Here is a 144179-nt window from a genome sequence, read left to right as displayed (position 1 = left end):
CTTCTCTTTCATTTTCCCATTGAGTTTTCTGTAAAAGCCAGACTCAGGCATGTACTGAGCAATGTTGAAGCCCATTTTAACAACTGAGCTCTAACAGGAGGCAGTTTCTGGCATGGTCTAGTGGATGGGCCATCAGAAGAGGCCTAATTCTTTGATTAACCTGTTCTTTGATAGAACAGTGTGATTCTCTCTGCCACTGCTTCTTCCAACTTCAACCTGTGACTGTAAGCACCTGGGAAAATGTCCTGCATTTCACTCTATGTAAAGGTACAAAAGCACAGAATAGTTTGAGTTAGAAGGGACCATTGGACTACTCTGTCCCACTCTCCTGCGCTAATCTGGGTCAACTGGAGCAGGTTGTTCAGGACCATGTCAGGCTGGGTTTTGAATATCTCCAAGGATGGAGACTCCACAACCTCTCTGGGCAACCAACCTGTGCCAGTCTTTGACCACTCATATTTAAATGATATTTCCTGTATTTCGATGTGTGCCTATTGCCTCTTGTTCTTTAACCAGATAACACTGAGCTACAACTCAGTGGATGGCACTACAGCACCTAGCATAATGAGAACTAGTCTTAGTGGTGCCTGTAGGTGCCCATGTAGTCCCAAAAAAGTGTAAAGAAATAACAGTGGCATTCATGCAGGATTTCTCTCCCCAGCATTCCCAGAGGCATCCAGTACTTCTTAATTAAATTGAATAAATAATTCATTTAACACCACAGACATTTGTCAAGATGAGCTCAGTGTTGATGGAGTGGGAACTTGGAGCATCACCACACAGGAATGGTGTGAACCTCCTTGGTTGCTGGAGCTCCTTCTGTGCAGCCAGAGGGGAGGCAGGGAGAGAAGGACAAAGTGAGCCTCGGCACATGGGGCAGGAGACCTTCTGCTGGACTCTAGCAGCCTGCTTTGGGAGCGGGGGGCTCTGGAGGAGTGGGTGGGCTCAGTATTCCTCTCTCTCCATCCTTTTCCTGAAGTTTGCCATAAAGGTGAAACTGAGCCTTACTTGTCAGGAAAGAATGAAATGATCCCTAAGGTTAGCAAAGCACTCAGAGACCCTTTGGGAAGAAAAGTGCTATGTAAATAGAAGCTGATTCCTACTGGTTATTAATAGATGTATCTGCAAAAGTAATGTGCAAACTACAAAGGAAGGATCATTCTGAATTAAATTAGCATAATTTTTTTCATTGCTGTCTCTTTTCAGGGGACCTGGATAATACTGCTAACAATGACAGGTTGAATAAGAGACAGGGTTTGTGTGGGCCAGAGGTGGGAACAGAGAAGGAGACTAATTATATCTTTTTTAACCTTTGCATGCAGCTGGGCAGGATAAAAATGAATTATGCAACCGGCAACTGAGCTGTTCTCCCAGTGGAGGCTGCAAGATGGTGCGCAGGTTATCCATGCTGATCTAAGCTGTCCCATTTCTTCTGGATCTAACTACCTTAAAAATCATTAAATAAAATGTGTAATTTTTGCATGCTTCACCTAAGGCTCATGTAATTATCCTATGGACAAGCCAAAACAGGTTTATCTTACTTGCTCTTACCTCAACAATGCAGAGGATGAAGGGCAAGCACTGATGTGGCATGGCAGAGCTAGGAGTAGCATTCTTCAGTGTACCTTTTGAAACCTCCTGAGTTTAATAGGTTAAAGATGATGGCACTGCTTTTACAGTCACACAGATGTACAATTTGAACACTTTATTGCGTGGTATTTATTCCACTTTTAATGTGTGTTGCAACATGAATCTTTGTTCAAAGGTCGGAGCCGGATGGGCAGGCGTGGAGGGGCCTTTAATACCTGTATTGCTCAGCAAAGTAGCAGGTATCTAACCTGAAAGGGAAAGAGCCTCTTTGCAGGCAGCAATTATGGAGAAATGGAGGAATACGTTCCCATGAAATAAGAACTCTTTTCTCTCTGCTCCTTTACTTTCTTCCTCGAAATTCAATTCAAACTACAATTTAAGCTATGGGGTCTATTACTGATATCTTATATCTCCGCTACTTTAAAGGGTTTTGGCACAAATTGGAGTCATATCACAAGCAAAGAATTTGACCCTTCAGCCTTGAATTTTTTCAAACTCTATTCCCACCATTTTGCAGTGTCATCTGTGCCCCACACGAAATTAAAGCTGTCTGTATCATACAAAGGGCTTGTTATGAACAGATATGTTTATGTTGCTCTGTAACGTGTCAGCCAGTTAGTCCTTTCCTGGCTGAGCTTATCAGAATTGAACTCTGGAGGCTGAAAAAGTGTCTTTGAGAATCCGAACCCAAACTTTGCTCAGTTCCCTATCTCTCATTTGGTCCCGTACAGTATTTAATAACTGAGTGACCCAGGACATTAAAAAGCTTTAAAACTTGCAGCCTGAGCCAATTTACCTAATTCAAGAATTTTGCCTGCTGCTTTTTATTTTCACTCTTCGTTCTCTCAAGGAAATATCATCAATTATGTCTGTGTTTTGAAAAGAGGGTACGGAATATGTTGTATTTGGTTGCTATTGACTTGTAGAATAGAAAGAAGCAATATTTCACTGGAATAGCTGTGCCTGATGGAGTATAAAAGACTCTGTTAGGTTAAATCTTCTTGTGGATAACCTGGTACCTCAAAGATGAGTACATGCCATTTCTTTGTCTTAAGTAGTATAAAAAGCCAGAAAATTAAGTGGAAATACTGTACTGAGTAAGATGCAAGACAAATTCTGTCCCTGGAAGGTCACATTTGACTGAATTGAGATTTGCCCCCATTCTTCTCTTTTATAATCTGTAGCACCTTCTGTATTTACAGTCAAGAACTTGTGATTTTGTAATTATTTAAACACTACATGCTAGGTAACCTACTGCCACCTGAGTGACTAAATGCATCCTCACTAGGCTGCTAATAATGACCCAATTAAGCAGTGGTCTGTGCCAGTATCTGTAAGAAGGCCAAGTCAGTTTTTGTAAGACATCCCAATGTAACAGATCGGACGATAATTGGGATACAGTGTGAAACATTAATGCTTGTGTTAAGAATTTACCAGTCCTAATATCACTGTTGCTTCTCTAGAGGTATCCGTCATCCACTTGCTGACAGGTCTTCAGAAGACAGCCCTTTCTGGAGCCCTCATCAGTACACACAAGCATCCATGACAGTGGAGAACAGTCTCAGGTACCCGTGTCACCTGCATTTGGCCTTAGGCCACATAGTTTGTCTTCCTGGCATGTTTAGTACAGTGAGCTGAATGTGAATGAAAATCCTGAGCTCGTGAAGATCCAGCAGATTAAATACCTATTGCTTACTTGTCAGACCAAGCAAGTGAATACAGTCCAATGCCACACTCACTTATGACACCTCATCAGAAGAGAAGTGAGGTCAACATTTTAGTTCCTCATTTTTGAAACAACCTTGATTCCTTCTGTGGTGGCAATGTTCTGCTGGATGTGAAACTAGTAAGCCTCAAGGGATGGGAGGACTTGTGAATGCAATTGTCTTCTCATGACGTGAGGGATTTGCAGTTATGTGTTGCACATCTATGGCCACTAATGCATACATTCCTAGGCAAAGGAAGAACCAAGGCAATAAGCGTTCTTTTCACAAACATAATCACTACTGCCCATGGGGAGCACACTATTAAGGATATAGGCAGAGGGAATCAATCTAGGAATCAGCATCATGTCTTCAATGCCCTGAAAGGTGACCAGCAACCCTGCCCCAGTAGAGAGGAGCTGTGACTGTTTGCATTATCTGTGAAGAAACAGATGATAGCAGCAAAGCAGATTTAGGACAGAAATCACTGAAAACTTTTTGAGGCACTAAGGAATCAGAAATGCATTTGACATTCTTGAAGGGAAAAAATTAGCAGTTGTTGCTTCACATATTTATTTAATTTCTTCATGGGTCTTTTAGATGACAGTGCTGTTGGTTCTACTAAACCAGCACTCACGGTGAGCAGGACTGTGCTGCCCATTCTCCATTCCCAGATGGATGCTTGTACTACCCAGAAATGTCATGTTTGTAAGCAAAGAAAATGATCCCCAAATCAACACAAATTAACACAATACATACATTGCACATGACTTGAGCAGGGAGTTGCACTGAAATGAAATCACCGGGTGATGTAGGGGCTGCATCTGGACCAGCGCTGCTTCTCCTAGCACCTGAAACACCCACCATAGCTGACAGACAGTTCATGAGCTCCTTGTTTTTTTAACAAGTGGTGGGTTTTTTTTCTGAATGGGAGGCACAATCCTGAATTTCTCCTTAAAAGTAAACAAATAAATATATTTCCAGTTTATTTTTCCAAATCAAGACAGAGAAAGCAATACATAGGCTACAAGTGCATAGCTGTCCTTCAAGGAGAAAGACCTCCATTCTGGGCAACAACAGCCTTTGCACTTCAGCCATCTTCCCAGGCAGCATTTTTAATTGAAGTTGTAACTTATCCCAAGGAAGAATCCAGAAAATATTTGGATCTTTTCTTCCTTTCATCAATCCTCTGCCCTAGGCAAGGTGATAATGAACTAGTCACTTCAAAATAGTACTCACCATGAGCTAATTTATTCTGTCATATTTTGGAGCTCCGGGGTTAGTACAGACTGGGGATTTCTCCCAGAAATTACAATATTTTGAGCTGAGTGGAAAGGCAAGCTTGTTTTCTTCAACTATTTAGTTCTTAACTGGAAAGAAAGGCATCGGGAGCATTGTAGCGTTTAGTCAATATATGTTGACTCTTTCAAGAGCTGGATGGAAAATGCAGAGCTGCAGCTGTGGTGAGCAGCATCAGCATGATGTGTGCTCCCTCCTTGCTGCAAGTGGACCTCCTTATCAAAGTAGCAATGAGTTGCAACACGTGTGCTCTGCGTGAGCAGGTGAACAGGCTTCTCTTGCAGGCACCTAACGGGAGACATGGGAAGCAGAAATACATGTGGCTGTGCTAATCTTTCTCTCCTTGCTTGGCTACTTTCCAACCGTTCAGGAGTAATTATCATCCCCACACAGCCTGTTATGGTGCAGAATTTTAAATCCTATCAAATTGTTCCCCCTGTCAAATTATTTCTCACTCCTAAACTTCCTCATCAGCTCTCATGATCTAAATTAGTTCCCACTGTTTCGTTTTGTTTGATAACTTTGCTACTGCAGAGGGGTCAGATGAAAACATCTGGGGAAAGGGCAATGGAGCTGAAGAACCTCCTATATCTTGGCCTGTTAAGAGAGTTATTGAGGGCCTGAGACTTGCAGACTTTCAGTGGGCACTAAGCTGTGGCTGAGGCTGCTTCCCATTTCTAGGAAATCATAAAAGGAACAGAAGACTGAGGGGGCTGAGGAGGTAAGAAGTAAACCAGCTCACACTGTTGCCAGTTACTATATGTGCTTCGACTAGATCTTCTCCACTTCTAAGTCAGGTGTGGCACCAGTAGGCATCCTCGTGTCATGCTGTTGGCATGAGAGGAGGAAGTTGGTAACAGCATATAATTCTGTCCCTGCTCAAAATAAAAGACCTGGTGGGTGATTTCCAAGGATTTTTTAAATCCTTGTGGTCTCCTGCTGCATGTCTGATATTCTGCAGCTCAGCTTTCCTCTTGTTAAGACAACAGATGCAGCTAGACCTGCCCTGCCCAGATGCAGATGCTCAGAGCATCAGGAGGGCACACGGGGCTGGAGGCACGCCTGCTGCCACAGGACAAGGTGCTACAGCTGTGCAAGCACTGGGTCAGGGGTGGCTTCCTGAGCACGAATTGAGGCCAGAAATAGGCACCGATGGAGAACAAGGCTCATGGTTGGAACAGCTTGTCTTGTCACCAGGGCCGAGAGAGATGGCCCTGGAGACCAGGGTTTATTTCCAGTTGATGATTCAGAACTTCTGCTGCTGAAATTAGGAGGGTTCATAGAAGAGAGAGGGTTGTAATATGACGCTGCTCAGTACACAACCTTAGCAGAAAGCAGACTGTGAAGCCTAAATTCGGGTTCAGGAACTTCTTCAAATTTCACTGCTTCTGTGGCTGATCTTTTTTCAGGTGGCTTCCATTTGTATTTTTCACATGAAATTCAAAGGTATTAAGCCCCCAATTTAGCAAGGTGGATGAACGCTTTTCTGGTACGACTTGCAGAGCACTGGTTGAGTGCTTAGAGTTACCTACCCAGTTAAGTGATCATGCTGATTTGAGACCTCAGTGGCTTTAGTTTCCTGCCTGCTTGAAGCCTTTCTTCCTCCTGGAGAAACAAGTGCACGGAGTCACTGCCAAGGGTGCTGCAGTATTGATTGCATTAGAGGCACACGCAGAGACACCAAGTCACGTGAGTGATGTGTTGGTCCATGGGATGACAACAGTCACAGCACTACAGCTGGGTCGTGTATGTTTTAGCAAGGCTCCTAGAGGCATGAAGCCCCACCAAAAAGCTCCTGGTGCATATGGAACACTGCTACTGTATTTCTCTCAGCCCAGGATGTCAGAGCAGCTCTTCTGCTGAGCTATAGCAAAGCCAACCTGGGCATGCGGTACAGGGTATCACAAAGATGGAGTTGTGATTGTCATTGCTGTGCAGATGGGGTAATATCTGAGCCCTGGGCAGAGAAGGAGGAAGACATTGCATGAGGATTGACAGGTCTGGAGCAAAGAAAAGGAGATGGAAGTAATCTCTTGTAGGGTAAGGACTGTGACCTCATCTCAGATCTATTTTGCTTGAAATTATTCTTATAGATGAACTAAATAGAAATCTGTTTTCTTTGGAAACTCATCTCAAGTTTAACTCCAGATTTACAGGCAGCAGGGGACCTTTCTGCTAATCAGAATCTAGCATCAGGTGGGACTCACAGAATTTCTAGGCAAGATCTTTTAAGGAAAGCAGATCTTTTAAAGAAATCCTGTACTACATCTGTGCCATTTTTACTGGCTAAATTTTTTGTGTGTTATTTGAAAATCTGTGAAACTCAAAGGGTGAAAGTAAACAGCAGGTGTCATCTGTGATCAGTTCACATCATTTTTTTAGACTTAGGCACTTCTGAAGCTGAAACTCCAAGTAATGCTCATAACAGGATGTAGTCAAAGATGTATAAATGCTTGTAGGAATCTCATGAAAAAATGGCTTTACGAAGTCTCAATTTTTGGTCTTGGAACATGGAGAGAGTTTGTGAAACCTAAAACAGTCTTCACTGTACTGACATTGAAGTTAAACTTCATAATGAATTAAGGCTCTCATTTCCAATCATTGATATTTTTCTTTAGATCCACTCCTAAACTTTAATTCCTTTCTTCACAGGAGGAGACAACATGTATACGAAGCACAAATTCCTATCTGCTGTTGGACACACCTTCTTGTATCCCATCAGAACCGGACACAAAGAAATAATCTAATTCTATATTTAGATTTATCTAATCTAATGTCTATATTTGTGCATTTCTTCATGAGCTTATCTAGATTTTCCTACATTGTGATTCTCTTGTGTGTTTATATCACCCTGTGGAGTTCCCATTAACACCACCAACATTCAACCTTGAGCAGTTACAGTAACTTCACAGGACACAGCAAGGAAATCTCTCTATTTATAGTTTAGTAATCGGAAAACTACATGATAACACACGTTGTAATTCAACCGCGGATTTAAAAAAATGCAAACAGCAAACCGGAGGAATCAAATCTAAAATTACATTGATTTTGGTTGAAGGGAAAATATGAAAGGTTAGGGAAGTCTGTGAAAGCCTGTCTGTTTACTGTAGGTGACCTTAGTTTTGAAAAAAACATGTCAATAATTATATGGCATGCTTTTTCTGAATGGAGTATCCTACCAGATATTGCCCTTTTTATTCAGAACCAGTGCTGAGGTGAACACAAGTTCACTGTCTCTGTTCATAGAGAGAGCAGCAGTTTGATTTAATAGACCACTACAAATGCTCCAGGCCTGACTTGAAAAAGTTTTCCAAACAAGGTCATTACTGTTGGGTGGTCAAGATGCTGCCAACTGTACAGGAATCTCACAGTTGTCTTCTATATCAAGGAGACCAATATCTGCCCATGTTCTGTGTAGATGTTCTCTCCTGACTCCAACAAAGCCACCTGAGGACAAGATTGATTCTGCTCGTGGCTCTCCAAGGGCTCACAGCTGCCCGCCACCTGAGGGTGTTGGTTTGTCTGCCCACCACTCTGCTGTGTCAGCTCTACCTGCTCTGCTCTGTGACTATTTGCTCATATTCATCCTTAAAAGCAAGATGACTCCACCAACATTTTTTTTCTGAAGCAAGAGAGGGAGCATTCATGAGGTCCATTCCATTGCCAGAGCTGGGGCAGTGGTAACCTCCAACACAGGTGTGGTGACAGGCAGCTGGGAATGGTACAGCTCTTTGCAAACTGAATGTCTGTGTACATATATATGTGTGTATGTATGTATATATGTATATTTTATGGCCTGGGTATTTCTCCTTTAGAAGGACCCACAGCCTACAGTGAGCAGACTCACCTCCATTACCTAGTAAAGTGGCTGTTTCTGCCACAGTCAGGGGAACACAATGGCCCTTTTTTTAAAGAAGACCACTTTGAAATCAGTCCACCATGACTATGAAGAAGGGTTAAGGAGCTTATTCTGTTTTTCTAACCCAAGACAAAGACTTCCCTGTATGAATGACACTCCCCTCCCAAATGTCATTCTTACAGGATGTCTAAAGAATGAAAGGAGGATTGAGTTATTATTTTTAGCCTACCCATTTCTTCTGGCTGTGCTATGAGTTGAAAAACTTCGTGATTTCAGTGCTGTAGGGTAACTAGTTCCCTATAATTCTCCAAAAGAGAGAGATTTGCAGTCATACCATATTACATGTTTATGACTATACTTGGGAAAATTTACATGACCCAGAAACATTTGCCAATATTTAAGGGGATTTGCTGAACATTGAATGGATCTCCATCACAATTTTGAAATGATTTTCTGCAGTCCGTATACTGTTTTTTATGCTGATTCTTGTAATAAGACATCTCTTCCTGCTTTTGCCTCTTCTGTGGTGTGAATAAACACTGATTTAGGGTGCATGTTACCAATTACTTTGTTTTTACTCAATTATTAAATTGTTAAGTTGGATGAGTTCAGCAATATCTCATTTTACCATCAGATTAAGTCCTGCTTTAATTTTTATTCTCCATTCTAAGAGTACTTGATACACTTATTTTTGGCAGTACACTGAAACCTAAGTCAGTGTTACTTAATTTATAACATATCCTGGATATATTCTGGTCCATTAAACAAAGGAGTGTCTTCACAACCTCTTCCGTAGACAAATTATAGCACTATTTGAGTGTCTGCATTTGAAACATTTTTTAGCTCTAGCCCACGTAGGACATTCAGTTCCTCTGATCACACTTCCATGTGGGATCTGGTTAGCTACTCCACAACGGTTCATCCTGTGGATGAAAAGCTTCCTTTATGGAATAAGCTTGATTTTGAACTTTAACAAACGAAAGGTGCTAATCTTTTCCTGTGTTTACTATCATGATCTTTGGCTTGCAAAAGGAGAAACAATCACAAAATGCCAAAAGCAGGGAAATTTGCTGGATGCCAAATGTATTACTGCCAAGAACCCAAATTTGTAAAATCCAGACAATTGGGTAGTCAAGGACATCTTTTCATAGCTCCAAAAAAACAAATTATTTCAAATGTGTTAATTTTCCTATTATTAGGAGCTTGGTTTGTGTAAAATAGTGTAAGAGATGAAAATGTTGTTGCTACTCAACAACTATGGGACAGAGGTAAAGATAAAAAAATCTTATTATTTTGATAAGAATGTGTAATCATAGAATCATTTAGTTTGGAAAAGACCCTTAAGATCATTGAGTCCAACTGTAAACCTGACACTACCAAGTCTACCACTAAACCATGTCCCTAAGTACCATATCTACAGGTCTTTTAAGTCCCTTTAGGGATGGTTACTCCACCAATTCCCTCGGCAGCCTGTTCCAATGCTGGACAACCCTTTTGGTGAAGAAATTTTTCCTAATATCCAATTTAAACCTCCTCTGGCACAACTTGAGGCTGTTTCCTCTTGTCCTATAATATCCACAGCTATATATTGATATAAATATGTCCTTATTATATATAGAAGGAAACTTAGCTTTTACTAGCTGCTGGGCATTTCATTCTATTGCCATTCCTTTTCTAACAAACATACATTTTATTATTCAGTGCAGGCAAGTTGCATTAACATCCTTGTCAGAGGTCTACTTCCTCAAAGGCATTTAGGCAACTTCGATGTCAAAGGGAATTTGTTACCTAAAATATCACAGAGGAGCTGGGCATAAACTTCTCACAAAACATACAGGATGAAGCCATGTAGCCATGCTTCAACAGCATGATTTGGTCTGATAACAATTTGCATAGTTAGCATAAAAAGAGGAGGGGGAAAAAAAAAAAGCAAGCAGGGGTCGGGGAAAGCAGAGAACAAGAGCAGGGAGTCCTGGAATTCCAGAGAAAAGGAGAATCGAGGAGGACTGGAGAAAGCTAAAGAAGAAGGAGCAGGAAGAAACCCAGACATGGTCAAAGAAAAGTCCCTACAAGAATAAAGCTGGAAAATAAAATTTAAAATGTTAGCAATTACTTTCAAGATGTTATCAGCCATCGCTAGTGTGTTGTCATGGGGAGAAAAAGGCGTTACAGCATCAAAGGAAACAAGGAATGTAATGAAGAAAGAAATTAGAGGAGTAATTTGCATCTATTTGGTGGTACAGTCTTCAGAGGTGCTTTCCTTAATTAGCAGGTTCGGGCTGTACCTATTAGAGTACTGAGAGACTGGTGGAAGTCTCCAGAGATGTTTCGAGGCAGCAATTTAGATGCTCACAGAACATTTCTATAGCCTCGCAATTTATCAGCAAAATGAGTTATTTTTCATTCATCCCTTGAAACTTGACAGTCAGAAGGGAAAGAGACCAGCTTCTTGGAAGAGCTCGTTTCTGTGAGCAAGCATAATACTGAAAAGCTCATCTTTTCTTCCAGAATTTTTGATAAGATGATGGTAAGGGCATACTCTCTCTGTTCGCTGGGGTGTGACTACATTTGAGTGTACCCAGTCTTAGTTGTGACCATTTATTCTTCTCTTGTGTTGTGGGTTTTATTCCTTTTTTATTATACTTTTGTGGGTGTTTAGAGGTCTAGATATCTGTTCTGAAATAAGTAAATACATTTAAAAATACATAAAGGGACAGAGAGAGTAATTCCCTGCTCCACTGAAGTCAATGGAAACAGAACAGCAAACAAATTTAGCACACTTTTTGGCAGTGTTTATCATTTCAGATGTTACTTAGGTGGATTTTTTTTTTTATCATTAGCATCTAAAATTTCCAATGACAAAAGCTGAGCACTTAAGTCCATGCATTTTATGAATCTGAAAAAAGTATTTTGAGTTTTAGAGACTTCTTTACATGTGTTAGTTCCTCTGAAGCTGAGGTTTGAGTGAAACCTAATTTGTTTTTCTATATATTTCTTTTTTTTTAACCACAGACAGAACTTTTCATCCCTTCTACAGAGACTTCCCCGGTCCGAATTGTTTTTCCTTCCTTTCTATCTTTTATTTCCTTCATCTGGGACCTTCTCTGGTCCCTAGGTTCTCCTTTCCCCTGGCATGTCTCCTACTTCAGAATATACCATGTCCCTGCCACTTCCCTGTGTGCCCAGCTCCATTCATTAGGTGGATAACTGCCTACAACCATTTCACCTGAAAACAATACTTTCTTCTAGTTCAGTCTCTTATCCCTGCTGCAGTCAAATTGAGTCACGGGGTCTAAAATTATCCCTAAGGACAACTCCAAAGAGGTAAATACAGTGGATTTAACTTTGTTTTCCTTATATTTCAAAGATGATTTTTTAAAAATTTGAGCCTAAACATGTATGTTTTGAAAACATATTGTCACTGAAATGTATGAAGGGAAGAGTTTGTTCATTCCCTTTGAGTAATACCTATTCTTTTAACACAGCAGCTGTACCAAGTACAAAAATGGGTTTTTTTCAGTCAAAACAAGCAGGCTGCTTTCACAGCTTACTTGCTTTTCCCCTCATTACCGATCTTTTGCTGTAACCATGGATCTATCTACAATGCCATGTTTTGTGCGTAGTAAACTTTGTGTTGCTGAAAAAACTCTGACGGAACTTGCCTGGGAGTCTCAGCTGAATATCATTTAAAGGACGTGGCTGAAACAGAGGTGTTTCCACCATTCCGTAAATAAACCCTCCTAAGTGTAAAATGTGACCGTTCCTCTCTCCATCTGAACACTTCAGGCTTTTCCGAAAGCTGCTTTTATGTAAGATTAGAGAGCTGTCTCCATGACATGATGCTCTGCTTCTCTTCACCATTAGTTGGGCGTTAGTTGTTCTGGCTGTAAATAGACAGGCACAGATGGTACCACGACTCTCCGAGCCTCCACACATCTTGCACTGCAGGGATTTTTGTTATTCTTGTTATCTCTCTAGCAGCTCCTACTCTTTCCTAACAGTTTGTTGAGAAAAAAAAAAGGAAGACTAAAGAACAATCAGTCCCTTTCCTCTCTAGGATTGCTGAAGGCTTTAGACAGGACAGCAGCGTTCGTCCTGACTTTTTTCTTTGCTAGGGGAACCCAGCCATGGGCTCGTCAATGAAGCAAAATTTCTGCCAGCCTCACCAGATGAAGTCAGTCCTCCCTGAGACAGCTGAGCAGAACTAGGTGACCCCAACGGCATTAAACTGTGAGACTGGCACATCCTCCCTTGCTGCCCTGCAGCTCTGACCACCACACTGAAGGAACCATGACAGACAAAAGAGAAGACGGCATCTTGAAAGACTGCCTTAGTGCACAGGAATAGTGTTTGCAGGAAAACGGGCTGGAACAATTAGCAACACTGAATCTGGACAGGGCATGGATAAGAAGGACGTGACAGAGTCATATTCCCCCCCTCCCTATACACATCATGGAGAAAGTAAAATGGGTCCTGCTTGTTAGTCTTTCATATAACACAAGAACAAGATGTTAACTTAAAGGCAACAAATTGAAATCTGATAAAAGGAAGTCAATTTTATAGAGAGTACAGTTAACCTCCTACAATAACCATTGAAGCCAAGAACTTAGCAAGGCTATAAAAAGAATTAGATGTTTGTATAAATTATTGAAGTATTCATTTAGTATTTTGTCTATCCTGTCTAATTTAAGGTAATAAGCTTCTGTGTCTCTAGAGAAGTCAAGTTACTAGTAGTAAGTAGTTTCCCTTCCCTGCCAGCAGGCAAATCTCCTATTTGTTTACTGTTTGGCTTTTCATCATCTTCCTCTACAGTCTTGGCAAGTGGCAGAATCAGTGACATGGTCACAGGTGGACTGTTCACCTGCTCCTTGACAGCATTTCCTGCATTTTCACCTATGAAGCTACTAATGAGAAGAAAACTGATAAAGTTTAGCCAGTGTATTCATGAATAGCTCACCTCACTCCTGGGCCTCAGACTGTTTTTATAAACCTGTGTAATATTTTTTTGGGGGACTACACTTTTTCAGATAGACTAATGCCACAGCAGTAGACAGAGGAGTAACATCTATAGATGCAGAGCAAATCCTCTTCTTTTTTTTTTCCCCCAAAGAAAGACCTTGAAATAGCAGCAATGCAGCTGTGAGCTGGCCGTGGTTAAATACAAATCCAATTCTCTGGGTTTCATGGTCAGGGAATGGTTTCCTTCCTCTTCATCCACATCTTTTGTATGACTCCAAGCTCATTCACCAGAGCCAAGTAATGATACAGCTTATCATTGTCACGGGGCAATCCCAAGCACAAGTACAGGCTGGGTGGAGAATGGATCGAGAGCAGCCCTGAGGAAAAGGACTTGGGAGTGCTGGTGAATGAGAAGCTCAACATGAGCCGGCAATGTGCACTGGCAGCCCAGAAAGCAAATCGTATCCTGGGCTGCATCAAAAGAAGTGTGGCCAGCAGGTCAAGGGAAGTGATTCTGCCCCTCTACTCAGCTCTCATGAGACCTCACCTAGAATACTGTGTTCAGCTCTGGAGTCCCCAACATAAGAAGGACATGGAGCTACTGGAACGAGTCCAGAGGAGGGCCACGAAGATGATTCAAGGGCTGGAGCACCTCTGCTATGAAGACAGGCTGAGAGAGTTGGGGCTGTTCAGCCTGGAGAAGAGAAGGCTCCAGGGTGATCTTATAGCAGCTTTCCAGTACCTAAAGGGGGCCTACAGGAAAGCTGGAGAGGGACTTTTTACAAGGGTGTGTAGTGATAGGACAAAGGGCAATGGATTTAAACTGAAAGAGGGGAGATTTAGATTAGATATAAGGAAGAAATTTTTTACATTGAGAGTGGTGAGGCAGTGGAACAGGTTGCCCAGAGAAGTTGTGGATGCTCCATCCCTGGAAGTGTTCAAGGCCAGGTTAGATGACGCTTTGGGCAACCTGGTGTAGTGGAGGATTTCTCTGCCCATGGCAGGGGGGTTGGAACTAGATGATCTTTAAGGTCCCTTCCAACCCTAACCATTCTACGATTCTGTGATTCTATGATTATCTTCATGCAGTTACTGCTGCAAAACAAAAAAAAGGCCTCCTCTTACAGGGAAGTATACACATGTACGCCAGCCATGGGTGGTCCCCAGAGACCTATGGGCAAGCAGGAGCATTGTCAGCAGATGCCCCCAGTAGGCCCAGACCGCCATACAGAGGGCTCCTCTTCCATGCTGCTCTCTGAGTTTATCTACATCTGTATTTATCACCCCATCACAGGCCTTATCTTAATCAAGACTGCAATATCCTGTAACAGAGGACAGGCTTGCAGGAGAGGAGAGTGTGATGAAAATATTGTGAGCAAGAACATCATGGCTCACCTCTTTTTTAATGAAAGGATTGACCGAGAACAGTCCATCAAAAAGGCTAGACACCTAAGGGATAGATGAATTTCCTAGAATTGCAGTGTTTCAACAGGAGAAATGAAAAGCACCTTAATAGTAAATAGAAGCTGTGTCTGTCATGTAGAAATAAATCTATGACAATCTGAAGAGGAAGCAACTGAAGACACAAAAACTTTGATGAGATTATAGATAATACATATTGCATTACACCATGCTCACGCAATTTGTGTTTTCTCAGCTACTCAGTATAGGCTGCTATCAGTTCACTCCTTATCTGCTGCAGACTTTGGCTATCTCTTAGCTCTCCCATAAATGAGACATGGGTTGGAAAAGGCAAGTAGAGATGCAGTTCTTTGCAAATGTGAAAACAAATAAATATATAATTCACTTGACTGAGTCAGTGGCAACGGCTTTGAAGCCTTTTGAGCGCTTGTGCCAGTAGTTGCTTTGCTCAGGCTTTTCCGCACCATTTTTCCTGATGACTCTGTGTAGCCGCTCCCAGGGAAGCTCATAGATACCCTGCTGCAGAATGTGAGAGACAGTCAATTCCATCTTGGTGCCCTCCAATTAAAACCAGCTGTTTTCCTAGAACGTGTGTGCTAGCTGGACACAAGAAATCAGGAACAATACAGAATTGCAGAGCGAAATCTGTGGACAGTGACATCCAGTGTTATCTAAAAGCAACCCTTGCAGGTCTATAAGACACTCACTGTCCTCTCTTGCTTACCTGTTTGTCTCACCAGTGTCTCCTAGCCTGCCTTTCAGAGTGGACTCTGTTGGAGAAAAAGCCAGTCATCTACCGTGCAGTACCACAACAGGGCAAGCCCCAAAGAAGTCAGCTTTGGAGGCTGCAATGGAGGTCTTTAATAACAGTCACAGCTTTTTTCTGATCTCTGCCACTGAACATGGGGTTCTGCCGATGAATAGAGCAGGGCTTTAGAGCCAGGTACGCGTCCGCCACTTAAACCCTAATGTTTTGCAGCTGAAGTGAGATACTTGCAGGGGTTGCTAGGTAACCATAACCTGCTCATAGCTTATGCGAGCAAGCGAGATACTTCTGATGATGTCATGCTTCAGACTCGTATTTCATCTCTTAAAAGAGTTTTCTCTCTGTTTATACAGGAACAGGTGCGTGGGGGAGTTATTCAGTGAGGCAGAATTTCCCTGCTCCATCATGCTTATGCAGCTTAATTTCAGTCTTGCAAAACCCTATAATAAAGCAAAATTGGCCAGGGCTTCTGAAAGTGTGATTTTAGGGGAGAACTTAGAGCTGTTCAGGCCTCTTTTCTCTTCTAGGCACCAATTCAAATGCTAACTCCTTGGAAACAGACATCTTCATTGGCTACTCCACTGTCTGCGTCTGAAGAAAATGATGGCTTGCTTAGTAGAAAGATAATGGGAGTTTTGTTTCATGATTATGCTTTTCAAGAACACAAAAATCCAAATATTATATGCCAGAAAGGGACTGAAGCTGGGAGTTATGCCCCTTTCAATACTAGCTACATACCTAACTTTAATATTACAGGGAAGCAGGTGGAGCAGGAAACCCCCTTGGCTTAACTGCGAGCTTCTGAGTCTGATTGAAACCGAAAGAAAAGCATACAAGAGATGGAAAAGTGGATGAATATCCATTGAGAACTACAAGGGCATTGCCAGGGTGTGCAGAGATGCAGTTAGAAAAGCAAAAGCTCAGCTCAAACTGAAATTGGACAGAGATGTCAAAACCTACAAGAAAACGTTCTTCAGATATGTAAAAAACAAGCAGAAACAGAAGGAAAATATTGGTCCACTGTTAAACAGGAGTGGTGAATTAGTCACCATCGCTGCAAAGGCAGAGGTTCTCAGCACTTCCTTCACCTCTGTCTTTACTAGCACTGTTGGGCCTCAGGCCTTGGGAACAAAAATCCAGGTTTATGCAAACCCAGACACACCATCAGTGAAGGAAGAATTGGTATGTGAACTACTGCAGGAGCTCAACCCCTACAAATAGATGGGCCCTGAAAATATCCACCCAAGGGTAAGACAGCTGGCTAATGTTGCAAGGCTGCTCTCCGTAATCTTTGAGAAGTTGTGGAGTTCAGGGGACATGCCAGAAACTGGAAGAAGGCTAATGTCACCCCTATCTACAAGAAGGGCTTAAAGAAGGATCCATGAAGTTACAGGCCCATCAGTCTTACTTCAGTCCCTGGGAAAGTTATGGAACAAATCCTCCCTGGGGGCTATCACAAGTCAAATGAAGCACGTGATTGGGAAAAGCCTGCATGGATTCACCAAGGGCAAATCATGCTTGACAAACATGATGGCCTTCTATGACAAAATAACCTGCTTAATTGATGTGGAACGAGTGGTGGACATTGTCTACCTGGATTTCTCCAAGGCTTTTGATATAGTTTCTTACAGCCTCCTCCTAGAGAAATGGATGCGGTCTAGGCAAGAGGTCTGTGCGGTGGATAGGGAACTGGCTGACAGGCTACACTGAGAGGGTGGTGGTAAATAGCTCCTTTTCAAACTGGCAACCTGTCACAAGCAGGGTCCCCCAGGGATCGGTTCTGGGCCCAACACTCTTTAATATATTTTGTAAGAGATCTGGATGATGGGATCAAGTGTACCCTGATGAAGTTTGCTGATGATACCAAACTGAACGGGGAAGCGAACACTTTGGAAGCGAGAGCCGCTCTGCAAGAAAACCTGGATAGGCTGGAAGAGTGGGCTAGCAAGAACCTTAATGAAGTTCAACAGACAAATGTAAGGTCTTGCACCTCGGAAAACAATTCAAGAGTGCGGCATACGCTGGGATTTCCCGGCTGGGGGGCAGCTACATGGAAAGAGACCTGGAGGTCCTGGTGGACAAGCTCAATATGAGTGAACAGTGTGCTGCGGTGGGAAAGAAAGACAACAGGATGCTGGGATGCATCAACAAGGGCATCACCAGCAGAGATAAAGAAGTCATTATCCCACTCTACTCAGCGCTTGTCAGGCCACACCTGGAATAGTGTTCAGTTTTGATCCACGCTATGCCAAAAAAGTTGTGAACAGGCTGGAGAGGGTCCAGAGAAGGGCCACAAAGATGATCAAAGGACTGGGAAGCCTGTCATATGAGGAATGGCTGAGAGAACTGGGTTTGTTCAGCCTTCAGAAAAGAAGGCTTAAGGGACACCTTATCACCATGTTCCAGTATTTAAAGGATGACTACAAAGAAGCTGGAGACTCCCTTTCTACAAGGAGTCACATGGAAAAGATGTGATGGGTACATGTTACTCCTGGGGACATTCCAATTGGGCTCAAGAAAAAAATGTTTCACATTGAGAACAATCAGCTATTGGAATAATCTCCCCAGGGAAGTGGTGGATTCCTCTACATTGGACACTTTTAAGATTCATCTGGACAGGGTGCTGGGCTGTCTTGTCTAGACCATGCTTTTGCCAAGAAAGGTTGGACCAGATGATCCTTGAGGTCCCTTCCAACCTGATATTCTATGATTCAATGATTCTATGATTTATTAGTGAGATTCTAGTTATGCCAATGTGTGACATTACGAGTGTGTGTAGCACATCTTTGACAAAGCAGATGAGAAAAGCATCTCAAACAAAATGCTTTGAACATGCTATGGTGAGTATGGGATGCATGATCAGGAAATCACAGAGTCATGGGAGATCTAGATCTAGCCAGCCTGGTCTCAAGAGACTTCAGCCCAGGTTTAGGGCTGAACAAAACCTACAAGGTGTGTGGGTCCTGATTCCTGAGCCCAGAGGGAATGCGTACTCATAACATGGTGTGTCTCAAGGCTTTCCAGATAGCTCTCTGCCCATATGGGAAGGCAGGGCATGAAGGTAGGTGACTGTCCATGGCTGTATGTACAGGTTTGACTCCGAGTCTCTGCAGATGTATTTGTCATTTTTCCTGGTTTCTTCCCCCAGCCTGACCTATCTTCTTCTTGCTGAAAGCCATCATTTTGTTTGGAGGTCCTCTTTTGGGTCAGAGGGTGTGCTGTGATCATGAACAGGCTGGTCTGGTCATCTCCTGGTCTTTATCTTCAGTGGCCACTGTGCACAATGGCACTGGCAGGAGCATCACACTGCAGCAGTAGCTCGTGCAAGCAGCGTTCAGAATGGAGAAATCAAACCCTCTGTCTCCTGTCCTCCAGCCTGTAATACTCATGGATTCTCTGGGAGCCACTGCCTTCATCCCTGACACTCCTAACTCTATCTACTGGTTGTTTTCTCCCTGTTTGCCTCCCCGGTTTGATTTTCTTTTTCTTTATCACTGTCTCTCACTGTCCTTCTCCCCCGGACTCTTCCCTGCATGTGCGAATTCCTAATCAGTGCAGAGCGCAGGTCCCAGGCGTGTGCTGTGCCAGGCTGCCGTGGCAATTAGCTAACGTTTGGAGAGTGCTGAGCAGCACAGTCTCCAGCATGCTATTTTAAGATGCGCAGTCTTGATCACATTTACCGATCTACCTGACAGGAAAGGAACTGAGGCAGAGCATACAGCTGTTGTTCCCTAGGCTCTGGAAGAGTGCCGGTGTTAAAAGCACTGTTTAGCACAGGGAAGACCATTTTCTGCAGAGAGAGAGCACGTAGGCACTCATTAGGACAGGCGTAGTCCAGTGGGCAAGTTGATATGCCCCACTGTCAGCAGATGCCTTGGTGTCTTCACCTATTCAGGGTGATTAGACAAGAACCCCCCTCCCTGCAAGATGAACTATAGGAAACCTTTCTGCTTTGTGTCACTTCCACAGAAATCATCAGGACTATTTGCATAAATATGCAAGTGGTAATCAAGCCTGGGGAGTTCAGCTGGTTCATGGTACGTTTTTTCTGTACATGCTGTACATACAAAGCAAATAGATTTTTCACTCTGTTTAAACTGCACAAGGTCATTGAATTGAGCAGGGACCAAAGTAATGGAAGGCACATTTTGATCCCCTGCTTCTTGGTATGGTACCTCTCCCGGAACATAATACAGTTACTGTCATGGCCAAAGAATGCAGCAGATCTGCTGGTCCTCTAGCAACAGTCCTGTTCTTCTGCCTGTAGTTCTCTAACTGGTTGAAAGCAGTAAGTAAATGAGGACAATTACAATTGCTGATCCCGTTAGGAGACTTTCCTTTCATGTATATTTTACATACCAAGACACTCTGCTAAATCTAATTTATGAGCAAGAAAGAGTCTATGAAGAATTAAGTGACTGAGATTCCTCACTCTTGACATTTTCATTTTGTTTTCTGCTTGATTCCCTGCTTGTTCTGATGTTCAGATGAGACATTAACACACACTCCACAAAGCTTCCCAGCATTTCATAGAAAGTACTTGAGGTTTTTGTGCAGCTGTCCAACAACAGCAGAGCAGAGGGCTCCAGAGCTTTACAGAATGATCAAATGCATAATTTCAGCCATGTCAGTTCATGTATCGTTAAAACTGGGAACTAGAGATTTGATGATTTTTCAAAAGTGAAGTAAATGAAGGCCAGCATAAGAACTGAACCAAAAGGAGGATTTAAGTCTTATTCTCTATGACACAATCCTGACGTTTTGTTTTAATGAATTACTTAAGTGCTGGCCAAAAGAAAGTCAATGACGTAGAAATCTGGTAATCATTTATTGAGTTGTCTTAAAAAAACAGCACTCCCCAGTTACACAGTGAAATATTTATGACTTACAACTAGTGGTGATACATTCTTAAGACAGATGATCAGATTGTACGTAAAACAAATCAGGCATTGTTAGTATAGAAAGGTGTCATTAAAGTCTACAGTTTTGAGGGTCTTGAAACTTTCTGATGCAGTCACTTCGGGGAATTAAGTTTTTCGTTGTTTAGTCCCTTCCTGAAGATGATTCTTTTTAGATATTTATAACCATTCTAGCTTCATATCTAAGCTTGAAGAACACATTGCATCAGCGTACTGTTTTGTATGATTAACGGTGGTATCTGCTGATGAAAGAAGTGTGGTGATACAGGCTAAGGGGTAGAATTAAGAGGGTACATGTAACTCAACATCTCAAACACTGAGGGCCAACAATAAATGCTTCACTGTGCAACTTGATGAGAGTCTGATATATTCACAAAGGGAAAACATTTTTCATTGAAGACAAATTTTTAAGCCATGTTGATTTGAATAATCTGTTTTTTCTAAACAAATGACATGTTAATAATTGCTTAATAAAATACTGCAGAAATTATAAGCAGTGTTTAAGAGTGCCCTCTCTTGGGATTAAGGTTTTGAAACTTTTCACCCAAGTTTTATATTTTGTTCTCATCTCTTTGTACAGAGACAGCTTGTAGAAACATGATTTATTATGGTCTAAAGAAAACAGCTTACTCGGATGAAGGCATACTAGGATCCACTGGTTTTTAATAGTTTGCTTTGTGTTTGCACTGTGACAGTTAGTTACATTTTTGTTTTTGTAGGAGAAGCCATGTCTGCACTGGCTCATACAGCACGATTTTCAGCATTTCCGTGGTGACTGTCCACCGGCACTGTGGAATAGGATGAGATCACCTTGGGTGCGAAGCAGTTTGGCCCCACTCTGTTCGCCTCCAACAAGGAGCCTGGAAGCAAGATGAAAGATGCTTCTCCCTAGCCTGCAAGTTACATGGATGCTTCTCACTACAGGAAAATAATGCTGTGAAATTAAGACAAAAGCAAGCGCCTTTCATCCCAGCTGCAAACATTGTTCACAGCTGTTTATTCAACAGTAAAGCTCTTCCAAACAAAGCATTTCCGTAAGGCCAGCTGTCCTCCCCAATGCACGTCCCTCCAAGGAGCTGCAAAGCAGTGGCAACTGGGAGGCTCCCCTGAAGACACCAGCAGCCACCGTGCAGGGGTGAGGGACGCGCTCCCAAGCACCCTCCGCAAAGGCAACACGGGCACACCATAATCCTGCCACTGCTGCTCGAGGCAAGAGCTGCTGCTCAAGTTGGCTACAGCCTCCAAGGAAAGGGATGATCTGTTGCATTTTATTTTTATACCCTGAGTTTTCATCTTTACACTGATAAAGGAACAGCTGCCTCTAATCTCGCTTCTAAATCCCAGGCCTGGTATGGCGACCTCTCTGGCATCGTGGATGGTATCCTTAACTGGCCAATGAGACTCAAATGCCAACTATTATCCTTATGGCAACTATGTGTGGCATTACTCCTGTTTCTTTTTTGCTGCCTGTTTAATTTTCACAGGAGCAGTTGGGGCTCAGGAGTCAGAGAAAAGCTCTGCAGTCACTCCTCTGGCTAAACATTTGGGTTCATTCTCCAGAGGTGTGAGGAGGGCTGTTCGAGGCTGCTTTGACGCTAAAGGTTTCATTTCCAGAGACTGTCACACAGTGATGCAAACTACCAGGGGAATTTAAGCATGGATGATTAATGCATAGTAAGGTAACCTGTTGACTAGCTGAGCTGCTATTGCCACAGAAGGAGCGCCTTGTAATATCTCATTTATGCAAGAGCAATGAGACACCTTGGCCTCAGAAGTGCCATGGGTTGAATTCACTGTTTCCATAAAATACATGAGGGCATAGGATTCTCAGCAGCATGGACAAAATGCAGACCTTCCGTCATGGATGACACTCGGCAGAGGCTGCGGAGGTGAGGCTGTGGGAAGGTGGTCTGCTCTGCCTATACGTAGATCTGATCCAGCAAAGAAAATAGTGTCTCCATACATATCAGCCAGTTGGTGTATTTCTGCCTTTTGGAAAGTAAAGAGGCAACCTCTTTATCCCAAATGACTGTAAGAACATGGAAAATGATCTGTCGTATGTGGATAGAGGAAGAGTTCAATGCAGGTGAAAGAAAAATTATTTGTCTTCCCTGAGATTGGTAGGTAAGTATGAAAAGGCATTCGCCCTTCTTTTCACTAACTTTTACCAGAAGTGATGAATTCCTTCTTAAAACTTTCCTGCCACACAGTTCTGTGTGGGTCAGTGGTGGCAACTCTGAGTAAAGCCAACTCATTTGGAGGATGAATGAATGCCTGGGAAAGAGGCAGGGAGAAGGTATAGAGCAAGTACGATACGAGAGACTGGAAAGAGGTCATTTGCTCTTTTTGTCATGAAGAAGAGTTTTATAAAGGGCTTTGCAGTTAGTGCTTGTGTCCAGATAAGATTTAATACATATTCTTTCTGATGGTGATGAATTGCATTGATCAGAACAGATCCTTTTCCACATATGCAATACAGAAGGCTTGGATGGAATTTTTTCTGTTAAAGTGACTGAAGTAGTACTAAAGGTGTAAGCTGACAGCATGCTTTCAGAGCTAGTGGTTGTTGACTTAATATTCCTCTTCCAGGAAAGCCAGTGAGACGAACAAAGATCAGGCATCCTTCATGTTCCTGGCTGTGGGCTGTGGTTTGCTCAGGCCCCGAGGGATTATTCTCATGTGTCCCCTTGCCCAGCCGTCACCTCACAGAGAATACAGTATGTTAAAATGTGAGATATCCTAGTGATAGAAAACATTGAGAAGAGAGATTAATTCTTAAAAATATGAATTCTTTTCCTGACTTAGATTCAGCAGCCTTCTAGTCTGAGCCCGTAGACAGAACTGCTGAACACCAAGCAATTCATTTGAAGAAGGTTCTTTTATATAAACAAATATATGCACAGATGTACACAGGGAGACATCTACAAATGTTTGCAATTCACTGTAGTGACAGAGGACATAACTCAAACAGTATGAGGGATGTTGAATTTATTTTTCATAGGAAGGTGCAATAACTTCAGTCTCATACAATTCCTACATATTCCACATGGCCTGTTGTTGTTTAGAAAGTCGTAATATTAATAATTTTAAATAGTTGTAAAAAAAGCTGTTTATCTCCTTTATCAAACTAGGTAACAAAAATGATAGCAGCTTCTATCCCATGCACAAGCAAGGCACCACTGCATTCCTGGCAGTGCAGCTCTAAGGTCTGCTTTCCCTCAGGGCCATGCTCCAGTGATTCATCCACCATGTTCAGTCTATCCTAGCTCCCTTCTCTCCCAGAGTCATTAGTCTTTCTGCTCTATCACAAGCACAGATGAACCTTCCACCCACCTACGCTAATCCTAAAAAAGCCAAAAGAGTCTTTTGGTCATGTATTATCTGTGCTGTATATACTGATTTGCATAAATATATACGTTTTATTTCATCTGCCAGCAGATTGTACTGCCAAAAGTTTTTAATGTTTATCATGGAATGGACCTGCTCACCCAAACACCTCTCGCTTTCCAGATGGGAAAGGATACAGAGAAGAGCAACTCAGAAATATCTCAGGCCCCTTCCGCTAAATGGAGGCTGGATCAAAAGGGGAGACACCCAATCTGCTTAGATGGAGACAGGAAAAGAAGTGAAGCTTTCCTTCTGTCACCTTGTGCTGAGTTCTGTAAGGGAAAAGGTCTCAGTGCTTCCTGGCAGAGTTTTGGGGCTTCTGTCTTGACCTTTGTTTTATCAGTATATGCAAATTATTTTTCTTTAGACTTAAAGAGAGAGGGAGGGTGGAAGGGCAGATGGAGAGATAAAAAAGAAGAAAAAAAGAAGAAAAGAGGCAAAAAAAAATTAATGAGTTTTATTATTCTTTGCTCATGAGCTTTGTCTGTATTCTAGAATCGCCTTAGGATTGAACCTCTTTAGAGATATGAAGAATATATACCTCAGACATAGTTTAATCCTTTTTCCCTTTTTATTGTATTAGTAAATCCCCCCACATACCTTCCACTGAAAAACAGATCACTTTGAAAGCATTTCCTGGGCTAATACTTTGTTTTCAAATGCACTGGTCATGCTTGGGGTACTCTTGGTTCTTACTCTCCAGGAGTTCGTAGTTATCAAACAAGATAAAAAGGTAAACATGAAAGCCTTTTTACACCAGCGTTATAGTCCTGATCTCTCAGGACAGTCAAAACCTCATTTTATTTCTCTGCTGCTTTTTTTTTTTCTGAACTTTTTTGTACATTTTTTTTTTCCTACAATATTCTTACATAGCAAAGGCTAATCTGAAAGACTTTTGTTCATCAGACATTGCCTTTCACTAATAATCATGTCCTATAGAGCTGTAGTGTTTCTCTCTGGGTGTTTGATTGCCTATCTATGAAAGCCCGTAGCTGGTCCACTCAGCTTGAACAAGAAGAAAGTTGACAGGAGGCTCTTCAAGACCCTGTTCTTCTGTTCACTGGCTTGCAAGCTACTTCTAAGCTAGTAATGCCCCCTCAAAAGTAATAGTTTTTATTTTGTCTCATTATTATAGTGGTTCAAGAAGGGAAAGAAACCAGAGGGCATCTAGCTGTGCCAGTGAAGAAACATCTCTGTGATTAGTGAGTGACTTTTTGATTGATTCCAAGTTCAAAAGAATATTTTCTTTACCCTGTTTAGCTTCTGCAGCCACAACTAGCTTGAGAAAGATTGAGCTGTTTATGTGCAACTTAAAATGGATGTCCAAGACATTGCTTTTTTAAATAATTGTTTTGTATTGCTGACTGATTTTCTACTAAACAGGCACAGTTACTTAAACGACAGTGTGATATTCACACTTTGTCTTCTGTTCAATTCCAGGAAATTTGTCTCATGAGGATTAGACATGCTGCCATCTGCAATACAGACATTTCTATCAGCGGATATGACCAGGAAAACCTACCGTTTGCGAGTAATTTTTTCTAAAAATAAGCATTGTCTCTTGAAAGTGAAACGGCAGAGTGACATGTAGCTTTAAAACTATTATTCTAGTTAGTAGCAGAAAATAACACACGTCTGTGACTATTTTGCAGGCAAATACCATGGGAATGGAGCAGGATGCTAATCTCCTCCCAGCCCAAACGTGGCTTTTGAACCTCAGTCCCACAACAGTGCTGAGACCATCAGCTGATGGATCTTCCTCAAGGGTCTCCAGCCGATGGTCCCAGCTCCCTTTACCTCTGTGGGGTGTGAACCTCTCTTTTGTTCACTCGCTGGAGAGGAGCTGCATTAGCAAAGGGCAGGGGAGTGATACAGACACCAAAGCTACTGAGATGGGAAAGGAAAGCTAGCATGGGTCAGGTCAGGGGTCAAGATTAGATCCTCTCCTTATCCTGTAGGACCAACCTGGGCAAGTACTGAAGCATCTGTATGTCCTCTGAATGGCACAGCAGCCTTTCTTTTGTAAACTGCTATCCAAGGGAGTAAATTAGAGCTTATCATCAGTAAAGTAACGTTCAACAGCTCTTCTTGTCTCTCTCTCAGCACTAGGATTTCTCTGCTGCCAAGACACAAATTGACACCAACTTCCTAGTATTCATGCTCTAATGACAGGACTTTTGTCACTCCCAGCTGCACCTCTGCTTTACCTTCAGACAGGGCTGTTACTTTTGTAAATTGTGCTCAGGCAGTCATACATTAGGTACAAACAGTAACTGTCAGTTATTATCCCTACCCACAAACCCACAAGAGGAGGAGATTTTTGTCCACTCTGTTAAGAGATAGGCCATAAAAAAGATAGCCAATTCAGTCTTTGGCACAACTGAGAGGGCAGAGACCTGTGGCCAAGAGGCAGGGAGCAGAAATGGGGTGGGAACCCCTTAGAAAGGCAGTAAAAATGTCAAATAGGTATAATTTGTTACAACGATAACCGGTAAGTAGTTCACCATTTAACCTCCTACTTCTACTGTCATACTTAGTCATTAAGTCTCAGTGTGACAAATGAAATCCTCCATTTGCAGAAGTGCCTAGTTTCTGGTTTGTTTGAGGGAAAAAAAACTTGAGAGGTTTTTTTAAGACTCCTGTTTGGTTTTAAGGCTGGGCCAACCTTGTCTCTAAAAATTACAGCTTTCTAATTGGGGCACCCAAAACATCTGGCAACTTGGACTTCCAGATCAGAGAAATAATCACTACCGGCACTGAAAACAAATAAAACATTTTCCTGTGCCCTACGTCTCTCTGTACCATTAGCAAGAGCTCAAGGATGGTCCATTATCCACCTTTGGTCAGGAATTAGTGGGCATTTCTGAAGTCTTGTACTTCACAAAGTCCATGGAGAAAAAATAATCTTCTTGTAGTCTTAGCTAATGGAGTGAACACAATGTGAAGCATTCCTCTGCTTTCTGAGAGCAGGACACATATAGACCAAATCAACTGCTGTCTTCCAAGTTGTCATTCTCAACCGTAAGCATCTCCTAGTGCCAATCTAGTAAACAAAAGAGGGAAACAAAAATTTTCACACCTGAGCAAAGCAGAGGGGAGTCTGGGGGCAATTGCAGAGCCAGCTGAGGGGCACTGCCCTGGTGCACCACGTGTGCTCTGCTCTGGGCATAGCATACTCTGTCCATCAATTCTGCTGATGAATGTGCTTCAGGGGCACTTTTTGTTGGGTATGAGCATGAGACGGCAGAATCTGAGCTTTTAAATTAGTCTAGTTTCACACAGTTTTGGTCTGTGCTGTTTTTTGTGACTTCCCCAAGCTACAAAAGGTGTGAAAGCAACAGAAACTTAGCTGCTGGCATAGTCTGGAGAGCACATGCATGATGCAGTATGGGAAAGAGTTGGGAGGAATTTGTGGAAATTTAGCAGAAGAAAAAGATGAGCAGTTGTCAAAAAGAATTTCTTCACGAAGTGATGATCTAATCAAAGAAAGTGGTAAGAAATCCTGGCCACTTGGACAACTACAGTTACTCTGGGTGAAGATAAAAACAGTTTGCATTGGCCTGACCTGTCCTTCCTCCTCGCAAAACCCAGCGCTCTGAGGCAGCTCTTTCATCAATATTTTACGGCATAGCTCACTAGGCAGCCTGCAGGCTGAGGCCAGTTGTGTGGCCATTTCTGTCCCCAGTGGCCTGCTCCACTACAGCCCATGTAAATCAGTGGGAAGTATTCTCACGGGAAACTGGGGTCTTGAAAAAAGCCCTGAAGTATAGCAGACAGATCAGCAGCAGTGTTGGCATTGCATAAAGGGCAGGCTGAATAATAATAGCAACGAAGAACTCAGAGCATCCAGAAAGCACAGCAGAGGTTAGGCGAAGAACTCAGAGCATCCAGAAAGCACAGCAGAGGTTAGGCTCTGCCACCAAGACAGTTGTTCAGGACAGATTTGAATGTTTTGAAGGAAGGCTCAGCAGGGCAATTGCAGGAGGAGCTACTAAAAGGCTCTGTTTCAGCCACAGCTCCTGGGTGCTGGGCGCTGCCTGAGGATGCTGCCACAGAGCACGGCGTTTTCAGCACTTCTCCATGTGTTTCCAAGTATGCACGTCCCATAGTCCACCACCTTACTGCAGGTGGTTCAGTCCATACTGGCAGGCTGTGAAAACTGAAGCCAGCTCATCAGCAGCCTGTTAAAAGGTGCCTCCAGCAACCTGCGCTCCGGCCAGCTCCTGCTCTCCTCTCCCACAGCCACCTTGGCCATTTTCAGCTCAGTGAGTGGCTCCTATTCCTAGAGAAATTCAAGGCTGGTGCTGGAAGCTGCCACCGTCCAACCTCACCCTCCATGCTCCCGTTGCAGTGCATTGCCAGAACTTTCCTTGCAGACCTCAGCCACATTCCCACTAGCCATTGCATTCCCAGCAAATTCTCCCTGTATCCCTTCGGGGAAGCCTTAGGGAAGAATATTACCACAGCTTATCTTCACTGTGCACTGTCTCTTTGGAGTCTGGACAGAGTGCAATATTCTCAAATGTGTCTGTTCTTCAATGGATTATTTTTTAATTTCTTCAACAATTAATTCTCGGTCTGTACCCTGACTCACTGTGTGCTGTACCTCTCAAGTAATGCATGCTAATGATCATCTGCTCTGGATTTTGTAGCTAGTAGTGGTGAAAGATGAAAGCCCAATAGCACCTATTATACTGAGGCTAGAGTCAGATATTAAAAAAAATAACCTCCAAGATGACATCTGTTGTAGCCAAAGTTCATATATTCCATCATGAAAATTCAACTATATTAAAAAAAAAAAAAAGCTTTGCAATAGATGGAGGATGATTCATGCTTAAATATACAGCTGAATGCCACTCAAAATTCTTTCTTTTCCCTAGTCTTTGCTGTTTTGTGAGTCCAGCCAGGGAGGAACTATAATCAGTGCTAAAAAATCTCCATTTTCTCACCTTGGCCTTCAACATTTCATCAGAGGTAACAGTAAAATCTGGTGCTCTTTTGACATCACACAAATAGCATTCCCTGGCTCTCCTCTCTCTACTTTGCTTTATCTTTCACTGCTCAGCAAATCTTCACATGAAGCTAATGCTTAGCTGCAAAAATGAAGTGTATGGAGGATATGCATGACTACAGAAAGTAGCAGGACTGTCACCGAATGGCCCTTTTTGGAGAAACTGGCCCCATTTCACTGGTTAGTGAACAGCTGACTCCTAGCTGAGATTTATCAGCTAAAGACAAGGTGATACAAAATCTAGCAAAAGCAATAGAGAGCTGTTAAAATTGGAGGGCTTCTTTCTGGCTGTACTCTGGAATTGCCTGAGGCTGGGCATTTACATCCCAGAGAAGGATGCCCAGATGTGTATGAGTATCAGACCCGCTCCCAGCAGCTTGCTCTGGGAAGAAACAGGCCCCTGCAGTGAAGGGATGATGCTGCTGAGTGCCAACTAGTAGAAAGCAAAGCTGAAGCCCTGAGACAAGCGCCCAGACTGATGTCTGGCACAGTCTCCCGTATCTCTGAGCTGCAGAAGTAGGTCAGAAAGTTAAGAGAGAGATTGTAGCATTTCTATCCAAGTAGCAAGTGCTTCCTTGGACGATCCCTGATTTATAGCTGCTGAGTGTATTCCCATTTCTCTTGGTCACTTCAGTCCCTTGGTCACTTTGACTAACATCCAAAGCCAAACTGGGTCTCCTGCTCCACCTGTGCAATGACACAGGCTGGGCTGGAAGCTGGAAAGATGTGCTGGACCATGGGAGAAGGGAGGATGCTACTGCAGCAGCAAAGTGAGGTGGGATGATCCTTCCATGGACTCCTGTCTCCATTACGTGTTTCTGAGGACTACAACTTGCTGTAATTCAGAATTAAGGTATTGCAGTTTTGTGGGGGGAGATTAGCTTGCTAAGACACCAGCGTACCTCTGAGGCAGCCACAGCTGGATTGTTGATGAGTTGGTGGTGTGTGAAACCAGGTTGCAGGAATGAGACAGGGAATGTGACACCCGTGTAGGTATCCTATAGAAACCATGGAAGAAAAAAAATGGGGCTGGGACCCCACAGACAGGAGAGCTGGTGGAGAGACGCACAGACACTGAAACTATCCCTTGTTGCCCAGGGGCATCTGGGGCTGAGCTGTGTTTTGTGCAATACAAACTTTTAACATCTCCCTTATATTACCAGTTAAACTGGGAGTTTTGTCTGCCAGGAGCAAAGCAGAACTACAAAATGCCTATTTTTTTCATTATTATTATATCATTCAGATTCCATGTACCCGTGAGTTCCACAGTAGAGCTGAATCCTCGGAGAGGATACCTGAGCAGGGTCCTGCGAGGCTCCAGCCTGGAACCACAGCAGTGAAGGAGGCCATGCCAAGTACGCCACACCAGGCAAGGGAAGCAGGATGCCAGCCAGGAACTGTGAAGATTACTTTGAAGTTAAGTCCTTTTTTTTTTTTTTTTTTTTTGTCCTTCTTTCATGTCTCAGGATGTTGTGACTTCTGAGGTTTTTATGGTTGCTCTGGTAATTGAATGATTCTCTGTGGGAATGAAAATGTTATTTACAAAAATTCCTTATGAAAAAGTGACAATTAACTGCCAGCAATTTTTGAAATGCACACTGCAATCAGAGATACCAGAGCGCTGATTAAAACCAAGGGCCACTCCTGCAGATACATGGGGAAAATCACTCACGGTCTCTTGCAAATTGCAATTTCGCATGCTGGCAACCCACCAAAGTGCCCTGGCTCACTCCTGGCCAATAAAAGCACAGGAACATGTTTTTCAGATGTTTCTGCACTAAGGTTCAGTGTTAATGGAACAGGATGTTCCAATAACCTTTTAAAAGGTTAGACTAATTCAGTTGTTTGGGTTTGCGAGAGCTGAGCTGCATTTGTCCAGTTATTGGGTAATAAGCGAAGGGTGGCAGCGTAGAGGGGGGTGAGGCGGTGTTTTAAGGTGTTTTCCTGTGGCAGTTGGTATAAATAGACAGATGAGCTGGCCGGTGGGCAATTCAGCTTTCTGACAAGGCACCATGGGGACAAATGGCCACAAGGTTGTTGTCTCTCCTTGGCATCACCAGTCCCTAAGCTTGGCTGCACCTGCACAGCCCCGGTACTACCATCCTGGGATGAGGGGGATACATGGGGATGAATAATTCAGCTGCATATCAGCTCTCCGACTGCATAGATTTTTTTTTCTGGGTTTCTATTTTTGATTTAGATACTCCCACATTTGTGTTTGGTGGATTAGAGACATATGAGAAATAGGAGAAGGTGGCTGACGCAGGCAGGTAGCAGAGCCTGGGGCTGGTGGAGGTTGAACCAGAGCTGGCCTGAAGCAGGACTGGTACTGCCTTCCTGCCAAGGGCAGCATGAGGCTGAGCACCTCTGAGTCCTACTTACTTTGGTGGGAGCTGAAAGTGCTCAGCACTGCTTGCTTGGATTTATACCCGTGTTGGCAATCGCAAAGAAAAAGTGGAGGTTGCCTGTACGGTTATAGCTGGGGCTGGATGTCAGGGAATCTAGGTTCAATTTTGAGGTCTGCTACTTATCTCCTCTGTGCAAACCTTGGAAATCCTCTCTCTTGTAGTTTCAGATTCATTAGTGGGAAAAACATTACCGTGGCTTCCTTTGGTCTGCCTCACCTAGTTACAATCTTTCGGGAAGAAATCATCGCTGCTTGTTTATAGCTGCAGAGGATAACTCAAGGTGGAGCCTCTTCTGTTGTAAGGTGGCGCCTCTTCTGTCGTAAGGTGGCATCTTCGTATCATGTTTTTTAATCATGAACATCAGAGACAGACAGTTGTCAAAACGGTTTAAGAGGAGAAAGGTTTTAGCTGCAGCAGCCCAATAAGGAGATGATGGACTGTAGGAAACAATAGGACAGAAAAGCTGCCAATTTGGGCAAAAGCAAAACTATCATTACATGCTCATCTTTGTGAGCATCCAGATTTTGAGAAGAGACTGGTTGGCATGTTGATTTGTACACTAGTTCCTATAGGTTATAAAACCAAAGATCAAAGCATAAAGGAAATCCTGTCATGTCTGAGAATCTTTTATTTTTCTCCTTGCTGTATATACAGCGCTTTCCAATAAATTACTTCAGATGAGACCTAATACTAATAATAACTGCTTTTACAAAGTCTAGACTGCTTTTGCAAATCCCAGGCTGGTAAAGGCATTCATATGCTCCTACGGACTCAAGGAAAGCTTTGAAATTTAAAGTAGTTCATTCTCTTCTTGCTAAGTTATACAAAGTCTAAATTCTTCAGCTGTAAGAATAGGATTGGATATGGAGACCATCTTAAAAACGAGGTAATAAGAGGGATGCAAGTATTTGAAACCCAAAAGTGAAATAACTAATGTGAGATCATCCCATAGACTACTGCTAGGTTGGTGCAAGCATCCATGTTTCTGAGGCATGGTGTACTGTGCTACCCCTTCTCAGCATCTAAATAAAGAGCTTTAGAAAAGCTCTTTACTTCTTTCTCTAATTCTTGATCTTTGTGATCAAGAAAATCCTGGACTATTGCTTAACTGCTTGAGTCCAAATCAGGAAAATCTACTGCTGCTCCCAAATTTTTGAGGAAAAGAAGGGAAATGAAAAAGGAATCTGTAGTGATGAAGAGGCCAACATTCTTCACAACAGAAATTTGATGACTACAGTTTCACAAAGTGTGGTGGTCAGTTTTAACCATGTGATATCCAGGAGACTGGAACAAAAAGCACTCTCAGTTACACTCAGTTCAGAAAGCAGGTCATTCCCCAGCCAGCTAAATGTCTAATAAGGTCTGTTTATCATGTACCTTTGGCCTCCTGACTTCTCCTGGGAAAACAACAAGCACCAACAAGTACATACCACGTGGTGGCTTCTCACACCAACATTTTACAAAGAGCACCTACAATTTTAAAACACAAAACAACGTGCCAGACATACAAAGGTTTATTTTTCTTTCCTAAAACGTGAATTTAATCTCCAAAAACTACACTTGCCTGCAGCTCCCAAACAGCAAGTCTACAGCACTGAAACTGAGCTTGGCTCAAGACAGGAACTCTTGGAGGCATTGAGGCAGGAATGGATTGCTTTATATCGTTAGGAAGCCAAGACTGTCTGCTATCCTAGGGGATATAAAGCATTCAGTTTGCAGCTGGTACTTCACAAGAAACTGAGCCATAGCACTGCCCTAGAATTAGCTATTGCACTGCATTAGGAAGATGTTTTGGAGACATCGCTCAACACCCTTCGTCAGCATCACTCCGGCTCATAGAATGCTCTCAATACACTAATGTATGTTTGTGACACCGGATGTACAGAGGTACCACCACTTGTGAGGGCAGTGTCACTGCTCCCCAGCGTGCTGTGAGTCCTGCAGTCCAGAAACTGCTGCTGAATGATTGTCCACAGTGTCCTGTGGGAAGTGTCCTGTGTTGGATTAACACCTCAGCCGCAAGCAGGCAAGTGTGGGAGAAGCCCTTGGTTTAGAATGAAGAGAAGTGAGGAGTACTTCAATGGAAGGCTGAAAGTGAGTGAGAAATACTCCTCAATTTTTCTATCTTTCTTTATACAAATGGTGGGGCATTTTATTTCTACATGCAGCAAAACACTTAATAAAGAACAAGGACTAAAAATCTTGGACAGACCTAAAGAAATCTTAGTGTTGCTTTTACGTAAAAGCAGTGCTAATGTGGGCTGGGGATTCTAGGTGTCAAGCTGCCTGCTAATCTTAACTCCTCTAGTGGGCTTTTGAATGTTAAAGAGTAGAAAATATTTAAATTAGCATAAGGTTAACCATGTAAGTATTGGGTTTGCAAATCACACGTAAAAACTGCAAACATTACATGCATTACATGAGCTCTGCTCAGATTTGGGAATGTTAACAGGAAAAAAATACGTGAAAAAAAACCCGTTAGAAGTAAGAATCAAACGTAGTAATCTGACTGCATGGGCTGTATATACAGATTACCTGAATGGTGTTTTGCTATTTTGTTCAGTTCATGCAAATTATTTTTCACAAGTTCAAGCTGAACTAAAAAAAAAAAAAAAGTAGAATTTGGCTGCTGAAGCTCACGTAGAACATGACAGGACACACAGACATGGCGTCTCAGCATCCCTGTGGGTCTGCATAGCTAGAAGAAAATCTCGCCTTGAATTCCAGAGTTTAACTTGGCATTGTTGAGTTTATTTATGGCAACAGAATCTAAAATGAGCCATACTCTCCAAAGAGACACTCTCAACCGTTAAGAAAAGTTGCACTCATGTAAAAAGTCTTACACTGTTGAAATATAACTACTTAAAATTTAAAATGTATTTTCTTTTTTTAGATATATCTTATAAATCTGAAACATCTTCTATTAAAAAGCAATATACTCCACTTTCTTATACAGTTTTTGTGACATCTTTTCCTATAATTTCAGCTACAAAGAGAAAATGAGTGGCAGGTTTTATAACACCAAATCCTGAAAATGAGGTGCTAATTGGTATTTAGAAATTGCAGTCCAGAGCATTCAATCCTCCTACTAGTTATCGAATCACTGGAATGCGGAAGGATTTCTATCTAGTACCAATGGATTTGAACAGCATATGCATTATAGCTAACAACCAAGACCGTTCTATCTAATGGACTTACTATCTCCATAGTCTATGTGACATTAACTATATCTGTTTGATACTCACATTAATAAACTAATTAAAATAGCAAAAAAAAGGACAAAACATAGTAGATGATCATTACGAAAGACGATGATGACTTCAGACAGCATCCACGATGCTTTACCAATCCTGTTTTGCTTCCTTTCCAAAGAAAATTAAATTAAAAATTCCTTTAACAGGACTCAGAGCTGCAAATAGTGCTAATGAAGAACATAAGGTATTTGCAATTACATGAGAGAGCAGGGGATTGTAATAGCATCATAACTTTCCCAGCTGTAATATATGCAATATCCTAAAGCAGCACAATAGTCTTTCTGCTGGACTGTGAGCAGGTGTCCGTCCTCCTTCCCCTGTGCATAACGTCCCTGACAGAGTGGCTTGCTGAGTCCAGTACCTAGTTGTGCTTGTGCTGGTCCTGCTTGGACTCTCCCAACTGAATAGCCTTCACCATTCCCAGATCTGGTCTGAACTCTTCCTGGGACTTGGGGCTCCTAGGCCAACCTCTTTCCCTGTTCTGCTTCGTTATTGGGCTGAGAGTCTGACTTCTGACAGCACTTTATTAGCAACTTCACTCCTCCTAGGATTTTCCCATTTTTCATCTCTTGTGTTTGCTGATGATGGAGTCCTTATTGTATCAGCAGAGCGCGGCACACAGACTGGGACAAAACAACACACTCAATTTTTCATGAAATTTCTCACACTCAATTTATCATGCTGCTCTTGTGCACTGTTGGCTTCTCTGCAGATTTTCCTCCTTGTCCCGGCATCACGAGAAGCAGCAGATTGGTAAAGGAACATAAAATATTAATTTTAAAATGCAGAGATGTCTTGCAGCCTTCACGTCTTTACAACAGTCCACCATGCCCAGAGGGCACAGCTGAGCAAGGTGTGACAAAAGCTGTCCTTAGGGGAGGCCAGCTGCCTGCTTCGGCTCCTTCTGTAGTCAACAGAGAGAGCAGGGGTCTGGCTTAGGTACCCTGTACTGCCACTGGATGAACCTCCTCCCTTAGCGCAAAGCCTTCCTCCGCTAAAATAGGCCCTGGCAAACACTACTCAGCCCTGTGCCTGAGGTGGGCTCCACAGGGCCCTAGGTGGGGTTCCCACATGCAGCTCCTCACTGGCCCAGGGACAAAGTGACCTACACAATCTGGCTACCTTAGGTATAAAATGGGCACAATGTCCTGGGACAAGAAAACAGTTCATTTCTCCTTTGTAGCACTACCTGCTTTATCATCCCAACAGCAAGGAGCTGCCATGGTTCAAATGTGAAAAAATGCTGCTAGGGAACAGCGTTGAGTCACCGTCCATGACCATCATTCCTGATCTTACATCGTTCTTGAGTGAACAAGTGATTTTCTTACATCAGTAAAGTATGAATCAAGGTATATCCTGTGCTGAAATTGCATGTCCTTTGCTTGAATCTGCTTTTTGGGCCAGGAAGGCATGGAACATCCTCTCCTGCCTTTCTCTAGCAAGTCATTTCAATGGGAGTAAGGAATGCTGAGTGAGCTTATCCAGTACATCTGGGACGCCTGGAAGCCATGCAGGCAGTTTTGCTGAAAAACGTGCAAAAGAATCTTCCCCTATCGAAACTTAAATTTTCATTTTTATTAAAGTGTAATGAGTTTTAAAGGGGGAGCAGAAAGTGATTTACAGAAATGCCAACTTTGCATTACATCAAGGCTCCCATTTTAAATGTTACTTCACAAGGTAACTTAAAAGTTTTTCAGGAAAATAAGGACTTGAGTGACTAGTTACAGTATGCCAAGGGGCCACCTGCATTACCAAACCTAGACCAGACCTTGGCTCTCCACAGGGATCATGAGACATCATCTTTTCTGTTAATAGGCTGACTTTCATCCTAAAAGTTGGTAGTTATTGGAGGACCTCTCTGATCTGATAGTGAGAATCTGCTCTTTCTCTCCAGTCTAAGTGTAATACAGTTACTTGGTTTTGTTTTGTTTTTTTTTCCTTAAATAGCTCTTCTCTGTTCCCGATATTAGGCCAACCAATACATTCTTAAAAAGAAATCAGTATCCTATCATAGATTTTATTTTTTAGACTAAGCAGCACTTTATGTCATCTCTCATATGACATGCTTTGTGGTACCTCTGCACTGGTTGCAGATTAATTCATCCTTCTTACAGAAAGGTGACAGCAGTTGTGTTGCACATGTGCGTTCATCCTTGGCTTCTGCAATGAAACTTTCTCTTTCTGCTGGAAATACCTTTACTGTTGTATGCTATGAGCATGTACACCTTCTTCATGTCTTCATCCTGTGGTCTTCCCATAGTCACCCTGTGATCATCTATGACACCCAGAGTTCTCTCCACCTGAGTCATCTCTTACCTTCCTTAAAGAAATTCCTCATTAACCCTGAAGTACACACCCTGACATTCTGCTCTAATCAAACACTTCTTCCCATTTATCTACCTGTCAGAGTCAGAAAGGTTTTAATATGATAAGTCTTCTTCCATGTTAGCAATGTCTCTTCATTTTCAGATTTCAAGAGCACACTGATTTCATATGCTAATGCAGTTGATGAAAATATTACCAGCACTGGTTCTAATATTGACCTTTGAAGACCTCACAGTAACTTGCTTCTTTTCTCTTTTCTTCCTTTTTCCTCTGCCCTTTTCCATCAGTCAGTTCTTCCCCACCTTTTATGTCCTCTGTTAACCTCCATCTTTTTTCACTTCATTAGTGTTTTCCCATTTAGGAGTGTATCAAGTGCTTTGCTAAGGTCCGAATGAGATTCACCACATTTTCTATTTTGGAAAATCCATTATGTCATTTAAGGAAAGCTATCAGATTATTCTGGCACCACGTTCCCTTGGTAAACCCAGGCTCCTTTCATCTTGTTTTCTGTTTAACTAGAAAGAATAATTTAATCATTATTTTGCCTTTGGTAATTAGCCTGTGTGTAGAAATACAGAAAAAAAAATCGAGGTGGATCACATTTACTTCCATCTGGGACATATTTATATGTATATAAATAGACAATACACATCTACGTATGCGTAAGTGCATATGTGTGTTATGTGTTTATACATATATACACAGACAACATATATACATACATGTAAAAGTGTGTATACAACAGCTTCCAAGCAGCACTGAGCTTTTTAATAAATATTAGCATTTTAACTTTTCCATACAATAAAGATCAATTAACGTGCATTAATTTTAAGATTTGCAGATATTTTCCTCCTATTCTACTCCATTTCTTCTTCTGGAGCCAGCTGACAGCCAAGGAGACAAACCCAGTGGGCAGGATGATTTTACCCAGCACTCAGAACTGTTTCCTGCTGTCAGATATCATTACAAAGTTTAAGTGCAATCTAATTGTTGAATAATTGCAATGATGAAGTTTGGCCGTCACAGCATAAAAAGCTGTTTCAATAGTCACAGTGAATGGAAAATGTTCATTCACCACCTGTTTTAAATATGAGGGCCTGGTTCCTAATGAAAAAGAGCATGAAAACCCAGGTTTCCAAAATTTACATTCCTATCTATAACAAGGAGACCTCATGCTCCCAGATGCACCTGAGTTGTTGATAACTTAATGACAATATGGTATCACCAGAACCAGAGTGCCCCGTGATTCTAAATTCAAAACTTTAAATAGCCTTACAAACAGCTTTTTTCCAGATTAAAAGAAACATAGAGCTTTGAGTGCTGCAAAGGGGTAATTTTTCTCAACACTGTGTATAACTAGCTCCAAACAACAGCAAAATTGTGCTAGTGAATTAGAAGAAGATGGCAAAGATGAAAATACAGCAGAGATTACTTTGCTTGAAAACTGGACTCTTGATGAAAGACAAAAAAGCAAAAGTGCATTGAATTTCATAACTTCTTCCCACCTACATGCACACACCTAAGTCTCACAAACTTTAGTCTGAATCAGTAAGAAGCTGTTAACTGTCACAGTCACAGACACTGCTCACAGACACTGGTCTGACACTTTTGCAGGGAGCATCGAGGATGTGCATTTTGGCTTACATGCACCCCTCTGCAAACACCCAACAAAATACAGGTGCTGCACCAAATCCCCTCAGAATAAGGCTTACCTGGGACTCAAAACGGACCCAGCCCCATGTCCCAGCTCCAGCCTTAGGGGTCAATGTCAGCCTGCTAAAACAATGCAGGTAAATACAATTCCGCTAAGTCTGGTTCTTACATATTTTCAAAATCCTTTCATGTCATTCAGTGGTTTAATGAGTGGCTCAGGGACAGGCACGGATTCATGGATTTTCCAACCAGACAAGGCCATCCTGGTCACCGAGCGCAGACCCTTGGATGGGGCAAGGGATGTTGTTGACTTCTTATGTAGCTGATCTCTTCTACCATTGACACATTGTGTAAATTCTTCTTCATTTTGCAAAATCATGAACCTATGTTGGTTTTGGATGAAGAGAACCTCCTCTGTTATCAAGGCCAGTCCCTGGCTGGAGTGGACATCAATTGTATCATATAATACCTGTTATGAGCAGGTTAAGCTTCACACCTAGTAATGTGATTGGTCTTGCTCAAATTCATTCCTTTCTATCCCAAAAGTATAACTGTACCTCTTCTATCTGTTTCTAATCTGTTGCATTACCACAATATTTCAGCGCTTTTAAAAATAAAATCTATTGCAAAAATAAAGCTTCTATTGATACACATGGGATCACTGAGAATTCTTCCCTTTGAGTTCTAGGCTCAGATGATGGACATAGCTTTCAGAGGTTATTTAATTTAATTTAGTCTTTTAATTTCTTGCTTTTTTATATTCTCAAGTGCTATTCTTCACATCCCTGCAATCCAATCACCTGCATTTTTGATCTTACCTTGTGTTTTAAAGCAAAAACACTAAATACATGTGAATGTAAACACAGGCAAAAAGAAACTCAGAAGCAAAAGCCACTCTCAACGAGTTTAATGGAAAAAAAAACTTTAAACAAACTCGTTAATTACATGAAATGGGCTTAGGATTTGAAGTATGCAGGCAATAAAAATGATTTTGTATTCCAAACGCTGCTTTTTAATCCTCTTTTTGTAAGAGGCTGGAAAAATACTAGTCATGTTGTTGTAGCAGCAAAAGAGCAATGCCAGGAAACACAAGCATCAATTCTGGAAACTATCAGCAAAGGCAAAATTATACTTGTACGGAAATCTGGGAAGCATGTCTATTTAAGTGACAGACAACTGGGGCACTTCTGCACATTTCCCATACAGGAACTAATTAATTACCTAACTACTTAATCATCTCCAGGCTTTGTGTTGATCAACAAAAATGCTAACAAACAAGTTACTGTAAAGCCTAAAAAAGAAAAAAGGGGAATATCAGCTTTACAGAAAATAGTTTACTACCAAGGTTTTTATTAAGGCAAATACAAATGTCATTATATCATTAATTTCCCATAATGAAGGAGACTGAGCGAACAGGTTAACAAGCAGTACCCACATGGGGAAGGTGGAGATCATGGGAGTGTGGGGTAGGTCCTCTGTTTGGAAAAGTCTGAGGATCTCTTGTGTATTTACTGTTACAATAGACCCCACCATTTGTGGGGTTCATAGTTTGGTATTTTGTCTTGAGCCCCTGGCACACCTGGACGCTCTTGAATGTAGCAAGGTATTTGGTATAAACGCTGCTGCTTAATTTATTCAACTCACAGAAACTAAAGACAAAGCAGTTCCCTGTAAGCTCCCTGTATCTTTCAGTGCTATCTCAGTCTTCCTCTCATTTAGAAACAGAATAATTGCCCCTGGTCATTTTCTCCGACTCTTTTTGTGTTTGTCATACATATAGCAGGTGAATTACCTTCCTTTCACAACTTGGCCAACCTTTCACCCATCCGAACACACAGACAGGGCATGACAGACAGGAAAATCTACCTGACCGCCCATTGCTGGATGAGGAAGATATCTCAGAGAGGTTAGCAGACTTGGATGAGACCACAGAAAAAGTCAGTACCAGATTTTGGAGGAAAGCTTTTGTGTGCTTCTTGCTGTCCTTTCCAGACCGTGGGACAATCATCCATTGCCACTTCTCACACTTCTTACAGACGGTGGAGCTCAGTATTTGTAAAACAGTGAACGGTATTTTTAAAATGGTATTAGTGCTTAAAATGTAGAGAACTCACTGCTACTCTTACCATAAATACGCCACTGAACAAGCCCAAATGCCAAACTGTGTATCTGCACGTTTTTTGATCTTCCTAGATTATCACACTACTCAAAACACGTTTGCTCTTCTTTCTGTGTATACTTCTAGTTGGTATCAGTTTTTCTCATCTAGTTTTAATTTCTGTTTACAGATAATCTTGCACCTTGTTTAGCTCCATCTGATATTGGCTATCTATCTTCATCGCTATCAGAATCCAGTCAGCAGAATGAGCTTCAATAAAACAGCAAACTGACACAAATGAAAATTTCGATATATTCTTGGAGTAAGTTCCCAGTAGTATCTTGACAGAAGTCAACTTCTACATGTCCTGAAGTAACACACAATTCAAACCTGTGTTGAATGTGCTTGGCTTGTTTTTGTTAGCAGCTAATCAGAATCATACCAGCAAGTCCTCCCAGAAGAAGATAAAGAATAACAGAAAACTATATTCTTCATTTTTTATTTTTCTCCAATTTATATTTCAGAAACAGAGGGTGCCAAGTGGCACCTATAGCCGAGTACAATACTGGTACAATACTGTGGTTCTAAGCAAACTTTCACTCATTTATAATCCCCTCTGGCAGTACCTGTTTTAGCAGTATCAAGTGCTACGTCTGACTGTGACCCAAACCCAGTTTGAGTTGCTGCATAATTCCCTGAGCAACCTGATCTAGTTGGAGATATCCCTGTTCCTTGCAGGGGGGTTGGACTAGATGACCTTTGAAGGTCCCTTCCAGCCCTAACCATTCTATGATTCTATGATTCTATAATCTGGTGAACAGAGAAGTGCTGGAGGCTTCACATGGGTCAAACCTAAATGTTTCCAAGTTACAGCAGGTCTGCATTTCTGTATAGCATCCATCTAACTTCTTTGGAGGCATTTAAGATTTTGATTAGTTTAGTATTAATCTAAACAGATTATCCTCAGCTTCAAGCAAATGAAATACATAAGTAGATTGTCAGGATGAGAAAGCAATATTTTAGTGAAATGAACGGATTAAAAAAGATAAGACAAAGGTCTGAGTACTCAATCAGCTATAATCTTGATGGCAGGCCTTGAGAAATATAGGTCAATATGTTTAACATCAGATACTTCAACATCCCAGAGATCTAAATGTATTTTAAAAATCATAATTCTAAATTTGAGACAGTGATTGGACTTTCAAAATGTTTTCAAGACAACATAAAATAATTCTCTCATTATTTTGCTACCTCCACTCACTCTGAGCTCTACCATGTTGTCCTCAGTCAAGGTGAAAGGCAATAAACACGCAAAGTAAAGAGGTTTTCATTTGCAAACAAGGAGAGCCAGCTCTTCCATGTGAGGTCCCTTCTCTTTGGAATTGGGAACCTCTCAGGTGCCTGAGCTGAATCCAACAGGGATCACAAATCAGAGCTGTGAGCTGCCATAGCTTACAGCCCACCATAGGAATGAAAATAATTCAACAAATGTTCATCTTAATAGGCCGGCAGGGGCTGGATACACTGCGTGCTCATCTGTCTCTTTACCAGGCAGTAACCCCTGCAGAGGGGAGGGCAGGGAGCGAGCGGGGACGCAAGCCCTCAAATGGCCCCACATGAATCGGGAGAGCTCAAGGATTAGGGCTGGGGTGAGGGAAACCATCCTTCCACATGAAAACATGTCCCAGCTGGGGAGAGCTCTCATTTATCCTGGGGCAGGGTCTCAGCCGAGGACTGCACTGCCTGTTCCTCCCACACTGCAAAATGTGGTCCTCCTCCAGCCCAGAAGCTCACACAGCAGCAAATTCTGAGAGAGGTTTGGGATGGGAAGGTCTGCTAGACCAAAGTCACCGTCACTTGCTGAAGGGGAGATCGACAGGAAAACAAAGCAAAATTATGCACAGTCCTGGTGAAACTCTACTAGTTTATAAGCGGTGTCAGCATCAGAGCTGCTCTCTGTTTTTGTCTTGAAAAGGTTATAGTTTAAGCATACTTGACAGGGACACACAAGCAGAAAACTTAGACTCAGTAAATACTTATTTTTAGTCATATAAGAAGCCCCTATCTCTAGAGTACCAAAAGGTTCACCTTACTGTAGGCATTGCATTGCATAAACAGAATGTGTTGGTTTAAACTCTGTTGGAAACACGATGGTGAAGAAAAAGGTTTAAAAAATAAAAGAATCAACAGTTGCCAGCAGCAAAAGGGCATAATCCATAGGAAAAAAAAAAATTCTTGTTACTTGGAGGCTACAAGCAGATACTTGCAGTAATTAAAACCAACTCTACACTGTACAGTGTTGACAACTGGGTAAGATGTTGTTTTCCAGCCAGAGGTAGAATTAATTATGCTGCTCTAGATTCTCTTTATTGACTACTGCTTTTTTTTTTCTCATTAGTCAAAATGACATCACAAAACAACTATTGGCTTTATTTCAGAATCTGTCTCAAAAAAAAAAATACAGAAGGGAAATAAAAACATTAAAGACAAAATGCTACTGAGATCTAGCCCTAAACTGTACCATCACTTTACAAAGTATCTGCACATGCTGTGGAGGTGAGCAAAATTAATCAAACACTGTGCAACTTATACATAGATTCAATCCCAATTTTTATTTTTTCTATTTACTGTTAATTCCCTAGGTTTGCATGTTAAATACAAAGATACAGTGAAAAATTCAGCCTCATGGTACCCAGCAGAAGATCCTTCAGACCCTTTGGAGTGCTCTTATGTGTTACTCAGGTGAGTAGCCTGCTCTCCTCCTCTGTTCTCCTCGCCAAACACCTCCCGAAATGTTTGCAGGATTGAGGGGCTGAGGACTTCAGAGCTACCAGGCCACCATTCATTCCCAAGGCAAAGACTGCAATCTTGGTAGGCTCTTGTGATCTTGTAAATGCAGGGTACGTCCTGTCTGAGCTGGGGTGCTGTTTGGTCCTGTAAAACGCACAGCTGCACCTAAATGGCTGCTAGCTTTAGTAGGTTACTAATCGTCTCTCACTGTTGAAATTAAAGTTCTGCCTTAAATTTTGCAGGGCAAGTTTTAAACGCAGGCTTGTAGCAAATACCGCGTAAGCAGGCACCGCATGGTTCCGGGGGGCCATGCTTCCCTCCCATGGGGCCTCCTTTGAGGCCCAGGACTTAGGGAGATCTCCTGCAGAGTTTTCCGCTTTCAGACTGTTTGGTCCGAACACGGCACGGCACGGCACGGCACGGCACGGCACGGCACGGCACGGCACGGCACGGCACGGCACGGCACGGCACGGCACCATTCCGCTCGGCTCGGCACGGCCCGGTACTGCACGGCTCTACCCCTCCACAGAGGCCCCGCCTCCGCCGGGGGCTGCACCCTGCGCGCATGCGCGAGAGGCCGTGCGGAGGTTGCGCAGGCGCTGTGCCGGCCGCCCGCGTCAATAAACGAGACCAAGATGGCGGCGCCCAGGGCGAGGAACGGCAGCTGAGGGTATGCGAGGCGCAGCGCCGGGCTCCTGCGCGCAGGTAATGGTTCCCTGGCGGCGGGCGCGAGGCTCGCCTCCTGTCAGCCCAGTGGCTCTAACTGTTGCTTGCCTCTGCTTTTCCTCACGTTCCCCGCCGGGCGGCCCTTGCCTCCGGTGCCTGCAACCATGCGCGCCTCCTCTCGCCCGCTCCGTGCGCCTCGCTGCCCGCGCCGTGCCGCTGCCGGCGGGACAGCCCCTCGCAGCAGGCTCTCCCCGTACCCCGCAGCACTCCTCCGCGAGTCTCCCGTCCCGCCGTCACTTGCTCTTTCCCTCTGCGGGAGCGGGAGCTGCCGGCTCCCATCTCTGTTTCTCCCGCAGCAGGCCACCCCCGCAGGCCTTTTGCTGATAAGCTGCATGGGAGGGAAAGTGTAGAGAGATTTTTATTTTCTTTTTTAATTCAAATTTGAGTAGCAGGGAAAAGGAAGGAGTTTGACGGCCTGCTTCGCTTGCAGGGTGAGTGAAATGTGCTGGCCCTTAGCAAGCATTTTCCAGTGCCTTGGTTTAGTAAAGGCCTCTGCTGCTTGTTGCATTCCTGCAGAGCAGGGTCTCAACCTTGGCTTGTCTGTCAGCCCGGCACCTTCCTCCCTTCTTGGCACACCTGAGCTGGACAGTTTTGACTAGTAACCTGCTTCTTCGAAGACCCACAGCGCACTGGGCTAGGGTGGCCGTAACTGGGGTGGAGAGTGGCATCCTTCTTGTCCAAGTGCCATGCACACAAGCATGGAAAGGCAAAACTGCTTTGGGCGATGTCTGGTATGTTTGGTCATCCTAATGTGCTACATGTCCTTGCCCGGCCCAATGTGTGACTTCCTGATCATCCACGTTTTGTGCTTGAGGGGGTCTGGGAGCAGGAAAGGGACTGCAGATCTCTTTCTCCTTCTGGAATTCTGTGTGTTTAAATGAGCTTTGCTGTGTGAGCCAGGCTGTGGCCCCTTTCCCACTTGCATCCACTGCTCTGACCCTGCTCTTATGACCTGTAGGATCTGGGCTTGTTCAGCCTGGAGAAGAGCAGGCTCTGGGGAGATGTTATTGCAGCCTTCCAGTACTTAAAGGGGCCTACAGGAAAGCTGGAGAGGGACTTTTTACAAGGGTGTGTAGTGATAAGACAAGGGACAATGGCTTTAAACTGAAAGAGAGGAGATTTCGATTAGATATAAGGAAGAAATTCTTCACTCTGAGGGTGGTGAGGCACTGGAACAGGTTGCCCAGAGAAGTTGTGGATGCCCCATCCCTGGAAGTGTTCAAGGCCAGGTTGGATGAGGCTTTGGGCAACCTGGTCTAGGGGAAGGTGTCCCTGCCCATGGCAGGGGGCTTGGAACTAGATGATTTTTAAGGTCCCTGCCAACCCAAACCGTTCTATGATTCTAAATGTGCCCTGGCAGACATGACAGTGGCAGGTAGGATTCTCTTGTGCTGTGCACAGGTGTGGGGTCTAGCTTGTGTCTCTTCTCAATGAAGAATTCACATGCGTATAACTGTTGTGGTTTAAAATACATGTTTTGTAAATCAGCAACACTGAAAGTGGCCTGCCATAAGGAAGTGCTCCTTTCTGTTGTAAAATAAATTAAAGTAATAGAAATAAGACAAAAGTAATAAGGAAATAATTAATAAAAATAAGCAAAACAGTTAAATACTGAAATATTCTTGCTAATTTTGAGCTGAGTGAATAGGATTATGGAGGGGAGAAATTAGGTATCTCCTGAATAACTGGTGGGCATCTGCACTGGGAATCCTGAGCTCAGCCCTGGATTTGTTATTATTACAAATGAGAGAGATTTTAGAGGTTAGCAATAAAAAATTCAAAGCACCAGTGTGACTTATGTAAGTGTAAATGAAAAAATGTTTAAAACAGCCTGCTTGATAAGCAGGATAGAAAAGATGCAGTTCCGTAGGTATGTATTGATACAGACAATGAGGGCTTGTGTGCACGTATGTGGTGAATGTTAAAGAAGTGTTAACTCCTACTAGCTATACTGTGGACCTAATTTAGGTAGTATAGCAATTATTTCTACTGGTAATGTTGCTATCGTATGGGAAATAAATCAAACTTTCTTATGCAGAGTTTCTCTACACAGAGATGTAACTCTGCAAGAAAAATTATGAACTGACTGAAATAGCTAGCTTGGTTCAACAGTCAAGTGTATAGGCCGTTATTTAAAAAAAAAAAAAACCACAAAATGACCAAAGCCACAGAGGATAGGAAATATTGTTATAAATAAGCAAACTAGATTTAAAAAAAAAACTAAATAGGGGTGAAGATAGGGAAGAAATCTTCTCAAAATTATGTTTTTTCTAATGTCATATTTCGTACTGTAGGATGTAAAATCAGTAAATATCTTGCCAAGTCTGATACCAAACTTGCAGAGTATTTAATCTTTTTCACATCTGAGTAGTTTTATTTCAGAAGACTCACTTGAAAGCATATGAGGAGTTCTTTTAACTGGATTTTTAGTTGAAAGCAAACTGGATTGCTTTACCTGCTTGACTTGTTAAATTATATCTTTTCTGAACAGTGTAAGTTCCTCTTGTAGTTCTTGCAGGAAACTATACTGATGAGGAAGCCCTTAGCAAAACAGTCAGTTTAGAATATCTAGTTGAAATCGACTTATTATAGTCATCCTCCCCCATCTCCTTTCAGTGATGACAAATTCAGTACTTTTACAGGATGATTTCATCCAACTTCCTCTTCTCCCTATTTCATTCTAAATTTTTGCTAACCCCCTGTTAGCCATCATCTTCTGTTCAGTCAGCTGAGTTTCTTGAACCTTCTGTTGACTGATCCTGCTTTTGTTGGAGTCTGAATGCAAGAATTCTATCTTATTGGAGAAGAAACCTAACAGAACAGTTTTGTTCTGTACTATGGTCACAGCTAGTTCTCTTGGCTAAAAAATAAATGCTTTCATAATTCAAACATATGGGATAAAACGCAAGTAGCATGGAAAACAGCCAACTAATCTGAATCAAGCTAAAATATTTCATAGCTACCGAATTTCTGTATAATAGTAATAACCGCTGAATTCCTGTTGTATATTGTAGACTGAAATACTAATTTTTGTCTTTTTCAGATATCATAAGAATGCAGTTGGTTTTTCAGAGCGTTGGCTCTTGTTCCTCATGTTTGAAGAGACAACTAAGTGGCTTCCTGGGATTAATTAAATGGCAGAGAAGACTGGTTCCTGCTTGTGTCAGAACTATTTACAGTGAGACGGGGAAGTGGGAAAAAAACTATGGGTTGGAGACAAGAAAAAGAGTTCAAAATTGGTGGCTCCCAAGAATAAAGGATCAGTTCTGCAAAATTTCAGAAACTGATGTAAGCATTATGAGAAATTTGGAAATTACATGTTTGATATTTTTGTTTTCTCAGAATGAAATTAATTGAAAATTACTTAGTAGAATTGGCTTATAGTGATGAGATGTATATTACATTTCAGGGGAAAATAATTTCATATGATAGTAAATTATTAAAACAGTTGATGAAATAAGTGGAAAAATAATAATAATAAAATTTTGAGGAAAAACAATCAGCGAGGTACAAGCTTGTAAATTTAGGAAGTGTTTGAGTAATCAATTATTTCTTTGTATATTATACCACATTTAAGAATTAATTATTTAGAGTATTAAAAGAAGCATCTTCTACATTGATAACTTTTGTAACAAAACAATTAGTTTTCTAAAGATTTTGCTCCCAATGGTTATGACAAATCTATTACATTACACACCGTAACTCCTTAAAATCTACATTAAGAGAAGGTGATTTTTTTAAAAAATATTTTCTGGTTTACAGTGTCCTAGGAGTAATGAGTGACTTGCAGAAAAAAAAAGTTTTCCCATGCAATAAAAGATCTTGAAAACAATTGTAGTCTCGGTGTCTGACTCTTTTTGCCTTCGCAATTATGCTCAGTCACATAGGTATAAAACCATTTTTGTGCCCCTTCATGTTTGTTTGTTCTTCTTTCCTAAAATGTGTCCCCTCTCCAACAAAAAAAAATGATTCTATCAAAGTGTTGAAGAGAGAAGAGGGGCTTGCTTTTTCTGAGGAAGAAAACTGAGATTAAGATGGTGTGTATGCATACGTGTAGCAGGGAAAGCATTAATTTAAGCTTGTGTTTTTCATATCTGGCAATGCATGTGTACATAGGTATCATATATGTATCATACATATGTGAACTTCTAAATTGCATTTTTAATGATATTTTGATTTTATCCTTACATTTGAAGCAAATTTAATAACATCTCGTATTAAGAGGCAAATAGTGTATAGTGCTGCAATGAAGTATTCAGATTATTTCTAATTTTGCTATTATTGGACAAAAGCAATGAAGAAGTAATATTTGATAAATATGAATAGTTTGATTCAGAATAGTAAAAGCTGCTCCTAAAATTTTTTTTGCATTATCAACATAAGAAAAATAATGTAGGAACTTACCAAGCATGTATCAATGATAAATTCAGTGGTAAACAAGATGTATTAGAAATAATTTGTATGAGAGATATAATGTTTGATTTCTTCGTAACTTTTGTCGATTTACTCAAACCTAACTAAATGTAATTTTTACATTCTTTTCACTGTGCAAGATACTGCTTGTAAGGTGTCTTCGAGAATATGTTGTGGAACTGAACAGTTTCACTTCAGTGGATGTTCATGCAATTGCAAACAAGTTAGTCACTCAGTGAGTTACTGCAGTTCAGCTGACAAAAAGCTACTGGCCCTGAGTGAGCTCCGTGCTTGTTGTAAATAAAAAGTAAAACACTTATTTAACTGTTAAGAGGATAATTTAATCTGCTGTGTTTTCATTTTTTTGCGGGACCAATTAGGAGCGCACAGATAGTCAGTGACATGCTATGGTAGGGAATGGTGATTTGTTAAGCTGCAGTTACGTTAATATATCTTTTTGTTGAGTAAAAGTTGATTAAAAACTATTTTCAAGTGTCATATAAATACCAGTATAAATTGATGAGATGGCAGCAAAGTCTAGTAAAACAGAGTAGTTCTGGTAAAAAGAATTTGGTCCTAGGAACTTTGTCAGTGCTCACTTGGATCAGTTCCAGCAGAACCTTGTCTTTTCATCGCACAGTGTGGTTTATAATATGTGCATGTATTTATTTGAGTGAAATGCTAACTCATGTAGTTACAACTTTCTAAAAATTTCTTTCTAGAAATCAAGACCAAAATTTTATGTGCTTTCTATGTTCCCATATCCTTCTGGAAAGCTTCACATGGGCCATGTTCGTGTCTACACCATCAGTGATGCAGTAGCTCGGTTCCAGAAAATGAGAGGGATGCAGGTAAGAAAAGATTGTGGTGTTTTAATATCACAGTTGGTAAGGAAATTAGTATTTTCCAGAATCCATGAAGGTGAAGACTTAGTTGGAATATATGCTACTGTTAGAGAAAATTCCTTGTCCTAGGTTTCCTGCAGCAGTCTCAGACATCAGATTCCAGGGGGAAAATAAACAATTTAATTTTGAGTGGTACAGCAGTAGGAGCAACTTGAGCTGTGTGCTTCTGGAGAGGGACCCTGCACAAAAAATCCCTGGGCATTTATACCCTTACAGACTGCGCACACGCTGTTCATGTGCTTTTTGGTCCAACGGTCTTTTTTTGGTCTGGGGTGGTCTTGTTTCTTACTGGATTCTTTCTCTGTCTTTCCAGGTGGGCCATTAGCTTTTCTTATTTGGATGGGTAGTGGCTTCTGACGGTTGTAGATTCCTTATCTTCCAGCTTGCACTGGTCTCGGGGCCTCCCTTTATCTAACTAGGCAACAGTTCAAGATAAGTTCAACTTTCCTATGTGAAAGTTGGCAGCTTGTGGCCTAAGGCCTCACCAAACTTAGCTACTAATGCTAAGCAAGACTTTTAATCCTACTGATTCTTAACAGTGCTAAGCAAGACTGTTCAGTCAAAAGAATTCAATTAACTAAACTGGATCTGGAACACTGCAGAGGCACAGATAATGACCTGTGGAGCTTTCAATATCGAAATTTGAGAATTTTTAAGAGCAGGTGGTGTTCAGAACTCAAGGTTGATAATAAATCATTAGAAACTTTCTCAAATGATACAGCTGATACTGTGTCAGCTACCTGAATCTATTGATGTACAGTACAGTGTCGATGAGGAAAAAATGAGACACCACAGAAATTGACTCCTTTCGCCTCTTCTGCTCCTGAAAAAAGGTTGATGTCATTTATCAGACTTGGAGGGATGTCCAGGTCCTCTGTGCCACCTTGGAGGTAAACCCTTTCTCATGACTGCTGTAAGTCGGATGGATGGGGTCACATCACGCATCACCTCACCTGGGTATAACTAGAAGTTTCTCTTCTGTAGTGGCTGACAGCTTGGCTTGCCTACTTTAGCCTTGCTCATACATACGAGATCCTGTCTTCTGAGAGTGTAGGTCTATGAGGTAGGCTAAGGCTTAACTACTTACTGTATCTGCAAGGAGAAATGGCACTTTCCCTTCTGCGTTCCTGTTTCCTGGTGTGCTCCATGCCTGCTGTCATTTCTCCCTCGCTCCTTTCTCTCCCTCCAGTAGGTAGAAGGTGTAGCTGAGAGCCTAATCCCTGCAGTCTGCAGATGGGATCCTCATTGATGTTCTGCAGTAAAGACTGATGGTTAAAATTTGGAGGATGTAAGGAAGGTGTGAAAGAACTGGCCTGAGTGGCAGCCATATTAACGGGGAAGAAGACATTTGGTAGGGGAAAAATGTTAAGAATCTGTGTAACTGGGAAGGAGGAATATGGAAAGAGACTACCCAATTTGGGAGTAGGGAACAAGAGGAAAGAAATAGCTGTAGGCAAGAATCTAGGATGAGACTTAGAAAGGAGTTCTCTTTAATGTACAAGAGAGAAAGAGCAGCTCAAGAATATAGGAATCTTACCCACAAAAGAGTACAAAGAAGATGAAATGGAGAAAAAATTGTTAGTTGCTGGTTGTGGAGCTAAGTGCAATTTCCTTGCTACAAGTGCTGCAGAAGCGTATCCTTTCCTGAATTTAGCACCATCCATGAGACTCTTAAAGGTATTGCCAGTGAATTATTCAGTGTGCTGTCTTTCCAAATACTATGTATTTTATGCCAATGATGAACATACCATGCACTGAATATTTGTTGCTTCTTTACAGGAATGCGTTCTCATGCTTTTAAAATTACAGGAAAAAGAAATAGCTACCTTAGACTTTAAAGGAGAAAAAACAACCAATGTCTGTTCTCACACTAATCTTTCGTGACTCCTCTGAATCACTAGAACTTAGATCTCACTAAAAAAAATGAGCCGTCTGGGCTCTTGAAGGGACTTTTGATTCTTGCTCGATTTTAAGACCACTGGAGACATCATTTCAGGGCATAGCTCGTCTCTCATCAATAACAGTGGAGATATCCACTAAATTTCTATTCAGAAAGATGAAAGCTTGCTTCCTTTTGTACTGGCTAAAATAAAGTGAAAATAATTGTCTACATCCAGCAGGATGCTGTAGGTGTTAGCTTTTGAATACAAGGGAAGTAAGCGCCTTTAATAGAAACATTTGGGGGAAAAAAAAATATTATTGCAGTGAAATACAAGAGCCACTGTGAAAGCAAGTTTTTATTTCCACAATTGTCTATTTTTTCCCAGAAAAAGTTTTGAAAGTCTTTTAAAGTTTTTAAGTCTTGCATTTCAGCTTCTTTTAATGTTTCATGTAAAAATGACTTTGAAGGATATTAGAGTGCCTGTAGAACATGCTGAATTTCTATAAATACGTTTATCTTCTGTTGTGTTAACTACTTTGAACATCTATTTATGACTGAAGGTGGGCAGCCAAAGAATTTAACCTTCATCTATGATTAAGAGACATTAAAGATCTCTCAAATGATTTTCTGAGTATGTCAGACTAAGAGCTGTTGTGTTAGTGATGTACATTAACTTGCTGGAAGTTATGTTTACCTTAAAGAAACTTCTTTATTAGCCATGCTAATTTCTCCATCATTTCAAATTAAAGTTTTTGTAATTGATTTCTCCTTGCAATGAATTTATCAGCCTCTAGATGTTTTCTCTGGTCTTTGTCACAGTTGTCCAATCTGGTAAATATTTATTTATTTTGATAGGTGTAGGCTATGACATGGTTATATATCATACATAAAATTTAATATATCCAAGAAAGATATTTTTCCCTGTATCCAGGGATTTACTGGAATTCTTCAGTACCTATAAAAAAGAATGTTTTAGAAACAAAAAATATGAGTATGCATAATTTTAAAGTTATTCTATTGATTTTTAAATTATTTTCTTTTCCTTCTAGAAATTCAGCTTTAATAGTGCATGTTTGAAAGTTCAGAGACTGCTAATTTTTTCCAAGTCAATATTCTAAGTAGAAGTGAATGCATTTCAGGTATTCAGGCAAATTTAGGATAAGATTTCTGAATAGTAATTGCTCCCACCATTTCCAAACTAAAAAAAAGGAAGAATCATTGAAAATAATATTAGGAACTATATCTCTACATATAGATGTAGAGCTGGGCTTGGTTAGCAAGTCATAGAACTGTGCTAGAAGCAGTGCAGGTGGGTTGAAAGTGTTTGTAAGGCAATGAGAAATGATGGGCTGTTACCATGAAAAATAGAGGCAGAAACATTCAGACTTAAAGTTCCCAGGGAAAACTTCAGACTACAATGTGTGTTTATCGTCTAATAAACAGTGAGGGGAAATACCAGGGAAAGTATATATGGTTTGTAAGTAGTTGACTAGAATATGTGATTGAGTAAGAGAGTAATGTATGTTGAATAGGGTAGAGGTTTTTCTTAGAGAATGCCTTCATAAGAAAATAGTAAATTACTTTCCTATGGATTTAATCTGAACAGGCAAGAATTGGTTTATTTGTTATAATGCTCAGTAAGGATAAGCTTGAATGCCTTTACAAAGGGATTAGAGCTGCTTTAGTAAATCAGAACCCTTATTTGGAATTCATTTGCGTATATTGGAGATAGTTTGAAATCTTAACTGTGAAAGTGTTAAATCATTTGGATGCTGATTTTCTGTTTTTCTAGAATGGAATGTTAGTATTTAATTTTTCTAGCTGGATAGGATCTGATTTCGTTTCAATTAAAATATGCTAGAGAGGTAATACGTGCTGAAATCTACTGATATTTCCTAGAAACCTGTACTTCACCAGCATTTTAAGTGGAAAAATAAATATTTGTTGTTCTTTTTTTCCCCCTCTGTTTTTGGAAGAAATCCTGCTTCAGCATAAAGCTGTAGATGATATTGGTGACTAATGACACTGAAAATGGGCAATCAAACAAATCTCCTAATGAGCATCAGCCTTTTCTGCAATATGTGACCGGCTGGTCATTTATTAAATGGTTGCAAGGATGGGATTTAATGCAAACGTAACATCGCAATAGACAGTAATTTTTTCAATGTGCTGATGAGTGATAAACTTCTCAGTGTTTTTGGCAGAGTCTGAGGGGTGATGAATTCCCCTTTGTTTTACCTGGAGATCTGACCAGTGAATCGTTGTCTTGTGCCAGTGCTCCTCGAGTACCTGTAGGCAGTGCAAGGGAAACAAACTCTGTCGTGTGCTCGGATTAGGTTGCTGGGTGAATGATTTGTAGAGTGCATCTGGTGCAAGATAACTTGTTTACGTTTTAATTACCGAAGGTGAAGTTTGAAGTCTTTGTGTGGGAACTGTAAATGATACAGATTACTTAGCATGAATGCAGTGAGCTAGTCTCTTTCCAAAATGTGTTAAGGATAACATTTTTCTTGAAAGGCAATTAAAGCAATTTTTGAGTATGGCGAGTTCTAGTCACAGATCTTTTTACAAACATATTTCTTTAACAATGCTATGAGAAAGTAAGTTATGTATTTTAGATTACGAATTTGTGTCTACTAATAAACCAGTCCAGAGCTATTATGTGTAGTTTCTGGTGACGTTTGCTCCATGAATTTACATACATGTTGTGAACTCAAATGTAGGAGTTTTGTAAGAAGTTCAGAGATTTCATATTCATTGTTTGAGAGTGCAATGTACAAATTAGAGATATTCATGATGATTTTCACTATGGCAGATTTCCAGTCTGCTGCTGCTCGGGGAAAAAGTATTTACCATTGCTTTATCATGCTATCATTATCATGTCTTTGATAAATTCCAAAGTGGATAATTTGTGCCTCTCAGAGGACTGAGAATAATTCCCTTAGCAATCGTTAAACAGAGTGATTCAGTTCAATAGTTTCTGTGATATCTTTATTAATAAAATTTTGAGTTGAAATTGGTACCACAGCAAGGCTGTCATATGTGTGAGTTGTGCAGAAATTAGAAGGATCGTTGGACAGTTCAGAGTGAAATTCCTGTTCACTGGGATCAGATTTCTTAATTTATACTTAAACTGCTCCTGATAGGTGGGATTGGAATATTGTCAGTGATATTTCCACAAAAATCCCAAATTAAAGAGTGTTTTTGTTTTATCCAGAACAGCCTTTTTTAAAATTGGATATATTTTCATTAATTGTTTTCCTTTCAGCAGTAAACCTTAATACTATCGAAATTGCAAAAGAGAATGATATTGAAGAAAGATAGGCAAGTTTAATTAAAACTTTATAATGAATTCATCAGTAGGATGAATTATTTCAATGCAGTTCCATTTCCTGATCATCAGCAGCTACTATTCTCCACCATTGTTGTGTGTGAGGCTGTTGTGTCCTTTTGCTAGGTTATTTTCTGCAGTATAAACCAAGTGGAAAGTATCACAAGTATCCTATGTGAATCGAATCTTACTTAAATTTAGTTTTCCAGTGGCAAGTATTGAAGATGTTAATGAGCTGCTCCATTTCATTTTGAAAAAAAACAAGATATTATTTTAAATGCAATTATGTTAGACGAGAACATGAGATTAAGGAGACGAGAGACACTTCTGTTTTCTAAATGTTGTGGTAGTGTGTGGACGTAGAATAATTTCTCATATTTTGTATCTTGTGAGAACAAGAAATAAATGAGAGCATTTTATGAGCAGAGTTATGTTTTGATAGAAATCTGTGTGGGTTGATTATTTTTTAATTTGAAAGTGCCTTATCAGAATACTAATATGCAACATTCTGTTGCAGAGAAGCATTGAAGTAGTCCTTGCTAGAATGTACAAACTAGTAAAAAATTCATTGTTTTAATTTATTTCCAGGTGTGTCTTGTCTGCTTGGAGGTTTTTTTTTCTTTGGTGGTGGTAATTTTTTAGCTGTTGTGTAACTGCGTTTATTACCTAGTAACACTCAAAAGACGATCTGGCTTCATTCAGGTGGACGTCTTGTATTTAAGAGGCTTTGTATCTGTAATCTGTCAATTTTCAAATCAGATTTTCAACATGTTCAGCCTAATTGTAGGCAGCCAGTGGAAGGAGCAGCTGTCCTCTCCTTTCCCCTCTCCAACCGTGCGTCCTCACTGTCTCACATGTGTGTTGTTGCACGATTATTAGATCAAGTGCAAGGAGAATGGCAAAGTTGCTGCTGGAGCCAGGGTTGTTTTCTGACAGCTGGAACTCGTGACCATGGATCACCCATTTTGTCAGCATTTTGTGGTTAGTTCACGTCCAGCGTGTCATGGGGTACAACCAGAGACAGGAATGCGGACTTTGCTGTACTGATTCAAATCACTGGTCTGTCAGTGAGCCTCTTTGTTTTAATTTTTGGTTGTCTTGTCTTGTTGCACATTCTCTGAAATAAATACATTTATTTACAGGCATTTTTGACACTGATTCTGCTGTCTGTCTTAAAATTCAGAATGCATCGATCTGGATGTAAGAAAGGTATATCAACTACATGGTCATAGCTTTGAGACATACTGAGAACATCAGGAGAGCAAACAAGTTCTTTGTTTCCTTACAAGCATTGAGGAAAATTCACTGAATCGTCTGTCCTAGTTATCTTGATGGAGTGTTATGAGATCATTGTCAGTTTAGTGTTACATAGTACCTGCTGATCTCGCCTACTAATGTCAGTGTGATGGGCTGATTGTTACGGCAGTAAATAGATGAAAATCCTCTGAAAGGAAGAGCTGAGATCTCAGAAATGAGACTGTCTTCCCCTGCTTCATCCCACAGTCACATTAAGAGCTCTAGCCATCATTGACAACAGAATTTTGACCATGCTGTGAAATGAATCTTACAGTGATGCTTCAAGCTAATATGAAGTCAGAGTCTTTGGGATCTAAAATATTTCAAGATGCATGTTTTCCTTTTTAATAATCTGCTCCTGAAAAGACCTCTCAGCGTGGTAGTTACCAAGCACTTTGTTTCCTACACACTAATAAATCACTTTCTTGCACCTTCATGTTCGTGCACAAAACATAGTGTGTTGAGTGGTAGAAAATGCTAGTCTTTCACAGTTGATCCTGCCAGATCATGTGAACTTCTGAGAGCTTAAGCCCTCTGTGTTCAAGACTAACTTAGTAGTTTTAACCAGGAAGAGTTTACCTGTCTACTTCATTGTGAAGACCAGAAACACACAGCTGCCTTTGGAGATAGTACTGGCTTCTGCTGTCTTAAAATGACTGAAACTATAGCCTGCCTTCTTTTACCAGGTGTAGACATCCTCGGACTTATGCAGGCCTCCTCTCTCTAGAAGATACATTCATTATTTGTTTTTCTTTCTTCTTGCAGCTTAGAGAAAATACTGTCTGTACAGAGAAGTGATACTTGAAAGAATGGTTGCTCTAGTGAGCAGAATTGATCCCTGAGTTGCATAACGTTTAGAAACTGCTGTCAGAAGCAATCAAGTCAGCATTCAAAGTGGATGACTTTGTTTCTTTTTCTTCTGCTTGTCTGTGATGCTGGAGGGACCAGCCATGTTTTCTGCTAGTTAGAGCCTATGACCAACCCATCAAGGAGCTACAAGGAATACCCTTTGGTCTTCAAAATTGCTTTACTCCTATTTTTTCTTTGTTTTGAACAGTTGGAACTGTTCCTTTATTCTTTGTGCCAACTTCTGACATGTTAGTAGTATATTTTCTTCTCCCCTTCTATGTCTCTTGAGATTTTTGATGCTTTTCAGCACTATATATTTAATCTTAGCTGTGTGGTTTATGTTGGCTGAGTAAAGACATAATGCCAAGTGCTGCATGGAGAGTGTGGCATTTTAACTGTAGCTTCATAACACACATTCCAGCCAGAAGCAGCTGACCTCTTGTTTAGACAAATGCATTTCACAAACCTTTCAAATCCATTCACGGTAGAAAAGTAAAAGAGACAATAAACTTGAAATAATTTTCAAAACCACTGTGCATGTTACGTTCATCTCTATAGCAACTACATAAATAGATCTATCCTGGAGATTAATTTGAGGATATTTTTAATGTCTCTTTAAATTCAGGTTTCTGATTGAAACTTGCATTAGTGTATTTCTTCAGCCCTTTAACTTGAGGAATGCTATTGGTTGTTAAATTGAACTGTCTTTTGAATGTGGTAAGTGAATACACTGTGTGATATTTTTAATATACATGCTAGAATTGGGAAGATCTGTGCAAGCAGATAACTCCTGCTAGCACTGATGGTACAGTGATAAAATGTCTGCACATTAGCTGTCTAGAGCATCAGTCAGCCCTTTTGGGGAGGCTGTAGCCGGTAGTGAAGCTATTCTTCCCACATCCTTTTGCTCCTGAGCGTGAGAAATGAGATTGTGCCTTGCTTTTGGCTGCCTATCTATATCCAGGAGATCTTTGGAAGGCAAATTTTACAAAAATTCATCAAGAGTAGTTTTTTTAATCGCACTTAATGTGCATCAACTTACAGCAAAAGATGATGCTTGTAAGGATGCAAGTGTAGGGCATTTGTCTTAAGAAATGGTGTTTAAATAAGAGAAAATGTGTTCTACATGGGAAAAAAGGTAAATCTGGTTTATTTGATCATTTTTGTGCAGAGCTAGGTGGTCAGCACTAATAATGATCAAAAAGAGCTGAGCTGGAGAAACTAATTTTTAATGTGTCCTTAGAAAAAAAATCTATTGAGATTTGTAATTTACATTAAGTTTACCTTTCTTTTTTCTCTTTCATACAAATAGTTTTGATTACTGGCAGGGAGAGGGCGAGAAGAACGGCTGGGGAGAGGTGTGCTTCAATGGGCATTGACTCAATGTTTAGGCTCGAATGAGATTTTCCGTGTAAAGCTTATAATGTGAGGAAGTGGAGAGTTAGGAAATCTGACTCTTGTATTTTCTGATACTGTGATGTGAAGAATAATGATCTGTCTGATAATGGGGAAAACTTGTATCACAGAATAGCATTCCAATTTCTATTAGACTTATACATCAAAAACATACTGCGCATGACCCTTGCTGTCCTGGCTTGAATCACAGCTGGATCACAGGTCACCTTTGGTTTTGTTGCTGCGGCAGCAGAGTAATGATATACAGCAGGTTTAGTTTTAACTCAGTATTGAAAACGAGAATGCTGAAGAGTCACATCTGTTAAATCCTGTTGTTTTTACACCGAGTTGGTGCCTAGGGCACCTTTATAAACAGTTCTATAAAATACTTTTTATTAAATAATCCATTGAAGTCAGAGGATTTGAAGGTTGTGGCAATGAAGAATAAAAATAATTCAAGCCAGTGACAGAAGTAGCTCTTATGCTTTGAAAATGAACAGATTTTTATCATGGAGATAGCTTATGAGATTAGCATTGCAGGGCTTGCTTTCTTATTGCTTGTTTGCTTACATGCCGCTAAAGAACAAGTTCTTTATATAAATACATATTTTAAGAGGTAAAAATTTTGATTTCTTAAAACCTTTAAAATGTTACTTGATCATGTTTTGCTATTGTTAAACTTGTGTAATTTTAATGATTATTATTGAATTTATAGCACATTCCTAGATCTCTTCACATGAGAAATTAGATTGGTTTTATCAGGTACTCAATATGTAAAGGTGTTTAATCACAGCATCTTAAGTAGTGGCCATTTTTTCCCAGGTTATTAAACAATTTTTTTCGAATACTTACTGTGTTGCTAGATTATTTTTCTAAATAATTTACATATTAATAGGGAAGATATATATCTACTTCAAAGAAATTCTGTTATGTTTTGTAGTAAACGTTTTTTTTCCATCTTTATTTATTTGAGGTCTTGAAATACATTGTGTCAGTCTGCAGTCTATATTTACAAAAGACTTTTTAGTATTTAGTAAAATTTGACTAAAACATTTTTTCCCCAGCCTCTTCTTTTTATCTGTTGGATTTAAGATTATCATAGGGTATTTTTAATTTTTTTCTATGATGAAAGGAAAAAAAGAAGTAGGCTACAGTTACATATAACTATCTGATACACTTACAAAACCGTTGGTTTAAGTAGTTTTACTTGCTTTCTTCTTCTCTTTCTTTAGTATGAATATTTGATTCTGTTTAGCAGTAGCATCAACTGCTAATTTTGACCACCACATAAATTTGCAAAGGACTGACTTTTGTCATTGTTAACCTGGTATTGAGGATTTATTGCATAATACTTTAAGCTTCCTCTCGCATCGTGTTGTAGATAGCAAGTATGCTTCATATTTGTCTTTTAAAACAGATGTAGACATAGTGGGAATGTTTTGAAGAGATTCAGTTCAGACAAAGCAGGTGCTGAAATGCAAAACGTCATTCATTATTTGGATGCAAAACACCGTTTGTTATTTGGAGACCTGTGCGTGTTGCTGATGCCATTCCCGAAAGTTACGTAAGATTGTGTTTTTCCTTTTTGCTGACAGGTGATAAATCCAATGGGATGGGATGCATTTGGCTTACCAGCAGAAAATGCTGCAGTTGAACATGGGCTTCACCCTGCAAGCTGGACACAAAGGTAGTTTTTAATGAATTTATGCAATATGAAGTTTCCACTTGTGAATACCTGTATGTGGCCCTCATAAACCAAGAAAAGAGAGCAAAACCAGTGTGAAGAAAGGCAATACAGAACAGGATTACTTGCTGATGTTTTATGGGACTGTGCAGGTGGTTCAATTTTGAAAAATAAATGTATAGGGATGATTTTCAAGGTTTTCATCTCGATTAGTTTTAACTTGTAAAAAGGTAGAATATTGAAAGGGTGACATTTCCCAAACACCCAAATCAGTGAGTAAGAAATAAATCAGAATTTCGTTATGGTGAGTTAAATCTTAGTATAGAATACATAGCCGGATATTATGAGCCTTGTGATTAGATTTAATAGCAGTTTTCAGTGCCATGAGAAAGAGGAAGATAGTTTTTTTTCATTTGAGACTGAGTCTTGGAAAGTTATAAGCAGTCATTATTGCTGCTGATTTCTGTGAAAGTTTTTGGCTTCAGGCTGTAGAATTGGTGTTATGTTCCCATAATATTCTTTAAAATGTGTAGAAAGTTATATAAGTAAACAACTTCTATAAATGACTCTGAAGCCAGTCTTCTAAGTGAAGCTGTTTGTTGTGCTATGGGTGCAGTAATCTAGCTGTGGTATTTTATTGGACCTTTATCCATTTCCTTCTTTGATAATGCTGTTTAAGATTTTTTCATGCTTCTGATCCCATGTTAAGGTGCTTGGTACTTTTCCAACCAAAACGTGATGCCAACTGACTTCACTTAGGGAGAATGCATGAGTGCACTACACAAAAATTTTCAATTATTTATGCTCATTTTAAAAAACTTCCTTCATGTATGGTTTAGATGAGAATATGTGTGAGAAGCGGTTACCGTCAAGACACAAAATCCTGGTTTTGTTCTTTTGAGAGTCTGAAACATCACTGTGCAGTGTGTTGTGGGCTATTAATTATGTTATAACATGGTCAGTGAATTGGTGGTTTCTGGTTTCTTTCAATAATTCTACTGAAGCTCTGCTGTGAAACAAATCTATGTATCTGTTTTATCTGAGCGCCTCATTTTTAACTCTATTATCTGGATGGAACCTTCACCAGATAGAGGGCTACTGTGATCCTTACCTACATGATTAAGTGAGACACAAAGAAGTGAAGGTTGCAGTTTCGAGACAAGGAGACTGACATTAAGTACTTGTGACTACAAAAGGGTCAGTGTTTTCCCCTCCTCTCTACTAAATGGTCCCTCCTCACCACTTGTGCTACCTTTGGCACTGGTAGGACATCTTGTTGAACTGACTCAGCTTGCCAACTCAGAAGAAAGCCATTCTGCCAGCTGACTGAGTTGAAATGGCTCAACAGAAAAGTGGTGAGCATGTGGGGCAGAGACTCTGCGACAGCAAAGTGCTGTATCAGCTTGGCCTGGCTCCTCTAAGCGGTTCGTCTGAGTTGCGTCAAAAAGCGTGTGGCAGGGCACAGCCTGAGCTGATTCTCTTCTGCTGCTTTCTGTGCTGTTCTGTTTTACTCTTTTCTCATAAATAGGTGCATATTGTTCCGTACACTTAGAGCAGCTCAGCTAGTAATTACAAGTACAACATGTTTTATACTGGAAGAAAATTTTTGCTTTGAAAATTTCCTTAGTACTGAAAAGTGTGGTTGTCTAGTTTTAAGAGTTAAATAACAATGTTATAACAACAAACTGAGACAAGTTAGCACATCATTATTGAGACTGATTATAATAACATCCAAATAGGAAAATTATTTGCTTACCTAACTATTTTGAGTATGCTAAGGAAGGGAGTTAGCTCGTCATACAGGCAGTTTAAATTCAGACCACTGAAGTAATTGCTGTCTCCCATTTTGTTCATTCTCCCTCTCTTGAATGTTTCTCCTGCCTGCAGCAGGGACGACTGGACTGTGCATGGAGCTATGATGGTGTGATAGCACCCTGATGTGTTTTAGTCATCCTGGAGCAGAGCCAGTCACCCTTGTAAAAAGGAGCACGCTGTAAGCATTTCAGCTTACTTGGTTTAGGAGCGCGGATTACGGAGTAATTGCCCTGTTCCATGGTGCGTGCCATGCAGAAGCTCAGGTGTAATTGTTAATGCTCACTTCTGGCCTTGAAATCTGTGGCAGAATGCGTTTTGTCATGTGCTGGGCTTTATCTCCACCAGTTGGTTTGTCCTTCCTCTTAAGGTAAAGTAGGGTGTTTTCAAACCAGACAGATAAATCCAAGTGGTGATCGTTATCTTGTACTGCTAGAGAAATATAAATTTGTGTGATCTGCCCACCCAATCTGATGATGTTTGCAAATGATCCTTGTGCTACGTTCCTTTCACCACAGCTAGTGGAGGCAGCAGAGTTTTGATATTGAGGCTGATTTCCCTGCACTGATTTCGCTAGTCTTGCTAGGTTTCAGTTTTTACAGCTTCTTGTCGTTGGCAAGGAGGAAGTTCCCTTCAAGCCATGCACTTCCAGCGCTTCCCTTGATTCAGCTACAGTGCTCGGCTCATCACACAGTAAGGCAGTTCAACTTGCTTTGATGGAAACAAATACAATTAAAATCTTTTTGTCTTGGTTCAGTGAGTTGTAGTCACTCACCGCGTGTGATCAGACAAGTGTCAGTGCAAGCAGAAGAAGTTGGTGGTAGGAGAATGCCGTGGCTGGGAGCAGGGCACGCCTAGACCGAGTCCTCCCCTTATGGAGGACTGCTGTACAGCTGCTGTACAGCTCGGTTGTGGCATGAACCTGCACCCTTGGAGGTCTTCTGTGCGGTCCCTCGGAGAGGCGGCATTGCTGGAGACAGGAGGGAGAATGTGCAGTTTTGCCTCCTGAATAAAAGAGGCATTGTGGGAGTTCTCTGCAGTGAAAAGTGATTTCTGCAAACCACTTGAATTTTGGGACCTGATTTTTTTTTTTTACACTTTTTCCCTGGCAATCGTCTATGAATGGGCACTTTCCTGTGAATAGCCAGAAAGTTCACTGAGTTATCTCCAAATTCTTCCTTGAATTCTGTCACTCAGAGGAGAGATTAGGGAGAGGAATTATGTTTACGGCTGTTTTCTCAAGCCATGGCTCTGCAACTGTTAATACTGGATACTTGCATTACTCAGTTATTCAGCTGTGCAAGTTTGTTCTGGATTAGAATTAAATGCTTGGTTTCATGACTGTCAAATTAGCCACTGTAGGAGGATAGATGATACTTTAGCTGATGTAACGCATTTCAGTAGAAAGTCAGAAGTCCTTTGCTTTTCAGTTATGCTGAAATTAAGAGAAGAAAAATCGTTGTCTTGTATACACAGCCATTGAAATCGAACCACAATACATTAGGCATTTTTAAAATTATTATTTAAGATGAGTATTCTGACAGTTCCTTGAGTTTGACTGCTAGTGTGATAATAGTATTTAGAGGTTAGCTACTGCTTTTGATTTCTCAGAACTTTATAAGCACCTATTTTAAATATGATCACATTATAGAAATATTTTAAATAATTTAATTTTTTTTTGCAGTAATATTCAACACATGAGGGAACAGTTCGATGCACTAGGCCTGTCTTTTACGTGGGAAAGGGTAAGATTTTCTTTTTTAAGGAAAGCCACTTTATTTTGTTGTATGATGAAACATTGAGAAACATGGAATTTCACCATTTTATTTATGACAATATAGAAGTCTTTCAAAGTGACCAGTTTAAGTTGTTAAACTATAAAATCAAGCTTCTCTCAAGCTTTTTCAAATTTCTCTCACTTTTGACATACTGATATCATCTGATAATCTCAAGGTTTGGGAGAATCTCTTCTTTAAAGTGATTTCAGTTCTACATTTGGATTTTTCTCTCTGCTTTTTCAGCTCTTTCAAAGTAGCAATTATCTGTGTTAGAAGTTAGGCAATAATCTAAGTAGATGTTTATGAAACAGCATGCCTTTGTGTTAAGGTATGTAAGTTTTGAGGAGGGCTTTTTTCAATGTGTATGTTTTTATAATATACTCCAGGGTTTAAAGCTAGTAACTTGAAATGACAGTTTGGTTATGTTATTCTAAATTTGATGCATAAGCCTGCATTTTCATAGGTGTTCGTATCATGACTGTTTTGAAAAATAGAAATTTTATTTAAAATGCTAATGCTTGAGAATCAGATGTTCACCTTAAAAACCTTACCAGCAAAGTCAGGCATAAGATAATGTCATTTTCAAGATAAAAAAGAAATTAATTTTAGAAGCAATTGTAAGGTTATGGCATTTACCAGTTAATCAAAGTCAGTCACTGCCTTTATATTGTCAGCAATAACCGTTGCTTATCATCTTAATATGATTTTGAATAGAGTGATGGAGATGGTAATCTTGGATTTTTATAGCAGCATGGTAGATCTGAAAAGGAAAAGAATTAGTTTTCTGGCAGTCTGAGACCTGCCATCTGTTTTCTTTAGTCTTGAAGGTGAAGTTGTTTATCTATATGTCTTACATCTAAAAAACCATATTTTGTCATGTCATATATATGGCAAAATTTTTCAGTGTTAAGCCTTTTGAGTAAGATTTTAGTTTTCTTGATAGTCAAAAAGTTGCTCTGAAAATAAAAGGTTTGTTGTGGAACGTTTACTGCACACATCATTGACAATTATTTTCTTAAATTTAAAACTGTTGTTATCTCAGAAATTTTCTGTATGTGTAATACAGCAATACTTCAAAATAGTGAAATCGTATGTGTAGGCTGTATTATGGAACATGCCAGAGTTGGATGTTGCAGAGTGCCTTTCAAGAAAATTGAGAAAATTCACCTCTGTATATAGACTTCTGTTTAACCCTTCCATTCTGAAAAAGACATGGAGAACTGGCAGTACTGAAAACCATGGCAGGAAGTATAACAGGGGAAAGTAATTTCTCATCTCTATGCCTGTTGTTTGAGGCTTACTTTCACTTTTCTAGTAAACTATGCTTTGGTTAATGAACTTTCAGAAGTCTCCGAATACTTGTGGAAAGGGCTTTGATGCTGTGCAATTAAGTTTGAACAATTGTGTAATTAAAGTAATTTAGAATGCTCTAGGGACACATAGTTTGTGGTTTTGAAAGGTAAGATTTTAGAATAGCTAAAAAGCATTTCCCGAAACACAATGAACTGTGGAGTTTTCACTCCGTAGCTTATTAGTTAAGTTTTGTTTTACCTAGAAAGCCTGCCGTATTAATTGGAGTAAGAGTGACCCAAATGGTAACCATTAGAAAAAGGTATGTTTATTCATTGTAAAAATTGTATGGTGCCTGAAATATATCTGTTACATGATCACCAAATGCACAGATATTTGAGCTAGCCGTGAAAGAACTACCTTTGGAAGTGGAACAGCTAAGCTGTGGCAGAGTGTGTTTTCCAGGCTGATAAAGCCTGCTTCTGTGCAAGGCTAATTAGGCTGGGCAGAGCATCTTACTGCCTCAGCTGCACTGCTTCTGGGCTAACTCGAGCATCTTTGCACAGCAATGCACTGCACTGTGCAGGTACTTATCTTAAAAGTGAGCTCTTTGAGGTAAGGAATATCTTGGGTTTTTAATTATTATTCTGCACTTGTATGGCCACTAAATCAGTGGCTTACAAAATTCTGTGACTATGCAAACAAACCCACTAGTGTTAGTGACTCTTATGAAAAATGCAAGAAAAACACTTTTTATGTGAGTTAGTATAATTAACCAAGACTATTTTACAAAACAGGAGTTTGTTTTTAATTTAGTTTCAGTGGTGTGGCTTAAATGTGGTCATTCATTGTGCTAAAGCATAGTACCTAGCAAATATATACTGGAGGGAACACATTCCCTTACCTTAGATCCCTATTTTAGTGTGTGGTGAATTGTCTTTTTAAAGTGCGAACATTTTATGTTAACTGTCTCTGTCCTCTGGGGCCAGCTTAGAGTATATGCCTCGATAATGTGAAGGAAACATAAGTAAATGTTACCATTTTACAAATGTTAAAAGGGGAAAAAAAGTGGGAAAGTAATAAAAAGTACATTTTGAATACCTTGTGCATATAGCTGTGCTGAAGAAGCTGACTGCTTATAAAGTCATGTCTGGTGTTCAAGAAAGTCCTGTCCAGGAATATGAAGACTAGTTGTAGTTTTATTGCTTGGTAAAATTATTATGGACAAATCCCAGTGCACTTGGCACACTAACATTTTTTCGTTGTTCTGTCTTACAAATCAAAATGTAAAACTATTTTCATGTTGTAGCAGCCAGTGAAATTACTTAACAGTAAGGCACCACAAATAAGGCATTATTAAAAGCTAATTAGATTATTTCAGAAAGCCAGATTACAAAGACACTTAAAAATTATTCTCCTAAACAGAAAATATAAGCAAACTAAAAAAGGTACTAAACGCATAAAATAGCTCTGTAATACTCTTTGCCTTAGAGTAGTTTTGAATACTTAGAACGATCTGATATTTTTTCCCTAAAACAAGCAAGTATTTTAAGTGCCTCAAGTAATAAATGTTATGCTCTTTAATCACTTTGAAAATTGTGTGAATTTGGGGAGAGATTTGAAGAAAATAATAAATGAGAGAACATTTCTATTCTGCACGTTTGTTTGTCAGATCCAGGGTTAAAAAGCTGCGGTTTGAGGATGAAAGAAGTGTCTCTGAGAGACATTAAAAACGCTTGGAAAATTAAAAAAAAAAAAACATTGTGGTTATGTGTTGGTTTTAAAATAACAACAATTTGGGCATTCTTGGTGATCAGATTTCTCCAAATACCGTCTTAGACAGTGTAGCAAACTGCCTGCCACTTCGTTTAAACATGTTTTTCAGCAGAATGAGGGAATATAATTTTCAAAGATTCATATCATCAGCAAGAAGGCATGGAGAGTGTACGTTTTTCCTTTCTTTTGCTCAGAAGTGCTGTCAGACTGAATACATGTTCCCAGTAAGCCATCAGTTCACCACTGTATTTATCAATCTGTAACTTTCTTCTAGAAGGTAGCTCGTTCTGCCAACATTTTTTAGTCTTTTCAGTTCCTACCTTCCAACTGACATAATTTTTTGCACAGAAGTAATATTCTCCTTCTGCTCTGTACATAAAAAAAGATGAAATCTTTGGTAGATTTTTCTTCGTGCAGATGTTTTTCTGTTTAGTTTTGAAGTTGTCATTCTTGTGCACTGCCTGAGCATGCATAAAATTGCAATAGTAGATAGAGCATTACCTATTAGATTTTCTTTTTATTCACATATCACCGATAATCAGTCACCCTGCTTGTAATTAAATAAAAAAGGAAACCTTTGATACAGGGCTGCTTTTTTGCAGGAAAGTTATTCATACTCTAAGATGTAGGCACTGCATGACGTTCGTATTTGTAGCTAATAATGCATGAAACGAAAGGCCTTTGAAATACAAATATTCAAATGAATTTAGAAATGTAGTTTGGTCTAGGTCTAAACCTCTGAACATCAAATAATTATACTTGCAGATTAGGTGGTACATGCCCTTAAATACCAAAATAGGCAAATGGTAGATTAAAGACTATTTAAAACTGTTTAGACTTTTTCTCCTTATCACCTTTTTAGTAAGTATCAAGTGCAACATGTCTGTTGTCAGGATAGCCTAAAGCTGGGCTAGAAATAAAATGGTTAGTAAACTAGGAAATTAACTTCTCTCTAGTCTAGTTACATGTTATTCACAAAGCCTGGTGGGTCTTACAATAAATAAACACTTTTATACAGTCTGTAAATATTACTTTATTTAAAAAAAAAAATAGCCATGAAAGTAGCTTGAGGATGTAACCTTTTCAAAAAAACAAACAAAACCAAACCAGTTTCAAGGTCAGAGCTACATAATAGAAAGTTGTAAGAATGGAGCAGTTCTTAGTGCTTAACCAATTATAAAGATGCATTTTGGTGACAGTATCAGATACTCTTTTTAACTAGCAAGCTGACAAAAGGAAAAGGGAAAATGAGTGGGGGGAAGAGGCAGATGCTGTCTCTCAAATTTCATACTACCTTCTGAAATGCTGGGGTGGTGGGTTATCACTGAATCTGTCACAGAGCACTGAAGAGCGTATGCAGTGGACAGCTGAGCAGCATATTTCATGTTTGTGAAAAGCGTTCTGATTTTTAGTATGACTTTCATCTGTGGAGAAAATACGGTAATATCTTGTTTATATGTATTTGCTGAACTGCTTTATGATACAGGGTCGTGCATGTACGCTGTTAGGCTAGTGCTCAGCTCACGAATGAGAAGAAGAAAATTATGCTTTTTGACAGGGTGGAAGGGCTCCTTTTGCAAAAAATTTTGCTGTTTTGCAAACCCTCTTTAAAAACCCTTCTCTGTGTTTCTGAGTTAAGTCAGTTCTTTTAATGCACTGCAAATCTTTGTCAGGCTCATAAAGTATAAATAGAAACATTAACATTCACCTTAATTTAAGCATGATAGCAGTCTAATGGAAACTTTTTACCAGACGGTATTTAATCAAGTTTAGTAACTGGAGTACATGGAAAATTATTTTTTAACATTAGTCTTAATGTGCTAAACGGTAGGACAAAAAGCAAAAAACATTTTGAGATTGTCAAGAGGTTGCTGGCTTGTCATCAGCAGCTCATTTCACTTGGTAGTGATGTCATTTCTTGTTCTTCGTTAACTTCAAATGTTACTTCAAACCTTCATGGTTATAAAGTGAAATGATGAGCTTGAGTGATCTTTTTACAGCTCAATGACCACACAGCAAATTTGCTTCAATGATACGATCTGCTGTATTTCTTTCTAAAAACTGTCAATTTACAGCTTCTGAAAGAGCATGTACAAGGGATTCTGTTCCCAGGAGTTAGCTTGTGTCTCATAGCCCAAACTTGTGTAGCTTGTAGCTCAATCTAAACATACTTGTTTAGATCGAGAAATGTTGTCTTTTTTGTTTCAGTTTACACGTCTGCCGTTCAGGACCAAAAGGACAAATCTCAGTCCATTTTACTATTTTTATTTCACAACTCCCTTCAGTTGTCTTACCTGTTTGTCTGTTGCTCACATAGTCCCTTTAGTAACAAAAAAGATTCTCTATTTTCTTTTGTGTCTCTGATATTAGTGATAAATCTCCGTTGCCTGTAGTGGCATCACACTGGCAGAAGAACTGATGTCACTCTCTAGAGAAGCAGGGGGGAAAAAAAAAGAATGATTAAATGGCTGTGGTTTAATTGGAGAGATGGAAATCAGACTTATCAAGTGTTTTTTTCCAGTGCAAAGCACAGGGATTTAATCAAGCAACTGTTTTTCATTACTAAGTCTTCACATGCTGTGCTGAAAACTTGCCACTAAATATCTCTTTCTGGTCTTGAAAGCCTCTTATACACACTTTTGAGGCATATCTATTCACAGGTCATATTAATTGTTCAGGCATTTTAACACTGGAATATTAAGATGTAGAAAAAGAATAAAATTTTTATGCTAGAGTGTTTCAGATGTCATTTGAGTAGCAGATGATATTGCTGATGTCATGTGTAGTGGGAAACTTAGATGATAGGAAAGCCTGGGTGAAAGACATTTCACATTTGGAGCTATTTCAGATAGTCGGTGACTATTTGCAAATGGAATAAATTTTGTGAGTGGCTTACCTGTAAGTAAGCCACCTTACAGTGTCAACCCTGTAACTCTAAAATCAAGATGTTCTTGCTGCTTTGAAGTTCAGCATAGGAGTCATCTTCCACTTCAATATGTACAAATGTGGTCAAACAAAGTTTGTGGAAATGTTTCTTCTTTAAACAAGTGCAAGTTAAACAGGAAAGCTATTGAGGAGGGGAATGTCATCTGTTTATTGTTACATATTTATGATGTAATCAGAGCTTAAATATTGATTTACACAATTGTTTTCACTTTGGCAAACTTTAAAATACGTGGCTGAAAGAGTATGTGTATCCATTGTGCCTGTAAAACACTGTGTGTGTGTAGCGAAAATTTGGAGTCTATAATCATGTAATCCTGTAGTCATCCTTACATATTGAGATGTTTATTTGAAATGCAGCTTGGGTTTTCTAAGAACAAACATTTAAAATATGGAACTTCTTAAGCAGGTGATAAGTAGATTGGGTTTTAATTATTAGAGTTCACTGAAAGCTTATAAAATGTTTGTAAGTTTTAAAAAAGCTATCCATTACATTATCTGCTGTTCTCTTAACACCCATTCCTCCTTCTTATGTTGTCTTTTATTTTTATCTGTCTTTATTTCCCTCTTAACAATCACCCTCATTTGTGACTTCTTTCACTACCCTATCTTTTTCTCCACACATTAACCCAGAGAATTCTTCTGCCTTGAGACAGGCTTGCCTTTTAAAATGGTCACTTATGTGAGATATCCTTTGCAAGTCTTTCACCTTCAAGTTTAGAGTTTTACCCCATACCCGCTCCTGTCTGCCCCACATGTTCTGTCTGCCAGCAGCCTCTGTTCCTCGGTGGGACTGTGCCATCCTTCTGCACCCACAGCTTCAGCTGCAGGCTCCTCCAGCCTGCTGCTCTGCAGCCACCTCCCAGCTGCCTCTGAGTAGTTGACGGTCTCTGTTCCTCCTTTTCATTGCTGAGCAACAGAGGCAAAGGCGACGTGGCTAAGATGACTCTTTTGATAGAGTTCTAGTTTTGCTGTTTCCCTGTCAGGCATCTGTGGTCATTTCCATTCAACTTCTGTTCTTATATCTATCAGCATTGATTTTACAGGGTTCTTGTATTCCATGTTAACTGGGGAACTCCTCTTTGCACATCAAACCCACAGAAAGCCCATGTTTTCTGGTTTTGTGCATAGGTGAATATCACTCATTATAAACATTACCCAAAATTGCATTTATGCTTTCTCTGTGGCACATATTATACACTCCTGAGTTAATTGTTTGAGTTAAAACAATTAAGAAAATACTAAGTATAGCTTCAGGAATTTTTACTTTATTTCATTTCTGCAGGAAATAACCACATGCTTACCGGAGTACTACAAATGGACACAGTATCTCTTTCTTAAGCTTTTTGAAGCTGGGATAGTGTATCAAAAAGAGGTAGGTACAAACTCGGACTTTCAATATTTTGCACGTGCACTAACTCAAGTCACTCATGTCAGTGGCACATTTCTGGATTGTCCATTCAAATTCATTAAGTGAATAGGTATTTATTGTGCTCTGTTCATTTCAAATCACTGCAAAATGTAATGAATTTTATATATAGCTTTATTTTATGTATAGGTAAATTTTATGTGTTACTAACATGATGGATACTGTAGCAAGCCAAATCAGAAATGTTTATTGTTCGTGATTTACATTGAAGTACAGGATCAGAATATAGCTACTATTACTTTATTTCATGGCTTTAATATAAAATTTTCTAGGTCTTAACTTCCCTCTCACGAAAACATATAAGATAATGTGGTCATGAGTAATCTCTTCAGCAGCAAGATTATTTAACTGTATAACATTACTGTGGTGCTGTCTCAGAACTGATAGGATTGGATAGGATAGTTGGAGATTATGTGCCTAACTGTCCAATTCGTGAACCCTGTTTGGTATCTCTAAAATATTACAAAAATATTACATGCTGTAAGACTGTCACAGCTGTTTTTCTGTTAGAGTACGTTAAGAAAATACTGACATTATAGAAGGGGTGATGATATACAGAACATATTTTGCATGCAGGCTCCCAGCACTGTCAGATCCCGGTGGTGTTTGGGTACCAGTGTTTGGACCTGCTCCCCCTTAAGAGTTAAGGATCAGATTGAGGGCTTAAATCAATCAGCATCTGTCAACCTGTAGAGAATGTAAGCTCTGGTGGATACAAACCACTTGCTTTTTGGCAGCAAACAGATGGCAGAGATAGCCCATAACCCTGAGTCCCTTCAAACAGTCCTGTATACTTAAAGCATATGTTATGCCATGTCTTAAGCCTACCTGCAATATATGTTAGGCAGTACTTTTGCACAGCTTGAAGTCCCCTGTCTTACAGTTTCATTTTGAGTACAAGGAGATAGTTCATAGCCTTACTGTGACAATAAGAATAATGTATGTATAGTATTAATCTAGTTAACACTGTTTCAGGAGTATGTGTGTCTGGCCAGAAATTACCCTGGTAGGGAGACACAGACTCAGTATGTCTGGGAGCTGGAATTAGTGAGAATTAACAATGCCTGTCTTTATTCACCGTAGCAAAAGCCTCTCTCTTCTTCCTTCAGTACTGATCTAGTCAATGTACTGTAGAGGTTATTGACCTGGCCAGATGTGGGTGTCTTATGCAGGTTGAGATTAATTTCTGCCTAGACTCTATTGATTATGTTGATTAGGTATCTGTAGGCTGTAGTGGAACCATAGATACCAAACCTGGAGATAAATACTTATGCTATAGATAGCTGAAGTTAGATGAGATAACTCCTGTCTTAAAAGCATATGGTCTGTACTAGTGTATTGAGGAGATCTAAATAATTTGTGGTCTCTGTACACTTGCACTGTGCTCTCTTTGTGTAGATGACATTTAGCAGCTTCCCAAGGCCATAGTTTCAGAGGCTGTCATAGTCAAGAAGTTGCCTATGTGAGGTGCAAGTAGGAACTAAGGATTTAATTTAATATCCAGGTTCTGGATATTAGTCAAAAGTCTGTGAAGGATGGAAAGAACAAAATGCAACTCTAAAAATTCACAGACAAGACCTTTCAGCTACGCATTTCTTAAATGTGTATTTCCTTTGGTTTACATGATTTATTCAGATAAATCTTGCTGTTATGAACCATGAGACTATGTTATGCTAAATAATTATACTCAGTTCAGTTACCTTCTAAAATCTTCATAGATTTGATCCAATATAATCAAAACAGTATTTTTTTTCCCACTTTGAGTCAAGCATGTGCTAATACTGCAACTGACATTTTATTACTTCTTAATATTATCTGATTTATCTCTCTTTAGCTGTTACTTTAACTTTGTAGTGGTGTGGGGTTTTTTCAGAACTTATAAATGAAATATTATTACTTTGGACCCAACTTCATAAGGTGTTGTATCATTACTGAAGAAGCTGTGTGTTCTGAAAGTCTAGAAAAATAGATCTATAATAGTGGAATATATTGTTGGCTTTTAATTTCCCAGTGAATTTTCAGAAGCCTTTTATGAAAACCAGTGTGGTGTTATTGGTAGGTAACAGATAAAAGGTAGGCAAACTATAAAAAGTTTAAATTCCAGTGACAAACTGAATTCACACAAGCTTCATTTGAAAGTGAGTTTGTTTTTATCAAAGAATGACTTTCATTCATTTAATTATAATAAATTTTGTATAAATCAATGACGGTAATCAGACTTTCTGCACACACGCATGTGCACATGGACCACACGCTGATAACAAAACCAGCAACAGTATTCCTGAGGAGGAGGATCCGTGCATCTGTCTTTCTGCTGTCCTCACTATAAGATTTGTAAAATGGTTGTGGTATTTACTACCTCTAAGAATATGTAGCATGTTTAAAACTAAGCAATACCAGTTGTTTGGAAACCATTTCAGAAGTTGATCAGTGATAAATAAAATTTAAAGTGAGTAATATGAGACAGTGATTAGTTTTTAAATAGATACCAAGTCCTCTCCACACACAAAGAATGCATTTGAAATTTTCAAATAATGTTTAATGTATTAGAATGCTATGGAGCTGGAGCTACTGTTTTTCAGACAGGCTGATTTAACTTTGATTTAGCTCAAATACTGAATAACACTCCAAATAATGGATTACTCTTCTTCGTAGCTTTGTTGGTTTTTTTCCTTTTCTTTCTGTTCATTTTTTCAAGTTAATGCCTAGCATTGAATACCACGTCTGGAATGACTGTTAAGATTCTTTTGTGGTCTTAAATCTTTTATGATAAATGATCAGCTACATTGTTCAACGTTGAATTTGATTTTGCTCCCCCTCCAGTATGTTATGTCTGGTATTTCAGTTAGCACTCAAAAAACAAGGTTTGCAGAGTTGAACAACATTTATTTTGCTTAATTTTTTTTGAATGTATTTGTTTTGATAAGGAAAAATGATTCACACAGTTGACAGAAGTTATGTGGAAAAAATATCGACTTTTTCACTTGTAATATAGTTAACCACTATAGTATTTCATTGTGATTCTGTCCTCTCAAGTTGGAGATCCTTGGTTATTCATCTCCCTCAGTCTGACTAAACGCTTTTGGACTAGTGGTGGACAGCTTGTAAGCATCAGACTATGTAGTTTGCAGTATAGTTGATCGGAACACTTACCTATTTAATACTCAAGTGTCAGCCTGTCTTGCTGGCATGATCAATCAAGACAAATGCTGCCAACTGCATTCTTGGGTTTTTTGAGTTCTGAGAAGATGAACATTCAAAACATCTTCAGTTGAGTCCATATCGCTGATTCAAATGGATGTTATAAAAACACAGAAAACTCAGAGGCCCAAGGAATGTTTCTGGATAATTCTTTTGGTGTCCAAAAAATAAGATTCTGGTTTTGAAATAGCTGCTGAAAATATTTTTTCTTCCTGTAACTCATTTTAGGCCTTGGTTAATTGGGATCCAGTGGACCAGACTGTTCTAGCTAATGAACAGGTGGATGACAATGGTTGCTCATGGCGTTCAGGAGCAAAAGTGGAACAGAAATACCTCAAACAGTGGTTTATCAAAACTACTGCTTATGCAAAGGTATGAGAATACAGTTTTTGGAAATTATAGTATCACTTAAGAGGTGACTTTTCATCCAGAAATATTTGTCAAGCGGAATATGGTCTTTCATGTATGCGTATTTGTGTAATGTATAATTATATAATAATATACATCATCTATGGCTGTGTATGTGTGTATATAAAAATTATTATCCCTGAAGTCTTTCTGTTCACATCTTTAAGAATTCTAAGTAATTGATGTGGGATTCAGTTTTGAAGAAATCAAAAAGTGTAAATTAGAAGTGAATGAATTAATTCTGCATTCACATGTTGTCATCCTACATTTACCATCAAGTGCTTTTCTGCATATTTTGAGTGTACAGCTGCTTAATCTTTTGAACTAGAAACTTGTTTGCCTAGTCAACCTGTTGGACTTATGGGCATGGTATGGGCGATGGAGTACAGCCTGTCACCTAGTGTTCATTTCCACAGGTGTCTGAACTAGAGTTCTTTATGATTAATTGCTCTTTATTGAGGATCATCTGGACCTTGTATTATACTTCATACTCTACTCTATTTGATTTTCTCAATTTTGTTGCGGTTTAACCTGACTGGCCACTAAACACCACACAGCTGCTTGCTTACCCTCCCCTGCCAGTGGGGAATGGGGAAGAGAATCGAAGGGGAAAAAGGGAAGGAGACTCAGGAGGTGAGATAAGAACAATTTAATAGTTGAAATAAAGTAAAGTTAAAAGTAATAATTGTAAAAATAATAATAAAATCATAATAATATATGACAATATATAAAAATGGTAATAACATATAAAACCAGTGATGCACAGTGTAATTCGTCACCACCTGGTGACCAATGCCTGGCCCATCCGCAGCTAGTGATCTTGAAGACAGGTCCTGAAACTGTAATCCTGGAAGAGCAAGTGCCCCAAAAAGAAATCCAAAGAGAGAGCACTTCCCAGCTAACCCTCGTCTATATACTGAGTATGATGTTGCATGATATGGAATATTCCATTGGCCAATTTGGGCCTCAATCTTAAATCTAAGCTCAAATCCTAAACTAGGAGTTGGGGGTCTGTTGCTCCAGCTATGCTCCCTCCCAGCTTGTGCACCTGCACACTGGCAAAACCTGGGAAGCTGAAAAAGTCCTTAATGTCTTAGCAACAACTATAAACATCAGTATATTATCAACATATAATGATAATTATATCATTATATTATATTATATATCATTAATATAATGATATCATTATCATTATATTATATTATCAGGTCGTGCCTGACCAACTTGGTGGCCTTTTATGATGGGGTGACAACATCGGTGGACAAGGGTCGACCAATGGATATCATCTACCTGGACTTGTGCAAAGCTTTTGACACTGTCCCGCACGACATTCTTCTCTCTAAACTAGAGAGGCATGGGTTTGATGGATGGACCCCTCGGTGGATAAGGAATTGGCTCAATGGCCGCACTCAGAGAGTAGTGGTCAACGGCTCGATGTCCAAGTGGAGACCGGTCACGAGTGGCGTCCCTCAGGGGTCCGTGTTGGGCCCGGCCCTCTTCAACATCTTTGTCGGTGACGTGGACAGTGGCATGGAGTGCACCCTCAGCAAGTTCGCCGATGACACCAAGCTGTGTGGTGCCGTCGACACGCTGGAAGGGAGGGATGCCATCCAGAGGGACCTTGACAGGCTGGAGAGGTGGGCCCGTACCAACCTCATGAAGTTCAACCAGGCCAAATGCAAGGTCCTACATCTGGGTCGTGGCAATCCCAGGCACAAATACAGACTGGGCGGAGAATGGATCGAGAGCAGCCCTGAGGAGAAGGACTTGGGAGTACTGGTGGACGAGAAGCTCAATATGAGCCGGCAATGTGCTCTTGCGGCCCAGAAGGCCAACCGCGTCCTGGGCTGCATCAAGAGGATTGTGGCCAGCAGGTCGAGAGAGGTGATTCTCCCCCTCTACTCTGCCCTCGTGAGACCTCACTTGGAGTACTGCGTCCAGTTCTGGAGCCCCCAACATAAGAAGGACATGGACCAGTTGGAGAGGGTCCAGAGGAGGGCCACGAAGATGATAAGAGGGCTGGAGCACCTTTCCTATGAGGACAGGCTGAAAGAGTTGGGGCTGTTCAGCCTGGAGAAGAGGAGGCTCCGGGGTGACCTTATAGCGGTCTTCCAGTACCTCAAGGGGGCCTACAAGAAAGATGGGGAGAGGCTATTCAGGAGGGCCAGTTGTGATAGGACAAGGGGTAATGGTTTTAAAATAGAGGGAGGTAGATTCAGGTTGGATATTAGGAAAAAATTTTTTACCATGAGAGTTGTAGAACACTGGAACAGGTTGCCCAGAGAGGTGGTGGATGCTCCATCCCTGGAGATGTTCAAGGCCAGGTTGGACGAGGCCCTGAGCAACCTGATCTAGTTGGAGATATCCCTGTTCCTTGCAGGGGGGTTGGACTAGATGACCTTTGAAGGTCCCTTCCAGCCCTAACCATTCTATGATTCTATGATTCTAACATTCTTCTTATACCAAAAGCCATACTAAATCCAAAACACAGTGCTATTCTAGCTACTGAGAAGACGACTAACTCTGTCCCAGCTGAAACATGGACAAATTTAAAAAAATACTTTCAAGTTATTTGAATATCCTTTTTTATTATGAGCTCAGATTTTGATTGTGATGGGACAGTATAGCTTCCAAACCTAGGAATTCTTCAGCAAATTTTTGACTTTATGCTCTCTGAGATGAAAATATCAACTTCCTGTTTTGTCTGGGTGAAGTTTTTATTCCATCCAAGTGTTCTCTGTATTGAGACTTCAAGTACAGATTGAGAAAGTTATTTTTGAGAAAATATTAAAAATTCATCTTTGACCCTTTTCCTATGCCTCAGATTCAAGAGGCAAACTTCCACGATCAACCAGGGAAAAGAAATCCAGATCTTGCTCTAGGTCCATTCACAATAAAGAGGCAAAACCTTAGATATCCTTCCTGATGCTTTGATTCCTCACACAGAGAGAGGGTACTTGAGATGCATGTTTTCTGATTGTGCTGTCTGTTCTGGCAGTGAGGAGGGAACATGTGCTATAGCTGAAGGAAAAATGGAGCATGTCTGCACAATCACAAAACGATCACAACATTCTGAGCTTTTTTCTTGGTGCTCTTGTCACCAGATTTCATTATCACCTTTGTGATATTTCAGGGTCTTCCCCAGCTCACTGTTTCTCTCAATTTGAGCTGGAGCTTCACTAGAGTTTCTACCTTTTGTCTATTGTCTATATAGACATTGTAGGAAATAATGACTGGTATTTCTGGGCTATAGCCGTGCTTTCACCAAATTGCTGTTTACTTATCTCCCTCTAAGAGGAGTGAATCAACCTTGAATTTTTACTGATAAGGAGTAAAAGACAAGACTGAGGAGCTTTTCAGTAACCTCAGACACCGTTGGTTTACAGGATTATTACTTCTTACTCAATATCCACCCTCCTCTGGGGATGAGGATTTACCTTTTTTCTTTGGTCTCTGACCTAAGAAATGTCATTACAGGAAAAGCATCAGCTCTTGGGATGATCACATCTCCCACATGTCATTCTCCAGTAAGCAGGCTCAGCTGATGACAAGAAGGAACTTCTGCCTCCAGAGCACCCCCTATTCTTCTCCCTAAAGATGTCACCTCAGGAGACTACCATATCCCCTACCTGCATGAAGGACAAAGGTGCAAACAAACTCTTGTTCTTAACATATTAGTGGCATCGTGAATGATAGCTGCTTCTACTTTCTTTTGGGGATGAACATTTATATCAACCTCTACAAACCCTTTAAGCATTACTGCAGAGGACAGCTGAGTACTCTACAGATCTCTGTAAAGATTTCCCGAAATTTTATTCTGTGTATGACTGATACTCTGAAGAGTCTGTGCTAGCTGATACAGTCAGGTCCATGAATGATGCCATTATTGCTCCCAGCTCAAGTGCTTTGGCAAGCATTGCCTTCATGTGCTCCCACTTCTTGTACAGTGACAGATGCTACCAAGTATCAGCAGGTGGTTTGGATTTTCCTTTTTACTCACCCTACACTGACTCCCATTTTCGTTGCTGTGGTTCTGGCACATTCTGAACAGTCTCACTCTGCTTCTTTTGGCAAGAGCATTAAACATTTGGTTGTAGAGGGGGGAAAAAATACTTTTTTTCCCCAAAACTTTCAAATAAGAATAGCAGATTACCAGGCTCTGCTATTCTAAGTCCAATATCTGATATTAGATGGATTTCATGCTTTAGAAGATTAAGATAAATAAAATCCATTTTTTGGTACTTATTTTTTTCTTTCAAGTTGCAAGAGGCTAGATAACATCACATGTTGTGTCTTACTTTCTGAAGAAGACTGTTTTGGCCATGCAGCTCTGAGTGACTCATGAACTGCAAGCTGCAATTGAAGGTTGTCCATCGGAGAGAGACTGTCTCTGAACTAACACTGGACAAGTGCTTCAGTCTCTTAGAGACTGTGCCCACACTGACATAACCAGGAAGCTTCATAATGGCGTTTTGACAGAAGCTAAATCACAGATCTTAAACGCTACAACTTTGGCTCCTCTTTCTGAATATCTTGTCTAATTATCCTCAAAACTCAACTTTGCACACATTTCTTCATTTTTTTCAGTAGTCATCCCAGTACTTTTCAAGGAGTTGTAAGAGACATAAGTCCTCCATCTAAATCTGTTTCTTTTGTATACTTCTTCTTTGGATTCAAGCTGTTGACAGTTGATCTGAATCCGTATCATCCTAAATAGCATAATGTTGAACACCATGGTTACAGCAATCACTCTTCCTAGCCTATTCCTCAAGCCTTCTTCCCTATCTCTTTTGAAAAGCTCTTACCAGGAGACTGGGCTTTACTGAGAGACATTAATTTACCTTTATCATTTATAGAGCCTTTCATCTTGGAGCAGAGGGCCCAGATTTTACAGATTTAGTCCTAATAGATGTCTTCTTTAAGAAGCTGAAGATCTTTAATCACTAATATGATTTTACAATGATAACAGTATTGCGATAATATCGTCACTTCAGCAGGAGGGATTATTTCATGTCTCTTGATCTTGAATATGCTGATTTCCATCAAGATATTTTCCTGGCTCACATCATGGACCAGAACCACTGCCAGTACAATTTCCTTTTCTTGAAAGTCTTTGCTATTCAGAGACTTCAGATATTTGTCATTCTAATGATAAATAAGTACAACAATTAGGTTTTTTTTTTATCCTTACCTGACAGTTTGTCAACAAACATACCTCTAGAACAATACCAGGTTCTTTATGGATCTCACTTCTCTTTTACTTCAGTTGTTTAGGGCTCGCCAAGTGTATAGTACCTTCTCTGCAGTTATTCTCAGGCACCTGAAGTTTCGGAATGCTACAGTAGTAGAGAGGATTTTTATCCAAGCAGATCTTAGATGGTGAAGGTTACTTATGGTACTTCCTATGCCAGACTCCTGTAAATAAGAAATCTGAAAGGACATCATGAAGATTATCTTTAATGGAACTGGGGATTTCAAATCCATGGTCAACTTTTTTTGTGTTAAAACAAAAAACAACAGAAGTTCACCCACCCTATCTGGCCCTGAGATCTTTACTCCCTATTTCTGAGTCAATTGCCTGTTGAACATCTTTTGTCCAGTTCTGCTTCTTTTAAAGGTGTCCAGAAGGTTAAGGCAAGATGGTGCCAGATGAGTGTGGTCAAAATTATTCTGATCCGAAGACCTGCATTTTCTGGCAGTATAGAGTAACTATTAGGTCTTTGAGCCATACTGCCAGAATTCATATCAGAACTCACCTAGCCCTCTATTTCCTGTATCTCACAGCTTGGACAAGTTTGTGGGAACAGAGAAGATTTATTCCTTCTTTTTACTAGGTTTGGGAAAAGATAGAGAACTAGGTGGATCAGGCTTTTAGTGAGTTGTGTGACTAAATTTCCGTTATTCAGAAGTTTCACTGCTTTTTATTTTGAAGTTAAAAAATGGGAGGCATTAAGAGATCATCTAATAGTAATTTAATCCTTGCACCTTTTGGGGAAGATTTGAATTTTTTTCCCACTTCAACTATTTTTATACTTAGAGGGTTGGTATTCTTAAAGTGTGTTCTGCTTCTCCCGCTTATCTTTCTCCAGCGAGGCCTTAATCTGGTTTTGGTATCTCATGGAGAAAGATATTTGATTCTGGTCACCTTTTGCTTGCACCTTCCATGGTGACTATTGTTTCTTCTGAAAAGTTTACAGAAATTCAAGACCAAATGGCAGACAGCTCCACTTTCCTGGCCTGTTTTCTGCAACAAGGCTCTATGCAGATCTATTCCCTGTTCCTTCCTGAAGTTATCCCTGAGTTTTCTTTAAGTTGATGTAGTGGGAAATCATGTTGAAAAAAAGCTTTATTTCTGGTAAGTAACTCCTTTCCTGTGTGGCTTAGAGGAAAATGTAAGTTATTTCTTAACTATGCTTCATAGATAACGTTCCATTCAAAATACATATAATCAATCTGCTATCCCTTAATTCTTCATGCAAATTACTAGCTAGCAATAATGGCTGAATATTTATGCATACAACTTATTTTCTACTTGGAGCATCCACAAATTATTTTGTTGTAACTATTCAACCTATTTATACTGCATGTTGATGATCTTTCTAATCATCTATGCTCTTCTCTTTTACTTATTTATCATTTTATGTTTTCTCCTGTATCTCACAACCTTAATAAAAATAAATTCTAGTAAGGATGATCTTCATCTGCTATGCTTAAATTACTAGTCAAATAGCAACAAGGAGTTACACTGTCAGTAATGGACTGTGAAATCATTTTATGTGTTACAGGAGTGAGTGTTTCATTCCTACACACACTGTTCTTTAGATTTCTGCTGTGTCCAGAGGAATCATCTGTGGGTTTGCTTTGATTTCTCGATTGTTACTGCACCAGCTCGTAGTCCTTTCTTGAGATAAAAAATGCAAGCAAAAAAAGCAGTATTTGTTCACATGGAAGTTTACCATTGGCAATGAATTTTTTTCAAAGGGCAAAAATATTGACCATGCTTTAAACACTTAGCAGAAAGCATTTTGTTTACGTAAAGTAATAAAGTAATCATGATCCATTTTTTAAACTGTGAAGTACATGTGAAATGGTATAGCAGCTTTTATGGATTTTTAAAGAACATTTTAAGTGTCATTTTTCTTTTGACAGATTTCTTTGATAAAAGTATAATGCCTTAACTGATGGCATTATTATTCAAATTGTTGTCAGTGCATTAAAGATGTTTAAGCTAAAACATTTAGTTGCTATGGTTACCCAGCTGAATCTGTAGGCAGATTTATTGGAAAAATCTATCTGTAAATGTTAGTATTTTCTGTGCGTACCTTGAAATTGCTATTATGTTTTTTTTGTGCACAGTCAACTGAGTCCTCAAATGAAGATCTATAAGGTTAATCTTTGCATACTCCCTGTTCTTCCTAAATTAATTTTATACAATATTTTTTCGTCTTTTACTTCTCAAAAATTACCCAAATAACCGGAAAATAACCTTTTTTTTTTCAAAAAAAAAAAATAGAAGCAACTTGGAAACTTCAATTTTTGTGTTAAATCATCTCCCATTTTTTGAACAGCAACAAGATAGTATATGTATGTTTAATTTAAATACTGGCAAAAGTGACAGACCCTACAAAATTCTGTCACTCTATTTACAGTTGCCATACAGATAAGTAGTACTCCCTATTTTTTATAGTTTATTGGTTTTTTCATACTTATATTTAGAGACAAATCCTTCTCATGTTCTGTGAAGCACGGAAACTTAGAGTTTAACATGGTGTTAACTCTGTGAAGGGAAAACAACAAAAGATCTGTCACTTCTCCAGCTTTTCTCTGGGTTTGCGCTGCGTCTGACAAGCACCTTTGTCTGGTCTGGATAGAACTGGAATTGTTTTACCTAATTGTGTTTTTAATTTTCTATTTTATTTCTGAGATATTAAGCAGAATGGTAATGAAATATAATGAAACTGAAGCACTGCATTTTAGGATGCTAAGTCTTAACTATACTTTAGGTTTCATAGCATGAGGTAATGCCTCCTCATTGAGCAGAACAGAAATTCTGGCTCCTTAGATTTTTGTGCTTTATGTGTGATTTTTTTCACTTCCCACACTTGGGGTCTAGCTCATAGTTGTCTCCTTCCAACAGAATGGGCCTGATAAACCTCGCTTTGAAATTCTTCCTCTTGAGTCAGGCTGAGAGCTCTCTCCTGGACAGGGACCAAGAGCACTGTCTCCATAGCTTGCTTAGCACATCATTAAGAAGAATTACACCTGTTTTGTCAGCTTGGCAAGACAGAAAATTGTTTGTGGATATCCAGACCAGGATGATCTTTTCACCTTAGTTTATTGCTGTAGCATCAAATGAGTGCTGCATTTATGAATTTAAGTTCCTGTTGGTATAAGATTAATCAAAACAGTGAGTGCTCAGTACTACTAAAAATGATAACACGTTTTAAAGAGCTTTTTTATTTATGGAATCAGTTACTCATTTATCCCAAAGACATGCTTCATTATATCGGAAAGGGAATATCTTCTCTTTGGCAATTGCTACAATGAGAACAACTCTGGAGAGCAAATCGGGAGAACGCTGGCTTTACTTTTTACTTTTGAGGCATCATTTCTTTGCCTCAGTTCTACATAGTCAAACCAGAGATGTTTGTTGACAATTATACGATGAAGGGAGGGAAAAACTGATGGTTCAGGCATTTACAAGAAAGAATTTTAAGCACACACAGTATCTGTGTTGTTGCTCCTTTTTAGTGTATGTTTTCAGTGTGCTTCATGCATGGGAAATAAGAGTCAAGAGTGACCTACGACAGTACAAGCAGAAAGTACTGAAGATAAAACAAACAAACAAAACCACAAAACCAAGAAGAGATTAAATACCAGCAGAAGCTGTATTGCATAATCGCAGTTGGAACTATGCAGTGGCAGGCGAAATAAAACAGTGGGCAGCCTAACTTTAATTTCCTGTACTTCAGTTAATATATTAAGTTGTATTAAATGATTTCGTGTAATCTTTAGTTTGTATTTGGTTACTCTTTTGGGACCTTGATCAAATAAAGCGAAGAATTTCATTTTAAATCCAAACAGATCTTTAATATTTCTTTGCCTCTTCCTCAGAAGCAAAGTTTTTTATTTTAATTTTGTTTTAATTTAGTAGAAGACAATTTTATTTTGCTAATTAATCAAATGCTTTTGAAATGAAACCTTTTGCTGACCTTTTATTTTAGGCTTGTTATGTTGCAAATTTGTCAAACTTCATTAAAGTGTCTTCATTTAAAAAGATAAACATTTAGCTTTATAGCTTATATTTGAATTTTTCACTTTATTTCATTTACTGTCATGGAGGAATTGAAATCCTCTCATTAAGTACAAAATTAGTGACAGGCATTGATCATGCTTAAAATTTTAGTTCCTGAATTCAGAGACTGAATTTTTTAGGTGCTCAGCAGAATCTTCCCTCTTTGGACTACAAGCAGGAGAGGCACTTTTGGAGTTGAGATATTCCTGTGAAATTATAAAGCACTTTTGTTCTTGGATTTTATGTACTTTTTTCTGTCTGAAGATTGCTGAACTGAAGTTCTGTTTCTCTGTCAATCTTCAACAGACTAAACGGCTGAATGTGAGATCAGTTTTCCACTTTCAGATGCATTACTTCTAGTTTCAGACTTGATCATTGTTGTGTGTGATGAATTTTCAGCAAACTCATCTCGATTTTGTGACACTGATCATCTGAACTGGTTGACTTTCATTTTCTAGCTGTGCTGGGATTTTCTATGTGTTCTGAAAGAGTAAAGCAGTCCTGTGAAACATTAGGAGTCTTCAACTTCTCCTGCACTTAAGTCAAACTTTCCTAAAAGTGTAAGAGCCTTGAAGTTGTTCTTATCCCTGAATGTAGCTTTGATTTCTTCAGCCTTTTCCTGAGTCTATCTTTAGATCTGAAAGACTGCCAAAATATATTTATGCTTTACCTCCATATGTGTTTAATTAAGATGGGAGTAATTTCTCCTGTAATGAGATGTTTACATTTTAAGTTTTATCATCTCTTCCTGAGCCATGAAAAACGCAAGTAGAAAGACTCTGCTACCTAATGTTTCCAAGTTTCTCACTATTAAGTCATCATCAGAAATTTGAAAGTGGAATTTATTTGATAAGTTTGTCACTCTGCTTACTGGATTATAATGCTGCTTTTCTTTCTCCCTTGCAGAATCCAACATGGGTTTACTTTTGTTTGTTTGCCTTTGTGCTGGGTGTCGTCTTGTTCATTGTCTTTTCTGTGTTATCTGGTTAACAAACTTGTGGCACAGATGGCTAGGAGTTATGTACATGCCCTTAAGGGTCAGAATTTTGGTTTAATGAATCATGTCAGTAATGACGAAACAATAATTGGAGCAGAACTCATGGGGCTATTTTAATGACTCATAAAATGTTTTCGCAAACATGGCAGGGATGTTAAAAAAGAACATGGAAGCAAAATTAATGGAGTAAATATTTAACTTTTCATACATTAGCTTATAATATTCAGGAATTTCTATACTAGTGTGAGTCAGCTTCAATTAAAGAGTTTTATCTACCTAAACAGGCTATGTATAACTTTTTAAAATTAATAATAGTTTTAACATGTATTTATAGATTTATGTTTTTGCAGGGTGTAGTGCAATTGGATTTGAAATAAAAAGGTTTTTTAAAGGGTTTCTCTTAAGCAATTTTTAAAAACCTAATTTGCATGGATGAATTTTGAATGTACAATGCATTAATGTATGTAAGAATTAATGTGCTTTTCTGCTTTCCTGTTAGTATCCTAGGTTAATTTACCATCCAGAAATACTTACCAACATGCTAGCAGTATACATACTGAGTATTTTTTGCCTCTGTAACACTATGTAAAGTGTTTGTTTACATGTTGTTCATTTTCTACTTCACTTGCTATTTGTAGCCTTGACAAGAAACCAAAGTAGTGTGTTGAATGCAAAGAATAGAGTCAGAATTTCATTTTGAAAATGGAAGTTTTTTGGTTGATGCTTTTTTGTCATGCTATATTATTGTTCATGTGCATATTAAGATGTGAAGGGTTTGTGTTTGCGAAATGCAGAATAAGTTTTGTTATCCTGGTTCAGGTGAAGCCAAGTTGACTCTTACTGTTATGCTCTATACTGTAGCTGCATGAAGCAATTGCATTATCAAGAGAAGAATTGGGCTAAGTCAAACTGTAGCCTATAGCTCCTAATAAGGCCAACTAACTAGAGTTAACATCATTATCACACTGGTATTAAGGATCCTGATGTATTAGTCCTGCAGTGAAAAAACATCTAGAAAGTTTTGCTGGCAAGCAATTACAGACTGTACAGTCTCAGTAGAGCACACGCACATTTAGCTGCTTCTACCAGCAAAATGTGATGTAGATTAGGATGGATATCCAAGCAAGAGAGTTTATAAAAATCAGCTAATGAGTCCAGCCAGTTCTGTGTATTGACACAATTTCATTCTTTCTAAAATGCATAAAATTCTTACAAAGAATGTATCCAAGTATTGTCTATATATATCTCTATATCTCTATAGATCTCCAGTTGTTTGTTATTCTTTGGTAGATATATATGTACATGGATTATTCATGGCAGATAAATCTCAGTAGTTTCTGGAACACTAAAATTAATGAGAATAATGAGAATTTGGAATTCTCTGTGTTGTAGTATACTTGCAATTGTTAGCTACAACTGATTAAAGTTACAGTATGATTAAAACCCTTCCAAAACCTTACCATTCTTTTATTTATAAATCATCAGAAAATGAATTTGTTTCGTAAGGATGTAGAAAGCAATAATAATGCCAAGTGGTGGTGTAATAATATTTATGAAGGACATGCACTTTGTTGTGTATTTTGAATGATAGATATACAAGAGCAGTAACTAGAAGGTAATCTTTATAATGTCTTTTATGCATCTTACTCTGAAAATATTTAAGAATGTAGTTAAAGTGCAACAGTTGAAAAAGAATGAGTTGTATGTTTACTAACTATCTAACTACCCATTATTTAATTTGAGCAGCACATAAAAGCTACTGTCCATCCTTGCAGGTTGTTAGCAATTAATGAGATAATAAAGAGCTTGCACATTTGATGTTGGGAGTCACAGCTGAAGGAAAAATTATTCAACGTGTTACCTTATTCTTAGATTTTAACTGTAATTGTTCAGCATATCCACCATCTGTCCGAGTGACTCATGACTCTGGCTGTACTTCTGCCAAAGTAAAGATTTTGGACAGTCATGGAGTATTCATAACACAAATGTGAAGTGTTATGAAGTGAAAAATGAGATGAGCTTAGAGTTATTCATCCCTTTGTACATCTTCTCCTTTACTTTTTATAGCTTTCTTTTAATAAAAACATACTGTTCAAATGGTTTAGGAAAATATTAGTTGACTTCATGCTTCCATGCCACATCAGAAAGTACATATACAGCTATATCTCCTGCTGAATATAATTTTACATAGAAGTTACAGGTTGACTGTTGGACATTATGGCTGATGAGGGAGCCAAAACTTAATTTCTTCTCTGCTGCATAATATATTATGCTATTATATTATTATTATAATATAATTATATTTTTTGAATTTAATATGAACCCTTATTATTATGATTTGGTTTTATGATATTTTTTTTTACAGAATGATATCACCTAAAGATCCCACTCAATTTTACAGCCTGTTGTGCTAGGCAAAATGCCAATATGAAACATGAAAAATAGTTAGGCAACTGCAAACTCTGTTTTGCCATTTTAAGTCAGAGCTTGAAAATTTTAGGACATGTAAATGTCTTTTGTCTGGCTGCCATCTCCAGGCTATTGTCTAGAACAACTAGTCCAAATGCAGGTTTTGTACCTGCAAGCACATCTCTTGGGTCAGTAGTCTTGTTCACTTCATTAAGTCACTTACACTTCCCACAGTTTACACCCATTGGGAGTATTTTCTGTGTTTGTTTTCATCTAAGTGTTTTGGTTTGTGTTTAAGGTTTAGTCCATTCAAAAGGAAGGCCTCTTTTAATAACAGTAGGATCTCTGTTGGAGACATCATACCTCTGGCTTGCGCCGTGTTAATTCTATTCTCAAAAACATGAATTTGGGGCAGCCGCAGTATAAAAAACGTCTCTTCCTGTGTTTTACCGACACCTTATCATTTTGCTGTTAGTTATAATTAAACTCATAATGTTAATTCGTATGCTTACAAAAGCTGAATGTTCTAATTCTTTCTTTTATTTTATCAGGCTATGTTTGATGCTTTGTCTGATCTCCCCGAGTGGTATGGTATAAAAGAAATGCAAGCAAATTGGATAGGTGACTGTGTTGGATGCTCTCTTGACTTCTTGCTGAAGGTAAGTCAGAAACTTCAATACTGCAATCTTGATTGGGCTGACGATAACCTCTGAAATGCAGGATGAGAATGGATATTCAGATCTAAAAAGCTTGAAACCTCCTAAAAGAGATTATTATATGTTCCTGCCCAGACCAGGACAGATCCTGAAGAATACCACTTGTGGGTTGAAGAGACTCCCTGCTGCCCTCCTTAGGAAAGGGTTTGTGTGTTCTATTGCAAAATTGGATGCAAATTGGCTGTGTGTATTTGTGCCAAAATAAGTGCCAGCCGATAACCATTTCTGAGAGCCAGGACGTTTAGGGAAGCAGTACCAAGAACAGTGTCAAGTGACTCTGCAAGTCAGCTGGGATCTAGCTGGGCTTTAGCTCTGCTCTGCACAGCACCTTCTCTGTCAGACCCAAGCTGATCTCAGGAAAGCCAATTTGTTGATGTTTGTCTATTATTTCATTTTCATTATTTAATTATTATATGTAATAAACCAGACATTTAGGTACTGATGGAAGTCTGGATAGAGAGAAAGGAGAGGAAAGAAAGAGAAACCTTAAGAGAATTATAGTTATCTAGAGAAAAATGGTAAAATCTGAAGTCCTTCTGAAGAGGTGTAAAAGGCTTTTTGAATATGATAGTGACAGAAGAGATTTTCAGAGACCCTGATGGAATTTCAGCCCTTGGCCTTCCAAGCTTTATTGTGCTCATTTACCCTAGTATAACATTTTAAAAGTGACTTCTTATTTTAAAATACTGAATTTTTGGGAACCTCAAATTAAGACAGCTTAAACTTTCTTAATACCTCTGAATTGAACACTGCTAGAAGGTGTGTTTTGTATTTAAGTTCATTGTTTTTGAAAATGTGTATCAATACCTGTTGTAGAAAAATCTCCTCTAAGACCCACATACACTTCATAATTAATTGACCTATAAAGTCTGTTGATAGTGCTGGGTGATAATTGTTAAGCAGTCTTTTGAGTTCATTAGTCCCATTTTAGGTCCAATTGTTTTAATATTGTGCCACCTTTTATTATTTTACTCCTGTATGTAAGTTGCAGCATTGACTTCATCAGAGAAGTGTGGTGGAAAGCCTGGTAGCTGAGAAAATCTTAAATTCTTTTTAGATTTCAGGCATAATATCTCATTCCTGTTTCTTGGAAACAGAGCATGCATATTAAAATGGAACAGAATGATTCCGGGTTACTTAACCAGGGATTGGGTCTATCTCAGTAGCACAGTGTAATACTACAGACGATTTTAGAATAAATATTTTTATATATACTTGGATAAACTGAGGCAAGATTGTAAAGCAACTTTCTCAAGGTCTTAAAAGTAAATTTTGTCAAGATTGATTCTGAAAATTCCCTATAGTGGGAATGCATATGGCTTTGATATTCAGAATTGTGTATTTCTACAGGGTGATGTATATTTGTTAGTTGCATAAAAAGGAAGGGGAATCTAAAACCACTGCACTTGCAATGGAGAAGAAAATGAATTAATCAGGGACATATTCTGCTCTTTTTCAGGTGAATGGCAAAGTAACAGAAGAGAAGGTAGCAGCTTACACCTATACGCCTGAAGCCATTTATGGAGCTTCCCATTTATGTATTTTACCGACTCACAGACTGCTGCATGGGAATAGCAGTCTCAAGGAAGTCTTTCAGAGGGAATTCATCCCAGGGAAAGGTGACTTTTTTTCTCCTTCAGCATTCTGTTGTAGAAGAGTAAGAATTTTAGAGAAGGATCTTCAGAGAATTTGTCAAGCTGAGCATGAGCTGTTCCCATTGAGAGGGAAAAGGTCTTTCAATTCTTTCTATATGTCAAACGGTACCACATCAGCCTGTCCTGGCTTCGGATAAAGTAACAGTAGCTATGTTAGAATTCTTCCTTTTATAATGGCTGTGAAACTTCATGGTGTATAAATCAATGAAACAGATTCTCTTTTCCTCATACACCAGAAGTGAATAGTCCATCTCTGACTGTCAGCCCATTGGAAAAATCTCAACATCTATATGGTAATTTGTCATTAGCACAAAGACAGCAGAACCAACTCTTACACTAATGATGATCTCTTCACGTCATAAGGAACATAAAGAGGGCAAGAGATATTAATACATAGCGAAGTGGATCATTGACAGGTAGCAAAACAATACTCTGCTGTGCAGATCCTTAGTTAATACAAGATTCTATTGGAGTAAATTCAGAGTAGCCCTATGGCAGGTCCTGACTTGTCCAGAGGATACAGATAAGAGGTAATTCTTTAACTGGTGTTGATTGGTTTCCTCAAGGCTCCTACCACCAGTTCTGCCTTTATTTAGCATCCCTGGCCTACTATTTTTTTGTTGTTTGGAAAACGTGGAAATGATAAGACTACATACAAAGTATACTGAATATTTTTTGTTTCCACTTCAGACTGGTGTTCAATATTTACCTTTTCATCTCTGGTAAACATGTGGCTTCGTTGTCTATATAACATCCGATGCCTACAGCAATGAAGCAGGAATCTTGTGGGAAATTGTGATGGTTGAACAGAACCTGCTTTATTTTTGAGTGCTTCATTTCTATAACCTCAATAAAGTTTGCTTGCTAGCAGAAAAAAATGGACCCTGAATGTGTTGGGTATGTAGAGCCTTTGTCTCAGAGCTGAGCAAAGCTTGCAGAATTTTTATTAAGGAACAAAGGAAGAAATTTGCAGCTCTTGCACTTCAGCCGAATCAAAGCTCTAACCCCAGAAATGTGCATCCATGTACATGCCTGTATCTTTGTTGGATCTTGTACTTAAAGCCAAACCACACAGGTGCAAAACTTGTTTTTAATAGGACTACAACATATTTTTTTATATTGTTTTTACGAGAAAATACTTGAAAGGCTTTTTTTTGGTGTCTGTTAACAATAAACTTCACCTTTTAGTTGGGCTAAATTAAGAAAATCTCATCCAGAATAATTACAGCCAAAAGACCTTGAAAATGAGGCTTTAAAGTGGACACAGTTCCAGAATCATAACTCTGCTGTTGTTGTGTACTCCTGCTACTCGTAAATACGCTTACATGCATTCTTCAGTTGAAACGGGCTGATGTTTCTTTCTATTTCTTGAGCGTTTCAAAGGCATAGACTAGTATTTTTCAAAGAAGAGAAAATAAAGGAGAAGAATTTCTACATGGACTTTCAGATTTGCATTTCAGCCATGGTACATACAAAGGGCCAACAGTGGCATTTAAGTAACATTAAAATTTCTTATGGCCTTGGATAGACCATATTTTCACATTAACCAAGATTTTGTTTAAAACATTCACTAGTAACATTAAAATTTTACATTTTTTCTTTTCAGCAGAGATAGTCATAGTCTGGTACTTCTTTCTCTTCACTGTGTTCTCATTAAAAAAAATAGAAGGGTATATTTTTTTTTTTCTAGGAGAGGAAAAAAAGATTATATGACAAAGTAACTTAAAGTTCTAATACCTTTACTCTTGGAGTACGGCTCTGTATTTTAGGCTATTATTATTTAAATAGAGATGAGAAACCAGTTTTCAAACATTCTTTTTTTTAGCCTAGCAAAATTTATGTTAATTCAGAATCTGGTAAGTCTTCTAGTTTTGTCAGTGTGAGGTATCTGAGGTAAAGATTTGATCCTTACACTGTTCATTATCTCATTATAATATTATACATACATTCTTTCACATTTGTAACTGTAATATCATCTCTTTATGGCTATTATAGTAATGATGTGAGCAAATGAGCAAAAGAAAGTGTGCTTTCATAAACTGGAGTTATTACTTTGGGTTCCAGCATAAAATCAAAATTATTGTTGGGTGGGAGAGAGAAGTTATTTTTGAAGGCAGACTATCCTACCCGCTCAGCATCCTATTCTTGAGGCTTTTTGCTTAGATGCTTTTAAAGAGTGAAATGATTCTTTTTGTACATATTTTAAACAGAGGAGGAAAGACGTGTGTGGTGGTTTGAATGTGAGAAATTTTACCTAGAACATGGGTGTCTGAGAGACCTGAAATTTGAAAAAGTAATAATCAGAAATAACAAGACGGATGCGGTGTAGTAACCCTCTTCTCTAAAATGCAGTTATTTTATTTCAAGCAGATTTTATGTATAGCAATACAAGACTGAAACTTTCCTCAGCTTAGCTATGAAGATAGGGGAAAGGAAGCTCTTAGCAGTCTGTGTTTTTAATTATTTAATTACTTTAATTATCATCAACTTAAAGCTACTGAAAAAGTTAGAAACAGGTCCAAATTGAGATGTCAGGCTTGAATCCTCAGAACTTGGGAGTATTCAGGTTTGATTTTCTTCTTGTTGAGCCACCAAAGCTACTCATTGTAAATACTTTTCCGTTTATCACCCTTGATTCTTTCCTCTTCTCCCTCCCCTTCCCTATGGACATTAGGTTCCTCATCTCTAATATGAATATGAGTGTTCTGCCTGGAAATCAATTGGTTATTTAGGTTTCTTTTTTTTACACTTAATATTTCTCATGCTTTGTAGTTCTTCTGTAAGAAAGCAAATCATAAGTGTAGTATATAAGCTCCTCTTCAGTCTCATCTGAATAACTGGATTTTTTTGCTTAATTTTTTTAATGTCTTCTAGTACATAATTCAGAGCTTTCTAGAGCTAATTCAAACAAGCCTGCAGCACACAAATAATGCTAAAGGACTCACTAATTTTTTTAATTATAGTCCAAATCTTACTCCTTTTTTATTCACGTGTTTGTTATGTTTTCTAATCATGAAAATTAATCCATCAGACTTACTGAAGATTTTAACACATCTGGACTTTAGAAATGTGTTTAGGCTTTTCATTTTCTTTCTTATTTAAACAAAATTCTAATTTAAATTTTACACATGTTTAAGATAAACTGAGTTTTAATAGTAAGTCATGTTCTTAGCATATATTCTGTCATATTTTACTTACTGTGATCATTACATTTGTTTTCAGACTCGCTTACTTCAGTGACAGCTGTGAATTTGCTTACCAATCAGGAGATTCCTGTAGTCATCTCAGCAAAAAACAATTTTGAGAATTTTCTCGATACTAAAATAGGTATGTGACATTTAATATGTAAGTGAATGTGTTGGAGCACTGGATACTGTTGCAGCAAATCTTTGAACACGGTGGCTCTCTCCTGGAATTTGGAATCCTGTTCTTCATTACTGTTCTTCATTAGTGAAAAAAGAAGGGAGGAGTAACTATGTGGAATGTGTCTGGGGGAGGGATGTACAGGATAATAAATTTTAATGGAAATATAATAAAATTAGTACATTTAATGAGCTAAATTTGAGGATCTGCTTATCTTAAGAGAATTGATTACCTACAGTGCATGTGTATTTGGCTGTCTCTCATCATGCTTAATCAAAACAGGACTGTACCATTGTTTGACATAAACATTTTGCAAACAACCCAAACTTTTAGCTAGTTTTTTGTCTTATGTTTACATAAATTATGTGCATCCATATGGAGAAACGTTTCAGACAGTAAATGTATGAAACTTCCAAGTTTGACTTTTATCTGATAATATGTGTCTTGAGATCAGTAAAATAAATTGGAATAGGTAATAAATCTGTTCAGGTAGTCTTGGGCAGTTATCTTGGACCCTTTATCTCTAAAGAAAGTGTTTCCATAATTTAGACGCCTAATTTAGAATTGAGCATACATAAACGGAGTGGAAGGATATTACTAGAGGGTACTCTGAATCATCTGGAGTGGGCTTCTCTTCTCAAAGTCATCCTATGAAGCACCTTGTCTTCCTCTTTTCCTGCATAGGGAGCCTAGCCCCTCAACTTGGGCAGTGAAGTACATACAGTTAGATGATGTGACTGTCCTAAGGGAAATTGGAAATTGTGCTAACTTTTAAAAATTATGTCCATTTTAATCTGCAGAGTGTATCTTTCTCAGTGACATCCCATCAACCTTTCTGTTGACTGTTGTGTTTTGCTGTGGTTCCATGTCAACTGCAATGAGCAGGCAATGTTCTGTGCCAGTCCTAAGAGAAAATAGTTCTCTTCTTCATCCTTTCCACTACATCCTTATCCCTTCAGTCCCTTTGTTACCTCTCTGTTGTTAATACTTCTTTCCTGCCCTGAAGTTCATTCTGTCTTCTCTACCCCACTGCCAATGTTGACTGTTCCAGCACAACAACTGAACTGAATAAAACCAGCTGACACTGCAAAAATATCTTGGATGACCCTCACAAGGCTGATAGAAATTGTTCAGTTGGGCTCTATACCTTACTTAAAACATGCTTGCATCTTACACTTTAGGAACAAATCTATTTTTGAGAACCAGAACCTCTGCTCATGTAAGAGAAGCCAAATAATTGAGATACCTAATAATATTTTTCATTAAAAGCTTCCAGCTTTCTCACTGGCATGTACCTTGGCCTTATGTCTGTTGGAAACAGCCCAGCTCTCCCTGGGAAGTTCTGGATGCCAGCTGTTGATGTACATTAATAGCATCATCTTTTTGAAAGAATGAAGACCAAAAAGTGGAGCCCACTTCTTTCCCATTTGTAGAACATATTGCGAAGCCACCTGTTGCAGGCTGCAGGGCTGACAAATTAAGATACATACATTATCCTATAACAGGGCCTTGAAATGGCAAAGCCTATGTCTGCTGGAAAGATAAAACAGCGACTCTGTATTTTGCTACTTATGAGGTTATTTGTCACAGTGCAGTTTTACTTGCTTTTCCTTAGTTATCTGCTTCCAAACTTCCATGTATTGACAGAATTAATGTACAGTAGACATTTCATTGCCTGAACAAAGATGATTGTTAAAGTGGTTTTGAATTAAGTAGTTTGTATGTTAATAATTCCAATGTACTCAGCAATATTCTAGAGGTTTTGTTTGCAGTTTTCACCAACCTAATGTTGGTGTTGGCTTGTTGGAATAAGTTTCTTTGCCTTTTAAAGATCATAGAATCATAGAATGGTTTGGGTTGGAAGAGACCTCAAAGATCATCTAGTTCCAACCCCCCTGCCATGGGCAGGGACACCTTCCCCTAGACCAGGTTGCCCAAAGCCTCATCCAACCTGGCCTTGAACACTTCCAGGGATGGGGCATCTACAACTTATCTGGGCAACCTGTTCCAGTGCCTCACCACCCTCAGAGTGAAAAATTTCTTTCTTATATCCAATCTAAATCTACCTTCTTTCTGTTTAAAGCCATTGCCCCTTGTCTTATCACTACATACCCTTGTAAAAAGTCCCTCTCCAGCTTTCCTGTAGTAAGGGAAGTAAGTCCCTCTCCAGCTTTCCCCCTTCAAGTACTGGAAGGCTGCTGTAAGATCCCCCTGGAGCCTTCTCTTCTTCAGGCTGAACAGCCCCAACTCTCTCAGCCTGTGATGACAGCAATTGTGCAAGATTGTTCAAAATACTAAATAAATTATCACTGAAAGGAAAAAAATATCCAGAAAGTTGTATCTCCCTGTGGAAATAAGTCTGTTAGTATTTCGATGTTATTTCAGAATACACATAATAACAAAGTTAAGAAATTTCTTAACTCACCCTGAAAGGTAGTCCTCCAAAGTAGAACAAAGTAGCTTTCAAAATAAATGCAGCAAAATCAGGGGGAAGATGTCATCATCTATCAATATGAGTAAGAAATATTTAATGTGTCATTTTATGGTGCTGGTAAATTGCTATAATAAAAAGAAGTCTGTGTGGCTTAGAAGAGAAACTCATATTCAAGATCTGTGACTGACCCAAATAATAAGATGCAAAGGGCAAGACAGCATCAGGGGCCTTAAATGCTGTGACTTCTATAACTGACTCAACAGCAGTAGGAAGTGCTCTCAGTAGTTATATTCCGAATAGAAAACTGGCGTTATTTGAATTGTTTTCCTGAGATTATAAACAAATCATGTCTTTCATGTTAAAGGGATAGTAATGTTAGAGACTGTTGTGTTGTGGTACATTTTAATAAACTATGAAATTAGAAAGAGATTAAATTCACTATTGAAACAAGAGGAGTATTTAGGCTGTTTGTTTGGATTTGTTTCTCATATTCGCAAGTAAAATTTAAATCTATGTTATTTAAATTTATTATATTTAGATAATATAATTGTATTGAAAAATTTATTATTTATCCAAATTTTATAGCTTTACTTTTAGGCTTTTTCTGAACCATCTAATTTTCAGCCTTTTCTGTGGTGGGACATCAATTAATACTTGGATTGAAGAGAAACTGAGAAAATGTTTGTGATTATTGCTGCTTGCATTTCACTGCTTAAAGAACATAAAAACATTTTTATTGTTCTTAGATTTTTAAGCTCCTTTGGGTAAACATAAGGAATTAGAAAGAGGATGTCATAGAAGTAAATGTTTTATCCTCAAATTGGTGATTTATATCCCTGTTAGTCGATCCCAGAACTAATTTTTTTTTTTTTTACTTCCCCCGTCACCTAGGAATACCTAGCACAAGTGCAGAAGATGCTGCAGTAGCTAAGAATCTGGGCATTTCTTTCACTGAAGTCATGGAAACATTGCCAAATGGTTTGGAGAAAGTCATTAATTCTGGAGAGGTGGGTGTACAAGCATGGAGTTCTTTCCAACTTACAATAACAATGCAAACTAAATCTGTTTTCTCGAGAGTGCCAAATAATTTGTATGTTTAAAGGCTTTTTTTCTTTTTAAGAATCAAGCCAGGCTTATGCTACCAAATTTCTAGGAATAATTTAGTGATGAAATATGTTGGCTCTTCTGTAGCAATAAAATGATTTTTTTTTTCCTTTTGTACAGGAGAAGAAGCTACAGTATTGGTCTGAGTTTTATAATGGAAACTGAATATTTGATCCTATGTTAAAAGTTGATTCTTAGTTCATCATCTCAATACATTTTTAAGCTAAATATTAATATGTTAGTCCTTTTTCTACATAGACATTGAAATGTTGTGTAAGCCTTTCTGGTAATATACCTGAAGTGATATAGAAATCTTACATTTGAATATAAAATATATATGGTGTTGTAGCTCTTGAAAAAAAGCATTTGATAGCAGACACAAAGCTCATGTTCTGTTATGTGACAGGTAGGGTCTAAGTGTTTAAGATGTATCTGAAAGCAATAGAAGAACCTCAAATGAATGCAGGAGAAAGAAAGCTGTTTCACCATCCACATTTCTCAGTCTCTACATTGTGTTGGTGATATTCTGGAAGTTTCAGTGTAACAGTTTATTAAAATATCGACGGTAAATGCAAATATCTGCCAATAAAGGCTGAAGTGGTCTACGGGGGTGTTTCTCAGCCTTATTCTATTGAGGCTATCAAGAACAGTACTCTTTGATTAAGAGAGTTTAAATGAATCAAGTGACTGATATGTGAATAGTCTTTTGGATAGAAGGATATTAAGCAGCAGGAAGGGGAACATTAATATGAGGCTTATAAACTTTGACTCTCAGAAATTGCATTTGTGACTTTTTTGTCTGTTCTTGCATTTTCACCGACAGCAAATACGTATTTTTCTTTCTTCTTCTGCTTTTCTCTTTCTTAATCAGATCACAGGCATGACTCGGCAGGAGGCTTTAAAAGCTATTACCCAGCAGGCAAAAAATAAAGGAATAGGTGGAGACCTAACGAGTGACAAATTAAGAGACTGGTTAATATCTCGACAGCGGTACTGGGGAACACCTATTCCTGTCATTCACTGCCAGACATGTGGCACTGTCCCCGTACCTTATGAAGACTTACCTGTGGTGTTGCCCAGTGTAACCACCTTCACAGGAAAGGGAGCCTCACCTTTAGAAACTGCTCCAGAATGGGTGAACTGTTCCTGTCCGAGGTAAGCCAATGTTGTATTTACCACAGACTGAGAGATAGCGTTGTACCTGCCTGTTTCTTGTGCTCTTTCCGTAAGCATTGACAACCGACAGCTCTACTGTCAGTCTACTGTCTATCTAGGCAGGATACTACTCCAGAATATTTAGTCTGACCCAGCACAGGGTTTTTTTTCTTATATACTCCATAAAACTCCCTTTTTTGCAACATAAACAACCACTGCAACTTCTTCGTAAACAAGCTGAAGCAAAGATCATTGTTTTTAAGTTGGAGGAAAGAAAAAAGGGAAAAGAGAATGATTTTCGCCCTGCCCCGCTCTCTTTTTTTAACAGTAATTCTCACTTAATTTACTACAAGAGTTTTCATTATCTTTCACCAGCAGAGTTCATATAAAGCTTCTAATGATTATTGAATTATTTCCTTTTGTTAAGGAAACTAACATCATGTTCATTTTATTAGCAATAGTCCAACAATAAAGTGTTTCTTCAGCTATGTAACTCTTTATCATGAAGAATCACATTCACTTGCATACTAGAGATGAGAGCATGTAATTAAGATTGAAGGTGATAGTAATTGTATGCATCTTGTCAGTCTTGTAATCTATTGTTTGTAGTCCAGCTGTTTAAGAAATAAAACAGCCTAAATTAAGTAGTGGGAGATACATCCTGAAAATCGGTTGTCTAGTCTTGAGGGCTGCTTAGATGATACTCTGTACACCGGAGTTTGCATACAGGTTCTGTAGAAGAACTGGTAGAACATCAGTTGTCCCAGGCAAGTTTTTCATCAGCAGTGTGAGACAATGCTGCTGCTAACAGACTGGCCAAGTAGGGAGTACATTATCAGGCTGCCAGGCAGGGAATAAATGGCATTAGGGCTCTCATTGATAATGCAGCAGTTTCATAACATCTCACTGTATTTTAACATTTGCAGGGTAGAATATGAGTGTAGCTTTCATTTCTAATTAGGTAGCTCGCGCACAGCAGTTCTGAGGTTCTCTACGAAAATGTATTTTGACCTTCGTTGATAACATATATTTTATGTAAAACACACGTTTGCTTCCATGTTTCTGCATAGAAAATTTCTTCTCAGATATGTCTATTTAAATTACACGTAGTAGTGTGTTTTAAAGTGTGACTTTTGCAGGGAAGCCTTTCTAAACAAGATCCAGAGGTTTAGTAAAATCCCCAGAAATGCCTTGGTCTACAATTACTAATTTCAACTGAAAACTTTTCCTGATGTGACTGAAAGTCACTGTCTGCAATCCTGGCTTCGTCCTGACTTTAATTCAAAAATATGTTTGCTGTCTACCAGGCAACAATATACTTCTGATGTGTGGCAAATCCTTATGGTTTCTGGATAGTTACTGTGTCTGCCCTACTTCTAAAAGTTAATCGAGGGCATTTGTTTAGTCAGAAATAAAGGCATGCAGGATTAGTTTCTTAGACTAAAATGTGATAGTTTGCTGAAATTAACTTTTTTTTTGTAATTGTCACGTTTATTTGGCTGCTTAATTCTCACGTATTTGACAGCTGTATTCAGTATTGCTCATACATATGTCTGCTACAGTGAGCTATTTTTTAATGTCTGCTATCCTGTGAACTATTGCCTTTGTGTGTGCAGCCTTCCTTGGTTTTCCTTGCTTTGAGAAGTTACATGAGTCCTTCCTTTAGCCCTTCTCTCCAGTAATAGTTTTTTTTATTAGTTGCATATAGTATCTAGAATTAATAAGGATAGTAAGACACAAAAAATTCTCAAAAGTCAGAGAGTATTTGAGTGACAATAATGTAAGCAATCCTAAATGGGAGGAGATGCCCAAGTTATTCATTGTTATACAAGTCCAGGTAATTGTGTTAGTTGTCTGAAGATCGTCTAATGAGATTACAGTGTTGTCTGTTGTATAAATTTTGAAAGATGCTCATGCTATCTGTGTCTTAGTGAGCCATGTCTAGAATACAGGCCACATCAGAGGCATGAAGCAGATGTAATTATGGTTCAATGACTGTAAAGTGTTCTTGCTTTTGACCGAAAAGCCATTCTATTTCAATATAATTAGTATTATTTTACATTGGCCAAGTGTCTGCTTATATGTACAATTTAATAAAATAGTTATTCTATGTTAAAAACAGCTAGAAGTGAAATTTATTATCTACATTATTCCCATCGAAAGAAAAACTTCCTGGTTAGAAAGGACCTGGAGCAGAGATACATTGAAGGAAAATGTTAAGTGGTGATGCTCTCCTAAACATGCCTCGGCAAGCCAAGCTGACGGATCAGGCAGAAAGGCAGATACATGTTGCAGCTCGGTTGTCAAGCTTGATCGCAGACGAAATGTGCAGCTGGAAAATATTTAATAGCCAGTGCTGTTTATTATGTATGTTTATTACACATATACATACATTTAAATTTCCATATATTTATAAATTGTATACATTTGTTACATATAGCCAGTGATATTTGTATGTCACAGGTTGCAAAGTTTTATTTATAGTAGAATAATCCCATTGCTTCAACATTAAGAGTTTTAAAGAGGGTTCATTTACAACAGATGGAAGTTTATTAAATGTGGTTATTGGGCTGTACAAACAAATACTTTATATTCAGGAAGAAACTAGAAGAAAGTAACCTGAGCTTCTAAAATTTATTTTAAGTGTTTCTTAGCGTTGCCAATAGGGCTCCAAGCAAAAATTGATTTGCTGTAATCACAAACTGAAATTGTGCTACAAGGTCTAGAAGAAATTTGCTAGATCTCAGTGAAAGCTGAAATTAAACTAAGTTCATTTTTTTTCTGGAGATGATAAATGGAATCTGCAAAGACCTTTTTGTACAGATAATCAGAGAGGGAACCACTTGCTCCTTCTGCACAATATTTATAAAATGATTTGTCTGCTGGTACCTAACGAGTATGCTATATATTCAATACCAATTAACTTTATGGCAAATACACTTCTCTGTGCTTTAAGATTTTTTCTTTTTTTTTTTTCTTTTAAAATGGCAATTCTAAAAATTCCAGGAACAATTGAAAGGGCTGTCCGGTGCAGTGCTATCTTCTGCTACCGCTTAGTGTTATAGCTGTTCAGACTTCTTTTTGTTTTTTATTCCTTTTGGTTTGGGAGGGAGAGGGAAGGAGAGCCCCCTTACTAGTGCTGGACTTTTTCTGGACATGTCACTCACTCTTCAGACTGCTCAGACTCGTTCGTTTTACAATCTGAATGTCTGCGGCCACACTATACACGGTTGGGTTTTTTTCCAAGCTTGTCACTTATCTAAAAATAGCTCTTGTCCGTCTCTCTTGCTCAGGTGTAAGGCAGCAGCACGGCGAGAAGTTGATACCATGGATACATTTGTTGATTCCGCTTGGTACTACCTGAGGTACACTGACCCTGGCAACACGGAGAGGTGAGGGCTGCAGGCACGGGGCTGCCCCACCGAACAGGAGGGAAGGAAGGAAGAGGAAAGAGGCCAAACACTCTGGTGCTTCTACCTTCTAATGGCCTTTGTGGAAGGTGGTGTAAACCCCTGTGCTGCCCTGATTTTGTGCCCATTGCTGTGGCCTGAGTGCCTGGACTAGGAATTGCTCTAAAAATGCGGCATTTGGTTGCTCTCGTGCCAGGAGATCTACAAGAGCAGGATGTGTAGACACACCTGTGTAAGCACAGGAGCCACAGGGCAAGGGGCAGAAGTTTGTGTGAAAGGGCGTTACGGGACAGGGCACAGGGGAAACGTTCAGCTGAGGAGCTGAAAATAGTTTTTAGTGGAGGATGCCATCAAGAATGACAGCCCACCAGGGCGCTCTCAGAGAGTGCAGTTCAGTTGCATGGAGTGTACTCTCCCTGGGAACACACTGAGTTGTTCAGCCTGTGGACAGAGTGCTATTCCACTGGTAAGAAGAGGAATAGTCCAGTGTAACATCCAGCTGCCAAGAAGCACTCTTATTTCTCTCCTGTTGAATTCCCATAACTCTTGCCACTTCCTCGTCCGCAGACCTAAAGTGAGGTGGCATCGCAGCACGCTCCTGCTGTGTTGGCGCTTTGGCTATATATGTAATTAATGAAAGGATATTTTTCACGTGCTGTGTGTTAGTGGCTGCAGCATGGAGAGTGTGGGAAGACAGATGTAGTTATTGAGCTGTTTTTCTGCTTCGTAGTCTCCCTGTAGTAGCACTGCTGATAGCACTGTTTTTTTCCAAAGAGGAATTAGTGGAACAGCTCTACCGTGTAGTCTGAGAAAGATAAGTTGCATTTTTTTAGGTATTGAGATGGTACGTAGGGCTGTTTGGGGATTTATTTATTTATTTGTTGTCCAGAGCAATGTCTGGGTACATACTACATACCAAGTGATTTAGTGTAGCTGGGCCAATTATATATATTATTTTTTTATATTGGCAGCACTAGTTTAGTTAAATTAAAGAAATACCTTCTTTGAACACTTCTATTTCACATTAATTTAAAATATTTTCTAGTGATACTGTGAATTCATTATGAATATTAAGTTATGCAAACTACTTCCTCTCCAGTGACAGTTTTAAAATATTTTTTGTGCATAGACAAGAGGAACTTTTCCAGAAGTTGAAGGTTAAATAGTCAGATGTAATATCCAGCTGTCAAAGTAACAGCTTAGTGTAGTTAAATCTATTTTATATTGAAATAACATTTTTGTAGACTTCTGCACTAGATCACTACCTCCATTTGATTTATTTATTTTGTTTTTCTTAGCTACGCTGGGTATACGTAAACCCTTTGTTTCCATAAGTCATGTTTTACAGAATTTGGGAGAATTACTCTGTTGATTTTAGAACACTGTGAACAAGTTAGTTTTGATTTGTTCTGCTAAAGAGATGAATTGTAGATCCACGATTTGCTTCTGGGCTCATCTGTGAATAAAAAAGTGTTGCTATTACAAAAATTATAGATGGAATAATCAAACAAGCTGACAGAACAAGTAAATTTGCTTGAACGGGGCCATAAAGCATTAAAGAACAACATACATACAAATGGTATTTTGAAGGAAGGAGTCAATTGTAGAAGACATAACAATATTTAATGAACCAGTAAGCAATGCTAGGAAACCATGCAGCTGACCTCCTACAACATAGTAAATATGCTCTAAATGACAAATTTATTGTAAATTCATAGAGCATCCTTCAGTTGGAGTACAATGACCCTTCTGACTCTTGAAAATGCTTTGCAACCTTATAGTAAACTGTTTCATTGCCCCCTAATGGCAACAGTGCAAACCTCCAACTAAAAGAAAATCAACTGGTTTTGAGTGGGCATGTCTCGTCTTTCACTGTATTTGTATGTAAAACTTGATAAATACTAAAAAATTTAAAGGCTAGCCACAGGGTATTTATGAAAAAAATCATTTAAAGAGAAAGCAATTATTTTTATCACTTTCTCAGGTCACATGTTAAATCTTAGTTGTTTCTCTGAATTAGATTAAAATAATATTTCTGTAGATCTGCTTTTCAGAGGCAATTAAAATTTTTGCGGAGAAGGGATTTGTAGAAGTACTGAGACGACTCAATATGAGTTAGCTGCAGGAAGTCTCGTTTATTGCGCAGTTCTTATTGCTTATATAGACAGTTTTTGCCAGTCATCCTGAGACCACACCTTTTCTACACCATTATTGGATGATACATATGCTTGTCATGTTTAAGAGCTTATTTCAAACAGATACCCGCCTAGCGAAGCTCTGCCCTAAGCAGACACTACTCCCTTATCATACAGCATAGTTCTCTTATCCTTAACTTCAAGGGCATTCTGCCCTTGAGGCCTAACTTTTGAGCTCCAGTCTTTATTTACACAGGGCTTTCTTCATGCAGTCTCTTCAAAGATCTGCACTCCAACAAATTTTGTCTACAATTTAATAAGCATATCAGTTATTAAAAATTAAATAGATCTGATAGCAAAATAAAAGTTTTATTGCACACATATAGCTCTCAGTAAATAGTGTTGTCTAATCAAGTATAATGAGCTATTTTAGTAGAGCTGATTTTTCTTTTCCACATTGTATTTTTTCTATAATTGTGTTTTTTCAGGCCCTTTAATAGCGACTTAGCAGACTACTGGATGCCTGTGGATTTGTACATCGGAGGAAAGGAGCATGCAGTTATGCACTTATTCTATGCGAGGTTTTTCAGCCATTTTTGCCATGACCTAAAGATGACAAAACACAAGTAAGCCTTACATATTTCTATAAAAATCCTGCATATTTCTTTTGACTAGCAAGAGTGCTAGTGAACATTGTTATGATGATAGAATGTTACATTGAATAAGCCTGAATTTACCTGCTTGTCAGTCATGGCTAACTATTTACAGTCAGTTGCATTTTCTAGATGCATACATACATAACATTTTTATTACGTGAGCATTAATTGGCTCAGAGCAAGTGATAAAATGTTGCTGTAGGTTTTCAGCCTGCAAAAGCTTGCATAAACTATTAACTTCAGGCATTCTGAGTAGTGTGCTAGTATTTCAAATTAGGTAACTTCATGCACAGTAACACCATTCATTTCAGTGGAACCATGCATATGTAGAAAAGTGAGCAGTCCTATAATTCACTGCAGCATTGGAGCTGAGCAGTTCTTGGTAAGCAAAAGCAGTAAATGTATCTGCTGTCAATTTATTTATTTAATGACTTTTATATAAATTACTTTTAACTACTCTTGCTGCTGATGCAGCTATAGCTTAATTCATTATCCTCTATTGTGGTTAGAGGTAAAGTTTGAGGCAAGAATGTGAGTCATCTGATGTTCTATTCTTTGTCCTCTCAGGTTCCCAGCTTGATGTCCCTATTTCTACTGAAATTCTACCCTTTTTTTAACCAAAATTTACTAAAATGCCATCACAGGAATGCCTCAACAGGGAGGATACTAGTGTCAGAATAGTGAAATACTGCCCCATGCTTTGTCCAGTTCTCCCATCAGCAGAGACATTTGAATAGGTTGAGTCAAAATGAGTGATCCCATGAGAACGACCGCTCAGTAATTTCTCAGCTGGCAACTTTTATGTGTTCATTCTTTACTAGTTATCCACTCTAAAAACTTGATGTAAAAGAGGAACCTACATATACATGGCACTGAACTCGCTTGCATGCAGCAGCTTTACTACAAAACTAGAACTTAAGTAGCTGTGCACCGGAAAAAGATGGACTAGTTAGTGGAGCCAGCAGAATATTTCCCTGAGTTGTTTCATAATCATGTGATGAAAACAGGTGGTGTGTTTTCATCACTTATTCTGGCCTGCAAAATGGTTTGCAGTGAAAGCTATGTCTGAGATTCTGGATGTGGATGATTTCCGCACCTGTGTTTCATGCTTCTTGTCTCCTGCTTGCACAGCTGCAGCAGGAAGGCTGTCCCTTCTCTGAGGGAGTGAGCCTTTCAAAGCAGATCCTTTCTGTCATAGGCACTATTTCTTTAAGCAGAGAATTTCAGAGCTTTTCCTGGCAAGCAATTTCAGGCTTATCAGTTCTACAAAAGACTTTACGATCCTAATCTAACAGCCATCTAGTGGAGCTGTAACACACAACAGTAAAATGTTCTTTTGCTCATCAAATTCTTCCACCTCTCAAAAAAACATTAACTATGATGGCTGAAATATTGTCACTGTGAACTGAGAACAGGAGGAAAGGGAGGTTTGCTTGCAAAGTAAGCAGTCCATTCGGGTGCTCAAGAAAATGAGGAGACATGGAAAGAAGGCAGCTTGGCTGAAAAAGGACCTCCTGAATGAGCTCAAGCACTAAAAGAGGTGCATGGAAAGCGGAAGTGAGGATGGTCTACCCTGGAAGAATGTGGAAGCATTAACTGGGTAGGCAGGGTGGAATTAGAAAAGGCCAAAGCTTATCTGGAGTTGAAACTGGTGAAGGATGTGAAGGCAGTAAGAACGGCTTCTGCAGATATATTGACAGGAACATCAAGGAAACTGTTGACCTGATACAAAATCAGACACAGACTCTAGTAACAAAAACTAATCTTTATCTTGGCTTTTGTCATCAAGGTCTGTGCTTAGTAGGAGAGTTTGGAGGAGAGGGGTACTACCCGCTGCAGAGTAGGATTGAGTTAAGGATCACTTACGTAAACCAGACATGTACAAGTCCATGGGACCAAATGGGATGTATCCAAGGCTGGTGAAGGAGCTGGCCTTTACCATTGTGAGGCTGCTGTCTATTTTTTTTTGAAAGGTCATTGTCATCAGGGAATGTCCCTGTTGACTGAAGAAAGGCAGATGCAAAACTCATCTTCAGGAACAGGCAAGAAGGACAATCCAAAGTACTTACAGGCCAGTCATCCTCACATTCATCCCCAAGAATATTTTAAAGCAAATCACCCTGGAAGTAATTTTCAGGCACAGGAAAGACAAGGTGACTGGGAGTAAACCCCATGGATTTACCAAGAGGAAATCATGCCCAACTTAATCTGCCTTCCTTCTATGGTGAGATGATTCCCTCTGTGGATGAGAAAGTGCTGTGCATGTCTTTTACTATGACTTTAGCAAGGCTTTTAACAAGTTCTCTCATGCTGTTCTTGTAGTCTGACTGGGAAGATACAAACTGAATAGGTGGATTACAGCATAGATGGAACAACTGTCTGGACCATCAGGGTCAAAGGGTCAATGTTCAAAGTCTGACTTGCAGCTGTTTGCAAGTGGTGTTCCTCAGGGGTCACTGCTGAGGCCAATTGTATTTAACATCTTCATCAACAACCTGAGCGGTGCAAAAAAGTGCACCCTTGGCAAGTGCCGAGTATAAGATGACTGTAGCAAACTCATCATCACACACAAAATTGTTTGCTTGCTTTAGCTCTACAGACTTAAAGCATTATGTGCTTTTAAGCCATGAAGTCAAATTAGGATTTTGTTTTGATGTGGAAATCTTAACTCCTTTATAAACATTACCATGTATCTTAGATATGTTTTAGCATTGGTGAGAAGCCACTTTTGCTCAGTCTTCCGTTAGGACTGCTTAAGGGCTGGTCTGAGAGATCTGCAAAGGGTGATTAGAAACAACCAGTTTGTTGTTAGGAAGCTTAAAGCCATGGTGTTGAAGCCCACAGCTCTGAGGCAAAACATTAAAATGTTAAAAAACACTGCCCTCTTGTGCATTTTCAGTCTTTCTCTAGTAGCTCAGGTTTGTTCACTGATTAAATTAGTAAAATTCTGCTACATCTGAGTTAATGAGAGCTGCCACCATTTAAAGTGTTATCTAGTATCCTGACAAATTTTTGATTCCCCTATTAATCTGTAGTAGTTTTTCATTTTGATAGGTTTTCTTCATAGAAATTGTCATTGTTTAGCTCCTATCCTCTGACCTTCAAATCATAGAATCATAGAATAATAGTTAGGGCTGGAAGGGACCTTCAAAGGTCATCTAGTCCAACCCCCCTGCAAGGAACAGGGATATCTCCAACTAGATCAGGTTGCTCAGGGCCTCGTCCAACCTGGCCTTGAACGTCTGCAGGGATGGAGCATCCACCACCTCTCTGGGCAACCTGTTCCAGTGTTCTACCACTCTCATGGTAAAAAATTTTTTCCTAATATCCAACCTGAACCTACCTCCCTCTATTTTAAAACCGTTACCCCTTGTCCTATCACAACTGGCCCTCCTGAACAGCCTCTCCCCATCTTTCTTGTAGGCAATTCATTTCAAATCCATTGAAATATTTTCTGATAGTCTTTAATTCTGTACTTGTGGCTATTAATATAATAATGAGGTTGAAAACAAAAGTTTAAAATGTCATAGTTTAGATTTTCAAAGCAATCTCTTCAAATGTGATGTATGTTATTACAATAGAAACATTATAGGCCACTCATTTACAGATGTCACACATGCTTTCATAGAAAATGCAATGTTTTTAGGCATCTAGATTTGTAAAGGTGTCAAGATAGTTTAGATATCCTCTGAAGATGGGGCATGGTCTTTTATTTTATTTTTATTTAATGCATTGAACTGGAAGTGGGGGGGAGTGCTGCTGTTTTCCTCAGTAATGACAAGGCAGAATAAGTAGCACCCTCTGGGTATTGGTACATGTGACAACAGATTAAGCCCAAATTGATGTCATTTTGTTCTAGCAATCTGGCCTGGAAAGTGTGTCGATTCTGGAATTAATTTTCACATGCCAGTCAGCCCTCCCAGCTGTGACCACTGCTGGGAGACTGGCCAGGTAGGCAGCTGGGGCCAGCAGCCTCCTCATCCATTCCAGCTTAATCCACTGTGGTGAGCGTGTGCTGACACACTTGGTTACACCTGCTCAACTGTATTATCACGAGTACAAGTTACACAGAATTTGACTCTTCCCTAGACTTTAGTAATCAGTTCTGTCTGATGAATAATTGTAAATGGAATCTAGCATGCTCTCTCTGAAGGATTATAAAGCCATAAAAAAGTTTATTGTTGCTGTTAAGTCAGCAGATTTGACTGTGATAGAGGGCAAATTCTGTTGAGTAGGAAGGCACTATTTTTACATAGCTGCATTAGAGAACAGAAGAAGATACGTGTGTCACAGAAATAGCTTTTTCTGTAAAGGAAGGATGTTAGAGCTTCTCTGTGTTCATTAGGGACTTTATCGCTACTGACAATTTTAAGTAAAAGCACTTAGCTATTGAGTATGTAAAATCTGATCGTTCGATATTGTTTCTGCCTATAATTATCAGCTCCCACATCCCCTGATCACTTCTGACCTCCTACAGGATTGCCAGATGGTTACAGATAGGTCTAACTGCAGGTTCCACAAGCACCTGAATTCAGTTGACAGTGAGTGACCCTGGTCTTGTGTTGACTCTAGGGCATAGCATCGAGCTCCCTGAGCCTTTCTGGAAGTGTGGGCTGCAAATACATGCAGTGAGCTCCCTTGCTAGAGATAGCCCTTCTCTGAGTCCACTGTTTATCGCTGTTGAAGGCTCCACAGAGTCCTTCCAGCCAGGTCATTTGTAATTGGATTGAAAGTCTCGCTAGTCACCTCGCATGGAGCAGAGCAAGGAGCCTGAGCACATGGCACTGAGCAGGAGGTCCTGATCTGTCAGTCCCACTTGCCCCTCCATCCATTGCGTGCTCCTATATAGAGAGATCGGTCTATCATAGAAATGAAACCTGTATATGAACATTACTGAAAGGAAAATAATGGATTACACACCTCATGTCTAGCACAGCTCGTTCTTCTTGCAGGTCAGGCAGACTGCACAAGTGGGCGTCCCATCTGATGTTACATACAACATGACAAAAAGCTGCACACAACTAAGGCCACAGTGCTTATATTCCAGTGTGGGCACAAACCGACTTACGGGCAGGTGAAGGTGTGTCCTGTTCCAGGATCCTGACAACTCGAAAGGTGATGGAGCATTCAAAGAAACTCAAGCCACCTCTTCACTCACTGTGCCAGAAATGTCCGTCTGTCCGAACGTGGCTCAGTTTCAGTTGTTCCTGGCAGTGTGGCTCAGGAGGTATTTATGACGCCGGGCCATAAGCAGGTGCTGCAGTGTTTAGATTGGAACTGCATCGCACGCGATGTGCTGCGGCGTCTTGGCAGTCCCCTTCCGCAGCCAAGAAACGCTCTCTTCGAAAGGGAAGGTTTTAGGTGTGTGGTTTTATTAATGTAAATGGAAGTGTAACTTTACATGTGGCCATGCGATGGAGCCACCACAACACTGGCAAAATCACTGCACATAGGAGAAGTTCAGTGCAGGGCTCAATTTATTCTGAGCTCTGTGTTTATTAGACAGGCTCTGGTTTTCTTGTTTTGGGCATGTCTCCATTCTGCTGCGGTCTCCCACTAGGAAAGCATGGGTTTTTTTCCCCATACTTGGTAATGTATTTTGTATTGCATTTTTGTAGTTTCTGTCAGCACAAACAAAAATAGGAAACGCTCATTCCTGCATTCAGCTCTTAATAACTTGGCGTATGATCTGAACTTGTTCCTTGTCATTAAAAATAAGTGTTCCTTGAAAAATCACTTCCAGTGGAGAGCCCTATCTGATTTGGATGTTCTGGCTACCTCATTAGCTTTTATTTTAGATAGCAGCAAGTGTAGCTCTTTTAATAACTGTTTGAGATCTTAGACTGAAGTACTGAATGATAGGGAGAAAAATTCTTCTTCTTTTTCCTTGGTGTAATGTCTTTAGTTTGTAGAAGAAACTTACCCTGAACAGTTATCTTCTGAAGTGTTTTTCCACCGTTTGTTGATGACAGGATTACAAGGGGTTTGTTCCCAATTTTCATCTTCTAATTCACTTGGATAATTCAAGATAATTATTTGAGATTTTTAGATAATTATGGTCTCTTATTCTTAAAATACGGTTTCTTGTACTGTCTAAATTAGACTTCAGTTCTCATCTCCTTAAATTCCTTTATGTCTAAACAACAGGATTTTTCAGGTGATCTGCGAAATATTGTCTAGAAAATATTTATAGAGATGCTTCAATTGCTCCTCTTACTTAAGGTTGTTGATAAAACCAGGTGGCATGGTAGAGACTACTGCTGCTTGGTGACTGAATGATACACCATTATGTGCCAGTATTTGCACAATATCTAGAAGTATACAAAATATGCAAGGAAGGAAACTCGTGTTCAAACATAAATATGTTGAAGATAAAGTATGAAGCCTGTCACTTTTTCTCTCCCAGTTTTAGGCTTTTCTTTCAAATGTCTCCTTACTTCAGAGTCATCAAAAGCGTTCAAAGACTAGTACTTGGATGATATCTGTTTTAAATACAGTTAAAATATAATTGTTATATAATTTAATAATGCTTTAACTAGGTTATTAAACAAATTACTGTTTTAAATAATAAGATAAATTGTCATATAATTTATATTTCCTAATGTAAAATACTAAATTAACTCCTTGAAAGTATTTTTTGTACATGTGAAGTAAAATGGGGAAGTCTGGTTTTAGTATTTCTTCTTTAGATGGATTTATTCTAGCTTTTTGATAAAAATGAAAATATGAGTAGTGCATCATTTTTACATAAGTTGTTTTGGTAGATAGGTGGAGCTTTGTTAGGTGAAAGTGTGGAGGATTCAGACTGCATAATGTTGAGCACACACGTGAGCATTAGGAGATGCAAGTCAGTAGTAACCAGCGCTGATTAGCACGTCCTCCAAAATGATGGTCACCAATGACTTTGTGTTGGAGGATCCCATGAGAAGACTTCCCAGACTGTATATGCCTTCTGGGTCTGGCTTCATACCTCCTGCCTGGCCCTTTCTGTTCTTGGGGTTGCTTTTAGGACTGCCTTACTTTCCTGGCCTATTGAGTGGGGACCAAAACCTCTGGAGATTAATTTTGTTGTCTTTTTTCGGTGTAAACCATGACAGACATCTGACTCAATGAATGAGAAGTGCAAGATCATTAAAGGAGGTGGCCACAATAACGTATCTGTCAACCAGAGTAGTGTTTTACTTAGAGTTTATTTCTTGCTGAGTGCACTCATCTGAGATGAGAGTTTACTCTTCCTGATGTAAATTTTGCTAGAAAAGTAAAGTTTTAGTGTTCAAGATGCTAAAAAAAGTGATCCTTGTCAGTGTCCAAACTGATATATGAACTTTCCAGCATTGCCATTTTTCTGGTGTACTTTTTTCGTACAGCTAGGTCTTCATGGCTAGTTCTACAAAGGGACAAGGCATGCAAGTGCTTATGTTGTAGAAACTATTATCTCCGTTGACAGAAAGAAATGAGCAGTGGGATTTTGATTTGTTCAAATACTGTAGTCCTCAGAGAGAAGCTAGCGCTAAATATTTGTAAGACAGTGATGCCAGGTACTTGAACACTTGTATACATGGGGATTTAGCTTGAAGTTAGTGAAATTGCACTGTTGGCCAAGAAACGTTGGTGTATTATCCATATGCTAATTTGAAAAGTGACGTTAGAATAACTGAATACTGAATCAGGATGCAAGAATGTGTGCAGAATACAAATAAATACTTAAATTTGCCAGCCAGCCACCATGAATAAATGCACAAAGTACTCTGTCTAAGGTGACAATCATTTATGTATAGTCGACTTGAAATTCTTGTTTCATTAAATAATTGTGCGTGATTTGCTCAACACCTCAGGCTTATCACAAAGTATGCTTTTGATTACTCTTTTCAACAAACAAGCTTCTTTTTCCTTCCATCCCTAGGGAGCCTTTCCATAAGCTCTTGGTTCAAGGTCTTATCAAGAATCAGACATTCAGACTAACAACAACAGGCCAGTGTTTGAAGAGGGAGGAGGTTGATCTCACTGGTAAGAGAGCCTGCATGGCAAAATCAACATAGGTGCATCCAGAAAGTCAGGGCCTGCTTTGGTGTGCAAGTCGCAGTGCTGGGAAAATTTGGAAGAGAAAATTAATCCTTGTCATATTTAAACTGGAGAACGACTTATTTAAGTTTTGGATTCATATGCACTGTTGAGTGCACAGAGACCCTACTAATCCAGCAGCTTTTAATTGTGTCCAAACACAGAAACAGTGCTATGGTATTATTTTGGCTCCAGCATAGTCCAAAAGATCAGAAGTCAGTTTTGTGAAGGCACTGCTTGGCAGCTTGCTGAATGGAGCTAGTAGTCCCAGCAAACAGACAACCTACGAAAACATCATGGTTAAGCTAACACAGGTGTTGGTGTATTCAGTAGGTATGAGGAATGTAAAGCATCTATAGGAAAAAGCGCTGTTTCTCAAGTTCTGTCCAATGCTTTCACTGCATAAGCTGGAGCAGCAAGTTCTGGCTTGAGGAGCTGTAGCAACAAGACTGGTTTGATCATATTTGCCTCCCTTAAGCACTCCTCTCGTGCAACCTTGTTTTCACTGTTTTTTCTCCTGCATACAAACCCCGTAAGTCAGTTAAAAAACAAACCAGCCAACCAATCCTCTTATGTTTACCACTGTCTGCTATCCTGTTTTCTTCCAGAAAAGCTAGGGTGCTTCTGTAGCAGGTGGTTTTGCTCAGTTGCACCTTTATCAGTGTAAATGCCCCTTTCCATCTCTAAATTCATGCAACAGAAGGCGCGTTCTTGTCAGGATGACTTACTTATTGAAACCTATAAATCTGGTGTTTGTAAAAGCTAAGCACAGGCCAGAATTGTAGCAAGTCAATACACCTATCTAGAAGGTTTTAAGTGTCATGATTATAACAATGCTTAAATCTCAGGGACTTTCAAGGTAGCACATAGATGAGTGCCAGATACAGCTTCCGAATGGTAGAAGGAGACCTTCTGTCATGATGTAATGGAAGCATCAGGATATTACTTGTGTTAAAACATTGAAGTAGGAAAAACTTGGGAGGGAAGAGGGTGTTTACAATGGGCATTTTTCCTCTTTAAGCTGTTCAGAAACCTAAAAACCCCACTAGAAATAGTTGTTTTTCATGTGCTCAGGGAACAAAATTAAGTGCTGTCACAAATGAGCAAAAATTGTTTTAATATTTTGCGTATGTCTTAATATTTAGGAACTGAACCAGTTCACTTAAAAACTGGTGAGAGGCTCCAAGTCGCTTGGGAAAAAATGAGTAAATCTAAGCACAATGGAATAGACCCTGAAGAATTAGTGAAGGAGTATGGCATTGACACCTTACGCCTTTACATTCTGTTTGCTGCTCCTCCAGAACAAGATATTTTGTGGGATGCTAAAAGTAAGTTGGATTGTTTCTGTTTGGGATTTTTTTCTAGTGTGTTATACTTCAAACACAAAATTAATACAGTTCTTAATGTCCAAGTTTTGGAAAAATTGAATCAAAAAAGTATGTTGTTTGTTCCTTTTAACAGAGAGGAGGTCACAAAGCTGTCATCAAGAGGCAGGCTTGCCACATTATTGCAAGCAGCTTGCCTCTTACTAGCTAAAAGCATATATGAAAAGTACTTCTTAAGTGGTATTTTCTTCTGCAAACTTAGACCTCATTCTCTTATTTTTTATTAGGTACAATTGATTGACTGAAAATGATTATTTTAAGATTATTTTCTTCATTATAAGCTGTTTTTTAAAATTGTATCAGATTACAGATAAAACTTTGCAATATTCTGTTATTTCCATTTATTTGCACATGTATGCAATGGCTTTTGTAAGATGGACTATGAAATACTTAGAAGAATCTCATTAGAAGATAATCAGTTTCTAGTAACTAATATTTGTACACGCATTACATTTGTATGAGCTTATTTCTTGAGTAAGTTAAGATTTACCCTCCTACGCACTTATTTACTGCCATCATGCAATTTGTCATACTGACAGGTCTTCATTTTTTTATCTACTGTGGTTCATACATTTTAATGTAGTCTTATGCATGCGTTCAAATCTAGCCCTCTAGTTGCATAAGGCTTTAATAAAACACTCCATGCTTGGTTTAAAAAAGTGTACTTTGTTCTTTCTTGTGTTAGCTTCTTGCTTCTTAGTTGAGCCTGCACTAAGCATTATTTCAGTTGGTGTCTGTCATCCTTTACATTCATATATGTTCATTTATATATTCTTGCACTATTGTATGTACTCAAGCAGTGGGCTTTATGACTTTTCTCAGTTGGCTTTCTGTCACCATTTAATCACAACAGTACAGAGCTAGGCATATAAAAAGATCTCTTTAAAAACCCAACCACTTGGAATCAAGCTTTAACTGCTGCGTCCCTAACAGTACACAGGTACATAATTCACTCTGAAGCAGCTAATTCAGTGATGCACAATCTTTTTGCTGTATTTTTGCATCTTGAAAGTGGACTAATTAAATTAGCGTGAGAATCATGGGTACAAAATCTTACTTGCAAAGTATACTAGAGCTTAGTGGTTAAACATTTTTTTAAGAAAGCTAAAATAAAATTTTAGAAGAAACTTCTTGATTTAAAAAAAATGTACCCATACATGTGTGTATGGATGTTTGTATTCTTGTATATATGTATGTTTGTATTCTTCCGTGAGTCTGAAAAATGAGAGCATGTAGAACTGTTTTATTAAGTCATAAAAACACGAGATGAGCATTCTAACATTGACATAACATTGCATTATTTTACAGGTTTAGCAAATATTCTTGCTGTATGTATGTTTTAAAGTCATTGCAGAAATATACTTTTTGTTTTATCTTATAGATTTCTTTCTATTAAAGCAACCCAGCATTATCTGTAAAGGAATTTTTAATTGCATTGACATTTTTCATTTAAAATACAGTTTTAAAAAAAAAATGTTTAACTCTAGTGTTCAGTTTCCTTTCTGCTTTTCTTTGAAGTTTTGGATTCATTTTTTGTAACTGAAATTTGTTTCTGCAATCTTTCATTAATCTCAGCTGATGCTATGCCAGGTGTTCAGAGATGGCAGACACGCCTCTGGGCACTTGTAACCAAAATTATTGAAGCAAGGACTTCAGGAACCATGCCCAATCCTGAGCTTCTGAATAAGAAAGAGAAGGCTGAAGCCAGAAAGATCTGGGAGCAGAAGAATCTGGTGATTTCTGAGGTTAAAAGAAACACTTACATAGTTTGTAAATGACTAAATAAGTTGCTGTTCATGCTAAAACTGTATGCTTGACTTACAGAGCCAAAAGCTTTTTCTCCAGATGAGTAGCTCATAATTTCTAAATGAATTATTCTCTGTATAAGTAATTTTATTTACCTGCAAATTCGATGGGACAGAACTTTTTTGCAAAGTACTAAGATTTGGATTGGCAAAATTTCTCTGCCGTGTGCCTCATTTAAGGGATGAAATGATATGGCATTAATATTTTACCAGTCTGCATTTCAAGTAACTCCACTTCCAATAGCAAAGCTATAGGTGAGTTATGCCAGTTATCCCTAACAAAAGCTTTTGATCTGTTTGCCTAACACCTCATTATAATGCCTGCTGTTTCATATAGAATGAAAAAAAGCTGTTGGTGAAACTATATTAGCATATCCTAAAAAAAAAATACTGAAATGATTGTCATCTCTTCTTATGTGTTGTCTCATACTGTGATTAGCGTCAATCCAATCATCCAAGATTCAGAAGAAGACATAAATACCTGCAAAATTAACTTAAAATATTTTTCTACGGATAAAAACCTTTTCTGATTATGTGGTGAGGGACCTTCCAGATCTTTTAACAGACTTTAGAATTATAATCTTGCAATCTGTAGACAAGCTTTCACCAGCAAAACTGGATTTACAAGTACGAAGGCCTCTTGTAGGGGCAAAGGAAAGATATTTTATTAAATAGAGGGTGATTACGAATACACAGTTCTCGTGATATTGATTGAAGCTTTTAAAATCCTGAAACAGAGGGGAAGCTAGTCAACTGAATTTTTATGATTATTTTCCCATACACACATCCGATTGCACATATGATGTGTTTGCATGCCAAAGTGATTTTCATGTAAGAGGTAAGAGGGCCATATTTCACAAATTAAAATTGATTATCAATAATTCTTTTTAATTTAAAAACCCAATATTCCATGTTTGAGAATTTGAAGTAATTAGTGATAGACCTTTTTTTTAATACAGGTAACAGACTACTTCACAAAGGATCATTTGTTCAATGCAGCCATTTCCCGATTGATGAGCCTCACTAACATACTCCATGTAAGTATGTGATATTAATTAAGGTATTTTTCTCTCAGAGCCTCTTTCTGTAAGCCTTTATACAAAGCAGGAGCTGCCTGAACTCTAGGTCCAGCTTTCCATAAGTCATTTACTGTCACAAACATTGCTACTAAGGTGAGAGCCAATTTGAATTATTCAGTCCAAAAGCACCACATTCCAGTATTCCTGTAATCCTGAAATACAGTTTTGCAGGAGGAGCTTGATGGTATTAGAGCCACTAGATCCTGACGTTTATGTCTGCTTCCTGTAATTTCTAAAGGATACACTTTGTTTAACTCTGTTCTCTTTTGCTTTTAACTATGTCGCATAGGTATTTAGATATAGTAGTCCTTTATGGAATTACCAAACATTCTGATTTAAAGAAAAGTGTTATTCTTTGCAAGGAAAATCACACTTAATCTTACATTCCTCAGAGACAACTTTCAACACTGAACTGTCTGCTAGTAATAGAGTTTGCAAACTCCCCTTTTTAAACCAAAATAACTTAAATCTTTAGCATGTTTTATTTAGATTATATTGTTTATCAGCCAGTGATGATAGATCAAATAAAATAAACTACTATCATTATTTTGTTACTACTCTTAAATCTAATTAAGCAATCCTTTGGGCATATAATGGTAACCTGATCTAGACTAGAAATCAAATAAAAATTTGGATTTCTCAACTTCTTTTCTGAAATATTGTTTTATAACTTATGGATTACAAGAAGATTATTGGCAAAGCCAAGGAGCTCAACAAAAAGCTAAGCGGGGCGTGTGCAAGTGCTGTAGTGAGATAACTGAAGTCTGGCATACTGTGTGGTGTTGGGAAGGTGACACAATGATTCTTCATCTCCAGCTCAGTGATTCATATGCATTGGGCTGGTGGCTGGTGATAAGTGAATGTTAAAAAAATACATAAATAAAAATCAGTGTCCTGCAGACAGCCAGATGTTCGAACACTGACGTATTTCTTGACCAAAGAAGTCAGTGCAGTATCTTTCAAGAACAAGTGCTGACACTTCTGGTCCTATTTGAAAGGAGAAAGTGGGGAGGTGGGCGAAGATTAAGTGTAAAAAACAGGTAGTAGTTACTAAAACTTAACTCAAATCTAGTTTGCACTGACCTCATCAGTATCAGTGACAAGAAGATGTCATCTGACAATATTTGTGGTCTGTGTCAAACAAATCACTGGGTTTGGGCAATTTTCTAGTAGACTGGAATGACTTTTCATCACACCCACCAAATAACTCTCATAAGCTGACGTGTATTCATAGAATCATAGAATGGCATAGGCTGGAAGGGACCTTAGAGATCATCTAATCCAACCTCTCTATCATGGGCAGGGACGCCTCTCAACTAGATCAGGCTACTCAAGGCTCCGTCCAACCTGGCCTTGAACACCACCAGAGAGGGGGCATCCACAACTTCTCTGGGCAATTTATTCCGAAGTCTTACCACCCTCGTACTGAAGAATTTCTTCCTAAGATTTAATCTAAATCTGTTCTCCTTGAACTTAAACCCATTTCCCCTTGTCCTATCAGTGGACACTGTTGTAAAAAATCCCTCCCCAGCCTTCCTGTAAGTTCCCTTCAGGTATTGGAAGGCAGCTATTAGGTCCGTCCGTCCCCCCTTCTCTTTTCAAGGCTGAACAATCCCAGCTCACGCAACCTGTCCTCGTAGCAGAGGTGCTCCAGCCCCTGGATCATCTTTGTGGCCCTCCTCTGAACACGCTCCAACAGATCTATGTCTCTCTTATGGTGGGGACACCAGAACTGGACACAGTATTCAAGGTGGGGTCTCACAAGAGCAGAGTAGAGGGGGAGAATCACCTCTCTTGACCTGCTGACCACGCTTCTCTTGATACATCCCAGGATGCGGTTGGCCTTCTGGGCCGCATGAGCGCACTGCCGGCTCATGTTGAGCTTCTCATCTATAAACACCCCCAAATCCTTCTCTCCAGGGCTACTCTCAACCCACTCTGTGCCCAGTTTGTATTTGTGCCTAGGATTGGCCCGACCCAGGTGAAGGACCTTGCATTTTGACTTGTTGAAGCTCATGCAGTTTGCACTGGCCCAATTCTCAAGCCTATCAAGGTCCCTCTGGATGGCATCTCTTCCCTCAAGTGAATCCACGGCACCACACAACTTGGTGTCATCGGCAAACTTACTGAGGATGCACTCAATGCTGTCATCCATGTCGCTGACAAAGATGTTGAACAGCACTGGAACCCAGAACAGACCCCTGAGGGACACCGCTTGACACTGGTCTCCATGTAGACATCGCACCATTGGCCACAACTCTTTGAGTGCGACCATCCAGACAGTTCTTTATCCACCGAGTGGTCCATCTGTCAAATCTGTGTCTCACCATTTTAGAGACAAGGATGTCATGTGGGACAGTGTCAAACGCCTTGCACAAGTCCAGGAAAACGACATCTGTTGCTTTACCCACGTCAACCAGCGCTGTAGCTTTGTTGTAGAAGGCCACTAAATTAGTCAGGCTCGACCTGCCCCTAGTGAAGCCATGTTGGCTGTCACCAACCACTTGGTTATTTTTTATATGCCTTAGTACAGCTCCAGGAGAATCTGTTCCATGATTTTACCTGGCACAGAGGTAAGGCTGACTGATCTGTAGTTTCCCGGGTTGTCCTTGGTCTCTTTTTTAAAGATGGGGGTTATGTTTGCCCTTTTCCAATCTGTAGGAACCTCACCAGACTGCCAGGACCTCTCAAATATGAGGGATAGTGGCCTAGGAACTTCAGCCACCAGTTCCTTCAGGACACGTGGATGTATCTCATCAGGTCCCATGGACTTGTGCACCTTCAGGTTCTCTGGGTGTTCCTGGACCTGATCTACTCCTACCCTGGGTAGTTCTTCACTCTCCCAGACCCAGCCAGCATCCTCTGTGATTTGGGTGGTGTGGTTCGAGTGGTTGCCAGTGAAGACTGAGGCAAAAAAGTTGTTGAATATTTCAGCCTTCTCCGTGTCCTCAGCAACCAGGTCACCCGTATCTTTCCGGAGGGGCCCCACATTCTCTCTCGTTTTTCTTTTTTCTCTCACATACCTATAAAATCCTTTTCTGTTATTTCTAATATCGCTGGCCAGATTTGACTCTGTCAGGGCCTTAGCTTTTCTAACCTGGTCTCTGAGTACACGAGCAACTTCCTTGTAATCATCCCAGGTTACCAGTCCCTGCTTCCATGCTTTGTGTAATCCCCTTTTGTATTTGATTTTAGCCAGGAGTTCTTTGTTTATCCATATAGGTCTCCTGGTGTTTTTGCCTGATTTCTTCCTTTTAGGGATGCAGTGCCTTTGAACTTGGAGATGATCCTTGAAAGTCAACCAGCAATCTTGGGCTCCCAGTCCTTCCAGGGCTTTATCCCATGGCACACTACCAAGGAGGTTCGTGAAGCAGCAAAAGTCAGCTCTTCTGAAATCGAGGGTTTCAAGGTTGCTGAGCTTCGCCCTCTTAGCTGCCCTTAGGATCTCAAACTCCACCATCTCATGGTCACTGCAGCCAAGGCTACCCATGAGTTCAACATTACCTACCAGCCCTTCCCTATTGACAAAAACGAGGTCTAACATGGCACCTCTCCTCGTTGGTTCCTCTATCACTTGGATAAGGAAGTTATCATTAATGCATTCCAGGAATCCCCTGGATTGCTTGTTCCCCGCTGTGTTGTTTTTCCAACTGATGTCAGGGTGGTTAAAAAACCCCATGAGGACCAGGGCTTGTGAATGAGCAGCAACTCCTATCTGCCTATGTAGGGCCTCATCCACTTGGTCTTCCTGATTGGGTGGTCTGTAGCAGACTCCCACTGTAAAGTCTCCTACCCTTCCTTTCACCCTGGCCCACAGGCACTCGGTTCTATCGTCATCACTTGCCAGGTGGAGCTCCATGCATTCTAGCTGTTTGTTGACATAGAGGGCAACACCCCCTCCTTGTCTCCCCTGCCTGTCCTTCCTGAACAGTTTATACCCCTCTAGTTCAACACACCAATCGCAGGAGTCATTCCACCATGTCTCTGTGATGCTGATCAGGTCATAGCGCTGCAGGCTCACAAGCATCTCCAGCTCCTCTTGTTTATTGCCCAAGCTGCAGGCATTCATATAGAGGCATTTGAGTTGGGTCCCTGATAAGGTACCTGGAGCCCCCTGATGATGCTCAGATGTTTCCACAGTAACCAACCCCTCAACAACCCCTGTGCTTTGTCTGCAACCTGTCATGACACCTTGATCCCTTACTAATTCACAAGACTGCGCGATCTTGCTAGTGCATTCCTCCCCCACAAGCACTGGCGTACTGCATTCCATCTCCCTTCCAGTGATCCTGATTTCACCCCCACTCCCTTTCGTACCTAGTTTAAAGCTCTATGAGCCCTGCCAATTCCCTTCCCAAAACTCTTCTCCCTCTGTGGGACAGGCTATTACCATGCCTTTCTAACAGACCTGGCCTCTTGCAGATCCAGCCACTGTCAAAAAAACCCAAACCCCTGCTGGACACACCAGGCTCAGAGCCAGGTATTAATATGTTGGTACTTCCTGCCTAATCCCTCATCATTGCCCACAGCTGGAAGGATAGAGCAGAACACAACCTGTGCTCCTGATCCCTTGGCCAGGTGCCCCAAGGCTCTGAAGTCCTTCTTCATTGTCCTTGGAGTGGTTCTTACTAATTCCTTACTGCCTACCTGAAACAACAAAAGGGGGTAATAGTCTGAGGGCCGTACTAGGGAAGGAAGCTTCTTCCTTACATCTTTAACTCTGACCCCTGGGAGGCAACAGACCTCCCTGTGCAGTGGGTCTGGTCTGCATATTGGGCCTTCTGTTCCCTTAAGCAGTGAGTCACCAATGACAATGACCCGTCTTTTATCCCTTACGGATGAGGTTTTAATGCCGACGGCAGTCTGACTAGGCTTTGGTGACACCTCAAGCAGGGAGAATCATCATATCCTCACTGTTATCCCGTTCCCCTTGCAGAGCACTGTACCTGTTACGCAAGGACAGCTGGGGAGGTGGGGGAATTGCCAGGCAGTTACGCTTGCCACTCCGAGCAGGGACCTGTGCCATTGCCCCCTGTCCCCTGATTCCTCACATTCCCTGATCCCCTCTAACCTCTCCACTTCTTTCAGCTCTGCCACAACCAGATTATGGAAGTTGTCAATTTCTCTTTCGCTTTTCCTAATTTTTCTTAACCTACTTACCTCCTCCCTGAGCTCCAACACTTCATCCTGGAGCTGCGCCACCCAGTTTAGCAGGTCATCAACCTGCTCGTGCCTCACACAGCCATCCTCAGGATTGCTCCCAGCTACCAGGGAAAAGGTATGACATTTCTCACAGCCTGTGACCTGAACACCAATATCCCTTCGAGTGGGTGCAGAAAGCACAATTCTCCTCCTCCGAGAAGCCACCATGACTCCCTGATAAAGTGGAGCCCTTCAACCCTGTCCAACGAGCTGTAAGCAACAGCAGTTGTCCCCTTGTTAGGCAGGAACAATAGGCTTGCTCCCACCAAATAACTCATAAGCTGACGTGTATTGACGTTTTTCTGTGCTGTTTCATTAGAGGGGCAAATTGCAAAATAAACACAGAATCTGAATACGAGATAGTAAAGCAGTCTGAACACCAAACTGTAAAAGGCTGTGCTACACTTTTCATTCCCAAACCTTCCTTCAGCTCTAAAACCTCACTTGGTCACTAAATTCAGCTTTACTTAAGCCACTCTAGGATCCCGTACAACTAATCCTTGTCCCAACAAAAACCATGCTGCATTCAGCATAGTTAGTCTCTTTTATACAAGCGCTTCACCTCTTCTCAAGTAGCACTGATTTTATCTAAGATTACACTTAGAGAAGCGGCAGCATACAAAATGTTTTTCAGGGCTACAGTTGTCCATGTGGGTCTGTGTTCAGACTCCCATACCAGAGCAGATCCCCAAGGGTTGGCATCGGCCTCTTTGGGATTAGTGGGAGAGCACTCTGTGACCAAGAGTTGCAATTTTAATTCTTCACAACTTTTCGTAGATTTCTAACTTATTATGAAATTATGCTGTCCTAAGCATAGACATTGATTTTTCTTCTTAATTAAACTACTTTCTCCCCTCACCCTAGAATATTTATATTAACAATTGATTTTCTTTTCCTTCTATCTTTTAATTTAGCAAGCTTCTCAGCCTCTTATTCTCCACAGCGTGGAATTTGAAGATGCTTTGGCTACACTTTGCATCATGGTTGCACCTATGGCTCCGCACGTTGCATCAGAGATGTGGAAAGGTATTTCTAGAAATAAACTTTTTATTGATGTTCCAGGAAAAAAGGCAAAAAGTTTGCAGAAATGTCTATAACACTGTGCATGTGTCACTTATTCCTGAATTCTGCATCTATTTTGTCACCTTTTGTCATAATTCCTAAACAAACTTGAAACTTGTGATGTTCCCAGATCTCTCTTTCTGTTTCTAGTTTCTTTACCCTTGCATACAAAGATGGATTTCTTGAGACTAGGCAGAGAAAGGGAAAAGGAAGAAAAATTCAAGACAGGACTTGCATGAGGAATTCATCTGTCAGCTGCTAACTGCTCCTGTATATGGACAGCAGTATTAAGAGCTGAACGTGAGGACAGAAGCAGCGCTTTTTCAAACAAATGTTTCAGAGTCTTTGGACTACAAATGTTTTCTTTCAGGAATTCAGACAAAGAGGACCATGTCAGAGGGCTCTGTACTAAAAAGACTAAAGGAGTGTTCAATAAAAACCCTACTCTTGTAAAATTCTCCAGAGACTGAGGGACATTATGCTGCAAATTAACCTCGCTGGGAGAATGGGAATGGTAGACAGGAAATCTGTTTTAAGATCTATCACAATTGTAAACCTTGAGGTCTGAATCCCAAGTGGGCGAAGTTGTGTGGTGCTGCTACAGTTAAAGCCTGTTTAAAGCCTGTGAAATAAGGGATGTGCATGCCAGAGCTCAGCAGTTGCTTTTACGGTTTATTGGGAGAAGTCCCAAGACGTATGTGGGAAGATAGGAATATATTCTGCATTAAGACTGGCCACAAATTGCTGTGTGGTTTTGGACCTAATGTTAGCTTTTGGATGCTGTTTTAACAGCTTTCTTTTCAACAGTCATCCTAAAACTTTGCGCATTCAAGTGTTTACTGAGCACAGCGACTTAATAGCTTATATTTCAGAGCTGTGCATGGCCCTGTAGTAATGTTAACTGCCAAAGAAAGGCTGCTCTTGTTCATAGCAATGACATAGGGGCAGAGACTCTGAAAACAGCAAGATACATTAGGGAGAGTGTTTTTTTTTTTTCTGTGTTTTCATTTCCAATGTTAATTTTCCAATAATAAGATGTCATAATAAAAGCCTAATTGTTTAGAATAAAGAGTGGCATCAGACATGATCCATCTGGAGAAAGCTACTTGTGGTCAATATTCTCTTACAATATGAAGTACTATCTAATTAAAATTAGGCTTAAATGAAAATAATTGCCACAACTTTGTTTTCCACATTGGTTGAGATGGAGGCAGAAGAGGCCCAGGCTAATTACTTAAACGTACAGTGCCTTGTGAACTTGAAATTCAAATATATGTTAGGGAATACAGAAATATCAAATATGTTTGATAAATTGACAAGACTACAATATCTTCATTAACATAACTTGTCAAATGTAAATCTTAATCCTGTAACATTTTGAATGTTAGAGAAGAAAGTCTTTTCTTACTGCTAAAATCACTGGATAATGAGAATGATAAACCTTTTCTGCAGCTCTTTTCAGTAAGCGTGAAAAGGGAGCATAATAAAAATTGGGAGTGTATTGTCCTTGACTTCTGTCTGCATTTAAAGATAAAATTTTGCTTGTGTGCTCCAAAGACTGTGCTTTGTAATTCAGTGCAACTAGCATAAAAGAACATTGTGTGGTGATTATTACCTGAAGAATTTTATGACTGAACATGAAAAACACAATCTCTTTTAGCATGGTCATCATTACATTCCATCAAAGTTATAAAACAATTTAATGAGAAGAACATATGTACATTGAACTACTGTACTGTGGTAAGAAGACTGTATTTTTTTTTAAATAGCCAATATCTAGCAATTCTGTCCTAGGATTGGAACTTCTGGTGAAAAATGTCCAACTATATTCTAGAAGCAGATTCCCCAAGTTAGTGTTCTGAATTGCACTCTGGTTCCATCAAGTCTTGTCACTCTTCTGATTTCTTAAACTTTATTATGCATAGGTGATGATGGTTTATTATTTTAAATAATAAAAATATAAAATAATAATATTAAAATAGAAAAAATAAATAATATAAAAATCAGATGTTTTAAATATTCTGTTTAGTTTTCTTTGTGCTTTAGCTCTCCATATACGCTCAAACTCTCTCTTTTTGTACATAGGCTTTGCATCTAAAAAGTAGATAGTGCTGCTTCCTCTCTCATAAATAGGCAGGAAGAGGACTTTGTATATTATTAGCTCTATAAATAGCATGTATAGCAGTGGACCCTGACACTTTGATGGAAGCCTCCGTCTGCTGTTGTAATGCCAATAATAAACAACACATGAACAATGTATTTATAATTAAATACTGACATTTCATTCTAAAATAACTTGTATGCAGCCTTTACATTTTGTTTGATTTAGTGCATAAAACAAGGAGCATTTTTCTTTCTACAGGGGAAAATGAAACTGGGAAATTTGGAAGCCCTGTACTTAATATCAAACAGATAATTCTGCAGTTGAGTAGGAATGCTGGTAGGAAGAGTGTCTTTTTGTGTTAACTCTGAACCACATTAAGCTTCCTTATGTATTTAAGCTTTCTTTTAAGAAAAAAGATTTGCTTTCTTATTAGTGTTTCTCATTAGAAACAGATATGCCTAATACTAATTTTACTACAGCCTTAAAAGAGAGAGAACAAAAGAGCATCCTCATTAATTTTGACTGTTTGCATTGTGCTTCACAGGATGAATAATACTTTTACTGTTGCATTGTAATCTTTCCTTTTAAGCTTTGCTGATCACTGATCATGATCAAGAAACACTTTAAGAAGAAATTACAATACAATATAAAACTAAATGTGAAATAATTACAACCTACAGTAAGACCCTGACTTAATGTATTGTATATTAAGTTAATTCTGCCAAAGATTTGAAGATAATTAAACCACAGAACTATAGAACTTTCAGGATAAGCACCTGGAATTAGGCTCTGTGGAGGTAATAAAATAACGTTTGGCAACTGGAAGCTCTTCTGCAGGTGCAAACAGTATTTTTTTCAGTTTAAATGACAGGTGTGCTGGAAACTGAAAAAAAAATCAACAAACTTTTTTCCTATTCTAGTTTGGGAATAAAAAGCTAGGCAAAAGAGACTAGCATCTATAAATATTAAAATCTTGAAGGATCTGATGTCCAAAAAGTCTGATACAGTTAGTTTTATTAAGTAATTACATAAAATATTCTCCTTTGCTTGAAAAAAAGCATTTAACTGCAAAACATGATATATTTTAAATAGCTAAAAAAATTTCTTAAATACTTGCATTCTGAATGCATTTATATTTAAATAGCAAAAAATGCTTTTTTACATTTTAATTTATTTCCTTTTCAATCTAAAAGCTATTTGAGACAATGAAATATATTAAAAAAAAAAAGCAAGTCAGTATTTTCTAATATAATAGCTTGTAAAAATTAAAACTTGGCTAAGTGTATAAATATTTATGTAGACATCCTCTTGGTTAGCGAAATGTTCTTTACAGCTGGATTTAACTGCAGATCAGTCCATCTTAATGATTACCAACTAATGAAAATATTAGGAAAATTACAAAAATAATTTTAGAGTGTTAAAGATATTTTTCATGGCATTTTAAGTAATGACTAGCATCAGTGGTATAAGTAGTTGTGATTGTAATAAAGCTATCCTGCTCTGTAGGAGTTGCATCAGAGTTCATTTGAAATTTTAGCTTTTTAGTCTGCTATGTTTTCTTTGTTAGTTTGTTGATAAGCTTTGCAAACTCAGAACTACAGTTTGATATCCCAAGGATGCTTCTGGGGTAATGTTCAACTTTTAGGTACACTTCAAGTAAAATTAGGTACATTCAAGATGCAGCAATTTTTGTTCTGCAGCTGAAGAATTATTCTCCCATGGGGTTTAGTTTGTATGTGACCATCTTGTTTTCATGCCTCAGGTAGGAATGAAGAGTTTGGTCCCTTTGTGAGCCAGATGAAGAGCGTACTTCAGTAATGGCAGTAAATATTTCCAGTTTGAGGGAAGGGAAAAGCTGCTTGAATGCTGTTTGATAAGTGCCTCACCTTTCAGCAGCTGAACAATAGTAACCCAGTGCTTTGGTATTTTGTGTGCAAAGGAGTATTTTCTCCTGCTTAGAGGAGGAACAGTTTTAGTATTTTCGTGTGTCAACCTAATGGTTTTAATTGTGCAGTGAATTCACTGGTTTATTGCTTAATAACATAAAAAGCGACTGTAGCCCCTCAGTGTGGGAAGAGTTCATCTGGCTGATATCTTGGCAGTTTATGAACACTAACAGGATGAGGAAATCTGTTTCCTTCCTGAAGCCTTGTATCTGAGGAATATACAGGCACCATTTGAGACGTGGGGTTTTTTTTGTTTGTAGTAGTACAGTATTTTGCTCTCCAGACAAGGATATGAAACTGCTTATTGTAAGCTGTTACATTTTTATTAGAGATAGCACATGAAAGATGTACACTGATGATAAACACATCTTAAGATCTATTGAAACATAATTATTGGAATTTGTAATGGTATAATTCTTAGTAACATTTTAACTGTCATTGCAATAGCTCTATTCAAGTATTTCTTTGTCTCATTCAGTCCTTCCTCAAAGAAGGCTTTTGTAAAGAATAGAGTTGAGTAGAAGGTAATTGATGTTGCAGATTTTAATTGAAAATCTGAATGCAGAAGTCCCCCTTCACAAATCCAAGAAGTACAATTTGGAATAAAAAAAAAAAAATTTCCTCCAAGAGTAATAACCCAAAGTGAAGGATAGTGAGTCTATACAAATGGAGGAAGGCAGATCATTTTCAGAAGGTTAAAAAGATTCACGTGGAGTTTGCTGAATTGGAAACACATTCTACAGTTAGCTTTTCATAACCTGGGCTTTTCACAACCCTCCGTGGTGCTCCACAGCTGTCACTAGGGAACATGTAAAATGAATCCCCTAGTACTGTATTGAGTAAATGTAAATTTTCCTGACTTTACCCAGTTCTGTAGTACTATATCAGTAGTATAATACATTTTTTTTCAGAGCTGTCTGTAAACAGCTGTTATTGTATTGCTATCATATCTTTGAGATTGCAGACCATTTCACATACAATTGACAGACATATTCCTCCTGGGCTGCAGAAAGGTATTCCAGATATGCAGCTTGCCTGAATCTGTCAAAAAGGAAGATTCATTAAATAGTAAAAAAGCATATCAAGAACAAAGTAACGTGGTAACAATTCTGTCCTTCAAAGAGGCTGCAGAGGCGAATAAGATACTGACCCAGAATGCATCTCCGCTTGCTGTTACGTACTCCTGCTCTGAGCTTTTTTAAAACTTTATCTGCTTGTCAGCTAGTGTGGTGGATTTTTACTTAACACAGATTTCTATTGTTTTGATTTTGCTAAAGCCAAAAGTTATCAACATTTGGATAACGCACCCTCATAGTCGCCTTATACCTCCCCCTCCGATCTTCTTATATCTCCTGTTAGAAAATCCCTAGTCCTAAACTCTGATACCGAGGTTGCTTCAGATGCCTGCATTAACTTCCATTTATTGACCATTAAGAATTCCATCCTTCTTGCCTGTTCTCCTTTGTTAACCTCTCTATGCCGGCACTCATCCCATGCCAGCTCTTACTCAGTTTACTCCACAATCACATCTTTTTCTCCTGCCTACATAATTTTGTGTCAAATTAGCTGCACTGTTGCTGGAATTTTACCGATCATTTTTTCTATTGCTTTTTTTCTGTAAGGCTAGAATTACCTTGCTGTCCTAACTTGCCTTGCTGATATACTATGGCTTCCACATCTCCCTTTTTAAATCTCTTTAAAATGAAAATCTGCTCTTCTGCCCAAATAGCACCTTAAGGGAACTATTATGTTTATGAAATACTCAGCACATGCTAATAAAACACTGCCATGAGCTGAGACATTGTTAGACTTGTCCTGTCCCCTCCTTTGCCCAGAGAGGTGGTAAACACCTCATCCCTGGAAACAATCAAGGTCAGGTTCGACAGGCCTCTGAGCAACCTCATCTAGTTGAAGACGTCCCTGCGCATTACAGGGTGGGTTGGACTAGATGACCTTCAAAGGTCCCTTCCAACCCAAACCATTCTATGATTCTCTCAACTGACTCATTTGCAGCATACATTTAACTTTAGTATTTTGACTTGGGCTCCAATGCTGTGAATTACTGGTTAGGGAAACCTTGTTTAAATATTTGCTAGTCAGTAAAAGTCCATTGAAGCAGATCCAATTCTAGGATCAGGCCTTCACATTGAGCACAAATGATGTCCTTGATCTGTCCTGAAAGATGGCTGTACATGCAAGTATATGGATTACAATAAGTAAAAACGTACTCGGTTGTCTTTCTGTCCTACATCTGCAAGAGAATGTATAGCCATAAAAGCAAAACAAGTCAAAAAATGTAAAGCAAAATGCATGTAGCTTCATAATATGCACTTTACTATGTGCCTTCCAGTACAGGTTTCTAATGTTTTCACAATAAAAGTCTATGAAATGGTCAGTTCTTAACTTCTCAAACAGCGCCATTGTGTAACGTCTCAGAATCAAGTGGGAAGGCTGGAGGAGGCTTCTGCCTGGGTCCTGACAAGTGGACTGTTGCCATTCTGGGTCATGGCAATGAAGCTTCTGGTTTTGTATGTGTTGCATTTTGAAAATGCAAACCAAATCATTGCATTTTCTGAGTTCTGCAGCTCACAAAATGTGAATTAAGGCAGGAAGCCAAACAGGCAACATAACTAAAACCTTCATTTTGATTTCCTGTCAAACTCTGTTTAATGAAACTAGTTCTGTTGACTTTTGCACTTTCTATTTTTTTTAATATGGATGAACTCATAGTTCATTTTGTAGCAAGAAAATGAACCAGAAGATGGACATTGTGCTTAGTCACACTTTATCTGCTTCAGAATATATTTTAGTTTTTTTTTTAGTAGGTTTATTAGGACTGCTAGCTTCCACAGGCATTAAAAGTGACCCTGGTTTTCCTCTCGTAGATAGAAGCTCTTGACTTCTATCAGTAAGTGGGTTTTAAATAGTTTGAAGAATCCACTTCAACAGGAAAATAAGGAGTGGCTAGTATGCATGCTTCTGCCACAAGGCATGTGATCAGTTGGAAAGAAATGAGCTCATCTGGATGTTCACAAGCCAAAAAGGGAAGAATTTAGCAGCTGTTGTCTTTAAAGTCAATGTGATAATGAATCACCAATGCAAAGATTTTCTTCTGTTTGATATTCCTATTTTTTGCTCTTTCAGTTTCTGAGCTGCTGTCGCAAGAGAAAAAAAATACACAATCCAGATCCATTAAAGTGTTTTAAACAGTTCTTTACCTAATAAGATTGTGACTTAGTTGTTATTCTTAGGAAATGTGCACGTTCTTGCTTGCCATTAGAAATAGCGTCCACCGCACTGCCCCTTTCTGAATCATTCAGCACATAGCGAGGCTGTGTGTCATTTTACCAAAGTCCTTTGTCTGAAAAAGTGCTGACAAAACTCTGGTGGATTTTTCTGGAGGAAGTTGTATTGCCTTTATGTTTCTGTTTGCTGTTATTTGCTGTATTAGTTGAAACCATGTCTGTATGTATTATGCATGGGTTGGTTTGGTCCTATGCCTGCTCTTGTACTGTGTTTTGAACAGCTTCTGGTACCTCAGTCTCAACAGTGAATCTTGTGTTGATGGGTTTTCTTTATGCTTTTGCTGGAGATTCCCTAAACCAGATGAGATTTCAAATACATTTTGCAGTTCCAAATGAAGCATGTGCTTAAAAAAAGTTTTAGTCTGTATTCTTATTCATATGCAGAGAATGTTTTTGATTTAAAAATCCTCTGGCTTTGTGAGAATCACAAGAGGAGTCATCATCAATATTGATGATATTTGACAGCCTCTTGTTAAGTGAAATCATTTTATTTTGTTCTACAGCTGGAGTAAACAGCAACCTAAATCTGATTCAGACGCTTTCATTCTGTTAAGAATGCTGCTTCAGAATGAATTGCATCCTATTCTCCTATTACTTAAACAAATCAGGAATAAATTGTCTTGGGGAGAGCAAAGCCTGTTTAATAAAAGGATATCACTGCCATTTGAAGGGGGTTTTAAAAATAAAATCAAAGGATAAAGCATTTCAGAATGTACGTATCATAAGCAGAGCAAGCTGTGCAAGGTATTCTTACGTAGCACCTTTAATTTGTGAAAAAATAGGTTCTAAAAACATCAGAAAATCTTGCAAGTAGCTTGACTTGCAAATTTAGAAACTACGCAGCATATTACAGATGGAAATAATAAGCCAAACTTATGTATCATTTTGATTGTTAGTAAAATGTTAATCAAACTAGTGGTGTTACTGGAAAAAAGTGCAGTATTTTGATTTCTAGAAGTAGAGGTCAACTTGTGTTGCAGTATTACAATTTAAAATAATAAACAGTGGTCTTCTGAGCTTTTGACAAAGTTTTGGAGTGCTAATCCAAATCTAAAATGTGCCCACAACGTTCATGTTAGCATCCCTACAGATGGTATAAAACAAGCACCTCGAAGATGTATATCTTTCTGTTTATAATGTGCTGTATGCTAATCTAAACAATGTTATTTCCTCCTAAGGGACTTACTTTTAAAGTCAACTTTATTCTGATCTTATTTATCAAACAAATTCCAAAGATCAAATGTTCTGGTTAGAGTACAGCTGAACATTTGACTGGTTTCATTTTCCAGGTTTGGGACACATGCAGAATAAACTTTGTACTCATCATCACTGGGATGTTGATGTGCTGCATCAGTCCTGGCCCAAAGTAGACCCAGAGTACCTTCAGCCATCAGATGTTGTGGAGATGTCTGTTCTGGTAAGAACACTTTCATTTATTCTCAGTGGTGGTCAATTAATCCATTATGAGCTCTGAGGATGACAAAATTTCTGCTCTTGTGGAAGTCAGTTCCCTTCTTGCGTGGCTCAGTGAAAGGTCAGATAGAATAGAAGCTGCAATTACCATTGTGCTGAGTAATTAAAATTATTTCCTAAATGAAAAAATGTAGCAAGTCTGGAAGAGAGACCATCTAAATATAAATATTTTTCAGTAACAGCATATTAGCGCAAATTTGACCAATGAACTGCTGAGGGCAAGAGTGGTACAGTGAAAACTGTGATCAAAATACAGATTCCTCCAGATTTTTGCCTGACTCTGCGTTTATGATCTTGGCCCTGTAAAAAAATGTATTAATTAGGTGGCATTTCTTGTGGTACCTGTAGTGCTATGGTTGCCTAATACCGTTTATCATAAACTGGATTAAGTTGCTGTGATTTTTGCCAAACGATGTTTCCTGTCTGCCTTGGGCTGAACATTTGGCACATTTCAGCAGAGCATACTTGCAGGAATGAGGTTGAGGAAAAACAGGTATCTTTCCTAATGTTCGAACTGCATTCCAGTTTCTCTTTCAGCTCTAACACCTTTGTGGTCTACGGAAAGAGCCGGCAGTGCAGTAGAAGAGTGGACATAAAGCTTTTAACATTTAATTAACCTGTAATTTTCCAAAACTTGTATGTGCACACGCACAGTGTAGTTTTACTGTCTTTTTTCCTATGTGTCTAATTAAGTAGTCTGTATACAGCATCATTAAGCTTTACATGGAGCACAGTAGCAGCAAGTGCCACTGCAGGCCATAGAGAGCCTGTGGGGCTTGAAGCCGGGGGTGGGATCCATGAGTAATGTCTCAGCTCTTCCATCAACTGGCTCCTGGTCAACTTAGATTCAAATGCTTCATGCTCAGGTATTATGGTAGTCTGTAATTACGTAGTTGCATACTATTAGAGCTGCAGGACTTCTGCCTTTTTCACTGCTCACCAAAGAATAACCTTTAATATAACACGCAGACATTCTAAACTTAAATATTTTAACTTAAATGTTTCATCTTAAACACTTCGTATGTTTCTGGATATTGAATGAGATGGAGCCTCTAGAAGAAATGTCATTTGGTCATGTAGAAACTGCACGCTCTGCATGTGTGTGTGTGTAAGGGAAACAGAAGCAATGCGTTTTATCTGTATTTTATCTGTTTTATTATGTTAGCTCCTTTGGGTAGGAGGAGTAAGTTCAGTTATTTTTGTTCAGCTGGGTTTTTTGAAGAGGAAAGAGACTGGCTGGATTTAGGGGAAGTTGTGCTGCTGTAGATTTCCTCAATCAAAGTATCTTTGCAAGTAATTTCATATCTTGCCAGATCTCTCAGTCACAGTTCACTTGGACAGAACAAGAAATGCTGCTAAAAACCTAATTTTTCTAATGTTCAACATACATGCTTAGCAGAGACCACAGAGTATGTCTTTTTGGAGGAAATTTTCAATTAGCAGCTTTTCCCAAACCAAGGAGGAGGTCTGAAGTGCCAGCTGGAGTTAATAGCAGACTTAGCCTAATATTCTTTCTTCCTTTCTTCCTTTCTTCCTTTCTTCCTTTCTTCCTTTCTTCCTTTCTTCCTTTCTTCCTTTCTTCCTTTCTTCCTTTCTTCCTTTCTTCCTTTCTTCCTTTCTTCCTTTCTTCCTTTCTTCCTTTCTTCCTTTCTTCCTTTCTTCCTTTCTTCCTTTCTTCCTTTCTTCCTTCCTTTCTTCCTTTCTTCCTTTCTTTCTTCCTTTCTTTCTTTCTGTCTGTCTGTCTGTCTGTCTTTCTGTCTGTCTGTCTTTCTTTCTGTCTGTCTGTCTGTCTTTCTTTCTGTCTGTCTTTCTTTCTGTCTGTCTTTCTTTCTGTCTGTCTTTCTTTCTGTCTTTCTTTCTTTCTGTCTTTCTTTCATTCTGTCTTTCTTTCTGTCTTTCTTTCTTTCTGTCTTTCTTTCTGTCTGTCTTTCTTTCTGTCTGTCTTTCTTTCTGTCTGTCTTTCTTTCTGTCTTCCTTTCTTCCTTTTCTTTCTTTCTTTGTATTTATACCAGTGAAAAGGTCTTATATCCACAAAAATCTTCACTTGGGTACAACCGCTTTGCTCGAGCTTAAAATAAACCTTCACCTTCAAGCACAGCTAACAAACATCTTACATTCCAGTGTTCAGTTTATAAGGAAGTCACAAATGAGAAATTGTGTAATTATAGAAACTTCTTTGAAACTGTGGTTAATGCAAACATGTTATTAAATATATCTTTAAAATAAGAATTTCAGCAATACAGTAAAAACTCTGAACTCAACGTTTTTAAGACTGTACAACTGAACATGAAAACGCTTAAACATTTCACTGATATTTTTCTGCTGACATTAAAACTTCCTTCTCAAAAAAAACACAAGAATAAAATTTGATTTTGATTCAACAGTCATTATGAAAATTATTTTTGTCTCTTTTCCTGTCAAAGCCATGTCCTTGTGTGGAAGTCTTATAATAAGAGAAAAAGCAACCCCTGTGCTCTCAGTGATATATTCGTGGAAGAATATGATGTATGTAAATACCTTGCTTAGTTCTGAGAAAGCAAGCGACTGGAAGACCAGAGAGACAAGTTCCTTTTCAAACTGGGAAGAATTTTTAAAAATAGTGCCTAAGGCGTGTGCCTGGCTTTCTACTGAACGAGTAAGGCAAAAGGGAAATACGAAGAGCAGGGAGAAGTCATCATAAATGTGAATATTTTAAAGTCTTGTGGACACTGTAGGTTTTTGTATGGCTGTAAAAATAAGTTGTCCTCATTAAACCAAGAAACACTCAGCATATGGAGGAACTGGTTAGTTGCAAAGAGGCAGTGTCTTTTCACAAGGCTGCACAGTCACACTGAGCCTTTGGGCCACAACCCTATTCTTCTCAAGACATCAAACTGCCTCAGGCTGCCAGGGCTTTGCCTGCTGAGACATTGTGGGTTTATTTCTCTTGACACAAAATACTTCATTATTTCCTGTCTGTGCTGGAGTTATGTCTTTCTGTATTTAACCCAAAGCAGCAAAAGCCACCAACTCGCTTCATCTTTGGCTGATACAATACAGATTGCTTACAAGAAAGATGTTTAAATTCAGTGTATATGCATGGTATCTGTTACTCTAGATGTTATTGCAAAGTTGAATATTTTTAATCATACTGTATATTGTTAATGCTGTGAAAAATCTGACCCGAATGTAGTGTGTGTGTTTCATCCTATGAACGCACTTCTGACTAGCATTCTTCACATTTTCTAGGTGGTGCAGAACTCTAAGCAGCTGTGATCTTGTAACTGATGTTTTTTAAAAAATAAAATAAAAAGATGGTGTCATTTTTCTTGCTTTGGCCTATGAGGAAGGCCTAAAAGTGCACAGATATCTATTTTCCTTTTTACTTCTCAGAAGGATTATGCATCAATGGTAAAAAAATATTTGAGTTGAACTAAAAACTCTCTGCAGCCTCTAGGTGCTTACTTTTCAGTCTTTTGTGATTTCATTTCCTCCTTCATAACCAATCTAGTTCTCTTTAGCTGCCTTTACATCTAAAATAGTCTAAAATGTCAAATGTTAAAAAAAAAAAAAAATAGAAAAGAAAAAGTGACAGCTTCCTCCCGCAGAGGAAGAAAGGACCCAAGCCTCATTTGTTTCTCCTCTTGCAGTTTGCCATGTTTTTTCAGAGAAACGACGCTGCCAGCACCCAAGTTTCTTGTGCTGGCAGTATTACCTGAAGGGTTATGCTGGTCTAGTGAGATACAGAGATGAGAGATGAAGGCATAGCAGAAGATATTTGTCCTGCTGAGAATCTAACCCCTCGACTCAAAGAACACGTGAATAGGATGCTTGTTACGCACAGTGTGTGATTAAATCTGCAGATGCTTATTTTAAGAATGCCGTTAATATGTTTGACTTTGCCTCACGATACCTATGATATAATGAAAGCCATGCTGGAAACGTGCTGAAATCACAACCAATCTGCTGTTTGATAGGATTTTCGGCCTCAGCTCACCGCGCGGTGTGGGAAGATGAGGAGGGACGCTGTGGGAAGGTACACAGTGTCAGTTTGCCTAGACTTCTCGACCTTTCTAGGAAAACACAGCCGCTAGTAGTCATTTATTTACTACGTTGATTTACACCACTTGGCTTTTCTGTTGAGAACAGCACCAAATAGGCTAGTTGTGGCAAGTTTCCCCCTGCCAACATCCATCCACTGGGACATACTAATTTGCATCCTGGAGGACAGCGAATGACATTTTAACTAAGCAGGCAAAGTTTTGAACTGCAGGCTGTGTGTCCTAGCAGTGAGCTCACAAGCTTGCTTTATATCCTCACTAAAACTGTATCCATTTGGATTTTACCTTTTTCTTTCTCCTGTGGAACGTATTTCTCCTCTGAAGTGCCATGTCAAAAAGAACTACTTGTATTTATTTTTCACAAAAGCTTTAAAAATTAACTCTTCTGTGTTTTTCAAGTGATTTACTTTGCACTAGGTGCTAAAGGCAAAGTTTAACACAGTCAGCCTTTTATGATATCAAATTATGGATGCATGTAGGAATAATAAAAGCCTACCTGCATTATCACTGCAAATTGATGTAAAATCTAGTAAAAAAAACAGAAATTACTCATACTAGCTGCATTTGAGACTTCTTCTTCCTTAAAAATCTGTCCCAACTTCCTTTCTCTGAGAATTGCACTGATTATTTTATTTTCAATAAAATACAAACTAGGTGGTCTCTCTCATTTGTGGTATGCTGCATACGTGTATCCTGGATAAAATCCTGGTGAAAACCAAGCTCTGCACATTTTTTGTCCAAGCCGTATGTATGAACATATGTTCCTTTTAGATGATGGAAAACTCATTACAACAATGTCTAAAGGTCAAAGATCTGTATGTAGTACCTGCAGCAGATTTTTATGCAAGTAATTTGATTGAACTGGATTAAAAAATTCAAAATATTTCATTTGCTAAAGTATGGGATTGATATTCTTTTCATCAATCCACTGAAAGTATTCCATGTAAATCTGAAAGCTTTTGTAATAATGAATTTTAAGCCAATTCCAGAAAGGTACTCACTAAGCTCTGTAGTCTCTGTCCTTTATCTAGTCTCACTGGATGACAGAAAAGATTTATAAGACCATTTTATAAATTAAGGTGATTCCCACTGACGGCCTTACTTAGTTTTACTTACATGCTTCTGCCCTGCTGATGCAAAACCAGCTGCTCTGAAAACCAGCCACACAGAGGAAAGCGTCACGTTATGAGCGGCTGTCGTCTTTGTGGTCATTGTTGGCTCAATGAGTCATGCGTTTAGTACAAATGAAACATGTAATGAGTTAAAGCCTATGTTTCTAAAAATGAGCAATGATGAATCTCTCATATCTTTTCAGCCACAAATATTTTTATTTTAATAAATCTTGCATTTGAATCTCTGTAAGGAATCGCTTAGCTGTAAAGAATCCAAATTGCAGCCTAGAAGTATGTACCACCCAACATTCACACCTGACAAACCATTGTGCTCACTCTCCTTATTCAGCTTGTGTAACTGTCACATTTTTAATCTTACAAGATCGCCACGTTGCATAGTCATATGCTGCTTGCTATCTTCAAAACTAAGACTTCCTGTGGCCACTTCATCAGTTTTCCTTGAGTATCGTGAGTCAGAGTTTCAGACTTTCGTTCTTTTATTTTATGGTAGAGGGACAGGAGGTATGGAGAATTTCATCTTCTACTTAGAAAGTCTGGTATTGGGGAAAAGAGAGCTTGATCCACATTTTTTCCCCACATGTAATGAGATGGATTGGATTCAGGAAATGAAACTGTGTAAATCTGTCTAGTAACTTCTGTTTTTCTTGTTTTCATGTCTCTCTTTTTCAGATCAATAACAAAGCTTGTGGCAAAGTTTTTGTGCCTCAGCAAGCAGCCCGCAATTTTGAAGAAGTCCACGAACTAGTTCTTCAAAGTGAACTTGGAGTCAAGCATCTCCAGGGACGAACCATTAAAAAGGCCTTTCTGTCTCCCAGAACTGCCCTTATCAACTTCTTAGTGCAAGAATAGCAAAGGCTCTGCTGGGCTGTAAAAGGGAACTGGAATCTTTCAAGATGAAACCAATTCAGAAGTACCAGTTATGGTTATTGAAATCTCATGTAACAGTGAGGAAGAAATGTTATTAAATTCAAGTTACTGCTAAATCTTCATTTCAGCATGAAGAAATGCGCAGAATTAAAGCTTCTTATGGGGTGGTGAGATGCTCTTTGTCCATGTTCTCTGGGAAAATGAGAAGGAAGCGCAGAAGAACTAATTATTGTAACAGAATGTAAATGATATAAAGCGCAGAGGTTTTAGTGTCAGTCTCAGGAATATTTCCTATTGGAAAGTTGGCTTGGCTAAATGCAGAGGCATAAATATCATTCCAGGACCAAACAACTGCCCAGAGCATGTGCTACACCAAATGTTAGGTGCACTGAAGTCAGTCTTTGCTCCCTGTATCTCATGTTTGGGTACCTTACTATCCACTAACATTTTAAGTTGTAAGAAAAGGTTACTACAGAGTGTTAGTTTCAAAACTGATTTGTTTAGCACTGGCCTTGGGCGCAGCAGATAGCCAGAATGTGGTGGTTTGATACATTTCACATACATTTCAGAGACAAGCCAAGAAAAAGGTCAGATTATTTAGTCAAGCCCTGCTTTATCCAGGATCCTCCTTCCTCCCTGGCACGTTTCTGTTGGCTCATACATGAGACATTCAACTTCAGCAAAGTGCTGGTAGTTGTTTCTGCACAGAACAGAATGGAAGTTACTTCTTAAGCATGATCCATCTCAGAGAGGGTTTTTTTTTGGGGGGGAGTGGGGGGGCTGCACATTCAAGAAAGGGATGAGTTGGCTGCTACAAAGGCAGCAGTGGGCAAGGCAGCATGGTTTTTGCCTAGTTCTTGTAGTGCTTAGATCGTAAAACTTGAATTGAAATTCTTTTTTCTGAGGGGTTCATTAAATGGAAATAGCCATCATGTTTCTAAAAATCAATCGGACTTTCATAAAACACAGCCATTCTCATGCCTCATTTCAACCTTTTTATTTGCACACTGTCTTGCTGTTTCATTCACATGGAAATGTTTATTGTATTTATCAAATGCTTGAAAAAGGGTTTCCAAAGAGACAATTACAGGGTTCATTGTGTAAGAATGTCTTTTTTTTAACAGCCATTAAACTAAGTAGTCCAATAAGCCAGCCCTTTATGAACATTCTGACAGTAAAGAAGTCGGCAGTAAGAACCAGCTAGGCAAATACTGCAGAGGTCTGTATTAACCCTCCAGCCCAGCCGTCATCCAGACTCTGTATTAGATTAAAAGGAAACCAACGAAAATCTCCCTCTTAGCAGTAAGTCAATCTAACAGATGCTAAGCCACTAGAATCAAGCTAGATCACGCTGCAATGTGAGTACTAGCTAAGCAATACTGATAGTCATTTTGATTCCATGCAGTTTTGGTACCAAAGACCTAGCTGCATAGCAGAGATTTCCAGGCACAGTGAGCAGATTCAATTCTAGATGTCCCTACTTCTTTAACAAAACTCAGTTCTGATTTCTGCTCCCTCCTGGAGCACGCTTGGGCAGATTTTCTCTTCGGCAGTCCTTTGACACAAGAATGACTAAGAAATGGAATATTTAGAATGAAGATACGGTCTTTGCAGTTTTAAGGCTCCAAAAATCTCAGCCACAAAGGAATGCATTCAGGCATTCAAACACAGGCCTTTAGTTGGAGTTAAAATAATTTGAATTCCAGTGTCCGCCTGACATATATGTTGTTATAAATTCATAAAACTCCTGTTCAGAAGCCCCTAAAAGGACTGTGAAAGAGATCCTTTAAAGTAAAATCTGTAGCACAGCACAGTCCTGCTTTTGTTTCTTTTCCATCTAAAAGTTTAACACACCCTGTGGAACCATTTTAACAGAGTTTTTCTTTGGAGGAAAAGGTGACGTGTTTGATGTAAATAAAAACTTCTAAAATTTACAAGGATGAAGAAAGATGTTGTAAGCCCAGCAGCCCTACAGTGCCGTTAAACAAAAGCTGTAGTCACTCCAAGGCTGAGCAGCAGCCCGCACTGTTTATTGCTGTTAGCACTGGTGGGTATTTGCTCTGGCCAGAGGAAGCGAATTGTAGATGTCACTTGGTGATGCAGGCAAAAATCAAAATAAGGAATGGACTTGTACAGGCTAAAAAAGGAAAGGCAGCGAACAGCAGTTGTACAAAAAGTGTATGGTCAGAAGTCATGCCAGCGTGTTTACAGTAAGTTGAAATTCAGTGCGGTCTAGGGGATCCAAAAAGGGTGGTGGAAAAGTGAGAGACGAAGCAAAAAGTCTAACAGAGCCTATTCCCCTGGTAAGTGTATGTTTGGAAGATGGCAGAGGTGCCAGCTGTAGAGTTGTGCAGTTGTCCTGACAGCTGCTGAAACTTCTTATAAGGTTAACCTGCTCTGAAACGTGACTGCCATTTGTCTTGCGATAGTTGTGACTCACAGGTTTGCTCTGTGCCTAAATGGGACTGATACTGATACAGAGGCTGTAGCCTGTCATAGATTCATAGATTCATAGATTTCTAGGTTGGAAAAGACCTTAGAGATCATCGAGTCCAACCATCCCTAATCCCCATTAAACCATATCCTCAAGTAGATCATCCACCCTATTCTTAAACACATCCAGGGATGGGGACTCAACCACCTCCCTGGGCAGCCTATTCCAGTGGCTGACAACCCTTTCAGAGAAGAAATACTTCCTAACATCCAACCTGAATCTCCCCTGACTAAGCTTATGCCCATTTCCTCTTGTTCTATCTCCCATCACTAATGTAAAGAGCCCTTCCCCTACCTCCCCACCATCTTTTCTCAAGTATTTATAGGCCGTAATCAGGTCTCCCCTCAGCCTCCTCTTCTCCAGGCTAAACAGCCCCAACTCCCTCAGCCGCTCCCCATAAGTTTTATTTTCCAGCCCCTTGACCAGTTTAGTCGCCCTTCTTTGGACTCGCTCCAGGAGCTCAATATCTCTCTTAAAGCGAGGGGCCCAAAACTGGACACAATATTCCAGGTGCGGCCTCACCAGTGCCGAGTACAGGGGCAGGATCACTTCCCTGCTCCTGCTGGTCACACTATTCTTGATACACGCCAGTATCCCATTGGCCTTTTTGGCCACCTGGGCACACTGCTGGCTCATATCAAGCCGGTAGTCAACCAACACCCCCAGGTCCTTCTCCGCCAGGCAGCTCTCCAGCCACTCTTCCCCGAGCCTATAGCGATGCTTGGGGTTTTTGTACCCCAAGTGAAGGACTCTGCACTTGGCCTTATTAAAGCTCATGCCATTGGCCTCAGCCCAACGATCCAGTCTGTTCAAATCCCTCTGAAGGGCCTCCCTACCCTCGAGCAGATCGACACAGCCTCCCAGCTTGGTGTCGTCCGCAAATTTACTGAGGGTACATTCAATCCCCTCATCCAGGTCATTGATAAAGATGTTAAACAGAAAGGCTGTCACCCAGCCTTTTTAAAATAACTTACTGTAGATGCCTCTCATTTATTTAACAGTCGTTACTTGTGTCACAGTACAGATGCATCTTTATGCTGAAGGTGGTATAAAGTGTTGTCACAGATCATGTGCCCTTGGAGAGTTCAGTGGCTAAATCATAGAATCACAGAATGGTTTGGGTTGGAAGGGACCTTAAAGATCATCAAGTTCCAGCCCCCCTGGGAGTTTTAAGTCTGGGAGGGGATACTTGAGAAGCAAGAAGAAAAGGTACTGATGGGCAATCAATCGAATTGCACTGCATTCCTCTTACGCATTAAAATGGGTACGGTGCCACTGTCCTTATTCCATGAAGTGATGAGCCAAAGAAGATGCGAGAGACTTGCTAAACCCAGCGGGATAGACCCAGGACAAACTAAGGAACAGATCTACGACATGGAAGGGGCACTTTCTGCATCCTGTCACAGCACTGAACCAGTCTGTATCATATTTCTATTTTAAGTAATGTAAAATTTAAAAAATAATTATTGGCACACTTTCTACCCCAAAATCATTCATGCAACTGAATTTCCAAAAAGTCCAGCCTTCAAACATTGATTCTGGAAAAATAAAAATTGGCAAAGTCCTGAAAGGTTACTAAGTACTTTTCCAATACCACTGATTTCATGAGAAGCATCTCAGATGCTAGGACAATGGAGGCACTGAAATGTCCTGGAAGATGCTATCGTGGAGAAAAATGTCTTATTACGTGTAGGTGTTCCATAGGCATCTCCAATGACTGAGATCACATGGACAAAGTGCTTTGCAGCAAGGCAATAGTGCTTTTTATGTCATGTTAAGGAACAATGTTACAGCTTAGGTCAGTAGCTAAGGCAGTTCTCTAGCCAGGTTGTCCCATCTATGCTTCGAAAAAAAACCCAACTATACAGGGGCGTTGCTGAACAAGCATGTATTTTTCCATGCCCTTCACCAGAATCTAAACATGGAGATTTGGTGCAAAATAAAATCTGTGCGCTCTCCTGGTGACTTACCAGATTAAAGTAATGCCTCAGAACTGACATCTGGTTAATGATGGCTTTTTCTGATCTGACTTTGTAAAAGCCTGTTTGTTCCTTCTGGAGGAAGAAATTCCACAGATAATGCAGGTCATACAGTCTCTCTTCTTTGTCTCTTCTTCTTCAGTGTAAAGCTTCACAGAAAGCTACTCCTCTTCTCTAAACTTTTTACAATCAACATGAACTAGGAAGAATGTTAATAGGCACTGTGCTGGTTTTTTCTTCCTAGGGAAGTTTGCAGTATATAAAGTTTTTCTAGAAGCTTGGCTATAAATGAGAAATCACAGGGAGATTTTCTCCTGAAAAACGGGGGAGAAATCACAGGGATTTTTTTTTCTAGTTTTGCAATATGTATTTATTTACATATTTAGTAAACTCCTCTAGTTTACAGAGAGGAGATTGGCTTTATTTACCAACTTAAATTTATTAGTGTATTTACTAACTGAAGAGTATATATGCTGATTTTGTTGGATGCTTTTTCTTGCTGCTTTATTTCTTCAGTCCTCTCATATTCTGATCTGAGCTGATTTTGTATCAAAGGATTGTGCTGTAAGAGAAGTGTTTAATGCGAAGCCAGGTCTATCACCAGAACTTCTACTACTTCTACAGGGCTACTTAGCCCACTGATTTCTATCAGTCCAGGTAACGTCTGCTTTTGACTTTAAAAAATGTTACTGGTATTAGAGCTGTGTTTTGTTGGGTTTTTTTTAATGGAACTGGGGTTTATGTCTCAAAGAAGAAGCATGAAGCTGATCACAGTAGATCACAGGCAGGTTTTAGCCTGTCCCAGCCATAGCAGAAGGAGAGCTGAACTGCAGCATTATCTCTGCTCAGGAGGGCACAGGCTCAGAGCTCTCATCTGCAGCCTGGATGATAAAAGAGATCTTGCCTGACATGCAGAGGAAAGGTGGGATTTTTTTTTTTTCCCCTTTCCTGAATAAAGTGACTTTCCGGTACCTTAAAGCATTCTGCAATTCACTAACCCCGTCAGTCCCAGGAGGCCCCAAGTCACACACAACCTTTGTGTCTCACGGCACTTCTCTCACTTGAGTAAGCCTTGGGTTGGATAAGTTCAGGTCTGTTTTCAGCCCTGGGGAGTTGCAAACCAGCATTGTCTTCCATATAGAATTAGGTCCAGTTTTATGTGTAGTCAAGAGAGTTCAAAGAGGTTTTCCTGGGTTTGTAAGTTGTTGGGGTCTCTGAGTGGGAGTATTTTTACCTGGGTGTAGCGACATTGCAGGGAGGAGTCCTGTTGGCTCTTGTTCTATCTGCAAGACTTTATGGCAGGCATGAGAGACTGGAAACTCAGTTGTGGTCAAGTGGATGCTTGTATTTATTGTGGGGTGAACATGGCCCAAACCTGTGAGAGATTTTGATCACGGGAACCTCATTAAAAATACCCCGCGATATTGAACATCCAGGACTTTTCCTTGGATGCTCATCTGCCTGCACCATGCCAATTTGCTCTCCATTTTAGACTGCTGATTTGCTCACTCAGCAAAGGAACACATAAATGGGAATGACTCAAGTATAATGAGCTAAATATCCATGTTCTTTCTGCTTGCACTTGTGACACTTAGCCTGGGACATTCGAGGCATAAGAAATTCTTTTATTTGAAGAGCCTGATTTTCTTCAATATAACTGTAAACCGAACGTATATGTTTAAAAGAATAGAAATGTGTGCCTTTGTGCTTGCTCTCTTAAGGTACAAGCACACTCTTTGGGCTGGTTGCAAGGGGAAGGCCCCCAGTCATATCTAAGGCTCTGGACTTCCTTATCTACTAGTAGTTTTTTCACATGTGCCAAAAGCGAGAGTAAAAGGTCCAAGGTTCTCCCAGTACACCCACCTCCCGCTGCCAGAGGAGACGCACAAGCTGCCGAGCAAGAGGACTTGCTTTCCTGTAACTGCGCTTGGTGCCAACAATTTGTGAAGTGAAATACATATAGTCGTAACAGCTGTAGGTGATCCAGTGCATGGATCAAGAATAATAAACACGGGGTGCATAACTGGGGCAGAAAAGGGAGCGATTTATTAAAGGAGCGCAACACATTGCTGGCATTGGCAGCCTGGGTTTGTTTCTGATGAAAATTAACAGAATTGGCGTAACAGGAAATTGTTTTCTGCTACAAAGGGAAATCAATTGTCTTTAAATACACAGCAGTGTAATTAGCAAATCTTACTAATTGCTGCAAAATAGAAACATGAGCATGCATTGCAGGGCTGGCTAAGCCAAGAACGTATTGTGAAAAAAACTGTAGAAGCTTTTAGAAATGAATATTTTTCTTAAGTACGTCTCCATCCCTGGGGATCCACGTAGCTGGATGAAATAGCAAGGGT

At 39.3% G+C, this 144179-nt stretch overlaps 1 protein-coding gene across 2 annotated transcripts; it reads left to right on the top strand.

The window, feature by feature from the left end:
* Positions 1-44067: 44067 nt before the first annotated feature.
* LARS2 (leucyl-tRNA synthetase 2, mitochondrial) lies at positions 44068-138096 on the top strand. 2 transcript variants are annotated; one of them, XM_086614405.1, is made up of 21 exons: positions 44068-44148; positions 47213-47457; positions 49305-49433; positions 59836-59927; positions 63421-63481; positions 70809-70898; positions 74382-74525; positions 87814-87921; positions 89438-89597; positions 92856-92960; positions 96322-96437; positions 97406-97689; positions 100983-101081; positions 103723-103860; positions 111794-111897; positions 113097-113279; positions 114912-115081; positions 116101-116178; positions 122337-122448; positions 131129-131256; positions 137155-138096. In XM_086614405.1, exons 2-21 carry the CDS (start codon positions 47224-47226, stop codon positions 137332-137334), a joined length of 2715 nt encoding a protein of 904 aa, XP_086470531.1. In that variant the 5' UTR covers positions 44068-44148; positions 47213-47223; the 3' UTR covers positions 137335-138096. The 2 variants fall into 2 exon arrangements, with proteins under 2 accessions (XP_086470531.1, XP_086470532.1); XM_086614406.1 differs by lacking the exons at positions 44068-44148; positions 47213-47457; positions 49305-49433 and adding an exon at positions 55856-55909.
* The last annotated feature ends 6083 nt before the right edge of the window (positions 138097-144179 follow it).

This window comes from Tauraco erythrolophus, chromosome 7, assembly GCF_009769465.1.
Source record: "Tauraco erythrolophus isolate bTauEry1 chromosome 7, bTauEry1.pri, whole genome shotgun sequence".
NCBI classification, from domain to species: Eukaryota; Metazoa; Chordata; class Aves; order Musophagiformes; family Musophagidae; genus Tauraco; species Tauraco erythrolophus.
This window is presented reverse-complemented; position numbering and strand designations above follow the sequence as displayed.

Coding starts and splice junctions, on each gene's coding strand:
- LARS2 (XM_086614405.1), top strand. CDS start 47,224: ATGCAGTTGGTTTTTCAGAGCGTTGGCTCTTGTTCCTCATGTTTGAAG. Junction 111,898..113,096: donor GGAGGAGGTTGATCTCACTG/GTAAGAGAGCCT, acceptor CTTAATATTTAG/GAACTGAACCAGTTCACTTA. Junction 131,257..137,154: donor TTGTGGAGATGTCTGTTCTG/GTAAGAACACTT, acceptor TCTCTTTTTCAG/ATCAATAACAAAGCTTGTGG.